We start from the raw sequence: 121,896 nt of genomic DNA on the forward strand, positions 1-121,896 counted from the left end.
AAATGTTTCAGCTAGACGAATAGACTAATATGAACTACTTTTTATAGCCAACTCAAATACAGCCTAAATGTCTTTGGATGAGAAAATGATTTACTGATAAATGACTAAAGAGCCACCGAAACATCTTTATTTTTAAGAGTGAAAGCGTCACGGTCTCCACGTTCTTTAAAACTACACCTCATAGAAGCTTCGTATTTCAAAACATTGCTGAAACGTGTCCTCCATTCGGTCTCGCGCATTCCATCATACGTTTCCCTCTCGATTGAACTATAACTATAACTCTGTCCTACCTTTTTGACTGCGCCTCGGATGGGTTTCTGTCTCTCTGCCTCCTGTTTTTGAACCAGTTGCTGACCTGCGTCAGAGAAAGTCCTGTCATTTTAGCCAGATTTCGTTTCTCGGCTGGAGATGGGTACCGGTTCCGCTTGTACATATCCTTCAGTGCGTTCCTGGACCTTTCTTTGAAACAGTACACGGTCTCCTCTCCGTCCCAGATTGTCCGAGGCAGCGGGTATTTCCTGCGTAAGCGATACTTGTCCACGGCACCCAGCGGTCTGCCCCGCGCCTTCTCCGCCTCGGTGTAGCGTGCCTTGTACCACATATCCTGCAGAGACGAGTGGTTTGACGGACTGAAACTGTGGTTCTCCAAAATGCAGTAGAGCTCTTGGTAGCGGGCCTGGTGGAACGCGACTATCGCTTGGGCTTTCAGGATGCTCTCGTTCCCCTGCAGCAGGTCACTCTGCGGCAGTGACCAGAGGAACCTGGCCAGGCGCTCCACGTTCCCACCCTGCAGCAGCGCTTCGCAGACGCAGGCGACCTGCTCTGGGGAAAAGGCCAGGGAGGCCGGCGAGCAGTCCAAAAGTTCGGCATTCTCCATCGGCAACTCCGCGGGGTCCAGCATTGACAGCTTGACACTCCCACGATTCTCCCTCTTGATCTCATCGGCACTAATGACCTCGCTTGAGGAAGAAGACATTTTGAACGCGTCCTGATAAGTCACTCCTCTGGGTTTCAGGCAGCACATCAGGCGATCGGGTTTCGCCCCTCCATCCAAGCACGATCAGGTATCTGGCCGCTGTGTGGTGTGGATAAGATCTGGCGTCCCCCGTTCCACTACAAGTTTAACTCCACAGCCCACGTTGGAATGGAGTCCAAGTCGTGCGCATTTTGATTCGCCGCTCTGGCGCTGCGGGGTGGAGCAACTGGGATGCGAAGACAAATGTTTGCGCTGCCTGGGAACGTCCATCAAGCGTGCCGTTTAGAACGCGGGTACCTGCGCAAGGTAATGCAGGCTGCACTACGCACACTCACACATCACCAAGCACGAGTTAGTACCAAATAGTTGCTTCCCATTGTGTCATCAACAATCGCTATAAGGCCAAAACATGCCTTTTCTTGAAGAATGAGTAACAGCATCTTAAGATTAACAGGCGATATCATTATATAACTGATCGAAGTTATAAGACAAAACAAGTTTGCGATAAGAAAGTGTAATTTAATGTCAGGATCTGTTAATTAATATTACAAGACTATAATCTGAATAATCAAATCTTGCTTCATTTGATAAATAGCTGCAGCTTTTCAGTGCTAATTGAACTATACAGTCTAAAGGAACTGTATACTAAGATAACTACACATTTCAAGTTGACTAAACTTAAAGTAAAGTAGACTATAAAGCAAGTGACATTAGCATAATTTTAGTTTTTAACTACACAGTCAAATGGACTGAATTCGTTTAACTTGTTTTGTAGATTCCAGTCAACTTTATTCTCAGTTCATTTCAGGTTCACTAAACTTGAAAACTTGAGGCAGCACAAGCACTTACCTTTTAAAGTTGACACACACACACACACACACACACACACACACACACACACACACACACACACACACACACACACACACACACACACACACACACACACACACACACATTATGGCTAGGCAAATGTAACATTTTGAATGACTTGTCTATATTTGTCACAATTGTAGTATGACTAGAAGAACACACTGGTGTAAAAATATTGTCTATTTTTAATACAAATGTTTTGAAGTGAAATTATGGTGATTTTTTTTATTTTATTTTTTTACACCAACTTTAAAACCCAGTATTGGTTGTAACAGCAGAACTCTTTTGTACATGACAGTCTTTACACAGTTTTGAGTTTATTTGTATATTTTTAAAGTATTTTATATACTTTAACAGCCAATCTGTTGCTTATTTTCATGCGCTGAGTATGTTTGCATTTATTTTGGAGAGATAGTATACCATTATTGTCTATAAAGCTTCATATTTAACAAAGAAATATGAACAATATCTAAATGCAATGCTGTTTATTTATTTAGGTTGTGTGTGAAAAAGGCATTTTTTGGAATCTCAAATATTGCACTGCAACTTCCAACTGTTTATGTCTGTCCATTTGTCAGACAGGCACTGACAATCTGTCTGTTGATTGTACTTTTTTCAGTTTGTCACGCTGTTTACTGGAAACCGAAGGTCTGTATGGGAGCCAACAACTGCAACAGCTGACAGGAGGCCCTAGAAGCCTCCCACAAAAGCAAAGGGAAGTTTGATATGATTGCATCCCTAAAATTAAATCCAGCACAAACAGAATACCTGGCAGCGGCTCTGTGCACAACCCTGCATTCACATGCTCTTTGGTATGAAGGTACGTAAGTACCAGACTTTATACTGCCCAGTGCTTATAGAAGCCCATGAAGGGGAAAGGCTATGTCTGGGATGTTCAGCCATCAGGAATGGACTACGTAATGAAGTGAGCTGTCATGAAGTTGTGTTAAGGTGCATTTTTTAAACATCAGGATAAGACCTCTGTATAACCTTGAGAGCATGCGGCTGTATAATGGCATGCAGTGCTACCTTAGATTTCCAGTTTCGATTAGGTGAAGTGTTGCCTGTTGCTGTGGGCATGGCTTTTGTTAACAGATAATTGGTTTAAGTGTCTGTTAGAAACAATTAAAGACAATAGAGGATGATTTATAGTTGGTGTTTTAATTGTTCAGCGGAATGCTCTTAATCATCGTCCTATGCACTTTGTCGATCTCTACAAGGCTTGTTGATAGAAGTACAACTTTTATTTTCCTAATTTCTCTTTACAAGGATGTTGTCTCGAATCAGGGTATGATGAAATATGAAGCATTTCTTTACCATCCATCATTGTCAGTGGAGCTTATTGGCCTGTGCACATGCACGTCCATATGCGCGTATACTCTCAAGTTGTGTGTGATCTATGTCTTGCATGCTTTTTTTTACAGGTTAAAATGCTCTGTTCCCATTGTTAGTTTCTGCTTGGGTGGCTCGTGAAGATTCTCCTGGATTGAATCAGTGTGTAAGAGTGGGATGATAAGTTTGTCATAGGGGGCTGGGTGTTGGAATTCAACAGAGAATTTCCTGCCCGTTTAAATCCTCACTATACCTGGAGCTTCAGCAGATGATCCAAAACACATGGAACCAAATCCATCACAATGCTTCAGTCGACCAGCCAACAGGGACCAAACAGGGGATTGAGATCTTTTCTCTTGAATGTTCATTCATTCATTCATTCATTCATTCATTCATTCATTCATTCATTCATTCATTCATTCATTCATTCATTCATTCATTCATTCATTCATTCATTCATTCATTCATTCATTTTTGTTATTGTTTTGTATTTATTTTATATATTTTTTCATCCCAGATTGATCAAATTTCAAAGCTCCCTGTGGTTGTTAAGTCAAGTTTATAATTCACTGAATAACTGTTGTTATTTATTTATTTAATTACTTTTTAGCTAGCTAGTTAGTTAGTTAGTTAGTTAGTTAGTTAGTTAGTTAGTTAGTTAGTTAGTTAGTTAGTTTTTAATATTTTTTAAATACTAAATTAATATTTTTTCATGCCAGATAGACGTCAAAATGTCAAAGCTTTTTATGGGGTTTAGAAATGCTCATCATGCGTTGACTTTTTAAGCCTTGATATCAAGGTATAAAGAGTGGATCCTATTCCTCTAAAACAGGGTCACCACCCGCTGTCTGTTTCATTGCTTGTGGCATCTCCACATGTCCGACACTATGGCCATGAATGAATCCTTTGTGGCACTGCAATTGCACAGAAGCAACCCACCCCAACCCTTTTGCAACCTCCATCCTTCCCTCCATATGTTCCCAATACATCTAAACCTGTGGCCTGGGGGGCTACCACTAAGCACCTGCCCCTGCCTGGGCTACAATGGGGGCTATTCTTCATGATGGATGGACAAGCTAACACTGATGAAGACTTAGCAACACCAGCCTGATAGAAGGGAGTGGGATACATGTCCTTTCATAATGTTTCAAGGTGATGGTCTGTATGTGTGCATTTGTATGAGTGTGTATTTGTCTATGTGCTTTGTGCATCTGTTTGTGCATGTCTTTCTTTGGTTTCCCCCATGTCTGGTTTTACCAGTCTTACAAAGGGGATTTTTTTTTCCAGTTTGTTCGCACTGCGCACTGAGCTGTTATCTCTGAGATCAACGCATGCTAAATGTAGGATAAAATGCCCTTGATTTGACTGTAATGCTGAGTTTCGGATGGAATGTAAGCAAAACGAGTCAGCGCAAGCACTTTTTTTATTTATTTCTTCTGAGAGGTTTGGCACAGAGTCTTCAGACATGCTTGTCTTTAAACAATTATCAATTTAACTCGCTTCACAGTTTGAATAGAGTTCAGCCTCCTCATTTCACCAGAAATGACCTGATCAACATGGCTGTAAGTTCACAGTTGAGCGTTCGGTTTGAGGAAAATGCCAGTTGATGATCATGCCAAGGAAGTTAACAATAATTATATCAAAGTAATAATAGTTGTAATTTTACGAGAATAAGGAAGTCCACACCACAGCAATAACAATAATAAACGGAGCAATTATTAGGGTCCTCACACCATCGGTGCCATTACATGGAGAAACGACGAAATAGCTGGACTTATTTTGAGAATGTTTTTTTTTTCCAGCTGATGAACAGTAAAAGTCAACCAGCCAATCAGAATCCACAAAACTTTAAAGAGCATTTAAAGGTGCAGTGTGTAATATTTCTGGGGATAGATTTCACTAAAATTTACAGTGCATCTTTCAAGTGGCAAATGATGATTATAATATTACGATTATAAAAACGATTATAAATTATAATAAACAGAACCCGTGTTGGGGAATGTTACTGCATTACAATATTGCATTACTCTTTTAAAACGTAATTAATTGGGTTACTTAGTTACTTTAAAAAAAAAAGTAATGTAATAAGTTACGTTTGTGTTACTTTTTTCTCACCAAGGCTGGGTTTATTTTAAAGTCCTATTTTGGGGCAAATGTAAAGACCCTTTCACACCAAAATTAAAATGATAAGGAAGGAAAACATGAAGGAAATAAAACCGGCTAAAGGATAATTAAACGATAATAAAACAAGCTGAATAAAATGCTTTTCGAACTCATGCTTGTACAGTAGAGGGCGCAGCTCAAAGAAACCTTTCAGCTGTGCTGCCATTCTGGATTACAGAAGAATAGGATGCACTTCGACAATAAGTCGATTCGTCACTTCGACAAGTCATTTTTGCATCGATTATATATATTTGGCAAATTTTGAGGAATACTCTTTTTTTTGTGCAAGTGAAAAAAGTAAATGCCTGCTCAAACTTAGTCTAGAACAATGTCCATAATTTTTTACACACAATGGGCCTCATTCATAGCCTAGAAATCTAGACGCACCCTAGCAGCAGCAAATCTAATCTGCCCGCGAGTGTCGTCTAGCAACTCTCAATACCCTTCTGAGCTGTATTTGCCTAACTCTTGACGGGCCAATCACATCGTGTATAGAGTCGGTGGGCGGGGCCATAATGACGATGGTCGAGTTGCACTCATGCTTCTAGTACCGCGTATCTTTGACCGCGACTCTGGAAGACTTGGAGTTAAGCTTTTCTCTGAGAAAAGAACAAAGAACGGCGCTGAAGTCGTTCTTAAAAAGGGAAGATGTGTTCGGAGTTTTGCTGACCGGATACGGCGAATGTTTAATCTATCAACAAGCTCTGTTTCACCTTCGTTGCTCTGGTTGGTTGTAGCGCTATCCTATCGCGTGCAGAGGGAGTTTGAAAGACAACCGTTTATCCGCCTCTCGGATTGAGCTGTCAGTGGTGAGTTTCCAGACCAAACATCTTGATGTGGGTCTGGCTTGTCAGGCTACCTCATTCATGGAACACGAGCAGAATTCATTTGTGTGTAGCCTAAATCGTTCGTATGGCTGCTCTGCCGTACATTTTCGAATTCACGAAAATGTTCGTAATTTTAAAATGTTAGTTGGTACGAAAGAAAATACCTTCTCCATACCATGTGTAAATGGTGCGTAAAACATTTAATTTAATTAAGGCAAACTTATGAAATAGCATTTTGATGATCTGTACCATATTATTTTAAGTTGATTTGCCCTGTCTTTTATTTTTTATTTTTTTTACTGTTTAACTTTGGGTAATATGCATAGACTGTAAAAAATGGGGGTACAAATACTAAGATTCTAAGATACTAAGAGAAACCTAAGAAAGAAGTACAGAAGATTCCACAGCATTCTTGGACCAGTAATTTATAGTTGTAACTCAGGGGCAGGGATTAGGCTATGCTAATAATGAATGAGCGTACACGCAAGCTCTGAATGTCTGGAATTCATTAATAATACACACATTTATCTACTGAATCCATGGTATACGAAGGGTTTGTGAATTTGGATGAGAGTTTTCATAAAGGTCCATTTTACTCACAAATTACTCCAAATTTGCTCATATATTTGCAAAAAGTTACATGAACGAGGCCCAATGCCTACTCCCAGTTTCTATCAACATGGGGACCTGAAGCAGTCAGTCAATAAATCTGAAAACATTTGAAAAAAGTAACTCAGATATTTAGATGTAAATTTAAAAGTAATGCATTACTTTACTAGTTACTTGAATAAAAAGTAATCTGATTACATAACTTTTTTAATTACTATGTAAATGGGAGTCACCCCCAACACTGAACAGAAGGTTATTGTGTGTTAAAGGCCCATTCACATCAAGAACAATAACTGTAAATAAAATGATAACTATATTAGCGTCCACACCAGCGGACATTATCATTCTGTTTATTCTGTCATCTGCCACTTTAAATGGATGACCTCTTTGAATCAGGATGAATACTGATTGGCTGGAGATTTTTATTTATTTATTTTATTTTATTTTTTTGCCATGCTATGCTGTTATGATTATAGTTGTTGTGTGAACTCTGCTATTCTTTTATATTTAGAATGATTTTTAGAACTGTATCTTTATTGTTATCTTTATTGTTCTTGATGTAAATGAGCCTTAAAACAGTGATCGTTTTAGTTATCTTATCATCCTCATGTGACCGTGACTTAAAGGGAAAGTTCATCCAAAAATAATTTACTCACCATCAAGTTATTCCAAACATGTACGAATTTCTTTCTTCTGCTGAAAATGTTGAAGAATATGGGTAAACAAACAGTTGATGGGTCCCACTGACTTCCACAGTGTGGGGAAAAAGGGCATCAACTGTTTGATGACAGAATTTTCATTTTTGGGGTGAACTATCCCTTTAAGAGTGTGCATGGTATGTGCATTAGCAGGATGTTTGCATTAGTGTGTGTATCTGCTTAGGACCTGTTCAATGGGCAATTCTGACAGACAGGGAAATGAACAGAAACTCGGAATGTCACAAGGGTAAACACACTTATTTAAGAGGAGACACCCCACCCCACTACACACACTTTCATTACCTTAGTCTTATTGTCAAAGTGATGATGGCCACTATTTTTGAAGACTGATTGCTCGGTATCAAATATGTTGTGTATGCCTTTATGTAGGTGTTACATTTTCCAGCTTTTTAATTGAGTTCTAAAGAAAAAAGTGTCTTGTCGACTGCTGAAGGCAAACTGTCACCTTAATGCTCTAGCCTCTGGCGCTGTGCGGCAGGCATACATGTGTTTCATAGTTGTCACTCTGCTGAAAAAAAACAAAAACATATTTTAACCTTCTAAGGATGACTGACAGTGGGACTAACCATAGCCTTGAAGAATGTGCTTTTGTTTCAGTCATATTACGTTTTATTTAGGCTGTTGCAGTTTATCATCAACAGCTAATCTTGCACTATGTATAAGTTAAAAGCCCCACTACTTGGCAAGAGCCCAGCTTTCTGTCATCACTAAAGGACCCTTAATAAATATAATTAAATCCATTTAAACCGTCTTATCTGTGTATAGAACATGATAAGTTAGAGGTCAAACAAAAACCATTGTTGTAAGTTAGTGGAAAATCACTTTAATCAGTCATATGTTCAGCCATATCAGATTCCAGCTATATGAACAGTCGCAGATGAGTTGTTAAAATTATGCCTTTGGACACTGTAATGACATATATTATTGTCAAACTCAGTGACAAATTAAGCTAAAATATTAAAATGACAAATACGCTTGTATTTTAGTGCCTTTGTCTGTGATGACTATGCAGTATTTTGTATTGCCAACAAATCTTCCATTCCCAGGCTTTTCTCTGTCCAGGGTGTGCCTTAACCTTGTGTACTGTCAACAACGAAGGAGGGTCACTCACTCACTCACTCACTCACACACACACACACACACACACACACACACACACACACACACACACACACACACACACACACACACACACACACACACACACACACACACACACACACACACACACACACACACACACACACCGGTGTATACTGTACAACTGTACACATATACTGTGCAAACCTCTATTTCTAACCCCTTACACTAACCCTACCCCTAAATCCACCCATCACAGAACATTTTTTTGTGTTTAAAAAAATAAATAATTTTTTAAGCCATTTGGGTTATGATGACAGAGGAAGTGTCCTCATAGTTTATGTTTAGGTTTTAATACCTGTGTCAGTATACACATTTGTGTCCTCATAACCCGCATATACCTGTACACACACACACACATTGTATTTTCTACACTAAATTTACACCTAAACCTACCCATCACAGAAAAGTTTTAGTTTTTTTTTTTTTTTTTAATACATCTTTTAGTATGATTTATAAGCTGTTTGGGGACCAGTGTTGGGTACGTTACTCTAAAAAAGTATTTAATTGCTAGTTACTAATTACATCTTCAATAGTGTTATTAGATTACTGTACAAATTACTCTCTCCAAAAAGTATTTAATTACTTATTACTAATTTCTTTTTAATTACTTTCTAAATCCTATAGTAACCTAGCCTAGAAATCTAGACGCACCCTAGCGGCAGCAAATCTAATCTGCCACGAGTGTAGTCTAGCAACTCTCAATACCCTTCTGAGCTGTAAAAACCAAACTCTGGTCGGGCCAATCCCATCGTGTATAGATTCGGTGGGCGGGGCTTAACATAATGACGGCCGAGTTGTGCTTGCGTGCTTCTAGTAAACACAGAAACTGGCGAACGGCGGTTTTCGAATCAGCTTTGGCCGCGGAGTTAAGCTTTTCTCTGAGAAAAGAACAAAGAACGGCACTGAAGTCATTCTTAAAAAGGGACGATGTGTTCGGAGTTTTGCCGAACCGGACATGGAAAGTTTAATCTATCAGCTCCGCTTCAGGGTGCTCTGGTTGGTTGTAGCGCTACCCTATTGCATGCAGAGGGAGTGTTTATCCCCTCGGATTGAGTCAGTGGTGAGTTTCCAGACCAAACATCTTGATGTGGGTCTGGCTTGTCAGGCTAATAGTAACCTTGAGTTAAGCAATTCAAGGTTAGACATGAAACGCCTTTTTTATTTTATTTTTATTAGTTCAAATAAATAATATAAAACTACAGAAATTACTCATATTTACTGACCAAAGTATTACAAATGTGAAAAGGATACATAAAAACATGCATTTTGATGTTAATTCCACTATTATATATAATATTTAGTATTTAGTTTAATTACATCAGAAGTAACTGTAATTAAATTACAGAACAAATAAGAGTAATCCCTTTCTTTACTAATTCAAGGGAAAAGTAATTAAATTACAGTACTAATTACTTAGTAACTAATACACCCAACACTGTTGGGGCCCAAAACATGTCCCCACAAGGACCAGTCTTGGTAAGTTACTCTAAAGTAATTAATTACTAGTTACTAATTGCATCTTCAGTAATTAGATGACTTTACAAATTACTCTCCAAAAAGTATTTAAATTACTTATGATTAATTACTTTCCAAATCCTAAATCAACTTCAAGTTTTTAGCGATTCAAGGATAGATATGAAACGGCTCTTTTAATTCATTCAAATACTTAATATAAAACTTCATCAATTATTCTTATTAACTGACCAATGTATTACAAATGAAGGATGAGTAAAAATATGCATTTAAAAGTTAGACTTTAAATTTTAATGTCAATTCCACTGTTGTATTATATATGATTGTTCTACAGTCTATTTAGTTCAATTACTTGTGAAGTAACTGTAATTAAATTACACAAAAATTAGAGTAATCCCTTACTTTAATATTTCAAGGGAAAATTACAGTAACTAATTACTTAGTAACTAGTTACACCCAACACTGACAAGGACAAGGATCTTCCATATTGCCATCTTTGTGGGGACACTTTTCCCCCCATAAATTAGGATCTACCTGGCCACACACACTGTAAAAAAATCAGGTCTCCATTTTCAATGGGAGACCTGATTTTTTTACAGTGTGTGTCCTAGTGACTGATCACATCTAAATTTTTCTGTTGGCCAAATTGAATTTATGTGAATTAAATTGCATAAATTCACAGAAAATCAACACACACACACACACACACACACACACACACACACACACACACACACACACACACACACACACACACACACACACACACACACACACACACACACACACACACACACACACACACACACACACACACACACACACACACACACTTTCTTCATGAATTGCAATTTTATAAGTTTACAGTTGAATGCATTACTGTAAATATAAACTATTTCACTAGACAATCAATCCTGTTTTGCTGTACAGAGCTTGTTTTTTATGATATTAATGTAATATACTAATTAATATATGTATATTATGTTATTATTAATAATAATTGTAAAAAATCCGGAAATGTTTTCTGAATAAAAATGAATACATCCATTAATCATAACTAGTAAACAAATAATGATATTGTTTAGTTATTAAATGAAATCTACATTTAATACTGCCCCTGCCACTCACATACACACAAAGACTGTGTACACCTTCACAATGGATAACGGCCACTCTGAGGTTTCGTTGTTTTTTCTAATTACTTCTAAACAATGTTACTCGGTGAGGGAGCTTAAGCATGAGGAGTGGACCTTGTCTCAGTCTGTTTGAGAAGCTAATGCTTTGCTGACATACAGACTTAAAAAAGACAGAACATTAAAGATGAAGTCAATGAGGTGAGAAGAACCCAAAAAAGTGTATAGTCAAGATCAAAGTGCTCTTTCACCTTCAATATATCGATCAGGAAAGACCTCTGGAAATTCATTAAAGCATCTAATACGCTCAGACGGTAGTTTTCCTTCTAGCCCCATCAATGTGGGAAATGTCTTGTCTTATCTTATCAGCAGTTGACTATCTCTTTCTCCCTGAGCTTGCAGTGTTTGCATAGGGGTTGCTGTGGAGAGTTTGCAGGTGTGAAGTTTGCTCTGTCAGGGCTTTAGCTCCTGGCATAGTTGGCCCTCTTCGCTGTACTGTTTATGTGTCCCGCCTCCTGGCTTCTTTCCACCTTTCACAGGTATTTCTCTCCATCAAACATGTCATTAGCATTATTAATAAAAAAAGGCTTGAGAAAATGTGTTTTTCTTGGACTCAGTCTTCTCCCCTGAGGAGAGGAACTCAAATCTAGAATAATCTCATTTTGCAACATTTTGACAGTCAAAAGATTTAATGAAAGGCAAATTGAGGTCTTCTGTTGTTATGATGTATGAGATTTTAATCAAATTAAACATCAATCTAAGTAGCTAAAAATCATACTTGTATTTCAGGTTGATCTTTGAAGGGATGACAATCGCATCTGTCTTGACTCCAGTTAGTCACGTAGTGATCAAACCCACATTAAAAGCCCTTATGAATGAGTGCCTGCATGCTCTCCACGAGGATGATTACTCTTCACCAGTCTGCTACATGTTTACATAAGCAAAGCAGACCTGCTGTTTGACAGAGCCTCCTATGGTGATAATATTGACTAAAGGGGAGTTCTACTTCATTTTGTTCCTCAGAGCAGCTTTGGTTTTGGTACCAGGTTTGGTTTGGTTTTGCTACGAAATTGGGCTACTTTTACAATGTTGCCGCAGGTAGTTTTTTGTTTTTTTAGTAAGCGGATTGAAGCAACTCCTCACCCCCGGAACTCGATTTTTACCCCTCAGAACACAATGGGTGCATATCAATAAGTTCCCTATTTCAGTAGTCACGGAAATGATCAGGGACTCGGCCATTTTTTTAGGGCGTGTCCCAATCGCAGAACCCTTTAAGTGAACTGAAACGTTCACTCCCTAAAAAGTCCCAAAATGCACCGACAGATGACGTAGAACCTCTATGTTCCCTTAACGGACATTCTGAAGCGCGAAACTTAAATCAAGTGAACCAGTAGCGACCAAATGATACGCGATATATGTTTAAAAATAAAGCGTTATTTTATTTCAGGATAAACATACATCATTAGACAGGTAGGCTAATGAACACAAACTAGCTAACATTTATAATTTATCTACGTTTTAAATATTGCACATATATGACAACCAAAGACTTTATCATATTTATCATATGTAGGCTACTTTAAATACCATTACAAGTAATGTCAGAACGATATCCCTGCTGTGGTTCATAAATACCAGCTATAGAGAACTGATTGTAATGCACCATTTTTTTTTTTTTTTTTTTTTTTTTAACCAGTTTACACCCCCCAAACCCAGAATGCAATTCGCCCTTCGCCGGGAGTTTGATTGACAGGCAATCCGACCAATCATAAACCGCGATCCACAGAATCTGCCAATTTGTCCGACAAAGCTATCCTGACAAGCCAGACCCAAATCAAGATGTTGGGTCTGGAAACTCAACATTGACAGGGCTCAATCCGAGAGGCGGGATAAACTGTTGTCTTTCACATTTCTTCTGCATGCAATACGATAGCGCTACAACCAACCAGAGCAACATGAAGCGTAGCTAGTTGATAGACTAACCTTTCGCCGTATCCAGTCGGCAAAACTCCGAACACATCTTCCCTTCTTAAGAATGACTTCAGTGCCGTTCTTTGTTCTTTTCTCAGAGAAAAGCTTAACTCCAAGTCTTCCAGAGTCGCGTCCGAAACCGATTCGAAAGACCGCCGTTCGCCAGCTTCTGTGTTTACAAGTAGTACGCAACTCTGCCGTCATTATGTTAAGCCCGCCCACCAACTCTATACACGATGCGATTGGCCTAACCAGTGTTTGGCTTTTCCAGCTCACATGTCTATTGAGAGGTGCACCCGCTAGGGCTGTTTCTAGGCTACGACAAAGCAGTCAGGAGAATAGAGTAAGGTTGGTGGACTTGAACTTGAAAATGGTGTATTGACGTCTTTCCGCGGTTAAAACACCATTTATTCTGATATACATTCATGTTTATGATGCTATAAATTAACTAGAAGGAAGAGCAGCTTTAACTGAAATTCTACAGCGATCTGGCACAACACATTAAAGTGCACTATGTAGGATCTTTGCCGTAAAATATCCAAAAATCACTAGGACAGTGTTATATATATATATATATATATATATATATATATATATATATATATATATATATATATATATATATATATATATATATATATTAGGGCCGGGACTCGATTACATTTTTTTATCTAATTAATTAGAGGCTTTGAAATTAATTAATCGAAATTAATCACATTTTAATTGCAAAATATTTGACCTGAGAACAATGAGAAGTAATTTTTCACATGGATTTTTAGTATATATACAATATCCCATATGTTTCCAACTATTTGTAAATTGTGAAAAAATTGCTATTTTAACCAAGGAGCCGGGACGTCTGAGGGAGTCGCCTGTCAATTGCGTCATGTCTGCGTTACCCTCGGTTTCTGTTTTTATTCGGCAGAAACGCTTTACTCTCAGCAGTGTGAACAAGTGTCACAGCAGCCGCTGAGCAAACGCGGCTGAGTACTGTCATACAGGGGCGTGGGACTGGGGGGACAAAGGGTACTGAGTAACCAGGGCCCAAGGCAGGGAAGTCCGTTTTCTATACATACACATACATGGTACGGGGGCCCAGCAAGATGGTTTGTACCCAGGGCCCAAAATTTGGTGCTATGCCCCTGCTGTCATAACATCATTTTAAACACACTCAAATGTATCTAATATAATAAACAGAGCTGCGTTTCCTCATACTAATGACCGGAAAAGTGGAAATGGCGCTGGCAGCTGTGGCATAATAAAAGTCCCGCTGCTCGGGAGGCACGTGTTATGTTCATCTTACTAGCAATCGCTCCAGCGGCCTTGCTCAGCTCCACAACACTCGGTCCTGCTCTGCTACAGTAACATTAATAATCACACCCATGGACAAGATTTCTGCCCAAGTCCTATCCCGATAATTTTCAGGATATGTGGTGAAACGACCTCTAGCGGACGGAAAAGCTACATAGCACTTTAAAAAAATTGTCAAAACAAAGGTGAGATTTTGTTTCATATCAAAAGTAACATGCTCTGTCCTGTCTGTTCACTGGGTGAGAACATAATGTGTGGCATGGAATCGTCATGGCTTGTCGGACGTAGCAACAGTAACTAAAGGGAGGGTGGGTCTTTGTGAAAGGTCGGTTGGACAAGATTATTCTATCTGTTTGGTTATCTAATAAAATTGTATTTCTAATTAGTCATTTTAACATAGTTTTTACTTATATTATTGCACCTAGTGTGGAAGCTGCAAGTCAGATTCAATTGGTTTTGATTGAATTGTTTTGTTATGCAAACTTGGCAACCCTGTTTGGCACCAAACTGTAGACCACTATTTCTGTCTCTTACCAAGGTTGTATTTATTTAAGCAATACAGTAAGACTGTAATATTGTGAAATATTAGAATTTAAAATAACCTTTTATTTAAATATATTTTAAAATTATATTTATTAATAAATCGTTACAATATGCTGATTTCTGTTACTCATACTTAGGGTTAGGGATTAAAATAAACTCCTAAATCTAATGTTTAAACTTCAATGCGTAACTCATTCCTCTATTAATTTTCGTTGATAGAAGATAGCAAAGTTGTTAGATGTACAGATTTTGCCTGTTTTATAATAAGCATTTAGAAAACCCCAGTGATCACACAGCAACATATAACCCCACATATTAACAAATATTAAACAACAACCCCATAGAAACACCCTGGCAACCACCCACAACACCTGGAGATGTAATTTGGTGTTGTTGGTAATGATGTGGAAATTAAGCACTGCCCCTTTAAGCTTTGCTTGTGATTCTAGAAAGTTGTTTTTGTAAAAATAGTTGCTACAGCATTTAACGGATAATGCAGACAACCCCAAACAGACTTACAACAACAACCTGGACTGTTAATATCCACAAAGAATTCCTCTTTCAAAGACAACGTTATGTTCTCATGACAAGCTGGCCTGCTCATTTGTCTGTGATCAATATTATTCTCCAGAAGGATGAGAAATGGTCAGAGAACTGGAGTGAGTGCTCTCTTGCCATTACTATTGGCCATTATCTCTCTCTCTCTCTCTCTCTCTCTCTCTCTCTCTCTCTCTCTCTCTCTCTCTCTCTCTCTCTCTCTCTCTCTCTCTCTCTCTCTCTCTCTCTCTCTCTCTCTCTCTCTCCCTCACACAAACACACACACACTCACACACACACTCACACTCACACTCACACACACACACTCACACTCACTCTTTTCTTTATAGGCATATTTTTTTCGGTCCGGTTTATAAGCCAGCTGCAGGGGACCTACATCGGCTCATCATAAATCACCCAGCGTATTACAGTGTGAATATGGAACTTGAACCGTAGATGTGGCCAGGGCAGCTGCCATATTTTGGCTCTATGTTTATTATACAGGGACAACACTTGTCCTTTGATAAGAGTCGAAAGAAAAAAAGCTTGCGGTTAGGTTTGTTTTGCAAAGACGTTCTGAACAGGTTTATACCTCAGACAATTAACACCAGCAGTGATGTTTGGAAGAAATGAAAGAACTGTCTAATGCATGCAATGCTGTTCTATATATGTCGTTCAAAATGCATTGTATATTTGTGAAATATATTTATGTATATGTAAATATTGGCAAATACTTTGGAGTTTGTGAATGGATCATTATTGCAGTGATTATTATGTTTGTATTATGTTATAATGCCCTCCGCTAATATTGGCACCCTTGGTAAATATGAGTAAAGGCAGCTGTTAAAATAAATCTGCATTGTATATTATTTTGATCTTTCAATCAGAACATTTACCAAATTCTGACCATTCATTAAAATAAAGCAATTAAAAGTAGAGGGAAACTCACATTATGAATTTTTTTTTTCCAATGCATGTTGGCAACACAATTATTGGCACCCCTTATAATGAGTATTTTCTGAAGTATTCATATTTACACACCAGGGTGACTAGGAGCATGAAGCTGTCCAGCTATGGCTTCCTGTTCCACAGGAGTATAAATATGAGGAAACACAAAGCCCTAAAACTATGTGCAACCTAATATAAAAGCGAAGGTCGGTCACACCAAATATTGATTTGATTTTAGTTAGTAATAGAAGTGAACTGATAAATAAAATGTATTGTGCATGTGTGTGCAAATGTCAATCAGATATCAGTTCAAATAATAATAGTTCATAGATGAGTCACTGGTGAAGATGAGGATCCAAATCAATGCTATAAGCTTTAAGCCTACATTATGAAGTAGAAAGCCATTATGTTTATATAGTCATATGCAATTTATTCACATCAATAAATGGTGCAAAATGTATCTGAGTGCCCTGACTCATATATTCTGATTTGCTGAGATCTGATTTTTGCCATGAGTAAATGTTTTCCTTACACATATCTTGGCAGTAGGCACCATGTGGTGTATTAAAGGAGAAACAAAAAACTCATGAGGATTGTAAGAGTTTGCAGTGCAGTTCCTCAAACCTGAGTTAAACCTCAAATGCTGACAGCAAGAGAGAAAAGCAGCTAGCGATCTTGCTCTTGTTGCTGTTGGCGCAGAGCAAGAAAATGACTTCATCTCGGAGAGACGCAGATTTCTCGGCACTAACTGTCAATCAGGCAAACATTCCAAAGGCATTTTCCCCTTTTCGGGTTAATTGGTGGGATACCCAGAGGATTTTCTGTTCATTTGTTTTACCAAGGAGCAGTTGTCGGGAAATCATCTCTCATCATCAGAGGAAGAAGAGAAGGACAGCAGTGATGAGTGTTAGTGCTCTCCCACCCTCTCTCTAAGCAACAGCAGCATGACGACAAAGCAGGAAGTTCAGCCTCCACACACCCTCCTTATGGACCTTTGGGGATCTGAGTGGTTGGAAAAGATCATGATTAATAATTTAATGTTTATTAGTTTAGCTAACGCCCTTGCTTCACTAACAGGGGGAGTCTCAAGTGGCTAAACTCTCTGTTTAGGACCCATATACATAGTCACATGGTTAGACCATGTTTTTGTGAGAAGTATATATATACTCACCTAAATGATTATTAGGAACACCATACTAATACTGTGTTTGACCCCCTTTCACCTTCAGAACTGACTTAATTCTACGTGGCATTGATTCAACAAGGTGCTGAAAGCACTTCTTTAGAAATGTTGGCCCATATTGATAGGATAGCATCTTGCAGTTGATGGAGATTTGTGGGATGCACACATAGATACTCTATTGGGCTGAGATCTAATGACTGTGGGGGCCATTTTAGTACAGTGAACTCATTGTCATGTTCAAGAAACCAATCTGAAAGGATTCGAGCTTTGTGACATGGTGCATTATCCTGCTGGAAGTAGTCATCAGAGGATGGGTACATGGTGGTCATAAAGGGATGGACATGGTCAGAAACAATGCTCAGGTAGGCTGTGGCATTTAAACGATGCCCTGTTGGCACTAAGGGGCCTAAAGTGTGCCAAGAAAACATCCCCCACACCATTACACCACCGCCACCAGCCTGCACAGTGGTGACAAGGCATGATGGATCCATGTTCTCATTCTGTTTACGCCAAATTCTGACTCTACCATCTGAATGTCTCAACTGAAATCAAGACTCATCAGACCAGGCAACATTTTTCCAGTCTTCAACTCGTGCAAATTGTAGCCTCTTTTTCCTATTTGTAGTGGAGATGAGTGGTACCCGGTGGGGTCTTCTGCTGTTTTATCCTATCCGCCTCAAGGTTGTATGTGTTGTGGCTTCACAAATGCTTTGCTTCATACCTTGGTTGTAACAAGGGGTTAATTCAGTTATTTCTATTCAAAGTTGCTCTTCTATCAGCCTGAATCAGTCGGCCCATTCTCCTCTGACCTCTAGCAACAACAAGGCATTTTCGCCCACAGGACTGCCGCATACTGGATGTTTTTCCCTTTTCACATCATTCTTTGTAAACCCTAGAAATGGTTGTGTGTGAAAATCCCAGTAACTGAGCAGATTGTGAAATACTTAGACCGGCCTGTCTGATACCAACATCCATGCCACACTCAAAACTGCTTAAATCACCTTTCTTTCCCATTCTAACATTTAGTTTACAGTTCAGGAGATTGTCTTGACCAGAACCACACTCCTAAATGCAATGGAGCAACTGCCATGTGATTGGTTGATTAGATAATTGCATTAATGAGAAATTGAACAGGTGTCCTTGAGGTGATATATTAATTTTGTGATCTACTACTAGTATTAGTCTACTGGGCTGTAACTTCTCACAGTATGTGTGTGGGGAAGCTACCCAGCTAAGAAGGACGTTATGGCAAGGTTCTCTCAAAATGATCTGGTCTTTAATAATATTCTCAAAACGTTAACATGAAAATGTAAACATTGTTCATGGAACTTTTTATTCTGAAAAGTTGTAGTAGTTATTTAAAAAAAGATTCAAATCTAATATTCCCACAATGTTTAATGAATGATAAAATGGAAAAATGCTCCTTTATTGTAGCTTAGAAATCTTGACGCACCCTAGTGACAGCAAATCTAATTTGCAGCCAGGGTCGTCTAGCAACTCTCCGTTGGCTTGCGACCTGGAAAAAACAAACTCAGGCCAATCACATCGTGTATAGAGTCGGGGGTCGGGCTTGGGCTTAACATAATGACAGCATAGTTGTGACGGTTTCAAAAACAAAGAAGCTGGCGAACGGCGGTCTTTCGAACCGGCTTAGACTGCAACTCTGGAAGACTTGGAGTTAAGTTTTTTTTTGAGAAAAGAACAAAGAACAGCACTGAAGTCATTCTTAAAAAGGGAAGATGTGTTCGGAGTTTTGCCGACCGGATACAGGAAAAGTTTAATCTATCAACTAGCTTGAAAAGTAAGTCGCAAAACAAAACAAAAATAGCTTGAGGCGCTATCCTATAGCCTGGCTCTGCCCTCCTACGTACTTCCGCTCAATTTTCATTTTCCTTCAGTACTACGTCTGGGACTGCTGTGTAGTCTTAGGTTTTCTCCGAACAAATTTTTACCGGTCCAATCAGCGAACAGAGGGAGTGGCTGAGAACGATGACGTTGATGTTGAGCGCTAGTTTGAGATGTAGTTCAGTAATGGCGGCAGAGAAAGATGCAAACTAAACCATTCATTGCATTGTGGCACCGTTGCCGAATATCCAGAAGTTAAAGCCTTTATTATCATACCAAGCATATGACATTTTATTTACAGCATACAATGATGTTACGGACCGCGTGAGCGCAGCGTTCCCGGTCACAGAACTCTCCTCTCCACTGTGACGTGAATATATCACAATCCGAATGCACAAGTTTTAGGTTTTATCCTATAGTTTTATTACTGAGGTGGCATGCACATGTGCACTTTTATTTTGTCGGATTTCCATGTGAAACAGGCGAAGGGCGCATGACATACGTCACGACCAAAAGTTAGCGATTGGTTATGGCAGATCCAGAGTGGCTCAGGGCAGATCCAATAGTTTTAAACCTCAACAGGGTGCCCGCCGTCGCGGAAATAAACCCTTGTCAATGGAGAGTGGCCAGACTCTATGTATAAATGAAATGTACGAGAGTCTGGTAAAACCAGGCTAGCTATCCTATCGCGTGCAGAGGGAATTTGAAAGACAATCGTTCATCCCGCCTCTTGGATTGAGCCCTGACAATCGTGAGTTCCCAGACCAAACATCTTGATGTGGGTCTGGCTTGTCAGGGTACCTTTATTTCATAACCAAAAGAAAATTCAGTTCAAATACCATTCTGAAATAATGTTTTTATAACTAAATGGGAACATAAGCCAAACTTTCTTAAAACATATTGTTGGTAAATGTTGTAATAGAAACTATACAAATTCATTTGACCTAATTGGGTGTTCTGACTCTGATTTTCTTTTTTTCAACTGCTTTCATATTTTTTCCCTCTAGAATAAAGTCCCTTTCAGTGTTTTCCCTCCCAGTATATTGCACTCAACCCAGCTGGGAACTCCTAGATCAAGTTTCACACCAAAGCATCATGAGCCCAACACTGATTCTTAAAAAGGAGGAGTTCGCCCTGACAGCAATTTCATTGACAAAGCAACCGATGAGATCCGGTGACCTTCTCGCACAAGAGAAGTTTACCTTCATCTAAAAGAGCAGAAACTTGATGCAGCGCCGCCTACCAATGAGAGTGAAGTCTGTGATGCCCACATGATCTCCTTTCAGTCATTATCTCCTCTATGATTACTGTATATCACATTTAGTGATATCATGGAAAAAAATCTGTAGAAAACCCTGTCATAAAACTCCATATAGACAAAAAATACAATGGAAATCAATGGGAACATAAACTGTTTGGTTACCAACATTCTTCAAAATACGGTCTCAGTCTTCTCAGTCATTCAGATTAGGAATGACATTAGGGTGAGTGAATGAATTTTCATTTTGGGGGGGACTATCCCTTTCATTTATGCCAGGTTAACCTCATACATGAGTAATATTTTTGTTTTAAAAGGCAAAGAAAATGATTTAATCTGTATAGAATACCATATCGAAATACCAAGTTTAAAGTTGCACATTTCAAGGTTGCTCTTAGATAGCTACCGAGTTTTGTCTATTTGTCTTGATGTAAAGACTATTATTCTCTCCATTTGTCATTTGACAAGTCAGTGGGACAGCAAACTTGAGCAGTCATGCAGTCCAGTCAGATAATGGTTTTATTAGCCTCACATGTCTCTGGCACACATCACACTGTAATTTCAACCCTATACAGCCAAATCTCAGGGAACTAATATTATATATATTTAAAGTTGCACATTTCAAGGTTGCTCTTAGATAGCTACCGAGTTTTGTCTATTTGTCTTGATGAGATTTTGCTACAGCCAAATCTCAGGGAACTAATATTATATATATATATATATATATATATATATATATATATATATATATATATATATATATATATATATATATATATATATATATATATATAAAATATTAGTTCCCTGAGATTTGGCTGTATAGGGTTGAAATTATATATATATATATATATATATATATATATATATATATATATATATATATATATATATATATATATATATATATATATATATATAGGATCAGGATCAAATGACACTGAAAATTGAAGTAATGGATGTTAATGTTTTCCATCACAGGGATAAAATACATTAAAATGCAAATTAATTATAATGATATTTCATAATATTACTGTTTTTACTGTATTTTCGATCAAGTTGTCAAGATGCTTAATTTAAAAACATGTATAAATATGATGTTTGTCTTGGTTTGTATTACAATATCTGCATTGTTTTTATGTAATGTCAGCTCTCACATAAGTACCCAGTCTAAATTAAACATCCACACAAACAACAGGACAGTACACTCTGTGTTGTGACACACACGTACACAGAGAGGTCTGAAAACAGAGCTGTGTGAGGAATGTTGGGGGTGTTCAGGGGTGGGCAGAGGAGAGGTTGATTGGTGTGGGCAGCTGAGATTTGTCCCCCAGCTGTAATGACAGATTACTCAGCAGGTGTGCCACTCATCTCAGTAGAGCCAACACAAGTGCTGGACTATACACAACTTAGCTCTCAGATGTATCCGTGTGTGTGTGTGTGTGTGTGTGTGTGTGTGTGTGTGTGTGTGTGTGTGTGTGTGTGTGTGTGTGTGAGCCTGTTTATGTGGTTTATGAGGACACAAATTTGTATAACTACATGGGTATTACACTGGTATTACACTATAAATGTGGTTTATGAGGACATATCAAAAGTCCTCATAATTCAAATGGCCTTAAAAACATACTAAATGATGTTTTTTTGAGAAAGTAAAAATGCAGAATGTTTCCTGTGATGGGTAGGTTTAGGGGCAGGGGCAGTGTAAGGGGATAGAAAATACGGTTTGTACAGTATAAAACACATTACACCTATGGAGAGTCCCTGTAAGACCAACATGTGTGTGTGTGTGTGTGTGTGTGTGTGTGTGTGTGTGTGTGTGTGTGTGTGTGTGTGTGTGTGTGTGTGTGTGTGTGTGTGTGTGTGTGTGTGTGTGTGTGTGTGTGTGTGTGTGTGTGTGTGTGTGTGTGTTTTTGTGACATGTGAGTACAAAAATGGGTATAATGACATGGGCATGACATAGGTATTACAAGGAGAGGGTGAAATATGAGGATATTGGCCATGTCCCCACTTTTCAAAATGCTTATAAATCATACAGTATTAATTTGTTTAGAAAGTAAAAATGCAGAATGTTTCCTGTAATGTTTAGGGGTAGGGGCAGTGTAATGGGATAGAAAATACGGTTTGTATTGTATAAAAACCATTACGCCTATGGAATGTCTCCATATGTCACAAAACAAACGTGTGTGTGTGTGTGTGTGTGTGTGTGTGTGTGTGTGTGTGTGTGTGTGTGTGTGTGTGTGTGTGTGTGTGTGTGTGTGTGTGTGTGTGTGTGTGTGTGCGTGCATGAGTGTTTCTATGTGTGAGCCCTGTGATGTACCTACCGTCTGTGGGCCGAGACACTGAGATAAACTCCAGCATCCCGATGACCCTGCATAGGATAAGGCTGTTTGGAGAATGGATTGATGGACATAATATATAAAAATAATATATAAAGTATTTTTCTTATATATTTATATATATATATATATATATATATATATATATATATATATATTAGACTCCTTCTGCAGGTTACATTGTAACACCAGTAGGCAGCAACACAGTGAGTCACTGAATAATTCACTCAGCCAATTTGGTCAAAATCATAGATTCTTTCAGGAACAAAACAAGAATGCCTTACCCAACTGGAACAAGACCTCACAGTCTTACTCTGAGTCCACACTTTTGTGATATAATGCTACTGTGTTTGGTAGAAGTGTTCATCTCAGTGGATGTTTACATGCAACCAAATGATCCATTAGTAATCGGATTGAAGGCTCAAACTGACTGAAAAGTCTTCATGTAATCACCTTAATCGATCCTATTTAACTCTATCCAAATTAAATTTTGATCGAATTGGGTGGTTTATTCCTCTTCTAATCCAATTGAGAGAACATGTTAACAGTTGATCGGATTGAAAACTCAAACTGAAAGGACTGCACATGTGCATCGACGTAGAAATAGTATAATGACGGATGACTTGCGTAACGAGCTGTTCTTCCTATTGAGTGTCCTGTCATTCTACAATTATCCTTTCACTTAGCGTCTGTAAAGTGGAAGAGGACAACATCCCACCACTTCTTGTTTTAGATTCTCATCCACCATCCTCAGGGAGGGACATTTTTACTGCCTGATAAATATAAGCAGCATGGCAAAATTATTCATATGCTTAATTGTCTCCAAATGATGACCAGAGATCGATTAATATTAAGTTTGCTGTTTAACACAAAAAAAGAACCAATGTTGGAGAATAGTCATTAGGCACAAACAGATGGAAACATATTTGTGCTGTGTGCACATAAAAAATCTATTCCAATTTGAAGCTTGTGACATAAACGCGCACATCAACCCAATCACTTAGTTTAGCGTTCATGTAAACATTTCATACAGATTTATCAAACGGAATTAATTCAGTCCGATTGAAACAAAAGTTGCATGTAAGCATAGTCAGTGTGGGCTCGGCAGAAGCGCGCATCAAAGTCGCATAGCATCTGCAAAAGGGGCAGTCGTGAGCACACTTCTGAAACGTAAAGGGATAGTTCACCCAAAAAGGAAAAGGTGATGTTTATCTGCTTACCTCCAGGGCATCCAACATGTAGGTGTGTTTGTTTCTTCAGTAGAACACAAATGAAGATTTTTAACTCCAACTGTTGCTGTGTGCCAGTCATATAATGCATGTGAATGGGTAACAATTCTATGAAAGGAAAAAAAAAAAAAACATGCTTAGACAACATGCACGACACATTGATATCTTAAGACACAAAACGATCAGTTTATGTGAGAAATCGAGCCGTATTTATATCATTTTTTATCTCAAATAGAACGATATATCCAATAGCCTGGAACACGCTTCACTTCCGGTAAGGTCAAAATACACGCTCTGGCGTTGTGTATGTGTTAAGACATCACTTCCAGCATACACAATCCGGTGTAGTTTACGCCAACACCAGAAATTAATCTCATACAAATCAAGTTTAAAATCCTTCATTTGTGTTCTACTGAGAAACAAACACACCTACATGTTGGATGCACTGGGGGTAAACAGATAAACATCACATTTTCATTTTTGGGTGAACTATCCCTTTAACATGCAAATGGGATACTCTGTACAGTCTTGTGGATTTAACGTATCATATATATATAAAAAATATATATATATATATATATATATATATAATTCTTCTCCCTTTATTTTTCTCTTTTTTTCCTCCCTATTCTAGCTTTTCCTACTCTGAGTAATATATCCAAATCTTTGTATTTAAGGCACTTTTTGCGTTTCTTCTCCTCTTCATGACAGATCACTTCCTGTACACCTCAGTTTTAAGTCGCTTTGGATAAAAGCATCTGCTAAATGCATAAATGTAAAATGTAAATGTAACAGACACCCAGCATGTAGTAAGTCCGTAAGATCGTATGCATATGATGTGTCATTTTGGACAGGGTGTCTGTGTTTAGCAGTGGGTCATTGAATCATTCACTGAATCACTTTTGTCATCATAGGATTCACAAGTTTTTCTTCTGTTGCATCACTTAAAACTATATTAGTTTTGTGCAACAAAACGAGACAAAGTAACTGGCAACACTGTATGTGATATGTCCAAAATTACCACATCCAATATTAACTTCTTGTTTATTCAACTGTTGTATGAAAGCATTATCATACTCGCAGCAGTACGGTATGTGGGTGGGTAGGTAGGTAGGTAGGTAGGTAGGTAGGGTGGGTAGGTATAGGTAGGTAGGTAGGTAGGTAGGTTTTCATATTAGTCAAGTACATTTACTGATTGAGGTTGAGGTTTTGAGTGAGACACAAGCGCTGCAAAATTCAATTTTATGTATTCATGCAGACCTGCATTTATGTATGTGTGTCTGGACTCTCTCCAGCCCCTCATATACCCATTACAGCCCCTTCAGACTGTCACACTTTCGTTTGATGGCTCTTTACAGCAGGGCGGGCTTATGCCGCAGGGGGGAACTCAGCCTTTGATAGTCTTTATGCGGAACACATGTGGGACAGAACCTGCAGCAGCCCTGCTGAGAAGACCTGGCCCCCAAAAGTCACTCTCATGTTCATCTCTTCCCATCAGTCACTCACAGGCCCCCGTCTTTATTCTCAAAACGTTCCTTTCAGTCACAACCTAAAACTGTTATAAAACCATATGGATTTTTTAAAAGCATATAATACATTTTTAATTTTTTTGCATTATATTGTGTGAAATAGTTTGTAAAATGATCATATTTGCGATGTTGTAAGAGCTAGGCAAGTGGTACTCAGAGCTGCGAAATGCTAATTATCTCAGCAAGATATCTGTATTCCCTCAGCACGGCATTCCAGCAGGACTCTGCAGTGGGATTATGTGGATGAGTGGGAGGGAATGTCTCCACAATAGGATTAGATTGATTTGTATCTTCATTATGTCTCTAATGGAGCTTGAGAGTGTGTCTGCTAATGTGGGGCCCAGCCTACGTACTCTCTTTGTTTGAGTAACACGGCTTCCTATAGAGTTGCTCATTCACCCTTTTACAGTTTAGACTGAATGGCAAAGTAAATACACTTTAAATTACACTTTCGATAAAGTATATCAATAACTATCTAAATGTTTTGCAGCAGAAAGATCCTGCAATGGTATAAAAACACTTTTCACTTTTGTCTATCCTTGAATCTTCTCTCCTCTAGTGCCCCCTGTGGAACAGACCGTTTATCGCAGGAGGCCTGTATTTATCCAATAACAAGGCTCTGCTTGAGGGCCCAGATCAAGTTGCATCTAATGCTATAGCAAGGACCTGCTGCTGAGAGACATTGCTATTTGAAACGGCTAAGGTTTCAAGGTGCCTAACAAAGCCTGTGGAAAGGAAATTATATAGAGGGAGAGTTGGGAAATAAAAAGGGAGGGCAAACGTATAGGGAGGGGGGAAAGAATACGAAAGACACTCGAGCAGGAGGGAGTTGATCGAGAGACGAAATGATTGTGCATGAAATAGTCAGTAAAATTGAACAGTGGGAAGAAGAATTAAATATGAAGGATGTAGCTGAAAACAAGGAAATACAGAATACTATTCATTTTACAATAGACATTATTCAACATGAAATATATACTTTATGGAAATAATTCCATGGCAGAAAACATATAAAGTTGTATATACTATATATATTTGCTTCTTTAGCTGAAGATGGCATAGATTATATATAAAATCTATGCAATCTTCAGCTAAAGAAGCATATTCTGACTTTCTTTTCCTTTTTCATCCATATTGTACACCTACCCACCCGCCCACACACACACACACACACACACACACACACACACACACACACACACACACACACACACACACACACACACACACACACACACACACACACACACAGGTTTTTCAGGGGCCCCTGTTGGTGTTTGGTTACACATTGCTCTCCATTTTCTGGAAGGAATGACCACATCGGTTGCCTAGGGGATCAAACCAGGAAGGACAGCCGCCCGTGCTGAGCTGGAAATAGCCTTGAAACTCTAACAGAGAAGGGAAAAAAAACTTCTCAGCAAATCAATACACTGATGGCCTCTCAGAGATAATCTCCATTTAAGTTTTGCTTTACCTCCATGGCAGCCTATCCATATGTTCGATCATCGCACTGGTATATTCTTCCGTGTGTTTAGCCCCCTCTGGCATGTGTTTTGGAATTCCCTCACGCCTATCTGCTTTAGGAGATGTGCTGAGAGGAACACAGGAAGTATTAGTGTAATTTGAGGTCAAAGGTCAGCTGTTGTCTGGTTTGGATGAGGTGAACCCTTGGTTTGATGTGAAGCATGTGGGGTCCCCTAACAGAATTTGAGCATTATTTTTATTTGCACTAGTAAAATTCATCTTTATATACACTCCGGATTTAATTCAAGGATTTAAATGAATAAATGAAACATTAAAGGCACAATATGTAAGACTTTTAGATTAAATTATCCAAAAACCACAAGAACAATGTTATATATTTTATTGATCTGTGTACTTACATTATCCCAAACATTTCCAACAATGTTTAAATCCAGAGAAATCACCAGTATTACAGACTGTATCCTTGCGTCGCCTGTCAATGACGTCATATCTACATTACCCTTGATTTCCAAAGAAACCATGGAAACACCAAAGATGCTTTAATATAGTACGTATTTTATTATGTTTGGATATACATTTATCAACAGAAAACAAATTATTGATATACAGCAAAACACAGTCTTATTGTTTGAATGGCTTGTTTTCTTGATTCACCGCAAATAACGTTTTTACCATGCCTCAGAGACAACACTGTTTTGTCAAACAGCTTTTATCGAATATATTTTAAAATGAATTGCATGTAATTTAGTCATCCTGATTTTATTAATATGATATATATGATATTCTAATATCGATCTAGATTACTGCTAACCGAGCGAATCTCCCAGAGTAATGTTATAACATATAATTTCAACACATTCAAATGTATTTGGTATGATTGTTTTAAGCATGTAAAACAGCGCTGCGTTCCCCCACATACACAACGGAAAAAGCCGAAGCAACGACTGCAGCGTAAGCAGAATAAAAGCTCAGAGACGATGTTTGCCGCATCTCTCTCAGCATGTCCACCTTAACGTTAATAAAACTTTAATACATTCGCTTATTCATGGACATGATTTCTGCCCGAGTCCATCGGATTCCTTTCCATCGGCTGTGGAGGTGAAGAGTCAAAACTACAACTCCCATGATTCCCTCTCATTCTCAGCATCATCAAGCCACGCCTTTGTTTTGAATAAACAACCTCTACCGACGAAACTTACACACTGTGCCTTTAATATTTATATATAATATATATGTATCTTATTTTTAATCATTTATATGAAAGATTGTATTTTTTATTATTATTAGCTTTGTTAATGATTTAGCTAATGTAAATATATTGAACTTTATTTGTAAAATGTTGCCATGATTTATAGTTCATGTCTGGGATCTCTTTATCGGGTAAAGCTCAAATATTCAAAGACCCCATTTCCAAGAAAAAAGTTATTAGGTTTATTTAAACAATTAAACTCAGATTTCATATCCTGTTGAGCTATTTCTTCTGTACTTTGTTTGCTTGTTGAGTCTGGGGAATAATGGAAAGATGATTATTTTCCAAGGGACATCGTCCTACTTGGCTTATCCGGTGTCTATTTTCTTTTTATGCACTCTTTATTTGTTTATTTCACCAGATTTTGTCACTAAAGCACATCCTCAAGTAGAGTCATTGATGTACAACAGTTAAGATAATAAATATGAGTTCCTAAATTGTGAATGAATTTTTTTATATATTTAACATTTATTTTAAAATAATTTATTAAAGGTTCAATGTGACTTTTGGATTAAAATATCCAAAAACCACTAGAACTATGTTATATATTTAGTTGACTTGTGTATTTACATTATCCCAAATGTTTCCAAGAATGTTAAAATCCAGAGAAATAAGCAGTTTTAACCAGGACACGGACCGTGTCCGTGCGTCGCCTATCAATGACATCATACCGGCTTTATGCTCGATTTCCATTTTGTTTTATAGAAATAATGGAAACAGCAAAGAACCTTTCATTTATTACATGTTTTATTAGACAGTTGTTTGTATACATTCATTGAAAGAAAACTAATCATTGTTACACAGTTCAACAGTTAGTCTTATTGTTTAAATCTAGTTTAAATCTAAGTCTTGATTTACCGCAAGTATGTTTTACCATGTATAATATCGATCTAGCTCACGGCACTGTCTCATAGTAGCCGCCGGGCAAACGCACAGAGTTGCATTAACATAACTTTTAACACACTCAAATGTATAGAATATGATAAAACAGCGCTCCCTTACCACAAATACGCACGAGCGGAAGAAGAGTAAGCGCTCATCTGCACCATAATAAAAGCTCCACAAACTCTCAAGCCACCGCTTTGTTTTGAATAACTAAATTACATATTGTGGCTTTAAATTGCTCATATTTATTTTATTTTGATTAATGAACTATAAATGAGCTCATAAGTTAGGATGTTTATTTGAGATGTATTTAAGCTGCTCTGGATGCACTAGGCTGCTCCATAACTATATTTTGCTGCAAAGCTGCATGGGCAAAAAGAGCCAGCTTGGTAAGTTACTGTGAATCTCTTTACTCTCTCTGTACGGTGCCAACTCCATTTACACTGTACCCTGCTGTTCTCATCTTACTGCATCACCCTGTCAGCATTTTCTTCTCCCCAATATTCTTCTCTCCTTCAGTTGTCCTTCAGAAGGGCAGCATATAGTAGCCCTTCTATCCCCATGTCAATCCAAAGGGCAATCCTCGTGAATGCTCTAAACACATACTTCCTCAATCTTGGCACGGGTAGAATCCCAAAAAAGCCATTGCTAAGCCTCTTACTCCCTTGCGGATGGTAGCCATACAGAATATTTGTCTGTCAACGAGACTAATAACACACATCCTCCAAGGAGAGGTTGTGATAGAGGTTCTTTGATTGTGCAACCGCATACCCAATTGCCATGACGTCTAGTTGCTAAACACTTCATATACGATCAGAAGTCAAAGTCTTTCCTATAGTTTTCACAACTTTTCATTGCAAGAAAAGAGTTCGCTGCACAAGAAAATTGTAAAGGTGAATGGAATTATTGATTATACTTTGCACTTTGTCGACCCCAACAGAATCCTAAAGGCCATGCTTTACAGTTTATTCTGCTGACTCAACATAACAAGGTCACCTACCTAAAAAAAAAACAACAACCACTCAGAAAGCTTCTTCTTATAGCAGATAATGAGACGTGGAGACGACTCAAGCGGAGTTAGGTCAAGGAAAAAGATGGAAAAGAAATCCAATGAAGAAAAAAATAACCTTTTCTTCAAAGTCAGTTCCTTCGGGCTTATGAAAAACAGCGAAGGGGAAAAGACACTGGTTAGTTATTCTGCAGTCATCAGAATTTATAATATGATTAATTTGCTGACTAACAGAAACAGAAAAACACTGAACGTTGCAAATCCAGGAGCACAGAGGGCGTTTCAGCCTATTGTTCTCTCCGCTCCCAGAATCCCCTTGTTCTTCTTCTTCTGTGCTCCTTATAAGCTCTGCCTGAAGAATCCCGCATCTATGCTTTCTATTTGAACAATGCACTAATGACACATGGATCAAGGTAATCAGATATAATGTCTCGTCATCAACAAGATGCCGACTAGCCTATCCTGTGGAATTATTGCACAATAACCCCATACCAAGGTTGCCCTGCGTGTGGGTTGCCAGAAAGAGCAGGTGTTGTTCTGGTCCGGATCTGTCCAGTTAGAGGAGGATCACTGAGTCATTCCACCTCAGGCACACCAGACAGCTGCAGGGGAGCTCGGGCCCACTGTTGGCCCCACAGCTGTCACTGTTCCCTTGGTAGATGGAAAAGAGCAACCCTGCCAACCAACCAGTGAAACTGAAATACAACATCGCTCTGTTTACTATGATGAGCTTTATTTTGATAGCAATTTGTAATAGCAGAAAGTATAGTTTTTTATATAGGTACGGACAAATTACATTTTTATAGGTAGATATGTTTGGGCTGTAATAAAGCATACAAAGAGTAGAAAATAAAGTCTTTCGTGATAAGTCTAAAAAGGGAACACTCTGTAGATTAAAGGAGAATAACATAGCACTTTAAAGGGGTGGTTGCCTGCGATTTCACTTTTTTAACTTCAGTTAGTGTGTAATGTTGCTGCTTGAGCATAAACAGTATCTGCAAAGTTACAGCGCTGAAAGTTTAATGCAAACGGAGATATTGTCTTTTAAAGTTATGCCAGTTTATTGCCTACAAAAATGGCCGGTTTGGACTACAACGAGCTTCTTCCCGGGTTGGTGACATCATAAACCCTTGCTAGTCACCGCAGATGTGACTTCTGCCCGTAATGGTAAGGGGCGTGGCGTTTCCGGACAGCCTCTGCTTGGCACTTCAGCCAATAAAAATACAGGAAACTACATTTGGCCATCTAACCAATCTAAGACCATTGCGATTTTCAGAGGGATGGGCTTCATAGAAGCAGGAAGCAAACGAGCCGTTCAAAGGACAGTGCAGACAGTGGTGGGGAGTAAAGGTCAAATATAAGAAAAATACAGCGTTTAAAAAAAAAAAAAAAAGTAGTATTAAGACATGTTATACTGCGCCCCATATACACAACTAAGCAGAAAAAAAACACAGAACCACTCTACGATCTACGATACCGGACAAATAACTGAACAAAACACTGGACTTAAAAACATGGGAGTGTAATCAAGGATAAATAAGAATATTGGGAACTGATTAACAGCCAGGGAAACTAGCTAGAGAACTCAGGCCGGCAAAACAGGAACTGAGCAGAGTGAATCAAAACCAAAACTGAACATACACTTCACACAAACACACATACGGTGTGGTGAAAGTGATTTCACCAAGTACAACATGTTCCTAGATCAACATCTTTGTGTATTCTGGAACAACATTCAATCAGATTTGAGGGACAATTTTACAGTTTATGTCAAGTTTAGGCTTACAACCAGGGGTAGGAGCTTCTACATCTGTGTTATTCACCTATCATTTCCATCTGATTTTAGAAGAGTAGGGTTTAGGAGGTCCCACTGACTATACACACACTCACACACGTCTGGTGCGATATCTCTGTGGGGACTCTCAGGCGTAATGGTTTTTATACTGTACAAACTGTATATTCTCTCCCCTTAGACTAACCCTAAACCTAACCCTCACACAAAACCTGCATTTTTACATTTTCTGTATGATTTATAAGCTTGTGTCCTCATGGGCGGACCTCAGTTCAGGTCTCCACTGTGACACAGTGTCCTCATGAGGGAGTCCAAAGTCCAAACCAGGATAGAAAAACACACATACACATACATATGAGACATTTAAAGTGAGTTCTCCGAGCTTGAAGCTCCCTGCTGATTACATAGGGTGGATCCAGAATTCTCAAACCTCATGTCCCCTCAGGGCCATCGGGACCGCCACCATCAGCCTGGGTAATCCCTAATAGCTTTACTGCAGACCTATCCCAAACTATCCAACAACAAACCCACCTCTGCACTTCCATCTACAAAGCTTACCATATGCCATACAATTAGCCCATGTTGAGTAAACATCACTTAACCCAGTTTAAAGCTGATGAGCTAATTGAGTTTAATTACAGCCCCGCTGTTATGGCAAGACAGCCTGGAGGGAAGGCATTTGTTCTAATTAAGAGGCTGCAGTTTGAGGTGCGCTGGTGTGTCATGAATTCCACAGCTGGGATGAGGACCCGGCCGTACAGCACTCTGAGAGCTTTTGTTTTATTCATTTGGTATCACATCAGGACAGAATTCGAAACAGCTGAGACATCCGTGCCAAACACTGAAACACATTCGTTTTTACATTACTTGCCTTGTGCACATTACTTATTGTTCGTAAGAAAGAAATTCATTTGGAACGATATGAAGGTGAGTAGCCTAAATGATTACAGTATTTAATTTTTTTGATGATCTACCCCTTTAACATTCTGTTTAGTGTCGTCCAGAGGCCAAAAAGTGCAAAATATCTCAGTGCAAGAAGTAAGAAAATATTTTTTAGTACAACATTTATAAATAAATATGCTCACACAACTATATCATGGACAATGATTGTATTTTTGCAATTTTAACACTGTCATGTTGTAGTGAATTGTATTGCTTTTTGTATTAAAGTTTAATTTATCTGTAAAATCTGCAGATAAATATGATTATTTTAACATACTGTTACTGTACATTTAACAGTTTTGTTTGGTTCAGTATTTTACAACAACCTTTTTAGTATTTTCAATTAAATTTTCAATTTTTCATTTTTTGTATTTTTAATTTAAATGTACATTTTCTGTTTACAATATTTTGATGTCAGGATTTTACAGAATGTTAAAGTTATTTTCACAGATTTTTTTTTTACAGTGATTTTAATGCTCACACAAATATGTCATAGAAATGAATTGTAATGTTAAATATGGGATACACTATATAAATAATAAATGAATAATAATAATAAATAAAATAATAATAAATAAAAATAATATATATATTTAACTTTTGCCCTCTACTACAATAAAGAAAACCTTCTTCCTTAATTTTCTCAAGGAACACAGTGCACATAATGTTTACTTTCTTGCTTATCAAAATTAAAATTCCAAATTAAACTGAGTGCAGTTGAGCAGCAACATATATCATTTAAAGTGAACATAACACACACAGTTTCTGCCAATCTCATGTTAATCTTGAGTATTGTGTCCTTCATATCTCAGAAGCGTCTTGTTTTATCATATTTATAAAAGACAGATGCTGTACACTGACAAAAAAAAGTGTGTTGGATTTACATTATTTATTTGTGTACATCGGTCCCACATGAATGAATTGTGTTAAACAAACAAAATGTGTTCATGTAACTTCAAAATAATGAAATTAATACATTTTTAGTGACTCAAAAAAAGTTTCAAAATTAATTTTATATGACTTCCTGTCATTATTCAAAAATTCAATTTCATATATTCATTCATCCACTTCAATTTCATATACTTTATTGTTAAACAGTTAATAAATTTAGCTAGCAATAGTACATTAGCATCTAAAATAAATGTGATGCAATAAAAGCTCCTTAAGCAAAGTCATTTTGAAATTAGTTGGATTAGTCCACAGCCTAAGCAAAAGCTCCACTCTTCTCCATAATGGTAACCAAATGGTAATAATTTAAATTGTTCTAATAATTCCAACAAATTGAATATTAAACTCTATTAAACACAATCACGTTTCCCCCGTTCTCATTTTGCTCAAAAATACATAAAAAACACTTTTACATCTGAATTAACAACATTTACTCTCTCTTGATTTAGCCATATGCAAATCATGCTGGGGACTAACAAGACCCACCCAGTTTCAGTTAATGTAACACAAATCATTCATGTAACAACACAAACAGATTAAGTTTGACTTTTTGACAGTTTCACTTATATTTATGTCGATTGAACACAATCAAATTAAGTTTGGACAAAATGTAAAGCAATTGTGTTGCTTTAGTTCATTTTAATTAAGCAATTTGAACGAGCAGTAAAAATATTTTTTTTCAGTGTACCGGATTCTTTCCGAAAACAGCCGAACCCATGAAGGCGTGCAGTGGGTGGAGCTAAAGAGACAGGACACACACACACACTATCACACACAAAATGCATCATGGCTAGCCTGACAAGCCAGACCCACATCAAGATGTTTGGTCTGGAAACTCACCATAGACAGGGCTCAGTCCGAGGGGCGGGATAAACGGTTGTCGTTCAAACTCCCTCTGCACACGATAGGATAGCGGTACACCAACCGGAGCAACGAAGGTGAAACAGAGCTCGCTGACTGATTAAACATTCGCCGTATCCGGTCGGCTAAACTCCGAACACATCTTCCCTTTTTAAGAATGACTTCAGTGCCGCTCTTTGTTCTTTTCTCAGAGGAAAGCTTAACTCCAAGTCTTCCGGAGGCGCGGGCAGAGCTGATTCGAAAGACCGCCGCAGTTCGCCAGTTTCTGTGTTTACTAGAAGCACGCAAACGCAACTCGGCCGTCGTCATTATGGCCCCGCCGGCCGACTCTATAGCCTACCTACACGATGTGATTGGGCCGTCCAGATTCTGAGGAATACAGCTCAGATAGGTAGTGAGAGTTGCTAGACCACACTTGCGGGCAAATTAAATTTGCTGCCGCTAGGGTGCGTCTAGATTTCTAGGCTACATCATGGCATTATCCCTGGATAACTTTTGAATCACTATACGTTTGTGTTGTTGACATTATATGCACTTACGAGCCGATTGCCAACAAAACACAGACATTTAATTCAGTTTGACTCACCGCCTGCGGTTTCGACTCATGACCTGGGAACAAACAAATGCACTACTCTGTTGCTGTTCCAAAAAACAAACTGTATCCACTGTTTTCATAACTCTGGGTTATTTGGGAAGCTGAACAAAGTATTTCCCTCACAACCAAGGTTGCAAGTTCCGTCATTATCAGCATAGTTCAACCAGTCCGTGTTTCCCGAAACCATAGTTCCAACGAACATTTGCAAACAGCATCGCAAACTTGTGTGGTTGCAACGACAGCTCTCAATATGGTTAGAAGCATAGTTTCTTGTTTGCATGACATGTGGAATTAATAAATCCTTATCTTGAGCAAAGTAAGCATGCTGACATTTAGTACAATCTATATATTCTAATTCGAATACATACAAACGTAATTTATGTCTTTTAGTTTGTCAAGAAATAAAGACAATTTTGTTTTGGGAAACAGTCATGAATAGCTAGTTGATTTCTTTAACGATGCAATGTATATATAGTACGTCGTTGTACGGGAAACGCACCCCTGGTTAATGTGCGCAAGTTCTCATCTGGGAAAAGTGCCCATACAAGTGTAACCCCTTCTTCTGTTCGGACCGGGACTCAAACCCGGGTCTGCTGGCATGAGAGTCGGACGCTCTAACAAGGAGGCTAAAGGCTGCAACCTCTAGCGTCGGTCGCTAGAGCGTCTCTTGAGGTCAGAGGAGTGAGGTTTACTCGCACAGCAACAACTACCAGCTGGCCTCTGTTACACTCACCCCCCTAAACCTCACTCCCATCCGGGTACACGGCACTAATGTAACCCCTTCTTCTGTTCGGATACGTTTGCATCAACTCCTCCCATTCACCAACAGTGCATCTGTCTGTTTTGTCACCTCTGAATGTTGGAGGTTCTTTGATATCCTGATGTCTGATAACAAGGTTGAGATTTGACCAGTCAGGTGGCTGAGCGGAAGACTGTTGGGCATTTTCTCTCTGGGCATTTTGCCCTGATGATGACAAGCTGGCAGCAATCTGGTTGCCTATTTCACTGCCTAACTGCTTCATTAGGTCTGCCATAGTTTGCCACTGGTTCGGATGGTCACCTCCTACAGAACCTCGTCTTTCACTATGAAAAGCTGGTGAGTCACATCTTACACCTGAATGACTTGTGTTCTTGATGGGTGGGGAGACTACTGGGGCAGCACTCATGTCATGCTCTAGCATACTATTCAATAAAGCCCCCCGCCCCAACCCAGTTGAAACCCTTGGTAACCTTGGAACAACATTACGAGGAGTAACATTCACATCATCAACATTTGCATCTCGCAACTCTTCGTGTGATCTGGTGTGTGTATAACTGTAACTGTCCATGTTTAAATGTCAAAGCTTATCTGCTCCCCAAAGTTCTCCTTTAAGGCGATGTCAGCGAAGGTTTCTCCCGGCGATCTGCGATGGCTGATCTCTTGATATCCGGGTCACGGCACCAATTTTGTAGCGGATTTCACCCAGCACCACAAATGAACCACTGACACAAGGCTCTTTGGAGGGACAGCGTCTGCAATTTATTAACAGAGGACAGACAATTAACTCACACGCCTTCAGGTTTACTCTTTTCCAGCTGACTCTCTCCAGTCACAGGCTGTTCTGCGAGAGTATTCAATACAATAAAGTCTCATACCTCAAATACATTTCTTTCTGTTTCTTACTCATAAAAAAAAAATTCACATTACACAAAACAAATTAAATTATAAAAATAAAATTACAGCAACAGTACATACATTTACATTAATATTATAGCCAAAATGTCTCAATTCGTTAGATCGTATAGTGGATTTTTGTTGTTGTTCAACATACCTGCAATTTATTAACAGAGGACAGACAATTAACTCACACGCCTTCAGGTTTACTCTTTTCCAGCTGAAGGATGTATGAGAAAATACATGTTAAATACTGCCCTCTCAAACAGCAACTGTAATGCATTTAATAAACAGGTCACACACAAAAAAATGGCTATAACTTGCATTTTAAAATAAAATAAAAACATCTACACACATTCACTACATTAAATGATATTTCCACAGACTCAATCCTCCAAAATTATAAGTGGAGAAACATTTTAACAGTGAAAACCCTGCGCTTCAATTCGGCGCGCGGGCGGCAACATTAAACAAACACGTGCGTTTTATAAAATTCTGAAAACACGTTAAATCCCTGGCGAAAAACGCATTCATAAACTGGTTTCGATACCATGACATTCCTAGAATTAATATAATCTCAAAATGTATCTTAATTCAGCACATCCTTGCTCTTTAATGTAGAGCACTTCAAAAACATACCTGACTCTCTCCAGTCACAGGCTGTTCTGAGAGAGCAGGTGCGACCAGTCCATCACAAATGACGTCACTCACGGAAAGAACTCAAAATATTAATTATAAACAAAATTACATATTTTTCCTTTGTGTTGCCGAACAAAATAAAGATGAAACACATAAAAGTAAAATAATGCAATTATTTCTTTCCAGCTCCGTTTATAACAAATCAATAAAACAAATAAAAGTTTGCTGGAACAATTTGTTTAACAAAAAAAACTACCAACACTACACTCTCCCCTCCTAAATTTCAGCAAACTTTAAGGCTATAGGTGAGACATTTTCCTATAAAGAGGTATACCCAGACTCCAGTCATTCAAATGAATAGCAAAAATTTTGCTTGGGAGAAATATGCCCTTATACATATCACCATACATTCCTCAATAAAGTACTTCTCAAATCCTCCTAAAGTTTCCTCTACCCAATTCTGATCACTTTTCAAACAGAAGACCTATATTTGTATAGATTAACCTAAGTCCCCACAAAACTGGAAAGAACTCTGAACAATTCTGCTAAGGGGTCTCTTTGATTGGGCTCGGATATGATCATGCTCATGCATTCAAGCAGTCTCTTAACAGGTTTCACTATCCTGCCCGATCTGGTTCTCACAGTTCCTTCATTTGCTTTTGGGACCGTGTCCGATCCAGTCACTTTTCTTGGGGAAACTTTTAGCATGACTCTAGGTTTACTACTTGGGGCTTGAAACCTCGAGCAATGGCCCGATCTGTTATCAGAGTCAGATTCTCTTGGCATGGTTACTGGTTCTGCTTGAACACTGCGACTGTCGACAGACCTTTCAGACATGTCTTCACTAGCCGAACCTGACTCAGATGCACTGCTCAAATCTTCTGCACTCCACCCACTTTCATTGAGGTTATCTGTATCACAATCACTAGACAATTCACTGGGGTTGCTCCCATTATTGGTGATTGAAGGACCACCATATCTTGTGTGATCGGTGGAAGCATGTATCTCTGTAACCTGCCCAGTGCTTTGTCCTTGAATAGAATGTGCTCCAACAGGCTGAGATGGCTTTGGGCCCTGGCCTTGTAAGATCCAAGCAGCTATCCTGCTGCTCCCTGATTCTATTTCAGAACTAAACAGAGATCGTTGTCCTTCGTCCTTTGTCTTACTCGTTTCTTCCTCAGACACTGTGGAAAAAAATTGTGGACTCAACTTCGGGCTTTTCCAAAGGGAGGAAGTTTACAGGGAGGAGGAAGTTACGGTGAACCACCTTACTTTTCCTTGTGGCTGGGTCTTCAACCCTATAGATGTGTAGAGTTGGGTCTTTCCATGTCACCACATGAACCACAGAGTCCCACACATCCGCTAGCTTTCTTTTTCCCTTTTCTTTCTTATTCACCAGAAGGACACGATCTCCAACTTCCAAGGCAATACCTTTGGATCTCTTGTTGTACCCCTTAGCTTGTCTTCTCTGGGCTTCAGTGGTGTTTCCTTGAGCAATCCTCATTGCCTCCCTAAGATCCTTCTGAAGAGTTTCCACATACTCATCGTAAGTCTGCACATCATTGTTCTTCAGGGCACTCCCGAACATGATATCTACGGGCAACCTAGGCACCCTACCAAACATCAAGTAGAATGGTGCAAAGCCCGTTGTCTCATGAGTGGTACAGTTGTAGGAAAACGTGAGTGTCTGTATCATCTGAGGCCATCTCTCTTTCAATCGAGGTGGCAAGGAGCGAATCATATTTCCAAGTGTGCGGTTGAATCTTTCCGTTTGCCCATTACCCATTGGATGGTAAGGAGTAGTATGGGACTTAAGGACACCCGATACCAACAGCAACTCAGCGATCAACTTACTTTCAAAGTTGGCTCCTTTGTCTGAGTGTATCCTCTGCGGAAAACCATATATGCAGAAAAACTGATTCCACAGCTTCTGAGCCACAACTTTAGCTGTCTGGTTGGGGCAAGGGAACGCATGGGCTAACTTTGTAAAGTGATCGGTTATCACTAGGACGTCAACATTCTCCCCATGTCTCCCTTCTGCAGACCAGAAATCTATACATACAAGTTCCAGCGGCACATTTGTCTTGATAGATTCAAGAGGCGCTCTAGCCTCGGGTTCCTGAGTCTTCCCGACCACACAGCGCTTACAGTGAGAGACATACCTTTTGACATCTGCGTCCATTCCAGACCAAAAGAATCTCTGACGCACCAGGTGGAGAGTTCTACTTTGTCCTTGATGACCGGCATCATCATGTGTCCCTTTTAGGGCAGCAGCCCTCAAAGAATGAGGAAGTACAAGTTGGTATCTGATTTTTCCCACCCTATCTTTGGATCTGCGGTAGAGAACATTGTCCTTTACTTCCAACTTTTCCCAGTGTTTCAGCATTCTCAGTACCAGGGCAGATTCAGTATACCTCTCTCTCCTTGATGGTCTCCTTCTTCTGTCAACAAAGGATACTACACGGCCGATGATGGGGTCAGCTCTCTGTTTCCCAAGTATTTCCTCCGTTGAGAAGACTGGGAGTGTATTCACTCCCCCATGAATCAAACTGTTGGCACAGTGGGTCAACTGAACACCACGTACAGGCCTGCTGGATTCCCAATCTAGACAGGACTCGAAAATAGCCTTCACACCTTCACTTCTTATCTGGCTCAAGCTCCCAACTTGGACGCTTTGAACACTACCCTCAGAATTTTGATGGAGCACATTCACTGACAAACGGAAAGCTTCTTGAATTGATTCCGAGGTTACACAATGAGCCTTACTTTCCAAGGCTTCACAGGCTTCCAAAGTTCTGACAAAGGGACGTCGACTCAACAGGTCAGCAGGGATGTTCTGGGTTCCAGGTATGTATTTCAAGTCAAAGTCAAAGGGGGCCAGCTTGGATACCCACCTTTGTTCACAGGCATCTAATTTAGGTTTAGACATGATATATGTCAAAGGATTATTATCCGTTAGCACTGTGAACGTAGTCCCTTTTAACCAGTGAGCGAACTTTTCACAAACTGCCCACTTTAGAGCATAAAACTCTAATCTATGAGCTGGGTAACGGGACTGAGCCCTCGACAGGGTCTTACTTGCGAAGGCTACTGGTCTCGGCTTTTTGTCCCCCTCTGGTATCTGACTCAGAACTGCACCCAACCCATCCATAGATGCATCAGTGGACAACAGGAATGGTCTCTTAAAGTCTTCTGCCCAGCGGTCAGCTTAAACAGTGGCTTGGCTAATGCGGAGAGACCCTCCATGAAATGAGAATAATAGTTTGCCATTCCAAGGAAAGATCTGATCTTCATTGGTGATGGAGTCTTTCCATCCTCCTCCATCAAATCTGCCACCTTGAACTCACTGATAATGGATACCTTTGTTGGATCGGTTGCAATGCCAGTTTCTGATACAATGTGACCCAGAAACTTCACAGTCTTCCTCATGAAGTAGCATTTCTTTTGGGACAATTTGAGGTTGTGCCCTCTAAGCCGAGAAAATACCATCTCGAGGCGGTCGAGTGCCTCCTCCTCAGTCTTCCCAAACACCAGTAAGTCATCTAGGTAGCAAAGGAGAGAGAGGTAATTCTGGTCCCCAAATATTGCAGTCATCATACGAGAGAACGTTGCAGGACTGTTGCATAATCCCTGAGCCATTCGGTTGTATTCATACAGACCCACCGGAGTTGTGCATGCTGTATATTTGCGGTCTTCCTCGTGGATAGGGATATTATAAAATCCAGATGTTAGATCCATGGTGCTAAAATAACAGTTATTTCCCAAGGATGCTAGGGCGTCAGCCTGGTGAGGCAATGGATATGCGTCCTTCTCTGTTCTTTGGTTAAGCCATCTGAAGTCTGTGCATATACGCAATTCTCCAGAGGGCTTCCAAACCAGGACTAAAGGTGAGGCCCACTCACTGTTGGACTTCCGGATGATACCACGTTCCTCCATTTCATCCAGGGTCTGTCTTAACTTGTGATAGTGAGCTGGCGGAACCCTTCTATAAGGCAGTCGGAAAGGTTTTTCATCTTTCAGATGTATCCGGTGGACAATATTCTTCACCTCACCACAATCTAACTTATCATGAGAGAAGATACCCTCATACTGCACAATGAGGTCTGCCAATTTCCTTTTCCAAAAGTCATTCACCTCAGAAGAGTCAATATCAATCTGTGTCAGTCCCAGCTCTCGTAACTTAGCTGCATAGTCTGTTTGCAACTTCTTGTCTTCTTCATTAGGTTTGCAAACATGGACAACATTCTGAAGGACCTCTCTTGATTCACAATTCATGTGCTTCGTAAGCTCTAACTCCTCAAGGGCAAGACACGGGTGTACCTGAGCAATCTTTGCATTCCGACGTAACACTACAGGTCGATCCAACATATTTATCACCTTTACAGGAACCCACTTATCAGCCCACAATGAACACACACTGCGAGCAATCATAATGTTCCGTGGTGAAGATCTGGAAGTTGAGGACTCTACCATCACAGTACTCCCAACAGACAAAGGAACTTCTTCTTTCAACCTTCCCCAGACTAAGTGTTCGTGTTGCGGCTCCAGCGTCACACTGTCTTAATAACACAGTACCAACTCTTTTTGGCATCCTGTCTCCATGCCAACGGTCAACATTGGAGAGTAGACTGAGGAGAGGGTCATTACTGTCTTCCTTTACGGGCTGTGAGATTTTCTCCCAGTACCACTTTGTGTTCTTGACCTGCTGAGTCACATGTCTTAAAACATTAGAGCCTACTATCATGTCATCCTCTTGACCCGGAACAACTAAAAAGTTCACAGTCATCTTGCATCCAAGCAAATCTATATTCAGCTCATATGCACATTTTGGCTTTGTCTGGTTGCCTCCACATCCGGTCAGCACTTTCGTTGTGGGTTTACTCATATTATCACAAATGAGACTGTGATCCTTAAGTATGCGCTCAGCTGACTCACTCAGGGTGCAGGTTACAGATCCACTGTCTACAAGGGCTAAGAGTTCTACTTTTCCTTCAACTAAGGCCGGAGCATGGAAAAGATCACCCTCATCATTCACTTTTGTATAAATCAGTTCTTGAAAGAAGTGTGAACAACTATTCTCAAAGGTACTTGCTTCATTATCATTGCTTGACTCTTGAATCAGACTGTCATCAACTTTAGTCTGAACATTAGCAAAATTCTCTGGGGATTTTGGTTGGCTGGGACCCACACTGTCCCCCTCAGAGTGCGGGCTTTCTAGTTTAAAGGCCGCTGGGGATCAGAAGACATTCTGGTCGTTTCTCGTTTCACTGGCTTTCTTTTGGGGCATTCAAAACCCCTGTGTCCAGTCTCATAGCACCTGAAACACAGTCCTTCTTTGAAGCAGTGTGTCTTTGTTGTATGATCAAGAGCCTTACAAACTCTACAGGAATCTGAATGTACACCTGACTCCTCAGACGATGCTTTGGCTTGCTCTGCTTTTGGCTCCTGCCCCTTCTGTGAAATGAGAATCTGTTCTAGGAGAGACACCGCTCTACCAAGAAGAGCTGGGTCAAAACCACTAGGCTGACTACTGCCAGAAGCTTGCTGTTGTGTCATACACCAGGCACCAGAGGGTTTTTCTTCAACTTGTGACGCTCTTTCCACACTGGCTGACTGCTTATCTCTATGATGGCTGTCTATCAGCGCTTGAACCTCCCTAGCAGTCCAACTTTCCAATGGCTTACTTCGCAGAGCTGCATACAAGGTAGGTTCTGGACAGTGTCTAACAAACATCATCGTTACTTCATGACAAGGGTCTTCAACTCTTTTTCCTTGTCTCCTTAGGCACTCGTCGGCTAGATCAACAGCCTTATTAAGTCTGATCCAATAGTCTAAGCCACTTTCTGATCGCCTGGGCAAGGTCTCGTAAAAGTCTCTCAACGGGGTAGAGGAGGAAATTGCATCCCCAAAATGCTGTCTCAAAATAGAGAAAATAGCATGTGGGTCTCTACATACATCAATCAGGGGGTTATTGCGAATGCAAGTCCTTACGACATCTTTAGCACGGCCCATCAACCTATCAAGAATCTCTTGGCCTTGCTCTGACACACCGAACCCCTTCCTGTTCAGACCGGGACTCGAACCCGGGTCTGCTGGCATGAGAGTCGGACGCTCTAACAAGGAGGCTAAAGGCTGCAACCTCTAGCGTCGGTCGCTAGAGCGTCTCTTGAGGTCAGAGGAGTGAGGTTTACTCGCACAGCAACAACTACCAGCTGGCCTCTGTTACACAAGAAATTCTGCACTTTCCTTATTTGAATCCTGAAGGAGTGTATTTAGGACAGAAATACTCCATTATACGTCCAACATTATTTTAATATATATTTTTTTTATTTTGGCCATATTTATCATTAAAATCTAACTTTTTAACAGTGTAAATAAGTCTGAATGCATATAGCATTACCCCCCCCCTAAATCGACTTCAACCATTAAGATGTCCTAAAAGCTGAAACAATTAGATGATTTCTGAGTTAAAAATATTTTATTTTCATGTTGAATTTAAAGCTGCACTATGCAAAAAAAAAAAAAAAAAAATCCGCTAGAGAGCGTCTATTCAAAGCTAAGGCGTAATTTGATGATGCCAAGTTTAAGCTCAGAATCTTGGGACATGTGGTTTTCACCTCACAGCCGGTGGGAAATAGTCGGGATAGGAGTCATGAAAATCATGTTCATTGATGCAGTTATTAATGTTACTGTATATGAAGCAGAGCAAGACAGTGTTGTGGAGCTTAGCAAGGCCGCTGGAGCGATTGTTAAGCAAACACACGCCTCGCGAGCAGCGGGACTTTTATTATGACGGGACACATTCGCCGGCGCCATTTCACTTTTCCGGTCGTAAGTATGAGGTAACACCAACACAGCTCTAGACAAAAGAGAACTGGAGCGCTGCTGGAATCCCTTTCACCCTCTGGTGCTCTTGGAAGGGTTAAATGTTGAAAACAAATTTGGAAAAAATCCAAGTCCAGGCACTCAATAGGATGCAAAAAGTAAAAAAGCCTTTAATGGTAGGGCTAAAACATTAAAACACCAACGCGTATCGGCCCATAGGCCTTCATCAGGGTGTTGGTAACAAACAGACAGGATCAAGCACTACTTAAAGTTGCATTGGTTTCAGGTGTGCTACTCTGGCACTTGTAACACAACTTTTTGCCACTAGAGGCAATAGTTCGGCTACTGGCTAATGTCAAAAGTTAAACCATACAAATACAAGGAAAAATAAGAGATCTCCAAGTGGTAAAAATAGGAGTGACACCAATACAAACATCTTGTGTACTCTATACAGTTATGTCCCCAAAGTCAATAAATGTGAATAGGCTAGTTACCCATCTTACTTCTGAATTCAATTGTCAAGATAGTTCTACAACAACAAAAGAAAAATGTTATGGGCATTACAGTACATTAAAAGATACGCAACACAGAATCTACAAAAAGATGTACCAACACAGCTCTGTTTATCATATTAGATACATTTGAGTGTGTTTAAAATTATGTTATGACGTTACACTGTGCGTTCGCTCAGCGGCTGCTGTGACACTTGTTCACACTGCAGTGAGAATAAAGCGTTTCTGAAACCGAGGGTAACGCAGATATGACACAATTGACAGGTGACTTCCTCAGACGTCCCGGGTCCTTGGTTAAAATAGCAATTTTCTCACAATTTACAAATAGTTGGAAACATTTGGGATATTGTAAGAACTCAACTGAACAAAATATATAACACTGGCCTGGTGTTTTTTTTGGATATTTTACTGCAAAAATACTACTTAGTGCACTAATTAAATTAAAAGGATTGAAATGTTGAAATAAAGTTGTCTCTAAGATGGCTGTGTTTGTTTTTTGTTGTGTATTTTGTTGTTGCTGGATGCTTGTGCTAAAGCAATGCAAATGAAGTTTCATTTGCACTGTCGATAGTCACTTTAACTATAAGTAACTTTGCAACTACATGTCAACTAGTGGTCAATTAACAGTTTACTAATACTCGAATGAGAGTTAATTGTCAAGTAGTTGGTAAAAGAGGACTATTCAAATAAAGTGTAACCAAATTTTATATCTTTAATCTCTCAGTTTTGTTGTTGTGTGCCAAGCTGGAGCACTGTACATTTTCATGACAAAGGTTTTTGGACCTGTTTTCACCACAAGTGTGTATTGATGTCATTTAGGTCATTCTGCATGGCCTTGAAACACAAACCAGGTCCAGATTGTCTGTGTTGCATGGTCCCGTGGCTGATAAGATCCCGGGGCGGCAGCTGGGCAGAGGCTGAGCTGTTTGCGAGGGTCCGCCCGGCTCAGTTTGCAGTGACAGCTGGCCTGCTGATGGGGGGAAAAGGGAGAGGCCAGGGCGGGAGGGCTGTTTCTGAATGGGACAGTGTAAGAGGACTACTTGTTGTCTAAGGCCGGGGATTACCTTTGCCGAGACCTGGAGTAAAACATCCCTGAGGGACGCTGTGCTGTGTTGTGAAAGCTTAAGGCTCATGGATGATGTGTGGCTTATAAGGATAGAGTGAGAATTGCCATGTAAATATGGAATATGTGTACGGTCTCAGTAACAGCAAACAAAGGGAAATAATACATCTAATACAATGCAAAAAAATGTTTGGAGATTCATGCTTTATTTTAACTTGCTCTGTCTTTCATATTACTTTTCCTTCTCCTCTACTCCCGGACAGGGAAGAACGGAAAGAAGCTTGAACCATGAGCTTTGGGGCATCCGGTCGAGGCCTGGATACTAATACTCACGGCTTTCTAAGAGATTTCCTGAACCTACTGGCCCACACTGTGAATAAGATGCGGAAAATGAGTCTTGGCTCAAATTCAAATTGTTTATTTAGAATTTTTTTCAGATGACGTGCTCTCAGTAGTGTCTCAGGAGAGTATTTGTTTTGGAGCAGGCTCGTCAATTATTTTAGACATGTCCCTGTCAGTCTTCCCAGAAATAGACATTCACCCTCAAGCTTGCCCTCTTTGCCAAATTTACTGACCACAAATCAAAAGGCAACTTGCTTATGTCTTGACGGTGATGAACTTGTCACTGGAATTTGCCTTTCCATCTGGGGTTGATAAATAGTATAAATATAAAGAGTATAAATATGGCTAAATTTTGCTATGCAATTAATGCGACGTGTTTACTGGGATTGGATCTGTTTGTTTTCACACAGAATTTGGTTTTGCAAGAGTCTAATCAAAGCCAAATGACTCAAACGATACAAAAATTATTAAATTATATTAAGTATTAAATATATAGGCCTATTTATTTCTGCTCTTTTGCCTGTGATGCTGCATGTCTGTGTTTGTTCCAGACACTATCAGCCTGTGGATTAATGGTTGGGGTTATTTTTGTGTGACTTGTTCTGCAGGTTACACCCTTACGCCAGTAGGTTGCGACTGAGGGAGTCATTTGATTATTCTGATATCTTCTATTCTCTGATGACTGGCGCGAGGGCGGGACAACCTGTCACTCACATAATATCACAGCAATAGCAAACTAAATTCTGTCATTAATTACTCGCCCTCGTGTAATTCCAAATCAGTAAGACCTTCATCTTCGGAACACAAGTTAAGATATTCTTGATGAAATCGGAGAGCTCTCTGAACCACCCATAGACAGCAACGTCATTGCAACTTTCAAGGTCCAGAAAACTAAAAAACTATAAAGAAGAAAAAAAAACTATAACTTATAAAGCAAATATGACTTCCTTATTTCATGGCCATATTGTATATTGTACATGCATTAATCCAATAATGTAGGCAGATTTATTATCAATGAGATCACAAATGTTAGGGGGGTTCAGAGGGCATGCTCCCTAGAGACAATTTTGATTTCTATGATCTACATATGTGTATTTTAAGATGATCTGAAGGCCCAAAAATTAGATAACAATAGCTTGAATACCAAAACGATACTGAGCCCCTGATGGTTTTGACCTTTTCATGATGATAAAAACTAAAGCACGGATGACGATGTCTCCTGCCGCCCACTACATGAGCTCATTTCATTACAGCAGCGCCACTATCACCATGGCGACTTCACTCCAATAATCGCAACTAATCATAATACCTCGAAATAGCAAAAGTACGAAATATTAATAATAAAATATATATGAAATAACTAAAAAATCTTGTTGGGGCGGGGGCACAACTGGCGCCCCCCCAGCTGTTGGCGCCCTAGGGGACCGCCTAGTTTGCCTATGTCTAGAAATGGCACTGCCAACAAACAAGGGATTCTCCAGCCTGTGACAGTGCTAATGTTCGGTTAGACACGTACACATAATCAATCTGTAACAATGCAATACTATCATATATAAAAAACATGTTTTACTCACATAAGTGTGTTGCCTGTCAGATCCAATATAGAAGGCACAGCATTGTGTTTTAATCTCAATATGTCTGCAAATCCAGTGTCGACCTGTTTACAAACGACTATCTTGCTATCTTCGGCATGTTTATTGCTTGCGATCCGTTTAGCCACATGAGTCGGTGGGCGGGGCTACAGAAGCAGGCGTACACATTTATCTGTAGAGGTGGTGTTTCCCCCTTCTAATACGTCATTGATTTGAGAGCTCTCGCTTTCTGGGCCTGGTGTCTTTTCTTTTACTAACAAGGAAGTTTTCAGCTCCGAAATTTACAGGATATTCTTATATTACCATGACCTTTTATATATCAAATGCTTAAGGGAAAGTTGATTTCGCAATTCATCACCCCTTTAATATGTGCTTTATAAGCACTAATAAACAGGCAACATCCGAGTAATATGCATGCTAATAAGCAACTAGTTTTGAGAACTAGAATTATGAGAATTGGACACTAAACTAAAGTGTTATAAGCTTATGTGATATTGCTTAATTACCTCTTGTGTTAAACTACCTTACTGTAAAGAGTGTATTGTGTATTTATCAGATCATTGAATCAATCACAGTACTGGGAGCCCGATCTTAAGAAAATGCGCAAAAATAGTACGAGTGTGCAATCTCGTGGAATGTATACGCCAAAATGAGTTTTGGCGTGCATATGGTACGCATTTTTTCACGTGCATATGATACGCACTTTATGGCGTATTATACGCACAAACCCCCCACCCCACCACCTCCAACCTAGAGTGTGTCATATACACGCCATAAAGTATGCACGCACAAAACTGCGTAGCATATGCACGCCAAAACTCATTTTGCCGTATACATTCCACTAGATCGCATGATACGCATTACCATGTGATCGTGTTGGCACTGTAGTGAAGTAAGAGCTCTAAACCAAGCACCATCCAGCAAGGCCAGACCAGGGTTTTAGCACAGCTTGTGGGATGAGGAATGGCTGATTGATATCCAGGTTGAGAAAATTATGTTTCGCTCTCAGTTTCCCTCTGGTGGGAACGAGTTCATGCAGTGGCTGAAGCCTCATCCTCAGAGTGGCGTGTCCGTACAGCTGGGCTGAATTATACTTTAGTGGTCGAATGTTTCCCACGTGTTCCATGGTCACAGGCGCACGACTGTATCTCACAAGCGTGGAAATTGTAGCCAACGGTAAAGAAACGCAACTGGCTATTGAAAATATGACCCTGCATATCCAAAGCTTTACATTCCTGCTTTGGAGTGTCCACATCAGTTATTAAATCCAACGGAGGATTTGAGTTTTACAGTTTTATATTGTCTGGGCTTTTTGGTACGAAAACATAAGTCATATTAATACATTTAATAGAGTTAAGCTCTTGCTTTAGAAGTTAAAAACTGACTAAGATGGATAGTGATATAGAATTCACTGAAGTGCAGGTTTCCATTTCTAGTATGCTCACTGTAGGCCTCTGTATGTGCCTTTGTATGTGGTTGTGTGTGTGGGTCTATGCAAGTGCTAAAAGCAGTCCAAAAGACATAAACCTCTTTCTTGGCGTCTGCAAAATGTGTGTATTGATTGAGCACAAACTCTCATAATAATTTCTAATTGAATCATACCTTTCTCTTTCTGCCTCTCTCTCTCTCTCTCTCTCTCTCTCTCTCTCTCTCTCTCTCTCTCTCTCTCTCTCTCTCTCTCTCTCACACACACACACACACACACACACACACACACACACACACACACACACACACACACACACACACACACACATATATAGTACACACACACAATCTTATTTGCCCTTGAAGGAATGACTGAAGAAAATAGACGAAGCTTTTATTGGGCACTCTCAATCATCTGAAAGAGCAGCGGGGAGCTAGGGTTACACGTGTCCGCATTATTTCCTAAATCGGATCCTTAACATGCTGTTTTTCTTCCTTCAGAGGTGAATTGTGGTGACCTGGAGGAGAGCTTATAAATGAGGTCGATACCTTTAAAATGGGACCACTTTGTATCAGAAGCTTCCTATTAATGTGATCTGCTGTGAATCATTGCTTAAAGGTCGTAGTGTGACAGAAATTACTGTCATGCTCCTTAAACAAGTAGAAGATGGTGTGTGTAAACATCATTGTCCGCATAAGAATGACATGCAGGGTTAATTACAGGCCTGTCGCAACACAATAGACAGAGAATTAACAATGCTACAAGTTTTTACATGTAGCATGAGCTATTTCAACTATCTAAAGACAATCGTGTTTTATGTATAATTGTAATGTGATGACATTGTGGTGAAGAGCAGCATCGATACTGTTGCTATACGCTGAACTTAAAAAAAATAAAATAAAGACTTACATGGTTAAAAGTTTTTTTTTCTTTTAATGCAATAATTGTAAAGTATTTTAGTTTAATAATGTTTTATAATGTTTATAATTCCATTTATTCACTTTTTGAGTATAGACGTGAAAATGAAATTTCCAACTTAAACTGTCATATATCATGAATGCTTTGGAGACTTAAAGGAACACTCCACTGTTTTTAGAAATAGGGCTTATTCAACTTCTTTCCTACATTTAGATATGTGGGCAAATTCATTTTTGTCTCAGTTCATGTATTGTTTTAGTTTGGCAGGGTCGTCGCTAGCTTAGCTTAGCATAATAAATGGAATCCTATGTTGCCAGCTAGCATGTCCCGAGTAAAAGTGATCCAAAAAAAAAAAAACCAACAACACCTAATTACTTCTTGTGGCCTGCGTATTCACATTGAGTATAGTGATGCAGATTAAGATTTCCTAGGCAAATATTGACTTGGGACTATATTATGCGGAAGCACAGGCGAAGCACTGCTACTTGGGCACAGAGATATCACGCAACACATTGCGATCGCTCAACAGCCAGAGGATGAGAGCAGTGATATCTCTCACATAATATAGTCCCAAGTCAATATCTGCAGAGGAAATCGCCTAGTCTTAATCTGCATCGCTATTTGTACTCGTTGTGGGGTGTTTTTTGTTTTTGGATCACTTTTACTTGGGACATGCTTGCTGGCAAAATAGGATTCCATTCACTATGCTAAGCTAAGCTAGCGGTGACCCTGCCAAACTAAAACAATGCATGCACTGAGACAAAAATGCATTCGCCCACATATCTAAATGTAGGAAAAAAGTTGAATAAACCCTATTTCTAAAAACGGTGGAGTGTTCCTTTAAAGGCATAGTTCACCCAAAAATAAAATTCTTTCATCATTTACTCGCCCTTAAGTTGTTCCAAACTTGTATGAATGTTTTTCTTCTGCTGAACACGACAGATATGTTGTGATAAGATAAGAATAAGAAGATAAGAATATGGGTAACTAAACAGCTGATGGACTCCATTGACTTCCATAGTAGGAAATAATTCTATGTGGAAGTCAATGGGTCCATGATCTGTTTGGTTATCGACATTCTTCAAAATATCTTCTTTCGTGTTTAGCAGAAGAAAGACATTCATACAGATCTTGAACAACTTGAGGGTGAGTAAATGATGACAGAATTTTTGGGTGAACCATCCCTTAAAGTCTCTCTTAAAAAGTATTAAATATATGTGTGTGTGTGTGTGTGTGTGTGTGTGTGTGTGTGTGTGTGTGTGTGTGTGTGTGTGTGTGTGTGTGTGTGTGTGTGTGTGTGTGTGTGTGTGTGTGTGTGTGTGTGTGTGTGTGTGTGTGTGTGTGTGTGTGTGTGTGTGTGTGTGTGTGTGTGTGTGTGTGTGTTTTAATAATATAAACAGGTTATTTTCCAAATTTGAGGTTGATACAAAAAAAATAAACCCACAACAACAACAAAAAATGTTTTTTGTTTGGGTGCAATATAAATGGATTACATTTTATCCCATTAATTTCCAATGACACCAAAACTAAAATTAAAAAGTAACCTTTTTTGATCAACAATGATCAAAGACCACCAGACGTTTACATTAACTGCTTTTATACAAGTCAACTATATTATTTAACATAACCGAACCAACCATAGACATTCATTTTTTATCAACAAACCTAACTTTAATGTATGAAATTGGGTAGAAAATAGTTCTTTAAGGTATACAATTGCAGGTTACTTTTTACAGAGTATTTTATGGAGGCAAACCGGGTAGCAGCTTGCAGGTGGATACATTTGAAAATTCCTTTCATAGTATAGAAGCGCCAGCAAAAGCCGGGTTTGGTTTCAAACACCATATGGCACAATTAAGACAAAAGAACATGAGCAGTCTGAGCAGTCTGCTCTCATGCACTTAAGAAACATATAGTCGATTCCTCAAATCAATATGCCGGACATATACGAAGGTGTTTGAGAGAGGCTTTGTAAATCTGCAGTGTCTATTTTTATGCATGTGGTTATGGTGCACGTGTTCCCTGGGGTTCTTTATGGAGCATGATGAATGAGGTGCTATTCACAGTTTGAGGCCTGACTCGCTCGGCTGCCAATATAGAAACTCAGTAGCCCACTTGCTGACATTCACATTGCAGGGCTGTGATGGCAAAGCAGGTGTTGTAATTTTATTTTAGATTTTTTGTTTGTTTAATGTCACATATCACCAGTGTTGGGGAAAGTTACTGTTAAATGTAATGCGTTGCAATTCTGAGTTACTGTAAAATTAGGGATTACAAAAACAAACAAATAGTTTATTTAGTGTTACTTGCAGAATAGTTTTGTAAAGTGAGTACAACAATTTTAGTGGTCTATAATTACATTGACTTTAGAAGAATTTTAATAGTCTTCTTTTTCATTTTTTCCCAGTCACTATTCATATTCCCATGTAAATAACTTCCACTGTGTAATGCATTTTCATTGCATGTGATTTCACAAGGTTCGCCATTAGACTGGGCCAGATGGTTAAGGGAAGAGGTAGAAAGGTGTTTGCCAGGCTGGGCCAAACTCCTGATCGTCCAGAACCACCCAGGCCCCCCTATAGAGCTGGACCTGTGAAGGTCATTTCATGGGTTAGCTGTATGATTGGCCAGTAATTATTATAAATGACCCTGGTTGGTTATGTAAAATACATGTAGGCCTAATAATAGCTGTGACCGAGTAATGACTAATTTGACTTATTGCACCCATAGGGCAACAAATCAGCCAGAATGCTTCTGCCTGGACGAGCATTTTAGAAACTAAAGATGACGTTTGATTTCACAATACAGTGTTATGCAACACTGCCCTCTTGTGGAAAACTGCATAGCACTACCGCATAACTGTTTATTTGTTTGTTTTAATCAAGTTATGCACTCACTTAAAATATTCCAACATTTATTGTTATTCTTAACTAAAACAGTCTGATCTTCTCGGATGAGTCCAGTTTTCAGCTTTGCCCACACCTGGTCCTCTAAGGGTTAAACAGAGACCTGGAGAGGCCTACAACCCGCATCTCTCACACCCACTGTGTAATTTGGTGGAGAATTGGTAGGCTAATGATGTGGTGGTTCTTCGGTAAGGCTAGTATCTGGCAGATCTGTCTTTATGAAGGACGCGCGACTCAAACACACACAAGGTTATCCTGAAAGAAAAATTGCTTCCTTTTTTTCTGGCAATGCTGCTCAAATTATTGATTTTTCCCAAAGACAATGCTCAATGCCACACAGTCAGGTCAATAAAGGTGGATGGAGGACCATCAGATCAAGAACTTATCATGTCCAGGCCAAATTCCAGGCCTGAACCCTCACTGAAAACCTCTGGAATGTGATCAAGAGGAATATAAAAGGTCACGGGCCATCAAGCAAAGCTGAGCTGCTTAAATTATTGTGCCGGGAGTGGCATAAAGTCACCCAGCAGCAATATGAAAGGCTGGTGGACAGCATGCCAAAGATACATTACATTTTTTATGAACTTTTTTGTTATTTTGACCAGTTGTCATTTTCTGAAAATAAATGCTGTAGTTTAAATGACAATGTTTTACTTGACATTTGGAAGAAATTGAGTTTATAGAATAAATAAAACAAAAATGCTAATTTTACTCAAATATTAAATCCACATACAAATATTAAATTCAAAGAAACTGATATATATATACACACACCAATTTTGTCATAACATAACATTAACATAAGGCATAACATTATGACCTTCTTAATATTGTGTTGGTCCGCCTTTTGCTGCCAAAACAGTTCTGACCTGTCAAGGCACGGACCATTTCTGAACCATTTTTGCTTTGTGGCAGGGCGCATTATCTGCTGAAAGATTCCAAAGCCCCCAGGGAATACCGTTTCCATTATAGGGTGTACATGGTCTGCAACAATGTTTTGGTCGGTGATACGTGTCAAAGTATCACCCAAGGTTTCCCAGCAGAACATTGCCCAACATTGGCAGCTATCCACTTGAAGTAAAAGAAAATGTGATTCATCAGACCAGGCCACCCTCTTCAATTGCTCTGTGGTCCAGGTCTGATGCTCATGTGCCCACTTTCGGCACTTCCTTTGTTGACCCTTTCAGCGGTGGACACCCAGTCTGGTCCAGCATGGGCATTGGTCCACGGCTATGCAAACCCATAAGCAACAAACTGCAACGCACTTTCTATTCTGACACCTTTCTATCAGAACCAGCATCAACTTCTATAGCAATTTGAGCCATAGCTTGTCTGTTAGATCAGACCACATGGGCCAGCCCACGTGCATCAATGAAAAATAACCATGGCTTTATTATAGTAAAAGTGTAGTAACCAATTTTTTTTTTCTTGGCTAATTGATAACCATTTATATAACCACAGTTTTACCCCAAATACCATGCAAAACTATGGTTATTTGTAGTAAAACTATGGTTAATTTTTGGAAGGGTTCATCCCGGTCGCCGGTTCATCCTTGTACCACTTTTGATAGATACTGAGCATTGCAGACCAGGAACAAGAGCTGCAGTTTTGGCCCTTGTCAAACTCGCTTAAATCCTTACACTTGCCCATTTTTTCAACTTTGAGGTCAAAATGTTATGCCTGATGTGTGTATGTATAAACAAAAACACGTGTGTTAAAAAAAAAAAAAAATGTGTGTGTGTGTGTCAGATATTGTATTCAGATATTAGATTCAGTTGCTAACATTAATATTTTTGCGTCACAAATGATAAATATCTCTATCTTTCACTTTCACTTTCCTCTAGTGCCAGCAGGCACCTTTCAATAAGTTCTTCTCTTATTTTTTGGGAAAGTTCGTGTTGGCCTTAATGACCTATGTCATTACAGTCCTGTTAATACACCTGTTAAATATCGAGAGAAATGTAATGTTTTGAAGCTTCATAGTAATTAGTCTTTGATTGATAACATTTATTTGTGCACTGCAAAGTAACTGAAACAACTGCTGGAGTCTAGCCCTAATAATTGTGATTAATTCTAAATGGATTTCAATGTCGTCTGTTGGTAAGGGAATCACAGGTGTGTCTAATCGTCGGCTTTGTCTTTGTTATGCTCGCATTGTCTGCATAGTTTCTATACATGACGGCACAAACACGGAATGAGGCATGACGTTCTACTTCGCATAGCTCAAACTTCGTACAGAGAGAGAGAGAGAGAGAGAGAGAGAGAGAGAGAGAGAGAGAGAGAGAGAGAGAGTAGTGAACGTTTTCAGAAGAACGAGAGCTCAGGACTCAACCTGTGGTTTCGCCGTTTCGGTTTATATTGACTGTGTGACAATGTTTCTGTGTCTTCAGGACGTTTTGTTGTGTAGTTTATTATGATTTCGTGATAATTGAAAGTGAATTATTTCGGTTTATTGAATCGGATATTAAGCCCATTGGAGCTACGACCATGAAATTCAACGGATATTTGAGGCTACGTATCGGGGAGGCGGTGGATTTAAAACCAACAACTTTTTTAACTCGCCACACCTTTCATAAAAAAATCCAGCTGGATCCTTACATCGTTGCTAAAGTAGATAATCTGAAAATTGGACAAACCGCCACAAAATCGAAGACCAACCAGCCTGCCTTCAATGATGAATTCTGCCCATACATCTCGAATGGCAAAGAGCTGGAACTGGCTGTTTTCCATAACACCGCTATAGGATACGATAATTTTGTCGCCAATTACAGAATCCAGCTTGACGAATTGATAGTGCCATCAAACACAAGACAAACATTTGAAGGATGGGTGAGTTTTCACTGTGTATACTACACTAAAAAAGCAGGGTCGTGGCTTCCACGCAACTATATGGAGTAATTTGTTCAAATGGCAATTTAGTTGTATAAACAACATAAATTCAATGAAAACTGACCAAATTTCTTTACAAAATACATTTGAATTACATAGTGTTAAATGTATAACATTGTATTAGGTAAGGTTAAGATTATTTACTTAATTTACCTTATTAAATTAACTATTTGCTCTACAAAATAAACAACTCAGTTAAATGTAGTTACATGGGTATTTAAGTAATATGAACAAGGGTGGTTTGAGTGTAAATTAAGAAAAGTGAAAATGTTTTTATTTGTTTTTTGAGTGTTTTTTGTCATTGCCCCTAGGCCTATAAATGATATGCTAACTACAAATATAGAGTTTTACAAGTATGCTAATCTAAGGCAGGAATGTTGACATGAGCATATGTGATTTACCATGGTTAATTACCAATCACTGTACAAATTGTGAATAAAAAGTTTAAAATGTAAACATTTTATTCAGAATACAACATAGATGACATATCAAATGTTTAAACTGAGAACATGTATTATTTTAAGGGAAAATAAGTTGATTTTTAATTTCATGGCATTAACACATCTCAAAAAAGTTGGGACATGGCCATGTTTACCACTGTGTGGCATCCCCTCTTCTTTTTAAAACAGTCTGCAAACGTCTGGGGGCTGTTGCTCAAGTTTAGGAATAAGAATGTTGTCCCATTCTTGTCTAATACAGGCTTTCTAGTTACTCAACTGTCTTAGGTCTTCTTTGTCACATCTTCCTCTTTATGATGTGCCAAATGTTTTCTATGGGTGAAAGATCTGGACAGCAGGATGGCCATTTCAGTACTTGGATCCATCTTCTACGCAACATTGATGTTGTAATTGATGCAGTATGTGGTCTGGCATTGTCATGTTGGAAAATACAAGGTCTTCCCTGAAAGAGACAACGTCTGGATGGGAGCATGTTCTTCTATAACTTGGATATACCTTTCAGCATTGATGGTGCCTTTCCAAATGTGTAAGCTACCCATGCCACACACACTCATGCAACCCCATACCATCAGAAATGCAGGCTTCTAAACTGAGTGCTGATAACAACTTGGGTTGTCCTTGTCCTCTTTAGTCCAGATGACATGGCATCTCAGATTTCCAAAAAGAGCTTCAAACTTTGATTCATTTGACCACTGAACAGTTTTCCACTTTATGCCACAGTCCATTTTTAATTAGCCTTGGCTTAGAAAAAACGCCTGCGCTTTTGGATCATGTTTAAATATGGCTTCTTTTTTGACCTGTAGTTTTAGGGCGCAACAGGTTCTGAAAGTATTCCTGAGCCCATGTTGTGATTTTCTAGCATTCTGTATGTGTAGCATTCCTGTACATGTGATGCAGTGCCGTCTAGGGCCGAAAATTAAGGGCATCCAGTATGGTTTTCCAGCCTGACCCTTACGCACAGAGATTTTTCCAGATTCTCTGAATCTTTGGATGATATTATGCACTGTAGATGATGATAACTACAGACTCTTTTTTTGCCGCAGCATTGGGGGAATTGGTGCTCCTCTGCCCATCTTGACTTCTAAGAGACATTGCCACTCTGAGAGGCTCTTTTTATATCCAATCATGTTGCCAATTGACCCAATAAGTTGCAAATTGTTCCTCCAACTGTTCCTTATACACTATGTACATTTAATTTTTCCGGCCTCTTATTGCTACCTGTCCCAACTTTTTTAGAATGTGAATCCAAAATGAGCCAATATTTGGCATGACATTTCAAAATGTCTCACTTTAAACATTTGATGTTATCTATATTCTTGCAAGTTTATGATATTTTCAAATTATTGCTTTTTATTCTTTTTATATACTTTTAAAAAAATCCTTTTTTATTCAAAATTTGTACAGTGTCCCAACTTTTTTTGAAAATCGGGTTTGTATATGTTTTATCTATGTTAATGTGAAACATAGATTGAGCAGCAGTTGCTATGTTTTCCTCCTGTAGCATATACAATTTTCTCATGAAATTGTCATGAGTGTATCTGTTAACCTTGGATAGGTCACTCAAAAATGAAAATTCCATCATAATTTACTCACACTAAAGTTGTTCCAAACCTGTATGAATGGACCCTATTGACTTACATACTCTGTAAAAAAATATTTAAAAAAAAAGTTACCTGGTTGCCTTGAAATTTGGAGTTAATTGAAATAAAAAATTTGAGTTAATACAATGAACATTTTTGTGACTCGACAACCTTTATTCAAATATTATTAAAAGATTTTGTAAGCATTGGGTAATTGTGTGTGTGTGTGTGTGTGTGTGTGTGTGTGTGTGTGTGTGTGTGTGTGTGTATGTGTGTGTGTGTGTGTGTGTGTGTGTGTGTGTGTGTGTGTGTGTGTGTGTGTGTGTGTGTGTGTGTGTGTGATGACGCAGTGAAACTTGTGCTATTTTCATGATTTATCACATTTTAGATGTGGTTCAGATAAATCGTGTCTATTTATTAAACCAATTTCCTTCATTGTATCAAATCAAATTTTTAACTTACTTACTTTTTTAAGTTAAACCAACAACATTTTTTTACAGTGTAGTTGGAAAATAAAATACAATGGAAGTCAATAGGACCCATCAACTGTTTCTTTACCCATATTCTTTACCCGAAAATATCTTCGTGTGTTCAGCAAAAGAAAGACATTTTTTAGAAGAATTTTCATCTTTGGGTGAACTATCCCTTTAAATGTTATATTCAGATTTGTACCCTGATCTACTTATAACTACTTAGATATAAATTACAAAGTAAGAAAGATGTGGAAATCGCTCCATTTTCTTTTAGTCTTTTCTGACTACAGGCCTGTCAGTGCTCTTGACAGAGGGTCCTGTTGCTTTCATTTGTGCAATAACTAGGTCATGCTCAAAACCACGTTAGTTGCACCCCACCATGCATCACGGAAACTCTCAGAGTGTTACCTTCTCATACATCTATTGGGTAAATGGTGATGTGTGGTTTGACATACTCGTGCTCTGCTTTTCCTTTGGTCCAAGTGTGACAATGTGGTCAAATGAACCCTTGTAAGCAGATGTTTTTCTCACTGTTAAATCTGATTATGACATTTTTTTGTGGGTTTTAAGGTTATGTTTCCTATTTTAAAACAAATTACATTCACACATTTAGATTTTTAAAGGTTACAAATTTGGCACAGAACTTTAAATCATTATTTAGTATTTACAGAATTTGCTTTAGGCTTGATTTGGACGGTATTTCGGTGGTAACTTTGTAACTACATGTCACCTAGAGTATTGGTAAACTATCTGCTTAGTATCTGCATGCTAACACTTTATTTTGATGGTCCCCAACATACATTTTATTGACTATAAGTTCTAACCTAACCTAACCTAACCTAACCTAACCTAACCTAACCTAACCTAACCTAACCCTAACCTAACAGGCTACTATTACCCTAATGTAAGTTAATGGACATGTAGTTGCAAGGTGACATATAGATAGTAGAATGTCTAAAAGTGGGCTATCAAAAAAAATTTAACCTAAAATATTCCTCATGGTCACAGTTTCATGTTTAAACTTTTACTGATCATTTTAAAGTTACCATGCATGATGAAAATGTAGGTTGCAGAAAATGTGCTGGTTATTTTGCAAATGTGGTTCTCTCACTTTTGCGTTTGCAGGGGACGTGCTTGCAAACTCGCGTACCACCATTGCAAACATGCTGCTAAACCAAACTAGCCAGATTCCTCTCTTTGCCCCACATTACCCTACCATATGTTGAGAATCTTAAAGGGTTAGTTCACCCAAAAATGAAATTGATGTCTTTAATGACTCGCCCTAATGTCGTTCCACACCCGTAAGACCTCCGTTCATCTTCAGAACACAGTGTAAGATATTTTATATTTTAGTCCCAGAGCATATGCAGTCGATGCCCACTTTACTGTCCATGTCCAGAAAGGGAATAAAAACATCATCAAAGTAGTCCATATGTGACATCAGTTGCTGAAATCTCGTGACATTGGGAATCCGAATCATTGATCAATTCACTGAAGCATGTCCGTTTGAATCTTTATTTAAGGTTTGAAAACAAACGCGGAAGAAAAGACAATGCTGAATAAAGTCGTAGTTTTTGTGATTTTTGGACCAAAATTTATTTTTGATGCTTCAAGAGATTCTAATCAACCAACTGATGTCACATATGGACTACTTTGATGATGTTTTTATTACCTTTTTTATTATCTTGACATGAAGATGAACGGAGGTCTTATGGATGTGGAACGACATTAGGGCTAGTCATTAATGACATCAATTTCATTTTTGGATGAACTAACCCTTTAAGCTTTCCGCATGTACAGTAGTGTTCAACAGAACTCAAGTTTTGCATTTCTGTTAGGTTGTGTGGCATGAAGTGTAATTTTAAAGCCAGCTGCCAAACATAAATGTGTTGGCGAGTGTGTTAAACCACTGCTTTGGCTTCACAGCTGAAAGTTTGTTACGGAAATACTTGTTATCTTTGCATCTGTTATGCAGTTTGCAACCTATGTACTGTGTAATTTATATGGAAAACTATGTGCCTTATGCGATGCTGAATTTTGTCTCTTTACATTTTATATTTTTTGAAGACCATTCAAGTGTCTTGGGTCAATGATTTAGCCTTCCAGTCCCTAAAAACGTGTTGTGCTTTGTGGTGCGTGCTATGGACTCGACTCCCTGAACCAGCTTGTCCTGCTTTCCTCGTCTTGTCTCACATTACTGGAATTCCTCCCACATTGCAAGGCAAGCTACAGTAAATGATAGTAAGCGAGACCAAATGATTGAGACTGTGCTAGAAGGTCAGTGTGAAAAGATAGCGAGAGAGAGACAACTGTTATTATGCTGCAGTGAAATATAATTTTCAGTTATATAGCAAATCAAACAACCTTAACTCATACAGGCATTGAAGAGTAATAAGAGCTCACAGCAAATTTCTTTTATTTCCACGTGGTCTGTTGTGACCTGTCAGGATCTTAACCACATCAGAAACTACAGCCACATCCTTCACTCTAAAAAACATTTCCATTTAGTCAGATATATCACATTTAGCATCAGTGTTATCTCCTAAGTGGAAAGTCTGGTGCGTTTTAAAAGAGCATGGTGTTTTTTTACTGGTAATATAACTGGCTTTTCACACTTATAAAAATATAACCCTAAATATTTAACTCTGGGTCATTCTAAACCCTGGGTAAAAAAATGGATTATCCCCTGGGTTATCTTTATTTACATGTCACACTGCTCATACTTTTCCGGGGGTTGTAGTTAATGCTGTTTCACACTGCACATTCCTAAACCCCAGTTAAAGTCCTTATTTGCATAAATGCAGCGTCAGTGTTGCTGACTAGACAAACACAGCACGTGGTCTGTTTACATAAAGGCTCTAGCAATGCGCATCCTCATATTACACATTGCTGACTGTAATATGTTTTTTTTTCTGAGTGAACTTTTTGAGCTATAAAAGATAAGAATGAAATGGTCTCGTCTTCACAATTGTCACGTTTTTCATTATCGTTTTCCTATCATACGCAAAAGTGACTTCTTGTGACAGAAATTAAGTTTATCGCGCAGTTATCGCAGCTACCCAACGAGCGTGAATATAAAGGCACTGATTGGTTGTCGGTTGCTAAGCCTTGAGTTGATACAATGAACGAAATTTGTTTAATAAATAGAAACTCAAAGTATTATTGTATCTGAACCAAATAGAAAATGTGATAAATCATTTGTCATCTTTCACTGCGTCTTCACAAATAAAACACACAATTACCCAATATGCTTACAAAATATTTTAATAATATTTGAATAAAGGTTGTCGATTCTCAAAAATGTTCGTTGTATTAACTCAAATTTTTCATTTCAATGAACTCAAAGTTTTAAGGCAACCAGGTAACCTATGTTTTAAAGGGGGAGTGAAATGCTGTTTCATGCATACTGAGCTTTTTACACTGTTAAAGACTTGGATTCCCATCCTAAACATAGACAAAGTTTCAAAAACTAATGTGATGGTAACATTTGATGGAGTATTTCTGTGTTAAAAATACTCCTTCCGTTTCTCACAAGTTTCGGAGAGTTTTTTTCGAGTATGGCTCAACTTGACGTTAATAGATCGGAAGGTCCTTGTATGGGCTCTTCTCCCTGTAGGGTGCGCGTGCGTGACTAGAGCGAGAGAGGAAGTGCACGCCCGTAAACACTCAAGGTGCAGATCCACTCGATCCAGGCGCCGTGCTCCACTTTATTCTTATGGGTGACTTCAACACTTCAGCACAGCATTCCGGGAAGGCAGCGCTGCATTTGACCCGATTTGAACGCAGAAATGACGGGAAGCTTCCCATCGCTTCAGTCGCGTCGAAAAAGTGGATCTCCACCGTTCACTGCTGTCAGGACTTCACCAAATCATACCAAAGAAGTGTGTTTTTGACGGAGCGGTCCCAGCGATAAAGGTTCGGTCCTGCTTTGGAAGCAGCCGGTGAGTAAAACTGCTTCAAATGTCTGTGTTGTTGGCTACCGTCGCATCAGTAAACGACACGATCGCGTGCTTCGTCATTCAAATGCGCTAACGTTACTCTATTGTTGTTCTATGTATAACGTTACACTAGTCTGACGTGCAAAACCGTTTTGCTTGCTACTGCTAGGTTTAGTCGCATACATATAGTCCATAAACCGAATCATGTCCTCATAAACTGCGAGTAAAGACACAGAAATGTTGACAGGCCACTAAATACAGTACATACCACAGAGACGGACGTCCTGCTGTTGCTGTTTCTATTTCAGCCTCCGAATTAGATTCTGGATCATATCTGTATTAGCTGAGATCGATAGCATGGGTTTCTCAAAGCTTGAGGACGCCACCACTTTGCGCTCTCGTCATTCTTTAGCTCCGCCCACTCGATACGCCTCCAGGCGCTCGTTTTTTTCTGGAAAGACTCGGTACAGCCCATATTTCTTTTATAAATATAATAAAACTAAAGACTTTTCGGGGATATGAAGGATGCAATACTACTCTATAGGTACTCAAGATTGACATGAGATTGACTAAAACTGAGTGTCCCCCCCCCCCCCCCCTTTAAATAACTTTTTACAGTGCAGTGTGGGTAGGGTTAAGGGGTGGGATGGGGTCAGATGAAGGGGATCATTTTGATTGCGTGATTTACAAACGCCCATGAGTTTGAAAACATCCACAAATTTACAAACGCCAACTCTTGTTCCGCAGAGACCTCATGAAGCTGGCAGCGTCTAAATGACGCTGATATGTAGGGTCTCGGGTCTGCGCGGTAGCAACTTGGAGCCCAAGTCTGTGCAGTAGTGAGCGAGCGATATCAAGGTCCCGCTTAGGCACCCACACTTCTGACTAATCAACAAATTTTTGTGAAATAAACAGTTATGGAAATGTAGAGACTAAAGTTAAAGCTCCAATCTCCTCCCGAAGGTCCCAAAAGTATCTTTTGGTGCCTCAGAAAAGCTCAAAGAAGCTTGTGATACTCAAAGAAGCTTCACTCAAAGAAGCTCTCAATCTCAGCCGTCAATCAAAATGCAGCACCCCTGTTTTTATAGCATCAAATAACTAACTAAAACCAAACTTATTTAAAGAATGAACACTTGAAGTAACATTGCTAACATCTTTGTAAAAAATGTATTTGAAGTGTAATTTGATTGTTTAGTTTGTCTATGTGCTTGCATCTAGTCTAGCATTAAAGTTTTACATGGTTTGGAGCCGTGGCATGGCGATTTTTTTCCTGTCTTTTAATCATTTGTCTATGTCCCATTACATTTCATGGAGAGGGCTAGGTTTATGACATACATCCATTCACCTGGGGACGATCAATACACTTTGGCTTCACTTTTCAGGACTTGTGTGGCACACTGCTCAGGAGCAGGGTTTCATAACCCCGGGTTTAAAAGCAGTGTTTAGAATGACGATAACCCGTGACGATAAGCAGTGTTTGTAAATTTAAAAAAAATGTAAATGTTTTTTTGTTTATTTTTATTTTTGCAGAACTGCTAAATATTTAACACAAATGTAATGAACCCTGTTGGGGAAAGTTAGTTTGAAAAGTAATGCATTGCAATAGTAATTAATTGTGTTACATACTTTTTTTTTTTAAGAAAAGCAATGTGTTGGGCTTTGAGCTTGTATTTTTAAAAAGTTCTATTTTAAAATGAAATATTAAGGCTGGAGGAAATGCAAATTCACGTGTGTACAGTAGAGGGAGCAGCTCAAACTAACAATTTTTTTAATGTCATTTTTGCTTTTGGTTTCATGAATCATTGAAGGTCAGCACTACATTCAAAAAGTGAGATTAAATGCATCGAAATATTTGTTTTCTTTAACATTTAATTATTGGAGGTTTGCGTAGTCTGATTTTTCATTTCGCTTATTTTATTCATTTTGGAGAATACTGAATCTTTTTGTTCCAGTGAGATGAGTAAACGCATGCTTACATTTATCACGTTTACACACAACTACTGATTTTTCATGGGGACAAGAGACGTGGCAGTCAATAATTGGGAAAACAAAGCAACTTGCTTTACTTATTTGAAAAAGTAACTTTGTTGTAAAGAGAGTTTGTTAGTTTACAAGTTACTTGAAAAAAGTAATATGATTATGTAACTCGAGTTACTTGTAATGCGTTACCCCAAAACTGGTTATGAAGCTACTACTTCTTCATTTTTCAGTTTTTCAAATTTATTTATTTATTTATTTTGTTGTTGTTGATTGTTTTAAATCTGTACCACTTTGAGATTTTGTTTATTGAATATAAAGTGTGTTACAAATAAAACATATTATTATTATTTATTATTACTTCAGGATATTATATTTTATATAAAAGTGATATTTTATCATAGTGTGGTTATCTCCTCTTCTAGGTGAATCTGGAACCAGAGGGAAGCGTGTATATATCCATCTCTCTCACCGGCTCCTTTACAGATGGTTAGCAGTTTTCATTAACTATAGATATTTTTAATGTTTTAAATATAAATGTTTATTATTATTACATAAAAAGCAATCATTTGTGTGTAATTATAATATAATGTGTTTGTTTATGTGTGGACAGGTAAGTTATAAATTGGTTATAAAAAAAAACATTTTTTGACCTCTTAAATAAATGTTGTATTTTTTTATTTAAATATAGTTTAGAATTTAGTTTTAAGTTACAGTATGTTCTAAAATGTTGTCAGGATCATAACCAATATTTCATAATGCCCTACTTACCTACAACACTACACTTAATTTTGTTAGCATTTTAATTGTGCTGACTGAGTGTTGCCATTAATTTCAGATGAAGCTGTGAATGGATTGAAACTCCACAAAGATTTTAAAAGAAAAAAGGTTTTAAAGAAAAGAAAGGTCCACCAAGTCTACGGTCATAAGTTTATGGCAACCTTTCTTCCCCAGCCGACTTTTTGCTGCCATTGCAAAAACTTCATTTGGTAAGACCATAGAAAACACACTTTCATACACATAAAACCAGAATTAACAAGCCTCATTTAATGCATGGTATGCCATGTGGTTATAAATATATAATCTTTTCCCAGGGGTGTTATTGGAAAGCAAGGATATCAATGTCAAGGTGTGTATGGTTACAAATATAAGTGTAATAAAAATTTTCCCGTATGCACACACACCAGGAATAGCAGCGTTCACCTTTTGCCCTACTATTCTAGTGTGCGCGTGTGTGGTCCATAAGAGGTGTCATAGCTTGGTTGTAAGTGAGTGTCCACGGATGAGGAAAGATTTAAATGAGGTAAGAGTGTGTGTGTGTGTGTGTGTGTGTGTGTGTGTGTGTGTGTGTGTGTGTGTGTGTGTGTGTGTGTGTGTGTGTGTGTGTGTGTGTGTGTGTGCGTGTGTGCGTGTGTGTACATATATATTTTTTTATCCCAGTGGGGACTTCCACCTGAATGCATACAGATTCATGGGGTCTCGTGTCACCGCGAGGACCTAAATTGAGGTCTCCATTAGGAAACAGCTTATAAATCCTACAGAACTATTTTTTTTTAAATGTAAAAATGCAGAAAGTTTCTTTGATGGGTAGGTGTTAGTGTAAGGGGAGATAATATACAGTTTGTACAGTATGAAAACCATTGTGGAGAGTCCCCACAAAGATAGTGTGTGTAAACGAATTTTTGATGACAAAAATATGTATTGTGGATCCATTTCAAATGTGTACAGGACCAAAGGCAGGGCTTCAGCATCAACTTACCCCACCAGTTCAGAGAGCACAACTACAAAACTCCCACATACTGTAACCACTGCGGTTCTCTCCTTTACGGCCTGATAAAACAGGGTCTCCAATGCAAGAGTAAGCACATACTCTACTTATTGGAATACATGTGAACATGTGATTGTTGTTGTCATCTGTGTGGTGTGGATTCTTTCAGGTTGCAAGATGAACATCCACAAACGCTGTGAACAGAATGTTGCACCCAACTGTGGGGTGAACAGTTCTGAACTGGCAAGCAAATTGTCAGAGATTGGATTGCTCAACACGCTCTCCAAACGAAAGGCTCAGGTATCTTTCAGGTCTCAAAAATCCTCTATCAAGGAATAGTTGCTTCGGTTACATGGACATTTATTGTATTTTTTCCTCCATATTTTTTCTCAGAGTTCTCTGCACATGACAGGGATAAATGGTCAGAACTCCATTAAAAGCACAGAAACGGCATCCGAGGGGCAAGAGGACGAGGCTGTTAAAGTTGGTCTGGAAGACTTTAGTTTCTTGCAAGTGCTGGGAAAAGGCAGCTTTGGAAAGGTAGACACATTGGTATTGCACATGCAGCTATTACCAAGATTACATTCCCTTGCATTTGATCATTATAAAGTCTCAGTATATCTTAAGAATGTCCATAGCAGTTGCTGGAACTTTTAAACCACAGATGTGTATACAGTGGGGCAAAAAGTATTTAGTCAGCCACCAATTGTGCATGTTCTCCCACTTAAAAAATCAGAGAGGCCTGTGATTTTCATCATAGGTACACTTCTAGTATGAGAGACAGAATGAGAACTAAAATCCAGAAAATCACATTGTCTGATTTTTAAATAATTTATTTGCAAGTTATGGTGGAAAATAAGTATTTGGTCCATAACAAAAGTTCATCTCAATACTTTGTTATATACCCTTTGTTGGCAATGACAGAGGTCAATCGTTTTCAGTAAGTCGCCACAAGGATTTTACACACTGTCGCTGGTAGTTTGGCCCATTGCTCCATGCAGATCTCCTCTAGAGCAGTGATGTTTTGGGACCGATTTTCAACTCCCTTCAAATATTTCCTTTGGGGTTGAAATCTGGAGACTGGCTAGGCCACTCCAGGACCTTGAAATGCTTCTTACGAAGCCACTCCTTCATTGCCCGGGCGGTGTGTTTGGGACCATTGTCATGCTGAAAGACCCAGCCACGTTTCATATTCAATGCCCTTGCTGATGGAACGACATTTTTACTCAAAATCTGGATCATGGATTCCAATCAATGTGAATTCCTGATTTTTTTTCAGTCATAGTTGAAGTGTACCTATGATGGCAATTATAGGCCTCTCTCATCTTTTTAAATGGGAGAACTTGCACAATTGGTGGCTGACTAAATACGTTTTTGCACTGTATTTGTGTGTATCTGTAGGTGATGTTGGCTCGTCTAAAAAGTGACCACAGGGTCTTTGCTGTGAAAATGCTGAAGAAAGATGTCATACTGCAAGACGATGATGTCGAAGCAACCATGATCGAGAAGCGAGTGCTGACTCTGGCCCACCAACACCCATTTCTTACACAGCTCTACTACTGCTTTCAGACTGCGGTAAGAGTCCACAAAGAGATTCAAGGTGCTAAGAGCATTTCATATGATGAAGGTAAAATAATGACAATAAATAACAGGTTTTGATATAGCCAATATTCCATTTAAAGGGCCTTCCCTTGAATTAAACTGATTTATGACTCACATTGCATTGTGTTTTAGGGTTAAAGGAAATGTCCGTAAACTTAACAGATAATATCCACACAGAAAAAAAAATTAACAGTACCTTTTTCTACCGTGTACATTGAACTCGATTCCTTGTTATATCATTGGTAGAAGGCACATTCTCAGACAATAGAATCTAGAAAGGCTTCGCTAATCGCTTTCAGGAAACCAGAGTGAATGCCATAATCCGGTCAGAGGTGAATTTTGTTCAGTGTTTGAATTACTGGCATGTATGTTATCAGATAGATAATCTGTAATGTGAGAGCAGAAGAAATCACGTTAGACCAGGGTTTCTCAGATCCGGTCCTGAAGGGCCTCCAGAGTTTAGTTCCAACCCTAATCAAACACACCTGAACAAGCTAGTCAAGGGCTGCGTCCGAAATCGAATACTCTCTTGAGTAGGTACTTATTATAAAGAAGTTATTACTTCACAACTGTTATAAAAGTATGTTCTATATGTTATGAATGTAATCTACATTCACCATGCTGTCATTATCATGTGACCTACCAGCATCAGTGGTATGTTTTTTTTTCTCCCCAAACCAGTTCAGCTGAAATCCCACCCTGCAGCTAATTTCATTGGCTAAAGGGATAGTTCATCCAAAAATTAAAATGGGATGTTTATCTCTTTACCCCCAGTGCATCCAACATTTAGGTGTCTTTGTTTATTCAATAGAACACAAATTAAGATTTTTAACTCCAACCGTTGCTGTGTGCCAGTCATATAATGGCGTGAATAGGTAACAATTCTATGAGAGCAAAACAACAAACAAAAAAACATGCTTACGCAATATGCAAAAAAAACCTGCAGCTCGTGATGACACATTGATGTCTTAAGACACGAACCGATCAGTTTCCACTGGAGAAGCTTGGAGTTAAAAATCTTCATTTGTGTTCTACTGAAGAAACAAAGACACCTACATGTTGAATGCACTGGGGGTAAGCAGATAAACATCACATTTTCATTTTTGCATTTTTGGGTGAACTATCCCTTTAAGGCTACGGTGCCGGGTAGGTTTAGGGATCAGTCTTTGATGTAGGCAATCATTACTGTGATTAAAATGACCAATACAATCTTAAGAAATGGCTGCAGGGCGTAGTTTCCACTGAACTGGTTTGGGGGGAATCATGCAACTGACGCTGGTAGGTCACACTCACACCAGTTGTGTCGCATCACTTAAATAAATCCTTCATAAATCCTCTCCCATGGCCTCATAGTAAAATGTCAATCGTATGGGCACTTCAGAATCTTGCTGGAAGAAGTAGATCATCCCGGTTTCTCTTTGCCTACTCTTTTATGAGTACTGTAAATTTGGAAAAAATTATTTTGTCACGTATTGTTTTTCACCTACTATGTATAGCAGGGAAGCATGCGATTTCGGATGCAGCCAAAGTATTCAGAATAACTAGTAAATTGCAAGTAAGTGAGTTTGATCATGGTTTGAGGTAAACGCTGCAGGAAAGTGGCCCTCCAGGGCTGGATTTGAGGAAACCTGCTGTGCTAGACAATGCATTAGAGGTTGACTTATGTCATCACAGTTCGCACATTGACAGGTGTTGTCGAATGTAGACATTCCATTTCCCTCAATCAAACCAGGAAACCCAATGCTTTTCGGTAAAACCCCTTGACGTCATAACAACAAAATGTGTGTACATTCCTGAAATGCCTTGGTTTTATCTTTAATCTCCTGGAACATCTTCAATCCCATGAAACTTCATGAGAATATTTGGGGTTAAAAATCGGACATTTGAATAGCATTAGGTTCCTTTAATGGTATCAAATGCTATTTTATCACTATTTGATACTTAATATACACTCCATAAGATCAATGGTCTTTCTGGGAGCATAATTTAAAACAAAAGCCAACCTTAGAAAATAGCTATCTAAATGAGCAATGACCATTGCAATACCAAATGTAAACAGTAGATGGAGCGTCTTGGTTATTAATGTGGGTATTCACTTCCTGCTCTACATACCTAAGTGTGGGAGGAATGTTAACGGGATTGAGCAAGTTTTTTTTGTTGACTTACACGTTTATGTCACTTGACTATGTACACAATTAGATCATACCAATTAAGGTCAACCAATTACCAAGCAATGCTTCATTTTGTTTAGTCTGTGTTGTAAAAGGTCACATTAGCAGGATTAAAGGAGCAAAACAGTGTCAGGTCGAAGTGTCTGAATAAATTTGTATCAATTTTACTGGTAGTCCACTCACTGTATGAAGATTTTTGGGTATAATATGTATTATATAAAATATAATACTTTATTTTGTAACCTATATTTTGCTATCAGATAGATAATGTTATTTTATATGGTCATTTTTACATTAATAGTATCAATGTGTTAGAACACAAGTTCAAATACTGTGCGTATTACAGGTTTATTAATGCTTTAAGAAGTAATAGAATTAATATATTGACTATATTCCCTGTGTATTTGACTTTTTTATATACTTTTATAACATGTTTTTCTAATCATTTTTCTATGTATATGCTAATCTGTGCTTTTCATTTCCCAGGAGCGGTTATTCTTTGTAATGGAGTTTGTGAATGGCGGTGACCTCATGTTCCACATCCAGAAGTGTAGGCGTTTTGATGAGCCACGAGCACAGTTTTATGCCGCGGAGATCATTTCGGCCCTGATGTTCCTTCACTCCAAAGGCATTATTTACAGGTGAGGAATACTGTGGATCATGATATCGTCCCATATTTCCTGTTATTTCGCAAGCATCTCTCTGGTTTGAAATTTGCTACATTATTTTTGAGTTAGCTGTCCAGGTTAGCTTATCTTTCCTCACAGATTTAATGTACAAAACATGATTCCTTTGACAGAAGGGGAGAATATTTGAAATTCATAATGTTCATCTGAAATAACTGTTGATTTTCACACCCCATTGCAACTGCCTTTCTGTTGTTTGCTTTGACATGCATGTGTTCAGCCCGCAAAATCTCGTCTGCGCATGTCCTGACAGAATGAGTCTGATTTTACAGACAGTCTCCGCCCCTGGCTTAGCCTTCCTTTTCCTTGCCGGGACATTGTGCTCTTCCTGGCTGTGATCACATGACCTTTGCCTACCTGAATAAGCTTTTCCGATCACCCTTGTAATGAAGCCAAGCCCAAAGTAAACAGATCTGACAGACTGTTTTCCCATTCAAATGAGGCTCGCAGCTTTATGAGCTTCCCCACGGGGCCTTTTCTGAAATTTCAGTGAACTTTGCTGACCCTCTGTCGTCTTTACAATCATACAGGCCTCTTTATGGCCACTCTCACCTTTCCTTTCGATTTAATTGGGCTTTAAAGCACATTGTTTTAAGGTAATTATACAGCTTCTGTAAAGGGAAGCTTATGGGGAGAAGGGTATAGTCCTGGGAAAGATGGCAGTGTTGTAGTGCAAGAGGACCGAGGGGACATTTTGAGTGCAGACTTGAGCTGCCATCACAGGCCTGCCCAGCATGCAATGGAGCTATTATTACATAAGCTGTTTACTCAGAAAGACATTGAGAGCAAGGGAGGGGGGGAGCAAGTGGCCTGTGCACTGCTCTGATTTTATTACTTGACTCATTTTCTGTTACAAAGTGCAATATAGCATAACGTGCACAGATTATTCTTAATAAATATAAAAAATCCCATCACATTATTTCAGCATTGATTTTGCAGGGCCATCTGTAACCTAGCTTTAATAAAACCAGCAATACAACAATTCATTGACCTCTGAGTCATCAAGCTGTTCCTCTCCACTTCACCTTGATCTTATATTAGATGCTGCTGTAATGCTGTGTAATCTGGCTCTGCTCTAATCCGAGGACTAGGCTATGCTAGGTTTAGAAAGAACGGGCAGTGCATGACGGAAGTCCATTAATGGCTTTAGTGTTTTGGTCTCACCCACGCCTGTTATACCCGGAGGCTTGTATAAAATACAGATACAGAGTGTTTATTGACCTCTCAAATTGTTCCACTGTTGCTAAATTATATCTGGTTTCCAAAAGGACTTCAGAAATGACATAATTTCCTTTGTTGTTTTATTTATTTTTTTAAAGTGAAATGATAAACTTTTTTTATTTTATCAGAATACTATTTGAAGATTTTTGTTGCAACGTTGCTACACTGTAAAAAAATTAGTTAGAATTTTTTTTTTTACCTCCAGGGTTGCCTTAAAATTTTGAGTTCATTGAAATTAAAATTTTGAGTTAATATAATGAAAAAAATTTTGAGATACGACAACCTTTATTAAAATATTATTAAAAGATTTTGTAAGCATATTGGGTGTGTTTTATTTCTGATGACGCAGTTAAACATGCCAAATAGTGCTATTTTCATGATTTATCACATTTTTTATGTGGTTCAGATACAATAATATTTTGAGTTTCTATTTAGTAAACAAATTTCCTTCATTGTATCAACTCAAATTTTTTATTTCAATAAACTCAAAATTTTAAGGCAACCAGGTTACTTTCTTTTTAAGTTAAACCAACAAAAACCACCATTTTATTTTTACAGTGTAGTGTCTTGGGTTGTTTTACGTAGCGAAGGAAGCATTTGGTTACATCAATTTATGATTGTAGGCAGAAGAGAGATTTGCCTATTTCTCCAGCTGCAGATTCAGGCTGTGGCTGATGGCCAGGCTGGTGACTTTGCCATGCTGTTATTTTTGCCACTGCCAGCCCTCTGAAACTGTGAGCGTGAGTCTCTGCATGTCACTGTGCTGGTTCACCAGGCATGGAGTAATGTCGTTTTGTTATGTTTTATGGGGATTTTCCATAGACATAATGATTTTAATACTCTACAAACTGTATATTCTATCCCGACCCTTAAAACTACCCATCACAGAAAACTTTCTAACATAATTTAGTCTGATTTATAAGCTGTTTTCCTCACGTGGACCAAAAAAATGTCCTCACATGGCCATCTTTGTGGACAAATTTTTTCCTGATAATATAGGGTTTACCAGGACCACACACACAGACACACACTCTCTCTCTCACACACACACACACGTCTGGTTCACTATCTTTGTGGGGACTCTCTATAGACGTAATGGTTTTTATACTGTACAAACTGTATATTCTCTCCCCTTACACTAACCCCTAAACCTAGCCATCACACAAAACCCTCTGCATTTTTTCATTTTCAAAAAAAGGTGAATTATATTTGACTGATTAGTTTGTTGAAGTATTCTCAAGAGAATTGTTTAATAATTGATTCACACATAAATGCTCCTGTTTCATGAATGTGGCTCCGGTGTTGCCCATACATTGATGTAATTGTACCCTTGACTGAACCAAGTAATAAGAGATGGAACGACACGTATTCAAAGTGTTTTTGTAAAACACTCTGTTCTTTGTTGTTTACTGGGTAATGCGGCATAGTCATGCATTTTTAACATCACAGTAAAGAGGTCACCTCTCAATGTGTTCTCTGTTAATTGTTCTAATGAAATTAGACCACATTTCTTTGGGAACCTTTGGCCACAAGAAGCTGTTAATCCAATTTTCATTGCGTCCTTCTCTTTTCCACTGGATCAATATTGCCTCTCCTTCTCTGATGAATTATGCTCCCTATGCTGATTACTCTACACCTTTGTGTCAAGCATGCAAGTATTGCAGTACACACTCATTTTGTCATTGTGCATACCATTTGAACTCTGTGAACCCTGTTTGTTATTCACTATGATTATATGTTTGCAATATTTATTTTACAAACCCGATTCCAAAAAAAGTTGGGACACTGTGCAAATTGTGAATAAAAATGGAATGCAATGATGTAAAAGTTACACATTTCAAGATTTTATTCAGAATACAACATAGATGACATATCAAATGTTTAAACTGAGAACATATATCATTTTAAGGGGAAAATAAGTTGATTTTAAATTTCATGGCATCAGCACATCTCAAAAAAGTTGGGACATGGCCATGTTTACCACTGTGTGGCATCCCATCTTCTTTTTAAAACAGTCTGCAAACGTCTGGGGGCTGTTGCTCAAGTTTAGGAATAAGAATGTTGTCCCATTCTTGTCTAATACCGACTTCTAGTTACTCAACTGTCTTAGGTCTTCTTTGTCGCATCTTCCTCTGAAGATTCTCTGAATCTTTGGATAATATTATGCACTGTAGATGATGATAACTTCAAACTCTTTGCAATTTTTCTCTGAGAAATCCTTTCTGATATTGCTCCATTATTTTCACTGCAGCATTGGGGGAATTGGTGATCCTCTGCCCATCTTGACTTCTGAGAGACATTGCCACTCTGAAAAGCTCTTTTTATATCCAATCATGTTGCCAGTTGACCTAATAAGTTGCAAATTGGTCCTCCGCCTGTTCCTTATATGTACATTTAATTTTTCCGGCCTCTTATTACAACCTACCCCAACTTTATTGGAATGTGTAGCTCTCATGAAATCCAAAATGAGCCAATATTTGGCATGACATTTCAGAATGTCTCACATTCAACATTTGATATGATATCTATATACTATTGTGAATAAAATATAAGTTTTTTTGTAAATTATTGCATTCCTTTTTTATTCACAATTTGTACAGTGTCCCAACTTTTTTGGAATCGGGTTTGTACATTGCCTTTGTGCTACTGCAGGCTGTCTTTAGAAATAAAGGGCGCCTTCCTAACCTGATTTAAGCCCTCTGATTTGAACGCTTTTTTGTAGATCTGCTGTGAGACTTTAGTGTAAACATATACTGCTGTGATTGGCTAACGTCTTTGTATATGAAATATCCATAAACCTTTCAGCACGTTTTTAATATTATAGCTCTCAAGCTTAAATAATTGTGTAAAAGTGTTGACTACAGCATTATATTGTGGCATGAAATTGTAGCCGACCGTGTAGCACATGTTGAACGCATGGATGCAGTGATCTTGTCATTGCAACTCAATTTCTGCACACTAACATATGCTTTCATCATTAATTGATTATAACCAAAGACTTTAAATAAAAGGGACTTTGTTATAATGGTAGTTTTGGCGAGAGTCCAGAACTCAGTCACTGATAAACGCACGCTGTTTGATTGACAGCTCCAGCGATTGTAAAGGAAAAATTATTTGATCGCTTTCTATATATAATTGAATCTCAGTTTAAATATAACATATTATTATTATCCTACTAAAAGAAAAAATGTGAAGTTGACCAATTAGTCACTGATTAGATCTACTTACACCTAGACAAAGATCATATGACTATACATGAATCATTACATATCAGAAATCACTGGTCACAGATCAGGCATTAGAATGAACACTTACATGTTGTGGCATTATTGTCGAGCCCAGAGCGTAAAGTCTGTTTGCAAAGCCTGCTCCAAAATTGCGACTGATTTACCAAATAATCCACAGTGAAATGTACATTCAAGTTGTTGAAAATAAATAACCACATTCCTAGCATTAGGATCCTTTGGGGGGTAATGTTATTTGTAGTCCGTCCTGTATTGCTCTTCTCTCCTCGTCATCTTACTAACACGCCAGTGGGCGGAGCCAAAGTTGCAACGACGTAGTCATTTTCTACGTCTGAAACTTATAACACGAGGATATCTTATATGCTCTAAACTCAAGGAAAATTTAATTTCTCAGTTTATGACCACATTTAAATCCATTCAGCAGAATTGCACAGATTTTGCCACAAATTAAGTGATGAAAATGAAGAACTCTGTAATCTGTAATTAACCAAAGTGAATTATTCATTGATACTTAATAATAACTTTTACTGTATTGTCATTTACTTGCTGGTTACAACCAGTATTATTTTACTATTATAGTATTTATTAATATTTTGAGTTCTGTCATTCTGTTTTGTGTTTTAAAGGGACCTAAAACTGGACAATATTCTCCTGGACAGACATGGCCACTGCAAACTGGCGGATTTTGGCATGTGCAAAGAGGAAATCTTTAATGGAAAACGCACTAGCACCTTCTGTGGGACTCCAGATTATATTGCACCTGAGGTTAGCATCACTAAAAGAGGATATGTAAGAAGATGATGGTTATTATGTGTGTGTGTTCTCTTCCCATGTAGATGTTTTATGCTGTGTGTCCCTCTCAGATCATCCTGGAGGAGCCGTATGGCGTATCAGTGGACTGGTGGGCTCTGGGCGTGCTGCTTTATGAGATGCTGTCGGGTCATGCTCCATTTGAATCAGAGACTGAGGACGAGCTGTTTGAGTGCATCCTCAGAGAAGATATCATTTATTCATCCTGGCTCAGCAATGAGGCAGAGGACATGCTTAGAGGGGTGAGCCAAGATCTGTAGTCAAAAACTGGGATTGATTACACACGATGACTGAAAATCCCTCAGACTAAAACAATTTGTCTTTATAAAATGTCTCGTAAAAACACTAAAATTGCACCACTTTGGTTTTTGTGAAGCCGGGCTAACAGACAAATTGGATATCTCAATTAGCTGGATTTCATAGATGATGATTTGACATGATCCAGGATCGTTATTTTCTTCTAAGCTCATCCTGGAATTGCAGGTCCATAAACTTAAACCTGCTCAAAAGCGGGCTTATTTAATGTAAACATGATTAGAATGCATCTTTTTAAGCGGTGGTGATACTTAAAGGATTAGTTCACCTAAAAATGAAATTGATGTCTTTAATGACTCGCCCTAATGTCGTTCCACACCCGTAAGACCTCCGTTCATCTTCAGAACACAGTTTAAGATATTTTATATTTTAGTCCCAGAGCATATGCAGTCAATGCCCACTTTACTGTCCATGTCGAGAAAGTAAATAATAAACATCATCAAAGTAGTCCATATGTGACATCAGTTAGTTGATTAGAATCTCTTGAAGCATCGAAAATACATTTTGGTCCAAAAATAACAAAAACTATGGTTTTATTCAGGATTGTCTTCTCTTCCGCGTTTGTTTTCAAACCTCAAATAAAGATTCAAACGGCCATGAATCAGTGAATCTATCAATGATTCGGATCGCCAATGTCACGTGATTTCAGGAGTTTGGATCACGTGTCAAACTGCCAAACTGCTGAAATCACGTGACATTGGCGATCCGAATCATCGCCAACTCAATAGTACACAAGCAATTATGACAAGATCAGCAAGTATTTTTTAATGGTAGTTTTTCTGACAGTAAATGTATATCATGCGGTATTCCACAGGGCAGCTGTCTGGGTCCACTCTTATTTTCAATTTTTGTGAATGATTTGCCCCATGCTGTTAGAAATGCAGAAGTTGTACTGTATGCAGATGATGCAAGTTTATTTTGTGCATCTCCTTCAATAACCGATCTAAGTATGGACCTTCAAAACCAAATAAATTTGATTATCAACTGGGTTAATTTGAACAAATTAGTACTAAATATTTCCAAAACCAAATGTATTGTTTTTGGTACTAAACATTTGTTAAATAAACCTTGTAACCTAAATTTTAAATATTGATACAACTTTGGTTGAGCAGATTAAACTCTTGGGTGTCAAGCTGGATAATCAGCTCTCATGGACTGATCAGATAAATCATTTTGTTTCTAGGATGGGCAGAGGCATTGCTTTAGCTAGGAAGTGTGTGCCGTTTTGTCCACCCTCAGTCATGAGAACAGTAGTCCAGTCTTTGGTCTTGTCACACCTGGAGTACTGCTCAGTTATTTGGTCCAGTGCTACACAGGAGCACTTGAAAAAACTTCAACTTGCTCAGAATAGAGCAGCCAGAGTTGCTCTTGGCTGTTCGTACAGGACCGGTGTGAATGAGATATACACTATATTAGTATGGTTAAAGGTACAGGATAAATTAAAGATAACTCTTCTGTGCTACATGCATAATGCCATCTATAAAAACAACCCCAGATTTTTTTGTGGATAAATTGGTTTACAGTGGGTATTGCCACCAACATATTACTCGGCAGGTCAGCTCTAGTGATTTAGTTGTTCCTTTTGAACAGTCAAATTATATGAGGAGAACTTTACTATTTAGATCCTCAGTAGCTTGGAATCAACTGTCAATGTGTATAAGACAAATAAGCAACAGATCTTATTTTAAAAAGATGGTAAAAAAAAAAGTATGATCTGTAATGAAAACTAAGTGTAATGACTCAAATTGAAGTGTATTGATTCGTTTGATAACATATTGTAAAAAGTGTAATGTGATTGTGTATAATGTTTTGATATTGTAAAATGGACCCCAGGAAGATTAGCGACCACTCGTGGAAGCTAATGGGGTTCCAAATAAATAAACAAATAAATAAACACAAAAACACAAACCTATCTCATGACAACTCGATAGTACACAAGCAAGACATATTACAATTATGACCGGATAAGAGTTATATAGATCATGAAAATTGGAAACAAACATATATTAGGAATATAGTATCTTACTTGTGGGACACATTTTGTGAGCTGGCGCTTGAAACAGAGTGAGGAGATTCATGTGGAAATGTGTCACTCTTTATCATCGCTGAAGTGAGCAACATGATTGAAAATGGACAAACAAACGAACATGACACACGAGCATATTCAAGCCAAAGCCAGCATATATTAGTTCTCGGCTAATGTCTGTTATGTGTGTGTCGTGTGTTTTGAATAATGACGTGCACTGAGTGCTCTCTTCTCACCATCGTTAGTAGACACGCCCCTTACCTGCTGATTGGCTACAAGTTTGTTATTGCACTCGGCCCGAGTACGTTTTGTAAAACGGTTTTGAAATAACACTTACGCCTCAGAAGTTTTTAGGCAAGCTAATCGCTGCATTGCTGATCATGGTTTTGAGTATCAATATATCTGCCCTTTCCATTGAACACAAGAATGCATAATAATCTCTTGCAATTTAATCCAGATATTTTAATCAAATCCTTAAATTCGTTTGAAGAAACAAATTCGCCAGACATCAGTTATCACAATCAGAAGATCTGGCATCTGTCAAATCATCTGAGATGTATTAAGGGAGGAATGAAGAGCGGGCCCCTGGATTATGCGATTGTAGCGGGCCCCTGGATTATGCGACTGTAGTGGGCCCCTGGATTATGCGACTGTAGCGGGCCCCTGGATTATGCGACTGTAGCGGGCCCCTGGATTATGCGACTGTAGCGGGCCCCTGGATTATGCGACTGTAGCGGGCTCCTGGATTAAGCGACTGTAGCGGGCCCCTGGATTATGTGACTGTAGCGGGCCCCTGTATTATGCGACTGTAGCAGGCCCCTGGATTATGTGACTGTAGCGGGCCCCTGTATTATGCGACTGTAGCAGGCCCCTGGATTATGCGACTGTAGCGGGCGCCTGTATTATGCGACTGTAGCGGGCCCCTGTATTATGCGACTGTAGCGGGCCCCTGTATTATGCGACTGTAGCGGGCCCCTGTATTATGCAACTGTAGCAGGCCCCTGGATTATGCGACTGTAGCGGGCGCCTGTATTATGCGACTGTAGCGGGCCCCTGTATTATGCGACTGTAGCGGGCCCCTGGATTATGTGACTGTAGCAGGCCCCTGTATTATGCGACTGTAGCAGGCCCCTGGATTATGCGACTGTAGTAAATTCATTCAAAACTGGGGCGGTGAAAACTGTAGCCCAACCACACTAGCCCAAAAAGACCTGTCTTAGTTAAAGCTTCAGTGTAAGTGTACTCAAAATACTCCACTTGAATGAAATCCATAGTTTTGTACAACAAGTATATTTATCGGACTTTTAGACACGTGTCTACTTTACTCTAAGGACACGACCCAGAGTCTTGACTTGCATTTCAGGCAGCTATGTTGGGAAATCTGTGACTTTCCTGGCAGTGACGTTTGATTAAGCTACTCTCTTCCTCTTTTATTGTGATCATTCATTACCAAAACATTTACATAGGCCTTCATGCTGAAACATGGTTCTGATTTAATCTTTATCAAGCTCGGATTCTTCAAGCCTCTAATCTGGCTTCATTTAAGAGCTCAGAGTGAACATGTTTTTTTGGCTGTTCTAAGGGTCTTGGCCAGCTGCTCCTATGTAAGCACCGGTTAAATGATGATAATAAGGAGCAGAGAGCACAGCCCGTGGGCAGACCCTCCATTGCTAGCCTAGAAATCTAGACGCACCCTAGCGGCAGCAAATTTGTCAGGCTACTACATTGCTTCAGTTTGACCCAAAATGTCATCAGGCTATCCCTGTGCTTTGCAACATAAACTCCATTGTGCCCCATGAAGGGTTAAAGAGCTGTGTCATGGTATAAGGATTAACACCATGTGACTAAGTAGAGGTCTTCTCGCATTAGTGGTAATATCTCTGTCTCCTTTCCAAGGGCTTAAGTCAGTGATCTGATCTGTGCAGTATTGTGGACACTTTGCCTTTGTATGGCAGATACCACTGAGGCAGTATAAAAAGACAAAGTTGTATTTCTCCAGTGATTCTTTAGTATTTTTGACTTGGTATTTGAAACCAAATGTTAAACCAGGTGCAATGAAAAAATGGTAACATCTAAACTAACTGGTTTTATTCAAGCGTAAAATATTATTCAACATAACTAAACTAACCTATTTACAGAACATTAATTTATAGTAAAAATTCCACTTTGAAGGCACAATATGTAATTTTTTGCCACTAGAGGTCGCTTATTCAAAAAAAGGTGTGACTTGATGATGCCTTGATTTCGCAGAGCTTTCATAATGTCACACTCGCCACTTCCTCTTCTTCTGCTCATGCGTGGTAAGGCAGAGCTGTTTTATACATTTGATTTTTTTGAAAGTTATGTTATAATGCTACTCTGGGCGTTTGCTCGGCGGCTACTATAAGACACTTGTTGCACACTGCAGTGAGCTAGATCGATATTAGACGTGGTAAAACATGGTACTCGCGGTAAATCAAGACAACCAGATTTAAACAATAAGGCTAACTGTGTTGAGCTGTATAACAATGATTTGTTTTCTGTCGATGAATGTATCCAAACAGTTGCTCACCTGTCTAATAAAGCACATAATATATTAAAGCGTAATTTTGGAAACCAGCTGTAATACGGGTATAATGTCATTGATAGGCGATGCCCGGACATGGTTCGTGTCCTGGTTAAAACTGCTTATTTCTCTGGAATTAAACATTCTTGGTAACATTTGCGATAATGTTAGTACACAAGTCAACAAAATATATAACATTGTTCTAGTGGTTTTTGAATATTTGAATCAAAAAATCTTTGTGTTTTGTGTTTGCTATCTATCCAGTTACTCACCAGAGACCCAGCGTGTCGGTTAGGCTGCATGGATAGAGATGGAGGAGAAGAGGCCATCACTGCACACCCGTTTTTCACAGGACTGGACTGGGAGAAGCTGAACAAACGAGAGATCACACCACCGTTCATACCTCGAATAGTAAGCCTACTTCTGCACTTCTACTGTTTAATTCTCTTCTGTTATTCAGTTCAGTTATGGTTTCAGTTAAAGTTTCTTTATATTAAATAAACAGAACCATTTTTTTATTCAGCCTTTGTTTTCCTCTGCTGTATTCCTGTTACTTTTGTTCCCTACTTCCCTTTGCTGAATCCGAAATCGCCCCCACTAAACCCTCATTCACGATTCCCTACGTTAGTGCATTTATGTAGTTCACTTGAAGCAGTGAATGAAAACGATTGTCCTTGTCCTTAATATCAACCTACCAAGGGACTACAAATGAAAATTTGTATTTGTATATTTGTTCATTTTTATGTATTATTAATCTGTATCGTCTCTGAAGTCAGACAGCCGTTGAGTGAACATTGGTTGCAATGTGGGATTGAATGAGTGCACTCAAAAATGTCCACTATGGTTTCGGGCACCACAACATATTGCTATCCCCTCAAATAATGTCCCGTTTGAGGGTAAAGGGGGCGATTTCAGAGTCAGCCCTTGTTTTCCTTTGTTGTGTTCCTGTTACTTTTGTTCCCCCCTCCTAGGCTGAATCCGAAATCGCCCCCTAAACCCTCATTCACTATTCCCTACGTTAGTCCACTAATATAGTTCACTTGAAGGAGTGAATGAAAACGAGTGAGTGAATTCAAACAGTCATTATGGGATTGAATGAGTGCGCTCGATAATGTCCACTATGGTTTCGGACACCACTAAGGTTGTCCTCTCAAATAATGCCCTATTTGAGGGTATAGGGGGTGATTTCAGATTCTTCATTTGTTACCATGGCTACTGATTTAGTTGCACACCTGTTTCTAGTCTGCTTCATTATCCTGTGAATGTAAAGGCGGGCGTACACGGTGCGATTTTTGCTGTCGTACGAACTCGCAGATGATTTTTTTTTTCTCGGGAGAAAACGCATGAACATCGTAGATGCTCGTATGGTCGCGGCTCGCACCGTGTGAGAGGAAATACGAAACGAGCCGAGCACGTTAAGAGCACCTCCCGACCTTACGATAATTTTTAAACATGTTTAAAAAGTTCGGGGAGTCGGCCCGATTTTTACCAGCATATGGCTGTCCCCTATTGCCAAATCATGCACAAGCACGTCACATAGGCTCCATCTATGACTATTATTAGCTCAGTGGCTGCAAACATAGGCCTACTGCGTTCTCTCACACACACATTTTCTCTCTCTCATGTGCACTCTTCTCTCTCCCTCTGGTTGTTTCGGTTAAAAGGAATGGCTACTACTGTTCTCTCCTTTTCAACAAATCATTTGCACACATTTTTTCATTATTTTTTGTATCTGAAGCTATAGCAACAACATTGAAAGCTCCGGTATCCGTGTACACGAAAACTCGTGTGATCGCGGCCGGCTCGCGGTGCACAGTCGTGCCGTGTACCAGCTGATTTGATGCGATGATCAAATTAAATGACTCGTAGCGTCTGCAATATCTCACGACATTCCGAGTGTCCGAATTCGCACAGTGTACGCCCGCCTTAAGCCCTCGGTTTTCGTCGATTCCTTGTCATGTATTGTCTTTGTAAAGCTGTTGCGTTCTTTCTTTTGTAGTTTATTTTGTTGATAAATAAAAACACGTTTTGCTGCATTTGGATTCACCTCTCCTTTTTCTTGCTTGCTCACGCTGTTACAAATAGCCTTTTTAGGTTTATAATAGTAGTAATATTTATTCCATTTTAAGACATTTTACAATACTTAATATATTTTACATATATGTAAGTAATTACTAGCCTATAATTACATTACTTGTGAAATACTGTTGTTGAGTGCTATTCTTCATAGACGCACAAAATTATCAACAGATGAGACATTAAACAACCAATATCTGATTAATTAAAAAAGTGTGAATGTTGGTTATAAATAATGTTTTTTTTTGTTTTTTTGTTTTTTAGGAATCTATTGAGGATGTGGCCAATTTTGACCCTGACTTCACCCAAGAGGAACCCTCACTTACACCCATAGAGGACAGCCTTTTCCCTTTCCACCAGGATCATTTTAAAGACTTCACCTACACCGCTCCAGAGCTGCGGCTGAACTAACATTAGCCATGGATTATATAGATTATGTTACTTTCCCTAATTAAATTCCTCAGGCCAACTTGTTGTTATACACTTGACAGACTTGTTGCCAAGACAAAAATATGGATACGTTTCGAACCGTAGAAGAAGGCAATACAATGTTCTCCACAGCTCCATAAAGACCAAAAGATTATTTGTAGTGACAATGCCAAGAAGAAAATAATATCTTTTTTTCTCTATGTGTGAAAGTGTGAGTTTTTATATTCATAAATATACACATAGTCTATCTTGCATATTATTTCTACAAATGTATCTATTTTTTTATTTGTTACTACGGTAATATCTTGCAGCTTTATAATAAGCATGGGAACAAATTCTCAACAGGTTACTGACATTGAGCACTTATTAATTGAGTTGTTAATTGAGTCATTGTAATGATTTAACTTATGTGTTGTAAAGTATTGCCAGCTAAAGTCTGAGTAATAAACTTGAAAAATCCTTTTGTAACAGATTGTTTGGACAGTTTTGGCTTACCTAAACCACATGTGACACATATCATCTGTCCAGTATATTGAATAATGAACCAAGGGACATGTGGCATGAGACAGAAACATGAAATTTTCATGAGAAAAACAAAAAAACATATCCTTTACACCTTTAAGTTGTCACATTTCTCTGAAGACATGCAAATCCTCTATGAATGATTTATTACCCTGGATTTATTTGTTGTTCTCACACGCACACGCTGTATTTGAAGTAGTTAATGCACTGCACTAGTGCTGCACACCATTAAAGGCACAATATGTACGATTTTTGGATTAAAATATCCAAAAACCACTAGAACAATGTTATTTTATAATGTTTGTTGACTTGTGTACTTTATCCTAAATGTTTCCAAGAATGTTTAAATCCAGAGAAATAAGCCATTTTAACCAGGACATGGACCGTGTCCTTGCATCGCCTACATCATTGACATCATACACACATTACCCTCGATTTTAGGTTTTATTAAACATGTAAACACCAAAGACCCTTTAATATATGATGTGTTTTATTAGACAGGTGAGCAACCGTTTGGATAGATCCATCAACAGAAAACGTATAATTGTTATACAGCTCAACCCTAATATCGATCTAGCTTACTGCAGTGCATTAAGTGTCTCATGAAGCTGCTGAGCAAACTCACAGAGAATCGAGATATACCTTTTGGTTTGAATAAGATAAGAATAAAATGCCATGAACATAGCTTATACAACAAGACTGTAATGGCCTTGTTGTTTATGCTTAAATGACATGTTTGAGGATTGTTTGTATTTCTATTCAAGCATTCTGTTTGAAAGGGGATTACCCAATTTAGGATTTTACACACTTGCCCTAAACCAGTTGTAACTGGAAACTCTATGGCTCTGACAATTTTATTTATTTATTTATTTATTTTGGCACCATGTTCTTACAAACAATAGTGATAGTAAACAATGACAAACATGTTTCCACTTCTGAGATAGTGAAGAAAATGTATCGGTCTGCTTGTTTATTGTCCAGCACTTTATTTTTGATAGTTATTAGGAGTCTAACAATATATCATGCCACAATATTTAACAATACAAGTGTATTTTAGTGTATATTTTTTAGCTTCCGAATCATGAATGTTTTTGTTCTGGTGTCACCATTGTCCTGAGCATTCTCTAAAGTAAAAAAAAAAAAAAAGTAAATGCAAGTCACTTTAAATTTAAGTGAATGGGGATTTTTGCTTTTGGAGGATTTATAAGAAAAAAAATTAAGCTTATAATTTCATAAAAGCACATTCATTATAATACAATAAAATGTGTGTATTACTTGAGCTGTATATAAGTTCTCATTAATTTTATGATCATTTTAGGGTTTTGCCATTATGTTGTCATGGCAATAAAGTTGTAAAACTTTGATATATATTTACACAGACTAGATTAGAAGATATTTCTTAGCATTAGAATCATGTAAACATGTATATCATTTACTTCTTCTGGCTCAACTATTGAAGCAATAAGTATTGTAACATGTATGGATTGGCCCCATTGTGTTTTACTGTAACCAGGTTATGGTGATATTGTTTCCAAGACTATTTCCCTGCAGGTCATATGATGAAATACTCACCGATGGTGTGTGAAATGTTTTGACTTGTAGTCAGGTGCTCTGGTGATTTTCCCAGTTAGGCTTTTAAACTGCCAAAAGCCAGCCATGTCTGGTTGGGTGGATGTATCATGACTCAAACCATTCATTGAGTCAGCATTGCTGAGGAGTTCACTGGGTTCCTCTAGAAAAAAAAAAGAAAGCCAAATGTATTGCATTTATTCTAGTTCAAATTCAAAAGTAATGGTTTTGGCAAGCAGACTAAGCTCTTACTGGAAATGAAATGTTTCTCAGCTAATTCAGGGGCTTGACTGTTTTCTGCGGTCTTCAGTAGTGTTCGGCTGTTCATTTCTCCAGCTTCATAAATAATGTTCACATGCTTAACAATTAAAAACAATTAAATGTACATTTGGAGTTGAAATCAGTAAAGTCCTGCTGGTACTCAATGAAAAGCATATGATGCATTATATCAGTTGCCGTCTCTCCCTCACTGTAAAAAAAAAAAAAAAAATCCCTGTAAAATTTACAGTAGAAATACGGCAGCTGTGGTTTCCAGAACTTAACAGTTAAAAAATACAGTAGCAACATTTCAAATTATATTGAAGAGAGGGCAGGGTTTTACCTCAGCGCTCCTCCTCTCCATCTCTCCCTCATAGCAGACTAACGGCTGGAGGGGAGTGGTTAAGGATATTCAAACCCAGGCCGTCAAACTTCCGTCATCGGAAAAGGAACACGATTCCAGACCGGAAGTTACTTTTCAGATTTGGATTAAGATTACCATGGCAAACAATTTGCTCTGTTTATCAGCTTGCACAGAGTTGTTCACCCTAAGAGCTGTAACATGCTAACAAAGTAAGGTCGATTTTGATTTCATGAGGACTTTAAATTAGATCTATTACAATTATTCACCGTATATAGTACAGAAACTTTCAGTTAACCAGTTAACCGTAGTATTTTTACAGTCACGATATTATCATGATAAATTTTTTTTTACCAAATTAATTAACCCTTTAACTGTCACCGTCCCACAGGTGGGACGCTTGGCGCTCTTTTTTTGATTGCCTTTTTTTCGTATCATATATTTTAGTAATTATCATAAATTAGGTATCATTCGAAAGCTTACGAACTCAAAATTCATCCTGTGAAAACCGTTTTGAAATCAGACGTTGCGTTACCATGGAAACGGTACTCTAATTTCTTCTAGCGGGTTCCTCCCCTAGTGGGCAGTGTCATGTTTCATATTACGAAATGTATTTTAACTACTTTATAATCAAAATCTTTTCTAATCTTGACAAAACACATATCATTGGAAAGGTCTGAGTCTCAAGGTTCCATATGTGGTGACTGTTTTGTGATGGAAGTGATATTTGGACAGAAATTTACAGGAAAATGCATTAAAAAAAACAATCAATGGAAATTGAATGACACCCGGTGGCTATTTTTGGTATAGCGCCTAAACAAAATCTCATGGGGACTTCAATTTTTGTGATATCAACTTCAAATTTGGAACACAACTTGGTTAGACATATGCCTTTGATTTTATAGTAATTTTAGAGTAAAACATTTTTTGTAAAATATATATTTTATATAAAATAAAAAATATTTAGTACTGTATTTTTCATTTTCAGTAAATTTAAACTTCCATAACTTTTTCATTCTTTCATATTTTGAAATGCTTTCACTTCAGCAATAATCTGCTGATTGTCTTCTTTAAATCAAGACCAAACTTAAGTCTATATTCCAAACCATTCTTGAATTACAGCCTTTTAAGTTTGGATAGTGCATTTTCATGACTATTCTCAAAAACGGGGGTGACAGTTAAAGGGTTAAAAAATATATATTTTTGAAGGTTTTTTTGGATCTCAGAAATGGACATACTGTGCTGTTATTTTTAGCACTCGAGCAGCACTTTTCATATCTGGCATTTTATCTTCAATCATTAATTCCTCAGTTTCTTCACATGCCATATTTGACTCAAACTCTGATAGTTTATAATTTGGGCTTCGGCTCCTGTTACAGGAAATTACGTTACTGGGAAAACTGTTTTACAGTGTTATTTTGCAGTAAAGAATGAGTTGATTGCTTTTGCTGAAACATTTCCCAACAGCAATCTAGTAATTCCTCTAATCTTTCCTGAATGGTAGAGAGAAAGCATACAGCTGCTTATTTTTAGAACCTTAAAGCCCTTCACAATCCACTTTGACAGGTGAAAGAGTTTAACACCTGCTAAACAAACTCTTTTGTTTGAAGGTTTGATCAAAAATGTCAAGTGCTAGACTGAACCTTGGATAAATCAGCATATAACAACCATCAACTTCAGCTAATTGACACAAAAGCTCTAATCTTCCCTTTTATATTTGGATTAAAACATGTATCACTCTTAGATACAGTCAGATTTGTGTATGACACAATAGAATTGTGCAAGGTTTCTTTCTTTAGAATTTTCATATACTTGCAACAAGATCATTTCAGTGGAATTGGTTTCAGCCTAGGTCCCTCATGGATAACAAAAAAACTGTTTTTTATAAAAATGACCCTGTTCAAAAGTTTATGAACCCTTTTTCCTGAGCAGCTAAACTCAAGAAATATATATATACACTGAAAAAAATGACTTTGTGGTATTGTAAAATCTATTACATTAATTCATGTAATTTATACATTGTAAAATCAAGATTAAGTTGGAACTATATATCTTATGTAAAATTTACACAATTTATTAATGTAATAAATTAACTGAGAAGAAAGAGTAAATTTTACCATATATTTACAAATAGTATTTAATGTTTTATAGTCACAGCACATTCACCTAAAAATACTAAGTAAATTTTAATCTGAAAAGCAAAGTGAATCTGCCTGCCCGTTTTTGTTGTTGCTCAAAAAGATCCCGGTTCAGTGGCAGAGACGGTCGGTTTGGGATGTTGCTTTAACATGGCTGACTTATTCTCGGTAAGTTCTGACCTTTCTATTTTAGATTTGTGATAACGATGTACTTCGTTTTGATGGTTTGATTATTGCATAGACGTTACGGTTTCAAATTGACTAAAAGTGAGTTTTAATCACAATAACGGTAGCTAAAGCTAAAGCATTATCCACTTCTATAAAGTTGAGACTGGTGTTTGGTCAAAGATAGAGGGGATTAAATGTAGTTAGCCACGTTGTTGTCGAAAAAGTCACCCTGTCTGGTTAACTTCAAAATAATTTAATGTTAGCTGGCCGTGATTAAGTGCTGGCTGCCTGTGTGTGTGTCCTCTAGCTAATGTTAGCATTTTTTAAAAGTGTCTAAGTTAGTTGTTTTTATATCCACTGAAAATTTCACAGCAATTATTATATCAAAGCATAAGTTAGTCTGCACTCTGCACTAAAGAAGGAAAGTTTGGATGGCAGGTGAACTCTGATACCAAATAAGCATTGATGTATAACGTTAGCAACAAGTGCATGAATGTCAGCAATTCTATTTTAGTGAGCTAACGACATGAAGGTCCGGTCACCTTTTTAATGAAAATAAAATGTTATAAATGTAATTCTATTTCTTAAATGGAATTGTGTTCTTTCTTTCTTACAAACTGTATGCAGGAGGACAGTCGCAGTGTTGCCGCTGAACATATCCTTAAGATGGTCGTCCATGGAGCTGATCGAGAGGATCCAGTCGATGAATGAGCATTAAGGAAAAGTGACCATTCTGTTTCAGCTGGACTATGCATGTGCTTGTCATTAAAGGGTTAAGTTAGTTCAGTTCAGTCAAAAATGAAATGTCTGTCATTAACTCCTCTCCCTAATGTCGCTCCACACCCGTAAGACCTCCGTTCATCTTAACACACAGTTTAAGATATTTTATATTTAGTCCGAGAGCGTATGCAAGTGTATGCACACTATACTGTCCATGTCCAGAAAGGGAATAAAAACATCATCACAGTAGTCCATATGAGACATGAGTGGGTTAATTAGAGTCTCTTGAAGCATCCAAAATACATTTGGGTCCAAAAATAACAAAAACTACGACTTTATTCAGCATTGGCTTCTCTTCACCGTTTGAATCTTTATTTGAGGATTGAACACAAACACGGAAGAGAAGACAATGCTGAATAAAGTCGTAGTTTTTGTTATTTTTGGACTCAAATGTGATACATTTCATATTTGGCTGAACTAACCCTTTAATGTTAGTTATGCCACTGTTGGCTGCTGATGTTTAGTTGAACCATACATGGTTAATTCTACAGTTATTGTAAATTATAATGAATATACCTTAACTACTTAATCAGTTGATGTGAACATTACTGATGTAATGGTTAAATTTTGACATAATAAACTGTTCAACTTCATTGTATTTATGTGTGATTTGTGATAAATGTATTTGATGCAGAGAACATTATTACATTTATTTGGTTTAAAATAGCAACATTTACATAATAATAGTGAGTAATATAAATTAATTAAACTAAGTAATTCAAAATGTCAAATGGACAAACATTATAAAATCTACTTAATTACTTCATAAGAGTAAATAATACAGATTTATAAAATTCACAATAGTTATGCTCCTTTTAAAATAAAATTTACTTGATTACTTTTAATAAATACAACATGCTAAGTTAAATATAATTAAGTAACATTTACTTAATGTCTTTGCAAATGTTACATTTATAGTTAAGTACATTTTACTTGATATTGGCAAGTAAGTTGTACTTGATATCGCAGCAGTAAATTTTACTTAGAAAAACTGAGTGCAAATTGTTACAAAGATTTTATCAAGTAAATCTTACAAGTTGTTTTTATCAGTGTACATTGAGTACTCCCTTCAGTACCCCACATTCTTGCCACAGTTTTAATAAAAGGACCTGAATGTAGGCCTGTCATTAAGATTGGTTTGCGAAAGAGGTCTTACTGTCTTATGCAGCCAGAAGAAATAGGCTAACACCAACACATTTGAGGAAACATTTTACCATCAACTTCCCTATATGTGCCCAAAGTTAAGGCCCACTCGCACCATATTAGCGGCCACAACGGTACAACCACGCACATTGACGTTCTGCTAAATGCTCGGCTGAATTCTGATTGTAAATGATTTTATCATTCATCATATCTCTGAAAGGGATTTTTGTCAGAGTTCATTAATGAGTGGAGTTTTCATTTTTTTAAAGACAATAAAAAGTAAGGTTTTGTCGAGAAAGTTGTTGGTTTGACAAGTCTTATCTGAATGTTTAAAATAGGCTACTTTTTAAAAGTTAAAAGCTTTTAGTGTTGTACAGTCAGATAGGTGTTACTGCGGTTGCAAGAGTGTTTTGAGGTTGACGCACGCAGCATGATGTCAAACATGCTAGGTTTATTAAATGGTTGGTGTTTTGGTTCATCAGATTATTTTGGTTGTTAGAGTTTTTATTTTTTCTAGGGTGTTAAAGGGGGAAAATGCTAAATGTTTGGCTGCACTGTAAAAATGTTATGTGCTATTTATCCTACTTAAAAAGAATTATGGTAAAAATATTACACAAGTTTTTAAGGCTTGTTTTTAATTAAATCTTCCTGAATAAAACTGAACTGTGCTTATTTATTTTAAGTTGGCTTTAAAAAGGTGTATACATTAGAGTGAATAAAAATGAACTGTTTATATTTGATTTTCAATAACGCTATACAATTATATAATTATAGACCATATCCATATAGCACAGCTCAGAGCAGAAACAAACTTGTTACTGCACTGGCATTAGCAAAGTTATCGCTCATTGAACAAGGCAAATGGCCAAGCTGGTCGTTTAGCTAGTAGCCTATCCCAGCTTGACCAGCAGAGACCAGCTTGGTCAGCTAAACAAAAAAGGTATCCAAAACCCCTTTAAAACCAGCCTGGATGGCTGGGAGACCATGCTAAAATTAGCCAACCAACTAGGCTGGTTTTAGCTGTTTTTCCCCCAGCAGGGTTCACTCACGATAATCATTATCATAATCTCCAAAAAAAATAATAAAAAGTTTGACTCTTTACGCACCATTCACTGAACCAGGATCGAAACGTACTTAGATACGGTTGTAGGACAGGCAAATAATTTTAATTTACTCTGTCTGTGGTCAGATCAATAGTAAGGGATTACATCACACCGTGTGGGTCGATCGAACTGCTAGTCGGATTGATGTCCCATAGGTTCACTGACAGATTTTTTGAGTACGACATCGCTGGGTGTGCGCGCTCCCGCTAGCGTCTCGTGAACGCGCGGAGAGTAGTAGGGGGAGCGCAGGCACGGTTAACTCTTTGTACCGACCAGAAGCTGCACCGACTGGGTGTCAGACAAATGATTTGACCTTCAGCGAACCGAAGGGTTGATCTCTACAGTTTTGACGCTTTCCACACACCACACTCATAAAATCGGATAATTTTATCGCGCCTGCTCGTTTCCTTTAGAAACACGTTTTATTTGTTAGCAAGAGGTGGCCACGTCCTTGATTTTCTGGCCTCGCGGTTTGGAAAAACCTAACACATACTGAGTGGTTTCACCCAGGAATGGATACTGGAGTTGTCACTGAAAAGAAAAGGTAGGGATTCCCTTTTTTGTGTTAAAGAAATGGTTGTTAAGCGGATTTGGTCATGCCTATGTTATGTAGTAGACACACCGAAAGATCTTCATCCCCGTCACACCGAACGTGTCGCCATTTTGTGTTGGATGGAAAACCAAACAATTAAGAGCAAGTTTAAAGCGCTCATGACGACTATTTGTTTTTAAAACCCATTACATTTTATTCAAGAAATAAAAAGTATGATATATGATGCTTTGTGGCGGAATATTTCGCTTTATTTGAGGTAACGTTAGCAGAGTGTCCAGTTTCTGATTGTGAATATTGGCTAAGAAACTAGCACTATGCTAACTTAAACTTTTTAGTGATGTGTTGCTTAAACAGTTTATAATACTATATACATATTTCGGTTCCAATGGTAGTGCATAAACAAACTGTTTATATAGGCACAGACATATTTGAGCATAAATGTCAAATTAATGATTGTAATGATATGAACACAAAATACATGCTCGGCTTCTTTTCCCATAGTGCAATAACAAGACAGCCGTCTGTTATACTAGAGGAGAACGTAAATGGCATATTCTTTGTTCTTAGTTCAGTGGTTTGTACTTGGTATTCTGATATTGTGTATGTAAGTAATGCTGAATGTTTTGATGCAGTTTATTTGTGAGGTAAAAGAGCAATGTGCTAGTAATATAATGAATCCCTTCTTCACCCCTCAGACCACTGACCAATTCTTCACCACAGACCCCTCAGAGCTGGGTGAACAAGGGGAACCCCACCACGGGTGTCACTAACTCGTTGCCCTTGTTCACCCAGCTCGTCTGGCATATTTGTGGATATAGGACTGGATGCTGGAATTCATCCTTGGATTTTGCTGACATTGTCTTGTTCTTTGTCAGGCCTGTCATTAGTGTGGGCTCAAATGAGATGGAAAGAAGTTTTGCTCTTGCTAAGACTGGAAATGTTGCTTGGTTTTTCTGTACTCGTGAATTTACAGGAAGACTGGCATTGTAGTTATGCTAAGATCCAGGGTGCCACCATTTATTTTGTTATGGTGTCATTTTGACACTTTTGATGTTGTAGAACATTGATGGTTGATTTTTTAAAACCGTGATGCTCTGTTGTTTGAGCTTCAGGAAAGCACACATATCTGCTTTTCAAATATGTAGTCAAAGTGCTGTAATATTCACAGTGTTCTCACATTAAGTGAATCTGAAGTGGAATTAATGTTAAATGTTTGCTGATTTTTGTTTGTTTGTTGTTGTCATAGGGATTTTTAGTTAATTGTATTCAATCCTATTAGTGGCAATTTGACCCTGACCATACCATACCCTGATTATGAACAATCATTTAAAAAAACAAACCTGTCTGTTAGGCCCCATATAAAGTGAATAATACCCTGTTATTAGTGGCAATATTTTCCTGACATAAATTTGGTTGGCATCCAAGTTCAAGCAAGTACATACTCTTCTCTCGAATCTTAATCACTCCCAGCATTGACGTCAAAGCAACTTCCTGCCCAGTCTTGTGGCAAGACAGCTGCAAGACCTCTATCAGTTTGAATGTTAAAGTGTGTCCCTCTTAGCATATTTTCTTGTTTTGAAATAGGTCTGGGCGATAAAATAACGAAAGTTATCACAATATAATTATCCTTGATAAAACAAGTTTGATAAATGTTCGTTATAATGATTAAGTGCCAAAAGCGGAAACAAACTAATTTGCTTTGCAACACACAGACCATTTACACTAAAAAATATCACCTCAAAAAATGTTTAGGCATCTTTGCATCGGACTAAGTATTTTGAACTTGTCTAATTTATGTTTGACCAGACTTTAGAGTAGACAAACAAATAGACATGTTTTTAACATGCACCTGTAATTTCAACTACATTTTTCCTCGTAAACACAACTCAAATACTTTGTGTAGCAGAAACATAATTCAACTAAGTGGCAATGAAATTAGATGTAAAAATAACTAAAGCAAATACACATGCTTTAGTTTGGATTTAGCTGTGTTTCACTATATGCAATAAGCAGTATGCAGCAAAGACAAACCATAATAGGCTACTGCTTTAAACAGTTGCTCATTGAGCAAAATAGGGCTGCACAATATAATCGCAAATGTATGTATCGCGATATGCATATCACAACGGCACGCAATATCTGAATGATTTTAATAGGCTACTTCAACATTGGGAAAAGTGTACATTTTAGGTTAACGCATTTAGCATAGAATAGACTGGGCACACAACTGTTACTTATGTGACTTGCTTGATGTTAAAGAGGGTTATTAAACGTGATAACTTGCAAAAAACAACTACCTGCTGTCTGACACACACCAAATGTGCGCACAATCCGCCGCTCTGAAAGCGTGTGATTCCATCAGTTCAGTTTTTGTTTGTTTACATTGATTTTAAAATTATATTGTTTGATTTGTGACATGAATTTTTGCTAAAACACTGCTGGTCACTCAGAATTTGTAGCGAAGCTTTATTTTCCCGGAAAGAATGTGAAATGCATAAATGGTATCATTCTCAGTTTTTAAATACTTTTTAAAAAATTTAAGCCGTGAGTGTGTTCTTCCATAATATCTTCTTCAGCATGTTGCTGCTGGCTAGCTTGATCCGATGAGACGGTGAGACATTAAACAATAACAAGCTGCCGCCTTCATTTATCCTGCTTAAAAACACAAAGATAAATAAGTTCAACTTTTTCTCTTCCAATTAAATCCCATACCCCCAAGATTGTACTCAATAAAAGTTGTCGATTTTGGTTCACTGATCAATATTTGACAAAATGTTCATTTAAATATAATATTGATCAAGCAGCACACATACTCAAAACAACAACGGTCACGCCTGATGTAGACAACGTTGTTATAAAACAAATTACCCTAAAATATTAAATATGAGAGAAATTGCTAGATTTATGTTGCAGTATGGAGAAAAAAACTTGTCACCATGTGAAAAGAGTTCATTGCATCAGCCAAATCCAGCAGTAAATATTTTTTAATAAATATAACTTAAATAGTATACTGGAAATGCAGATCTGCAAAGCCTTGTCCCAAACAGTCAGAATATAAAAATTTTGCCATATTGAAATGTTACAACTTTTACAAGTTTTGTTAACCCTCTGGGGTTCTTCGGTCATTTCTGACCCGAATTTTTTTTTGAAAGAAATGTTAAAAATCGTAGCTTCATCTGAATGGTACGAAACTTGGTGAGGGTATTGGTACTTGGTATATGGACAGAAAAAAAAATTGGGGACAGGATTGGAAAAGTCTAAGTGGTCGTAAAAAAAATAGTCACACTCGGGGCCTTCGGGTCAAAAAAGACCCCCATAGGAAATGAATGGGAAATTGGCAAAAATATGAAAATACAGAGTTTTTTGTGCATATAATCTACAAATCAGCCAGGATGCAGAAAAAAAGGACTCAACAGTGAAGGGGTGAATCTCTAAAACATCAAGAGTGCAAAACAGACAAACAAAAACTCACACACACACACACACACACACACACACACACAGGTTCTGTAATGCACTCTATTGGTAAAAATGTGCTATTGCGTGATAAAAATGCTCACTGTGTCCACCAGATGGCACCAATCAAATAAAAAAAAATGCTTTCATGAGGCCTAGGCTTGACTCTAAAATGAAATACAGCTTTAATAAAAAAAGGAAAAAATAAATAAAATAAAATTCTATTATATTCAATGGGAAAAAATGGGTCATAATTATTGCATAAATATTATTTATAAATCATAAAATTATCTCAAAACACCAAAAAAGAAAAGAAAAAATATTTTTGAACAAAAATATATTTCATTGATTTTACTCAATTTTTTTTTTCCCGACCTCCGGGTCCTTTTAGACCCGAAGGTCCTGAGTGTGACCCATAAATGAAGAACCCCAGAGGGTTAACGAACATAAATTTACATCTGCATCCTAACTCAAGCTACCACTACGGTCAACTCAAGCTGCTGTTCAAATGTGCATTTCTGAAGCCCCTTTCACACTGCACGTCGGACCCGCAATATTCCCGGAACATTGCCGGGTCGCCTTCTGTGTGAAAGCAACCACGTCCCGGGATTGATTACCGAATTCGAGCGCTGTGTGAACAAAAGCTGAAACTAATGCCGCAACGTGTACGTAGTTATCTTGCGACTCCTAGAGCTTGTTTCTTCAATAATACAACCCTGCAGTGCCAGAAGACCTAGTCGGTGTTTTAAATGTTTAATTTTATAAATGTTAAATTTTACATAAAATTTTATGTGCGCAAACTGGACACAACGCGAGACCACGGAGCTCCTTACTATCCGCGCTGAAGCTGAGATCGCTCGCCATTATACGTCACATCATGTCACGTGTCAACTCGACCCGGGACCGTTACGGGTTGTCTGTGAAAGCGCACATATTACGGTATTTCGCTGGCAGTGTGAATAGACCAAATCTAGCGGCCCGGGAACAAATGCCGGGTCGCATTATCCATGTATTTGCCGGAATCGCAGTGTGAAAGGGGCTTAAGAGACAAAACATTATTAATAATTTTATTAACAAACCATATTATTATTGCAACCTGTACTTCAATAATGGGCCAAAGATACATGCCTTCAAGCTACGTAAAAAAATGTTTCATAATTTGAAGCCAGATCACCTGTTAGAACATGCAGTAATACATTTTTCTATTAAGATAAGCCTATTTATTTTGTTAAGGAAAATTGTAAAGAATTCAAAAACTTTAAGTTTGTGTCATTTTCTGACAATAAAGGGTAGTTTAAATCCACAGTTAACAGTCTGGTTTCTACACTTTTACCTTATACCTTTGAACGAAATGAAGATTGGACATTTATTGTGGTAATTATCAATATCAACTGCTTTCCTGTAGCTCAAACAGTAGTGCGTAGCGCTTGCAACGCCAAGGTCATGGGTTCGATTCCCAGGGAAAGCAAGAACTGAAAGAAATGTAAAAAATATGTACCTTAAAATGCAATTTAAGTCGTTTTGGATAAAAGCTTCTGCCAAATGCATAAATGTAAACTGATATTGAGAATTCATTTTTATGATGATAATCTTTTGGCCCATATCACATCACCAAGCCCTGTATAGAGTATTTTTTTAAATCCCTGGGTCAAAGGGGTATAGATTCTGTCATTGTGTCTTGTATGTGATATATGAATACAATTAGACTAGGAATCATGACATAAAACCTTCCACCTTTTAGGCTGCCATAAATTTTTGTTCAATGATCAATAGTCAACCAGGTATTTTTTGGTAGATTGTACACTCTTAAAAGAAAAGGTTCTATTGGCGCTATGTAGTTGGAACCCCTAAAAGGTTCACTGCAAAAAATGCTTTTCTTACTTAGTATTTTTGTCTTGTTTCTAGTCCAAACATCTAAACATTCTTAAAACAAGAAGTATTTACTAGACAAGCAAAAGTAATTGTCTTATTTTGGAAAAAAATAACTCAGTTAAGAAATGCTTTTTTTGCTGTTCTATATAGAACCCCTTTTAAGTGCCAAAAGGATTCTTTCTTGTCATTATAGAACCTTTGGAGACCCTTTGGAAAAAGGGTCTTTGGAGTATACTCAACTAAACTTCTATATATAACCTTTTAAGGGTTCCAAATACGTAGCGCCGATAGAACCTTTTCTTCTAAGAGTGTAGGATTAGGCAATGTGAACATAATCGTATGTCATAGTGCAAGTAATTTTGAATCACAAATATAAGAGTATATCGTGTAGTTTACAGACTAATGTTTCTAAAAATTTGCTGAATTTATTTAATTTATATTTTAAATGTAAATACCATGAAGCAGTCTTGCTTTAGTTAAAAAATATATCAAATGATACTATAAATGATTTAAACCACTTCATATCTTATTAATGCAAAACTGTACATCTTCCATATCAACTTGGAAGTAAACATCTAGTTGACTTCTCTGTTCTGTATAATTAGGCAGGATTCAATGAAAGCTTGTTTCCGCCATGGAATAAAAAAAAAGCGAATTTTATGACTTTAATCGCACACTTCAGACTTTTTTATTTTCTTTTTTTTACCTCAGAATTGCATGATGTAAAGTTGCTGTTGCATATTATAAAGTCAGAATTGCGAGATACAGGCAATTCTGAGGGAAAAATTGATATCTTTTAAAAGGTTATAAAGTTTAATTCTGTCTTTATTTCTCATAATTGCACATTTATATCCTGCAATTCTGACATTATAACTCACAATTGTGTGGGAAAAAGTCAGAACTGTGAAAAAGACAGAAAATCCAACTCACAAAAATTTAGGTTAACGATTGTTTTATTTAACTGGACAATTAAAATTAATAAAAGTTGGTATTAATTGTAAATTCGTTTTGTAATTGCAAGTTAACAAGCATATAAGTTGCAACAAGTTAATTATGCTTTCTGGGTGCATCATGTAAAACTCATCCATGGCTCCCAGCATGCATTGTGGCATAAAGCATGTCACCGTTGTTGAGATTCATACGCTGATTATTGATGTAAATCTCACAGGAGGTCAAAGTGCTTAATGTACAATTGGTTTTAAACCTTATTCAACTTTTCTGATTAAAACCGTGCTGGAGCTTTTCTAGCATCACAATAAAACAAAGTTAATAGTATATTGCTCATATTAAACTCAGTCATAAAATCAGTGAATTAAACCACTACACAATGATTTAAATTCTCATTCAGCAACCAGAGAAACACTAACATTAAAAAGTTCTCAAACTGCCCAACTAAAGCAAACACTGATCACTTTGATAGTGACATAAAGAAATACACAAAAATTCAACACAAAATCAAAAACATAACTCAATCAGCTGAACAAAAGCTCTTAAATTGGGAGACCTGCAACCTTAATCAGTTAATTGAGTTGAGTGAACTACTTTGTGTAAAAGTTAAGTAAACTCAAAAACGATGTGCAGCAAGTTGCCGTAGAATTTTAAGTTATGTCAACATTTCTTTTTTGACAGTGTTAGTATAATTTGGTGCTATCCCCTAGTTTACTTGCAAACACAAGGAGTGACTGTCTGCTAAATAATTTTTCTATTAATCAACAGAATTATTTGTTATTCATTTTGAAGCCAATCATCTGTTTTTTAACAAATAATGTATTCAGCTTCAGGCACATCCCTAATGTTTCTTTACAGTTTCTTTTTTTTCTTTACATTTTGTCAATACTGGGTTTGCAATTCAGGGTACTTTGTACTGTGTATGTGTACTGGCCTGGGTTTATTCTAACACAAAGTTAAATAATTAAAATCAAAAAGACAATTAAGTTTAATTTGACCAAAACATTTAACATGAGAAGATGATGATTGCTTTGGAAAATGGACAGAGATAATACAGCAAATTAATTTTGCATCAACAGATGCGGTATCACTGTTTTATTAGCCATCTTGTCATCATGATAGAAACACCCATTTCAAAGGAAGCTCTTGTATTTTTTATAAACCATACAATGCAAAATCATGTGAAATGCATTTACAGTTAAGTTACAGCTACTCTGAGAACAGTCATAAATGTAGACATATATTATTAAGCAGTCCATTTATGGAACTTGTATAAGACAGCCTTGCACTGCACAGACACAAATAGGCTGAACTGCAATGAAATGCGCATATTAACATCCCCTGTGCACAAGGGTTTTCCTCTGTTTCTGGACAAATGATTTCCGCTTTACTTAAGCGAGCGCTTTGATATAGAGGATGGGAGCAGTTAGGACGCCTTCTGTCTCAAGATGCTGTTTTTTCCTGCTAGGGCACTAGGCTGTTTTAACCGTTTTCCTTCCTTTGTCTTGTGTGGCTTTGACGGTTGACTCAATGCCTCCTCATTGTTTTTTTTATTGCTGCTTTGACCTAGGAGCCCTCTTATGGGGACTTATATAGATTTGTTGGCAGTTATACTGACCTCATTGGTCATTTTAATGAGAAAAAGCTAAATAATGGAATCTGCATCATTTTATACATTTATTGTGGGTATAAATATGTGAGTTGACAACCGTATGGATTATGGATCAAATGCCATCGTGCACTCTTGGTTTAACAGGATAACAAAGGTTTTCTGTATGCCAAGTTACCAGCTAAATAACGAGTAAAACGCCTCAAACTCTGATAGCTTTTCAAGATTTTTTTTTAATGACAGTTCAGATGGATCGGCGAGCGGGTGCTTGTGTGGGGTAAAGCCTGCGGCTTCCTTGAGAATGTTATCATTAATTTGCACATGTAACATCATTTACTTAAAGGGATAGTTCACCCAAAAATGAAAATTATCCCAAAATTTACCCTCAAGCCATCCTAGGTGACGTTCTTCTTTCAGGCAAATACAATTGTAGTTATATAAAAAAATGTACTGGCTCTTCCAAGGTTTATAATGGCAGTGATTGGCAGTCCAAAATTTGAAGAGCAAATGAGTGCATGCATCAATTATAAAAGTGCTCCACACGGCTCCGGGGGGTTAATAAAGGCCTTCTGAAGCAAGTCGATGGATTTGTGAAAAATATCCACATTTAACATGTTATAGAATAAAATATCTAGCTTACTGCAGACTGCTGTGTGGATTACTTTTATAGTGGATTGATGCACTATGAGTAAATCATGGGGTACTTTTCATGTTTGGGTGAACTATCCCTTAATAAATATGTTGCATTGCATATTTAATATGACATTTTCACCGATATGAACATTTTGGCTGATAATTCAATATAGAAAGTGGATAATTATAATTATTTTACATTTTTAAGAGCCTGATTACAAAAACAAAAATCTCACCATTAAAAGCCAAACATACAGTACAGTAGCCTTGTCTGAACCAGTGCAAGTTTTAAAATGTATTTTACACTACTATGGCTTTATTTATTACAAATTATCTTACAAATATTTGTAATTGTCTTACAAATAATAAAATAATGTCTAAATGATGCTAACAAGTCATAGGACAACATTACTTATGTATAAATAATCTAAATATTTTGGTTAAATACATTTAAATAGCCTCTGCCCGGTCAATAATGAAGTTATTTTAATGAAAAATTTTACCCTATTGTTGATGAAAATAATGAGTATGCACTCTTCTTGTAACAATACGCTATAATTTCATGTAGCCATATGTAGACTGGGGCTGTCAATTAATATTCTAAATTCGAATATATATATATATATATATATATATATATATATATATATATTATTCAAATAGTTTAAAAAAATGAATTTTGAAGGTGAAAATTAATATTCGAATATAAAAGTTAAAAAAAAAATAAGAGGAAAAAACTCATTAGTAGAGGCGTGGCTGTCTGCTTTGCGAGTGGGCGCTTGCAAGCCTGAGGGTGACAGGTCACAGAAGTCGCACTGTCAGGCACTGCTAAAAGGTGATGCGTCTTGCATGGAAGATGGCAGAAAGTGTAGAGCCCAACTCAACCGCAGCAGAGAACGCAATTTTAACCCTCCAAAATCTAAAAAGCCATATCTGGAAGTACTTTGGATTTTGGTCGGTTGGAGGTAAAATTGTTGAGCCGTGAGATAATGTTGAATGCAAGCTATGTAAGATTCAGTTAGCATACCATGCCTAATTTTATTTATCGTTAAACAGAAGCATTACTAAAGTGTAGGCTACTGCTCAATAGATGCTGCATGAATAAAGGATAAATGCACTGCTTCCACTGGTTTGATTATTTAAAAAGTTCCAGGTTTATCATAGCACAGCTCGCTCGGAGCGTTCACTATGCTGTAAAACTTAAATTAATATTAATAATATTTTTTTCAATCACTGAATAAAGCCTGCTGTATTTGGGACAAGAGGCGACCTTAAATTGCACAAAACTCTTGATCAATACTCAAAGTTTGTTCATTTAAACCGTAATGCTCAGAGCGTGAGGGCGATAGAGAGTGAGGTCTGCGGTCTTGGCCATTATGATGTGAGCTCCAGACCGTCAGCGGCGTTCCTCACTCATATACCCGCAGGGAACATTTTCATCTAGTTGATTTACTTGTTTTTGTGTAAGTAATACTTTTTCAAATATTTTTAAACGTAAATAATACAAGTAGTTATGTCTCTTTGTATTAATTTGTCCTGTTACTGACGTAATGCACATCATTGACAAAATGCACAACCAGATGTTCGAACAGTTCGAACATTCGTGTTTTTTTAGAGGGAATATTCAAATGTAATTTTTCAGCAATTTTGACAGCCCTAATGTAGACTTGCTCTGCACACATTGCACTTAACTGTATTTTTCTTTAAGAAAGTGATTTCAATCATATAAGCAATTCTAGACCGTAACAGTGAACAGTGCACATCTGAAATGCCTGTGCCTGAAGGAAATTTGAACATATTTCGGCTGATTCGTTCCGGTCACATGACGTCCCTGTAGCTTTGCGCCGCCATCTTTACGACCAACGGTCTCAGTAATGCCTGCAATATGTTGTGCAGTTGGCTGCAACAACAGCCTAAAAAGAAACCCCAAACTGGTATTTTATTATTTTATGAAGAACAAAGGTGTTAAATAATCAATATCATTTCATAGCCTACTTCCTGTATTATCATGAAGGGACAATGTTGTATGTTTCTGAATGAATGGAGGAATTGTATACTTTTGGTATGTTTGATGTTTCAATTAATCAAAAATGGGTCAGGAAAAGGGAGATTCGGTTTTGATTGATACGGTTCACGTTCACGTACACTTAGAGCAGATTTAAATGCATCCAGCAAGTGTTTTGCATGAAATAAGGACATGTATCACAAACACAGACTCTTTTAAGACCCAAAAAATTATAAAAATGTGTTCTCATCTCATGCAGCAGAAGTAGAAGAGGTTCAGTCAAAAAGCAGCATCTGTAACTGCATTTGCAAGAGAATTATTATGAGCCAAAAAAAATTCCTGACACATTGCAAGCCAAAGCATATTGATATCGGTACTATTGAAAGCCTTCAAGCAATCCCCACTGTATGGGGAGGGGTTATGTACAATATATATTTTATATATATATATAGCTCAACAGTGCTCGAAGCGTCACATTTTTAACATTTCAGTACCGATTTGGTATCGCGGTCGGTACTTTTGACAACAATACTCAGATGTTACACTATTTTGTAATTGAAAATTTCAAGATAATTATCTTTCTGTTAAAAATACATGAAGACAAACTAACACTACAGGGACACTGACAGCTCCTGGCCCTCCCAACTGCTGTTGGAAATGTTGCAATAAAACTGTCCAATGCAACATTATTTCTCAGATGCTTCTGGTTGAATTAAACTGAAGAACACCATTGAGTCACTCCACTCAGTGTTTTTCAGACATTGACGTCTTTCTGCTGTTATTGCCATTTCAAATGTTGGCCAAATCCAGTTCCTTAATGATGTTTCCATATCTAATTTGTCAGCAGACTTGGTATTTGTATTACATTGTTGCTCTTTGTTGCCCAGAGTTTTGCTTGTTTTTTAGAGCCCTCCATTCTTGCATTAAACTGAAAAACTTGTTAATTGTGTGGGAGTTTGTCTTGTAGGTCTCAAGGATAATGGATATGCTTCTTTAGAAATCATGAGAGACTCATTTTAGCCACTCATTATAAGCCATAAACAGATTTGTGTGGAAAACTTTGTTCCTTGTAGTGCACCGAAATGTTTATCTGAAAACTGTCTGACACAACAATATTTACAACGGTTGGCTGACCTCCAAGGCCTGTAACTGTGTCTCTCACACTGTGTCCACACCCCTTTCACCAGCCAGTCACATTGAGACTATCTTTCTGTCCTTTGACATTGCCAGTTGACGCCATGCAAATGAGAGATTTAAAAAAAAATGAAGACCTTGCTGCTGTGATGTCCTCAAGAACAAGCTCCAGATCTCTCTCTTGTCACAAACATGGAGCCAGGCTAATGCTGCAATCTCCTCCCTTATTTTACCAGGGTGAGCTCGGAGCGCAGGAAGGAGAAGTCCAGGGATGCAGCGCGATCTCGCAGAGGAAAGGAGTCCGAGGTGTTCTACGAGTTAGCACACCAGCTTCCCCTGCCACACAATGTCACCTCCCACCTGGACAAAGCCTCCATCATGAGGCTGACCATCAGCTATCTGCGCATGAGGAAGCTGCTCAGCTCTGGTCAGTTTGCTGAGATGAATATTTGTATAAGTGCATAAAAGTTGCACATCATGCAAAACTGATTCAAAACCTTGTCACCAGTATAGTTAGGAATACTGTAATATGAAGCACAGAGGGAAATATGAACAATATGCACTGTAACTATTAGTACTAATTTATACATTTTAAATACTATGTTTTTTATACTAGGACTGCATTAATCTAAATAAACCAAAATTGTGATTATGGTTAAGCACGGTTATGACACTGCAAAAAACTACAATATAATTAAATATGTATGTGCTTGTTTCAGAGTGAAGGGTGGCACTGCATTATGTTTGGGTCAGGTATAATGTGTATTTGGGAGCACATTTCCCCAATCTTATAATGAGAAGCACTTATAACCAGCTGTTGTCAGCTGAAGAGAAACTTTAGGTCTCCCTGTGGTTTTGAGGAAATGAGGATAGCCGTAAGTATTAGTATTGTAATATCTCAGTTGTATAGTAAAAATAAAGTTATGCTTATAATTATTATTATTTCTATTAAAGTTTACTTTAAGCTACACTATGCACATTTTCCGACCACTGGAGGGTGCCTATTATATATTACTATTACTATATTATTACTAAATTATTACCTTTTACTAAAATAGCAATTTTCTCATAATTTACGAATAGTTGGAAACTTGTGGGATATTGTAAGACCTTAACTGAACAAAATATATAACACATTTTTTTATTGAAATTACCCAGAGCAATTTGTTCTAGTGACAAGTTGAAACTAAAGGTGCCATATTTTCTGAAATTGTGGATAAGGCATAATGTGCCGCTATGACTTTGCATATGTTAGATTGCTATTGTCTGACTGTGCAGATGACACTGAGAAAGAGAACGAGGAGGAGAGCCAGTTGAACGGCTTTTATCTGAAGGCCCTGGAGGGTTTCCTTATGGTCCTGTCTGAGGATGGAGACATGGTTTATCTCTCTGAGAATGTCAGCAAGAGCATGGGCCTTACACAGGTAGCCAGATGTTTACATTTTATTCTCTGCTGTTTAGATTTAAAGCTTAAGGTATAGCTAACTGTCTCTGCACTCTTTTCGCTCAGTTTGATCTGACTGGTCACAGCGTCTTTGAATTTTCACACCCATGTGACCATGAGGAGTTGAGAGAGATGCTGGTCCATAGGGCGGGTGAGTCACGCATGGTACACTGCTCATTTTTCTGCATAAATGCATCAGCCATTAATAACAAAAGAATTAACATGATTTTTGTCCATGTTTAGGATCAAAAAAGACCAAGGAACAGAACACAGAGCGCAGCTTCTTCCTGCGTATGAAGTGCACACTCACTAGCAGAGGACGTACTGTCAATATCAAGTCTGCTACATGGAAGGTGAGATCTGGATTGTGACGCATTTTTCTCACTGTCACTAATCTGATGGTATCCACAGCTTTTATTTGGTTTTATCCTTAGCTTTACAGTTTCCTGGTAGATTTTTAGGTATTTGATTTAGAAGATAAGATTCTATTTCCCTGACTTTGTTTTAAATTATGAATTAATTTTGGTGACATTGCAAGTATACACAAAATGTAACCAGGAAGAAGAAAAGGAAACTTGAGTTCTGTTGTGTGTAGAGCATCCTTTTAGGGATTTTTATATATGTCTGACTTGCTATAAATAGACTGAGAAAGACCGTTTCCCTCTTCTCTTTCCTGATACAGGTTCTTCACTGCGTTGGTCATGTCCGTGTGCAGGAGCGGAGCGAGGATTCAGGAGACTCTGGCTTTAAAGAGCCCCCTCTGACCTACCTTGTGCTCATCTGTGAGCCCATTCCTCATCCCTCAAACATCGAGGTGCCTCTGGACAGCAAGACCTTCCTTAGCCGTCACACTCTGGACATGAAGTTCTCATACTGTGATGAAAGGTTAGCAGAGAGATGTAATGCTGTCATATATAGAAAACGGCAATCAAATTTCCCCCCAGATTAAGTAATACACAGATTGGCAGACATCTTCATTCCTTTCTTCCCTTTATTGTTTCAATGTGAAGGCTTTTGCCCTTGCCTTCCCCACTTAATTTTCCCATTACACATTTGTCTTTTCTTTTTGTGTTTGTGTTCACCTTGATGGTATCTATACGTAGCAATGAATGCCTATGAGTTGTTTACATCTCTTTAAATAAAAGCAATGCTGCTGAGCTGGTTTAGCATGCAAAAAAACAAAACCCTGTGTTCTGTACTTTTACGAATGGTATTAACACCACCTAGTGGCAGAAGCCAGTGGTGATATTTAAGCCTCTGCTAATCGTGAAGCAATTACATAGACTATACTTCGGAAGAGCCAGAAATGCAGAACTGTTTTGTTTTGAAAAATGATGTTCTTCTTAACTAAAACTATTAACTAACCATTAAATTAAATTAATGTTTCAGCATGTAGCTAATACACACAATCTTCTCAATTGTGACTCTTTCCCAAAGGATCACAGAGCTGATGGGATATGAGCCAGATGATCTGCTGAACAGGTCAGTGTACGAATACTATCACGCCCTGGATTCAGATCACCTCACCAAGACGCATCACAACCGTGAGTATCTAGATTTAGATAATCGTTGGGCATAGTTTACTAATTTCACACAGGGGACAATATCTACTGGCTCGATTCCACTGGGCGGTATGGTTTAGTACAGTTTGGTACGGTCAGAAGTTGTGAATGGTACCCTAATTCCGAACCGTCCATACCACTTTTTTGGCACCCTTCTCTGTTGGGGTACCTAGCACAGTAGTCCGGTACTAAAGGGTGGAGCTATACTCACTACAGAACATTGATCAGAGGATCGTCATTTGCGCAGGCTTTTTCGGCTGTGTGTTTCCTTGTAGCCTGCAGCCTTGGCTCAAACAAAGCGCGTCGTTGTCTTGTTACAACAGCCACATGCCGAGAAGCGAGAACAAGATCTGCTGTTGTTTACTGTGTTGCTTTCTTCTACGTCCGAGAATGATGTCAATCGCTACACTGCGCCTATCATAAGGATGCGGTTGGATCAGGGTTTAGCTTCGAGAAACGTACTGAACCATACCGCACTTCTAAGTGGGAACGAGCCATAGCTGATCATGATAGAGGTTTTACTTTAACATACAAAATTGCTACCAAAAATATTTTTCTAATTGGGGAATTCTATTTTTCCCAGTGTTCACAAAGGGCCAGGCTACCACAGGCCAATACCGCATGATGGCTAAGAAAGGTGGTTTTGTTTGGGTGGAGACTCAGGCCACCGTTATCTACAATCCCAAGAATTCACAGCCCCAGTGCATTGTTTGCGTCAACTACGTTTTAAGGTATGATTAGAGTTTTGTTTCATCTCTACAATGGACCAGTATTTTTATAGAAACATTTAGTGAATCTCTGATGTATTATTTGTATGTAAATATAATCACAAATGCATCTGTGATGATATTTATAATGTAACTATTATTCTGTCCTGTCCAGTGGCATTGTGGAGGGGGATGTTGTCCTTTCACTGCAGCAGACAGTGAAGGAGCCCAAGGCTGTAGAGACAGAGAGCCAGGAAATGGAAGATGAGGCGCCTGAGTTGGACATGCTCAAACTCTTCAAACCAGAAGGTGACAAGTGTCCCATGGAGAGCTCTGAGCTTTACGAGAAGCTTAAAATGGAGCCTGAGGCCCTCACTGTGTTGGCACCTGCAGCAGGAGACACCTTCATCTCTTTGGACTTCAACAACTCAGGTGCTTTCTGGTGGATGGTTACATTTTTAAATGGAACAAGTGAAGCTTTGCTCACTTTGACAGAGATTGCAAGAAACAGAAGACCTTAGCTTTCAATGAGAGCTGGCAGTTTGAGTCAACATGAGCAAAGAGTGTGTTTATTATTATATTTATACTCATTTTCATCGTTCTCAATCCCGTTTAGCCATAGATGACATTCCTGCAACTTGAATGAATGCTTCCTTCCCACATGTTCTTATTTAAAGTAAAAAAGAAAAAGAAAAGTATGTGTATATATTGTATATACTACCATTCAAAAGTTTGAGGTCAGTAAGAATTTTTGGGGTGGCATCTCTTATGCAGTTATGCAGTCTCATAGTATTTGTTCAAAAAATATATTAAAATATTTCAATTTAAAATAATTGTTAATAAAATAGCATAACTGCTATTTTAATGGGAATTATAAAATGTAATTTACTCTTGTGATGGCAAAGCTGAATTTTCAGCATTATTACTCCAGTCTTCAGTGTCATATGATCCTTCAGAATTCATTCTATGTTGTTGTTTGGTGCTCGAGAAACATTTATTTTTATCAGTGTTGAAAACATTGAACAGCATTTATTTGAAATCAAAATCTTTTGTAACAATGTAAAAGTCTTTACTTTCAGGTTTGATTAATTTAATGCATTCTTGCTGAATAAAAGTATTAAGTTATTGTCAAAAAAAAGTCTTACTGACCCCAAACTTTTTAGTGGTAGTGTACTGTACCATTACATAATCAAATATGTTCCCTTTGCAACCTTTTAATCTTGTAAATATGGAAACATGTACAAGACATTTACTTATCCTCTAAGGCGGTTTGAAAAAAATGGATTCATAATCTTAGTTTAGTAAGAAATGAAATCACTTAATTCTTTGGTGTGCTGCCAATAATAATTAACAGTATTCAATTCCCTCCAGACTCTGACATGCAGCTGCTGAAGGAAGTGCCCCTTTACAATGATGTCATGCTGCCCTCCAGCAGCGAGAAGCTGCCCATCAGTCTGTCTGCTCTGACACCCAGTGACTCCACCCCCGTTCTTTCAAAACTAGAGACCGGAGCGGAGGACTTTCCTTTCAGCTCTGCTTCTGATCATGTTCCAGACTCCACAAACAAACCCTCCACATCTGGAATCGGCTCTTCAGGGGTAAACTACAAATTAAATGCTTGCTATTTTTAAGCCGGTATTGTTGCTCATTTCAAAATGATTGCTGCTTTTTTAGGGCTAACAAGATCCTGCATGTCTCAAAGACTTACTTTAGTTGTTTTGTTTTTGTTCCTAGCCCAACAGCCCCATGGATTACTTTTTTCAAGTGGACCCAGACATCAGTACTGAATTCAAACTAGACCAGGTTGAAAAACTGTTTGCGATTGATACCGAAGCAAAGACCCCCTTAAACTCCCAGGTAAACCTTTGTCCTTCATATATATCATCTATAATGGTCCTTATGCATTTGCATAAACTTCAGAACACACATTTTCTGTGACCTCTAGGCCATGGATGATCTCGACTTAGAAATGCTGGCTCCATACATCCCGATGGATGACGACTACCAGCTGCGCATCCCCTCTCCACTGGAACCGCTCCCCTCCAGCTCACTCTCTGTTTCGTCCATGAGCTCTCTATTCCAGCCCTTACCCTCACCCGCATCTCCAGCCTCTTCCTCCAGCAGTGCAGTGAAACAGGAGCCATCGTCACGGGCCCCTTCACCTCTGCATCTGCTGCAGGAGGTGTGCAGTGCTCCCGTCTCGCCCTTCAGTGGCAGTCGAGACACTTCCCCGGCAAGATCCCCCACCCCGCAGAGCGACAGTCAGCTCAACAACAGGTAAAGCACTGGCACAACTTGCTGCTGATCCGTTATAAACTGCAAGCTTTTGACTTTCTTCCTTTTTTGACTTCCTTCCTTCAGATTAAATTACTTATAGGTTATCTGATCTTCTGTTTGTTGCTCTAATTTATCAGAGAGCTGTCTCCAAAGATGTTAGCCATGCAGAATATCCAACGTAAGAGAAAGCTGGAGGAAGTGACATCACTTTCTGAGGCTGTTGGACTGGTCAGTATGTTAGATTTTATACAAAGATTGTATGTAAAGATGCATAAATATAAGTATACTTTAATTTGTTAAATGTTATTTTTAATATTAATATTTTATTGCGTTCAGTTGTTTTATGCCCTATGTATTCCATTAAATTTTTTGCATACATTTGTAACTTAAAGGGAAGCACGGCTGATAAATAAGTGCTCTTTTTGAGACGTTTTCCATGTAACCTTAATGCTAATGACCAGTCTACTATTTCTTGCAGGGTGCCTTGCTTCAGAGTGTGGACGGTGCTATAGAGCCTGGAAAAAGGACAAAGGTTTTAGAAGTTAAAGGATCGGGTGTGCTCGGGGGAAACAAAACCATTCTTATACTGCCCTCTGGTGAGTGACGAGACCATCATCATGGTACAATCTATTTTATGGAAGTCAGTATGAAACAGAAGTAAAACATAAAGGTACATACATTTTTAGTATGAAAAGTTTTCAGTATGAAACTTTAAGTAAAAATGTATATGTTGTTGGATGAAATTCTTGGTGGAAGAATTTAGAGAAAAGTAGTTTGGTGTAATTTTTTTAAATTAAAATGTCACTAATTTTTTTTAGCTTTGTTTTTAAGAAAAAGCAACAACTGGAAAACAAAATTCATGATTTAAATATATAATTAGATATTTTTTGGAAAAAAAGTATGTATTTAGTAGGGCAGATATTTTATTACTTTTTACTTGAAGGCAACGCCACCTGACATTGTTCGAGTGGAATCTTAGCATGTGCATATTATACAGTTTTCAGTAAATCAGTTTGTATTCTTTCCCCTCTGACTGTAGATGTGGCCAGTCGTCTGTTGTGCAGTTCTTTAGAAGGCCGCGGTGGGCTGCCTCAGCTGACACGATATGACTGCGAGGTCAACGCTCCCGTGCAGGACCGCCATCATCTGCTCCAGGGAGAGGAGCTCCTGCGTGCTCTGGACCAAGTCAACTGAACTCCGCTGTGTTTAGCGATTCTGGACATTGCATCCCTCTCTCTCGCCCCTTGACCCCCATGATCCCTGAAATCTGCCTCCATATGTCCCCTTTTATTCCACACCCTATTGTTCTCTATAAACCCCAGTGTTTTAAAAATGTAACAAATGACCTGCACCTTCTATTGATACCGTCAGTGACGCGAAGAGGAGCCCAGAGAGAGTCCATCCCAGTGTGTAGAGGGCCTAGAGACAGGAGCATAATGTAACTTTACAGTGGCATCACAAGAGATAATAGCCTTAATGTCAAATGTACAACTTGCCCCAACATGCCGATGCGTACAATCTCCCGCACTCCCTCTGGATTCCCTACTTTCTCCTAAAAGCCTCCCGTTGTGTTTTATCCCCCCCAAAGCGTGTGTATTGTAGCTACAGTCGCACAATAGTCTATTTTCTTAAGACAGAATACCAGCAGTCCATGCAATATACAAAACCATTTTTACGAATATGTACTTTTAATGAAAGATTGAACAATTTATTTTTTCTCTGTTTCGTTGTGTAACGGTTACGTAAAGGCTGTGTGTGTGTGTGTGCACTCATAGGCTCAATGGTAAAAGCTGTTGGATATTTGTGAGTGATGCTTTTCGTTGCATTGATATTTGCTAGCATAACTTTCAGTTTTCTCTTGAACAGCAAAAGAGACATTGGAAGTAATGAAGAATGTGCAAAAAAGGGAATTCACAATCATGTTCTGATGTTCTCATCATGGTTTTTGTCTCAAAGAGGTTAACAGATTTATAGTTTAATTATGCAATAGATTTTTATATTTTAGGGGTCATTTTATTTGTTTCTCTATGTGGTAGATGCTTAATGCTTGTAAGAAGTCCTAGCTGGTAACCATTTTTCTTCATCATGAGCAGTTTTAGATCATGCAAAGCTGATGTATCATTTGTCACCGTTTTACAAGTATTTATAATGGCATTAGGACATGAATGCTTAGTTTTAAGACAATATTTGTTGTTATGCTTTCAGATGACTGTCAGCCTGTTGACAATGTCCTGCAAATATTTTATGACCTTTTATCTTGTTTTTCAATAGGAAAGACATTTTCTTTTTGTTATTGTAATCTTCTGTTCATTTATCTCTGCAGTCTCCAGTCTTCTTCTTTATTCTCTTAACACTAAATGTATTGTTTATTGCAAAAATCAGTAAAAGACAATTGTGGACCAGAATTTTGTGACGCACATTTCAATTGACTTAAAGGGATAGTTCACCCAAAAATGAAAATTAGCACCTCAAGTCATCCTAGGTGTATGTGACATTCTTCTTTCAGACGAATGCAATCAGAATTCTATTAAAAAAGTCCTCGCTCTTCCAAGCTTTACAATGGCAGTTATTGTTGCTTCCATAAAAGTGCTAGCCTAGAAATCTTGACGCACCATAGCAGTAGCAAATCTAATTTGCTGCCGGGGGGTTGTTTAAGCAACTCTCGCTGGAAAAACAAAACTCTGGTCAGGCCAATCACATCGTGTATGGAGTCGGTGTGCGGGTAAACATAATGACAGCAGAGTTGTACTTGCAGTAGCAGAGTTGTAAATAAAGATGGCGAACGCAGTCTTTTGAATCGGCTTTGGCTGCGACTCTAGAAGACTTGGAGTTATGTTTTTCTTTGAGAAAAGAACTAAGAACGGCACTGAAGTCATTCTTAAAAAAGGAAGATTTGTTCGTAGTTTTGCCGACTGGATATGGCAAAAGTTTAATCTATCATCTAGCTCCACTTCACCTTGGTTGGTTGTAGCGCTATCCTAATGACAACCGTTCATCCCGCCCCCTGGATTAAACCATTCCAAAAGTATGTTCCTTCCCAGACCCAACTTCATCTTGATGTGGGTCTGACCTGCAAGCTATAAAAGTCCATCTATCCATCATAACTGCTCCACAAGGCTCCAGGGGGTTAATAAAGTCCTTCTGAAGAAAGGTTTTTTTGTGTGTGTGTGTGTGTGTGTGTGAACTAGTAGTTTAAGGGAAATTTAGGTCTGCGTAATTTTAATCAAAATATAATTACATTAGCCTAAGCACTGCAGTATCGCAGGGTTGTTTTAAAATATAAAATAGTTTTAGGCTATTGCATTTTTAAAAGAAAAAAGTTTTATTATAATCGTGATTGAATGCTGGAAGGCACTGGAAACCTGATTACATTATACAATTTTTTATAGTTACAAAATTGCTAAAACAATAACTTGCTTCTCTGAACCAAGTTCTCTAAGGTTTTGAGAATTTGAAGGCCTAGACCTATTTGTCGAATCGGTTCACGTGCCGCACTGCCGCACTAGCTGCCGCTTGAACTTGGGGGTGTCACGTCACATAAAGAGCGCCACTCGGCATTTTTTGTTTGACTTTCGTAATAAAATTGACAGAATTTGAAAGCTTAAACTGTTTCTTATGAAAAAATAACCTGCTCTGCCTTGTGTGTGTCGGCCGGCCACATACAAGAACGCGCCCGCCACAGCATCTACTCGGTTAAATTAAATCGCACACAGGTGCACAGGCCTCACCTAATCACTATTAAAAGTGTGATAGAGGACTGTTAACAGAGAAGTTAGAGGACCTGCGTAAGGTGATGGCGCAGAGTAAGTTACTGTAAAGATGATTTTAGATATTGATATCTCTGTTGGGTTCTCATGTAATTGTGTGGTTGGATAGAGAAGCAGTGCGAGTACTACTGGGCGTCTTTCAAAAGCGACTGCGAGGAGCTTCTGGGCCGCTTCCAGCAAACCGAGACGGTTCGGTATGTGACGTTTTCTGCCATCTGGAGGGAGATGGAGTTCTCTAGTGTCTTTTTGTAAGTTAGACATTCCCTCTGTTGTGAAAATCAAGTTTTTTATTTGATGTGGCTTTTTTAATAGGCTTTAAAACAAATCACAAGTCCAACACCATTAAGGAGAATTTAATTATTATTCCAGAGAACCCGATTGTGTTTGAGCAATCGGACTTCACCCAAAAAAATCTGCTGTATTTACTCAACATAATATTGTTCCAAATTTGTATGACTTAATTTTCTGTGGATCACAAAATATATTTTAAAGGGGTCATGCATTGAGAATAAAAGGTAGTGATATAAGAATATCCTGTAAGTTTAAGTGCTGACTCCTGAAAACTTCCTTGTTAGTCAAAGAAAAGCTTTTATTAACTCGTTTGTTTACATTATATAAAGCTTAAAAGTTCTGTATAATTAATGGCATGGCCACTTTGATTGACAGCTGGATAGCCATTATCCACTGTCTATCGGTCATGCGTCATCTCCGCTCCGCCCACGTCCCGAGTCTTTGCCCATTTTCTGTTACCCAGGCGTGATACTGATTCTGTAGCCCCCACCCACTGACTCGTGCCTGACATGACATAGGCCTAAACAGAGCTAAACCGGATCCAACTTCTAAGCAATATATTGCATAGGATTCAAATATTATGAATGCATTGATTAACTTTATTGTTAACGAATATCCAACTAACGTGGGGAAGACATTGCACGTTTGTTCCTTCATTTCATCACGGATTCATTGTAAACAAGAGACTGGATTTGCAGACAGGATGAGGTTGCATGAATGAATGAACGCAAACTAATATGAGAATTTTTTTTTTTTTTTAGTGTGACGCAAATTAATATGTTGAAGCTAATTAAATATGCCTTGTTTTGAGGGTCTCTCCTCAATGCTGGGTTTTGATGGGTGTGCGGCACTGGAGACTTGGAAGTAAACACCCACGGCTAGAATTGGCTAAGATTTGCATATTTAATAAGCTTCAGCTCCTGTCATATCTATGCCCCGTTCAGTTCAGTTCACATGAGGGAGGGGTTGTTTTGAAAGCGGCAACCGGAATGATTCAAGTACGTCTTTATCAAACAAACACAATGATTTATTTCTCATCCACCCACTATTGATTGGACTATTATTTTTGCATTACATAGCCCGCGCGATCGTTCGATATAACCGTGAACCACACACATACACTTACGCGTGCGCCCTTCAAATGTCAAGTCCAGAGTGAGAGAACAACAGAAAAGGAATATAATGAGATACATCGGCCTGCCCGGGACGTTGGGCTTAGCGAGCCCTGGCCCATACGTGTCTGAGTCCAGCATGCTAAAGCTATGTTCTGTTAGACACGTACACATAAGCAAAACGATCTATAACAATGCAGTATTATTACATATAAAAAACACATTTTACTCACATAAGTGTGTTGCACCATTCCTCCTGTCGGATCCAATAAAGAAGAATAGCATTGTGAGATTTGTTTACAAACGATCGCGCGGTAAAATGAAGTGAACACCACTGTCTTCCTCACGTCAGCTGGAACTTCATTAAAAATAAAGTTCAAACACATTCCTAATATTAGGATCAGAAGGAAGCTTATGCAGCGACTGTGTTCTTCCCATAGACTGTAGGTTCTTCCGCAACCAGGAATAGCGCAATATCTTGCTATCTTCTTCAGCATCTTTATTGCTGCTGGCTAGCGTGATCAGATGAGTCGGTGGGCGGGGCTACTGAATTACACATGCTTATTATTCTGTAGAGGCGTGTTTCGTCAGTCGATGACGTCAAGATGCGAACAGGAACGTTTTCTGGGCCTGGGGCCTGTTCTTTGTACGTTGCTAACTCGGCTGGATTAGACTGTTGACGATTTGGCTTGATCTCAGATTGTTTGGTTCTTCGAAGCTCATACTGGACTTACTGTCATAGCAACAGGTCCATTAGCTTAAACCTGCTCGGGAGCAGACGTATTTCATGTAAACGGGATTAGATTGCATCTTGAGGTGATACATCACGCTTAGCGAGCCCTGGCCCATACGTGTCTGAGTCCAGCATGCTAAAGCTATGTTCTGTTAGACACGTACACATAAGCAAAACGATCTATAACAATGCAGTATTATTACATATAAAAAACACATTTTACTCACATAAGTGTGTTGCACCATTCCTCCTGTCGGATCCAATAAAGAAGAATAGCATTGTGAGATTTGTTTACAAACGATCGCGCGGTAAAATGAAGTGAACACCACTGTCTTCCTCACGTCAGCTGGAACTTCATTAAAAATAAAGTTCAAACACATTCCTAATATTAGGATCAGAAGGAAGCTTATGCAGCGACTGTGTTCTTCCCATAGACTGTAGGTTCTTCCGCAACCAGGAATAGCGCAATATCTTGCTATCTTCTTCAGCATCTTTATTGCTGCTGGCTAGCGTGATCAGATGAGTCGGTGGGCGGGGCTACTGAATTACACATGCTTATTATTCTGTAGAGGCGTGTTTCGTCAGTCGATGACGTCAAGATGCGAACAGGAACGTTTTCTGGGCCTGGGGCCTGTTCTTTGTACGTTGCTAACTCGGCTGGATTAGACTGTTGACGATTTGGCTTGATCTCAGATTGTTTGGTTCTTCGAAGCTCATACTGGACTTACTGTCATAGCAACAGGTCCATTAGCTTAAACCTGCTCGGGAGCAGACGTATTTCATGTAAACGGGATTAGATTGCATCTTGAGGTGATACATCACGCTTAGCGAGCCCTGGCCCATACGTGTCTGAGTCCAGCATGCTAAAGCTATGTTCTGTTAGACACGTACACATAAGCAAAACGATCTATAACAATGCAGTATTATTACATATAAAAAACACATTTTACTCACATAAGTGTGTTGCACCATTCCTCCTGTCGGATCCAATAAAGAAGAATAGCATTGTGAGATTTGTTTACAAACGATCGCGCGGTAAAATGAAGTGAACACCACTGTCTTCCTCACGTCAGCTGGAACTTCATTAAAAATAAAGTTCAAACACATTCCTAATATTAGGATCAGAAGGAAGCTTATGCAGCGACTGTGTTCTTCCCATAGACTGTAGGTTCTTCCGCAACCAGGAATAGCGCAATATCTTGCTATCTTCTTCAGCATCTTTATTGCTGCTGGCTAGCGTGATCAGATGAGTCGGTGGGCGGGGCTACTGAATTACACATGCTTATTATTCTGTAGAGGCGTGTTTCGTCAGTCGATGACGTCAAGATGCGAACAGGAACGTTTTCTGGGCCTGGGGCCTGTTCTTTGTACGTTGCTAACTCGGCTGGATTAGACTGTTGACGATTTGGCTTGATCTCAGATTGTTTGGTTCTTCGAAGCTCATACTGGACTTACTGTCATAGCAACAGGTCCATTAGCTTAAACCTGCTCGGGAGCAGACGTATTTCATGTAAACGGGATTAGATTGCATCTTGAGGTGATACATCACGATAGTTTCTCAAGTCTTGTTACCCAGAAAAAGGAAAGTCTTATAGGCTTGGAATGAAAGGTTCGTGATTAAATGTCATAATTTTCTTTTTTGACCTTATAAGTCAATAAGTTGAATTAGAAAATTTGGTTTGATTTGACATCAGTGAAGTTAGATGTCATTGGTACTTTTGTGTCTAATGACTAATCATAATTGATGTCAGATCTGATGATCCATACTTGTGTGTGTGTGTATTGTCATGGATCATTTTTACTGGTCTTTTTTAATTTTTGCAACTTGAAAGTCAGCTTCATTAACTTTTACTGTATGCAAACAATCAGCCAGAACATTCTGCACAATATAATTTATTTCAGAAGGGAAAAAAGTAGGATAAAATGCAGTTTTTAAACATTTAGTTGTTACTGTTTTTGTAAATATGAAATGAGAAATGTATTTTGGTCACTCTGCTGTCTTTTTCCATCAGTGGAACTCATTCCAACCACGAGAGCAGATCCTTCACGCGGCTCTCTTTCACCATTGCCTACAGATATGCTCTGCCCCCATACAGCTTTCAAATTCGTGTGGGGGGGCTGTATATGCTCTATGGCCTTTACAACACACAACTTGTTTGGCCTAAGGAAAAGGTGATCAGTGTCTAAATTTTTTCACACTCTTTAATCAAGACCGACGATTTTGCATTACCTGTAAATTGCTTTTGAATATGAGAAAGGTACAGTTGATTGTGTCTGTTTTACTCAGATCAGGATTGCTTTGAAAGACTGGAACGATTTGCAGAAGCTTATCACGGAGGCAAAAAGTTGCCAGCATTTGGATGTTGTTTACATCTTTAAAAGTCTTTTGTCAGCTAAGGCCTTTTATTTCACCGCCATGCCCAAGAAGGTCAGCAGGTTCTACCTCTGCTATTGTGTTTTGGGGTGTATCTTCAACAGTGTCTGAACTCTTAAATGTGACTGACTCACAGCTGACATTTGAAGCGAGCGAACGAGTTCAGCATAATGTGAATGAAGAGTTTCGGGCCCGCAAGGACAGAGTGGCTGAACTTGCTTCCTTTGAAATGCTAGAAGTGAGTATTTAGTATAGTGGATTATTTTTTTTTGTGTGCAATATTTCTTGATTTGATTCTGACTGTATAATCTCTCTGGTCATCTAGATAATTTGAAATGATTGGTCATAGATAATTAAAAAAAAATTCTTGATATGCAGGAAATTGCAAACATTCACGGTCATTATGAGAGACTGAAGAAATCGTCAATGCCCACATCATCTGGAGTGACGCTACTTAACCTGACAGATTTGCTTCGGAAATCTACTTTTGAGTACCAACAGTGGCAGGACAAAATCGCAGTGAGTTGGACTTCTAAAACTATGCATTGACTAGTTCAGTTTATATAACTGTCTTACTAGTGTTGCATTATTACATTTGTACTCAGGCTGCAAAGGATAATGAATCTAAAAAGGAAACCACTCAGAAATCAGAGGCAAGTTAACCCCTGCTAAGAACGTTAGTAAATACATAGTAAATAAACTTTGTTATGGATGGGTGGAAAAATGTGTCTGAATTTCTGAAAGACCTTGTGGCCTTGTGTTTCTACAGTCCTCCAGTAGAGCTGATCTGCTTGCCGCCATCAAGTCCAAATCATATGGTCACGTGTCAAAGGTTTGAGATTTTCTTGTTGCTACAAATGCTGCTTTGCTTGTTGCTTCAGTTGAGTATGGTACAAAAAAATGACTAATGCCATTGTTTAGTTTAAAGGGGTCATGAGTTTTTGTTTTTGAAACGTTTTGAAACTGTCCCATTTGTCGCAATGTTCCTTGACATGCGCCGAACATGAGTTTGTAAATCAAGGCAGTGTGTGTTCTTAAAGGGGAAGTTCACCCAAAATTTAAATTGTCATTTACTCACCCTGATGTTGTACCAAACCTGTATGAGTCTCTTTCTTCTGTTGAACATAAAATATATTTTAAAGAATTGTTGGTAATCGAACAGTTGATGAGCCTCATTGACATCCATTGAATTGTTTTTCCTACTATGGAAGTCATTGGGGTCCATCAACTGTCTAGTTAGCGACATTCTTTAAAGCCACAATATGTAATTTATCACCACCAGAGTTTGCTTATTCAAAAGAAAGGCATAGCTTGATGACGGGTCTTGATTTTGCAGACCTATAATTATTCCACAGACGATCACTTCTTCCGGTAATGTATTATTTGATCACTATGGCTATGGACGTTAAAGCAACTGGTCTAAAGTCGTTATTTTCCTGTGGTGGATGTTTTTTTTGAGACAGGAATAATGACTGCTTTTTCCCATAATGTGAGAATATTGCCAGTATCGACTGATAACTGAAATAATGGACTCCATGCAGGGTTTAATCCATCAACAAATGTTTTAAGTAAAAGAGCTGACACCATTAGGCCACCTAGACTTTTTAGCATGCAGCCCTTTAAAAATTCGAGTGACATAATTTCAATCCTATCCTGGGTGAAATCACATATTACTGAACCAAGCAGGTCTCTACATTTATCGATACTACCACTCACAGCCAAATCAAATAGTTTATGAAATTATTATTTTTATATGTTATTAAATTTATTTGCTTTATCATATTCATTTATAACCTGCATTTTTTTTTCCTTATTTGAATTTAGATTAATCATTCCTCTAACAACATCCCACTTCTTATTATAGTTGAACCCGCTTCTCGTACACAAGTTATGCTGCTCTTGACATTGATTAGTTTTCTGTCAATTAATGTATCCAAACAGTTGCTTCCCTGTCTAATGTTAGCGTTAGGGGTTAACACTAATAAAGTACGTAATATATTAAAGCATTTTTTATGTTTCCATGGTTTCTTTAAAATAAAATAATACCCTTGGAAATCGAGGGTAACACAGGTGTAATGTACTTGATAGGCAACGCACAGACATGTGTCCTGGTTAAAATGGCGTATTTCTCTGGATTTAAATAATTCTTGGAAACATTTGGGATAATGTAAGAACACAAGTCAACAAAATATATAACATTGTTCTAGTGATTTTTGAAAATTAATCCAAAAATCGTACATATTGTGCCTTTAAAATATCTCTTGTTCATTAGAAGAAAGAAAAACTCATGTTGTAGACAGTTTGTTTTTCTCCTCACATGGCTTTGGCACATGGTGTAAAGGGAAGAAAATCTAGGCGCCACAGAAAGCTTGAGATGGTAGCGTCAGGCTCTGGAACTGACCAAGCCCTGTTTGGTCGTAAAGGGAGACCGCCATCCCTCAGGACCAGAACCTACCAAAACTTTGGCAAGCCAGGTCAGAATTGGCTAAGGCCTTCTTTTAGAAACTAAACCTCTTTTGATCACAATGGTAGTTCAAATTTTGGGTCAGAAATTGGTGCTGACATGTTCACTTTTCTCTAAAAAAGGGGAGCCAGAACAGATACAGGACTGGCTTCTTAGTGTGATGGAGGAAGACAAAAATGCTTGTAAGTATGGTTTCAATAAACACAATTTTACTGTGATACATTTAACTAGCATGTATAATATTTTATAATTTTCTCTTTCAGTGAAACGCAAAGACCAGAGAAGATTCAAGTGGTGAAATGACTAAATCACACTGGACAGTCATTAACTAACTAAAACATGAATAGAACAAAATGGCTTCTTTTTTCCCCCATCCTAGCATCTATACATAAAATTAAGATGTTGCATTATGCATTTCAGTGTTTTATTTTATAATAATAAAGAGCTCTTGCAGTCCTCCTAGTGCATTTCTGGTATGAAATACAAATCTCCTTCTTTCTTGCTTAGCTGGATGCATTGTTTGTAATGGGAAAGCACAGGTGTTTAACAATAACTTCATCAAATTTAGATGAGCATTTATATTTTTAGAAAGCCTTGATGCTCTTCATGAAGCTTCAGCCAAATCATTAAAAATATTATAATTAAGGCTGGGAGTAAATGAATAGCTGTGTAAAGTCTCCCTCTAGTGGGCAAATGTTTAACCTCACTGCACCTTGGGTGCTCTTATTTTTTTTTCCATTTTATTTTATGAAGCGTCATTGACACCCCTCTTTTACACAGTGGCCGCGAGTATGACGTAGTATGATGGTCCCACAGGGTAAATGAAACACGATTCAGTTAGGGGAAACCCTGTCATCTGACCACAAACCCCGTTTCATGCTTTCATTTCAAGTCTGGTGTGCTCACATTGTCACACCACTGTTGTAATCACCATGAGAGTTCAGAATCCAGTCTTGGTGTAGTGCTGCTCTGTCAAGTCAATTTAAACCCATGAGATGCAGTGTTACGAGTGTCATCAGAACTTCTCATTACACATATCCTGGCATGCGTTCACAAGAAACCTTTACTAAATGAGGAAAGTTACCAAATTCTGCTTATCAACCGAAACCGCAGATTCGCA

At 38.3% G+C, this 121,896-nt stretch overlaps 4 protein-coding genes and 1 long non-coding RNA gene across 7 annotated transcripts in view; 3 read left to right on the forward strand and 2 right to left on the reverse strand.

Moving 5' to 3' along the window:
- The window catches only part of six4b (SIX homeobox 4b), a 7,066-nt gene extending 6,042 nt beyond the window's left edge, over positions 1-1,024 (reverse strand). The window contains exon 1 of the mRNA XM_067418487.1: positions 291-1,024. Coding sequence (XP_067274588.1) covers positions 291-1,024 — 734 coding nt within the window. The remainder of the gene's footprint in view (positions 1-290) is intronic.
- A 54,657-nt stretch (positions 1,025-55,681) lies between these two features.
- Positions 55,682-84,261, forward strand: prkchb (protein kinase C, eta, b). Of its 2 annotated transcripts, none has more exons than XM_067417029.1 (14): positions 55,682-55,699; positions 65,325-65,388; positions 65,738-65,888; positions 65,994-66,028; positions 66,123-66,202; positions 66,628-66,757; positions 66,837-66,967; positions 67,061-67,207; positions 68,069-68,242; positions 70,927-71,081; positions 76,219-76,357; positions 76,456-76,644; positions 81,553-81,699; positions 83,629-84,261. In XM_067417029.1, the coding sequence occupies exons 3-14, from the start codon at positions 65,833-65,835 to the stop codon at positions 83,773-83,775; spliced, it is 1,530 nt and encodes a 509-aa protein (XP_067273130.1). In that variant the 5' UTR covers positions 55,682-55,699; positions 65,325-65,388; positions 65,738-65,832; the 3' UTR covers positions 83,776-84,261. The 2 variants fall into 2 exon arrangements, with proteins under 2 accessions (XP_067273130.1, XP_067273129.1); XM_067417028.1 differs by lacking the exon at positions 55,682-55,699 and adding an exon at positions 55,752-56,413.
- A 948-nt stretch (positions 84,262-85,209) lies between these two features.
- Positions 85,210-91,975, reverse strand: LOC137041089 (uncharacterized). The gene is made up of 4 exons (XR_010898023.1): positions 91,839-91,975; positions 86,137-86,220; positions 85,888-86,047; positions 85,210-85,439 (listed from the first exon to the last, which is right to left on the reverse strand). It is a non-coding gene; the product is annotated as an uncharacterized lncRNA (long non-coding RNA).
- A 126-nt stretch (positions 91,976-92,101) lies between these two features.
- On the forward strand, positions 92,102-112,440 carry hif1ab (hypoxia inducible factor 1 subunit alpha b). Its single transcript, XM_067417030.1, has 15 exons — positions 92,102-92,379; positions 104,282-104,472; positions 105,324-105,469; positions 105,556-105,640; positions 105,733-105,842; positions 106,172-106,374; positions 106,927-107,033; positions 107,635-107,782; positions 107,934-108,190; positions 109,130-109,356; positions 109,493-109,615; positions 109,704-110,035; positions 110,173-110,263; positions 110,514-110,631; positions 111,075-112,440. Exons 1-15 carry the CDS (start codon positions 92,348-92,350, stop codon positions 111,227-111,229), a joined length of 2,325 nt encoding a protein of 774 aa, XP_067273131.1. The 5' UTR covers positions 92,102-92,347; the 3' UTR covers positions 111,230-112,440.
- Positions 112,441-113,561: 1,121 nt separating this feature from the next.
- On the forward strand, positions 113,562-121,188 carry snapc1a (small nuclear RNA activating complex, polypeptide 1a). Of its 2 annotated transcripts, none has more exons than XM_067418490.1 (11): positions 113,562-113,838; positions 113,912-113,996; positions 117,951-118,110; positions 118,226-118,366; positions 118,449-118,550; positions 118,691-118,831; positions 118,918-118,965; positions 119,082-119,144; positions 120,654-120,786; positions 120,899-120,958; positions 121,040-121,188. In XM_067418490.1, the coding sequence occupies exons 1-11, from the start codon at positions 113,829-113,831 to the stop codon at positions 121,072-121,074; spliced, it is 978 nt and encodes a 325-aa protein (XP_067274591.1). In that variant the 5' UTR covers positions 113,562-113,828; the 3' UTR covers positions 121,075-121,188. The 2 variants fall into 2 exon arrangements, with proteins under 2 accessions (XP_067274591.1, XP_067274590.1); XM_067418489.1 differs by having other exon boundaries at positions 113,563-113,838; positions 113,912-114,050.
- The last annotated feature ends 708 nt before the right edge of the window (positions 121,189-121,896 follow it).

The sequence above is a fragment of the Pseudorasbora parva genome, chromosome 15 (genome assembly GCF_024679245.1).
Source record: "Pseudorasbora parva isolate DD20220531a chromosome 15, ASM2467924v1, whole genome shotgun sequence".
NCBI classification, from domain to species: Eukaryota; Metazoa; Chordata; class Actinopteri; order Cypriniformes; family Gobionidae; genus Pseudorasbora; species Pseudorasbora parva.

What these genes read in the sequence shown, in the direction of transcription:
- prkchb (XM_067417028.1), top strand. Translation starts at nt 56,072, where the DNA reads ATGAAATTCAACGGATATTTGAGGCTACGTATCGGGGAGGCGGTGGAT. An exon ending in GACAAACATTTGAAGGATGG is followed by an intron (nt 56,414 to 65,324) that starts GTGAGTTTTCAC and finishes CTCCTCTTCTAG; the next exon opens with GTGAATCTGGAACCAGAGGG. An exon ending in CATTGCAAAAACTTCATTTG is followed by an intron (nt 65,889 to 65,993) that starts GTAAGACCATAG and finishes ATCTTTTCCCAG; the next exon opens with GGGTGTTATTGGAAAGCAAG.
- hif1ab (XM_067417030.1), top strand. Translation starts at nt 92,348, where the DNA reads ATGGATACTGGAGTTGTCACTGAAAAGAAAAG. An exon ending in AGAGCATGGGCCTTACACAG is followed by an intron (nt 105,470 to 105,555) that starts GTAGCCAGATGT and finishes CTTTTCGCTCAG; the next exon opens with TTTGATCTGACTGGTCACAG. An exon ending in TTCTCATACTGTGATGAAAG is followed by an intron (nt 106,375 to 106,926) that starts GTTAGCAGAGAG and finishes TCTTTCCCAAAG; the next exon opens with GATCACAGAGCTGATGGGAT.
- snapc1a (XM_067418489.1), top strand. An exon ending in CTTCCTTTGAAATGCTAGAA is followed by an intron (nt 118,551 to 118,690) that starts GTGAGTATTTAG and finishes CTTGATATGCAG; the next exon opens with GAAATTGCAAACATTCACGG. An exon ending in AAACCACTCAGAAATCAGAG is followed by an intron (nt 118,966 to 119,081) that starts GCAAGTTAACCC and finishes GTGTTTCTACAG; the next exon opens with TCCTCCAGTAGAGCTGATCT.